We start from the raw sequence: 144,179 nt of genomic DNA, 5'->3' as shown, positions 1-144,179 counted from the left end.
GCTCTGTCAGGTCTCCAATAATGTTCGTTAATCCCTTTATTGTTGAAATCACTGCCTGCACTATCATACATTTTCTTTTATTATTATTAATCTTTTTAAGAGTTAATACCTGTGTTAGTATATCTAAAACACTTTCACACTTGTTGTTTTTAGCTTCTGGGATGAGGAATGGACCATTATATTTATGAATGTAATTGTTAAAGTAATCACAGATTTCCTGTGAAATATATTTTTTTCCAGACATTTTTAACAGATAGCCGTTAGAACTAATATATATATATATATATATATATATATATATATATATATATATATATATATATATATATATATATATACTAGAATAGTGTGTCTCTCACAGCATAGTAGTTACCATTGAGATGCTAATTTTACACAACAAAGGACATAGCAGTTAAGCCATCTAGAAGAGGTAGTAATTAGATCTGTTTATAAGCAGGTCAGCATTCCAACAGAGGTGGTAATATAGTTAAATTTAGTTTTTCTAACCACTGCTCATTATTCTTTATTTTAAATCTGGGGAACAGACTTAGAATAGTGTGTCTCTCACAGCATAGTTTGCCAGACTATTTTACCTGCCCCAAATGCAAGGAATTATCATATCTATAGGGCAATGAAACACCAGACTAAACAGAAATTAAGCAACTTAGACTTTCTGTAAAGGAGATAACTTGTATATAAGGAGCAGAAATCAAGCATTTAAAAAACAAAAAACAAAAAACAAAAACATTTGTAGTCCTAAAATATAGACCAAATTGAAAATGCAGGCTAAATTAAACACCATTCAGATTTTTTTAGTTTAAACAGTGAAAAATGTTAAAAATAAAATAAATGTTTGTGCTTTTAAATCCAAGTAGTGTGTCACACACTCACAATATACCTTGCCATCTACCTCTTGCACCTTCCCCCAATACCCCAACAGGAAGGAATTGACATTAGCATATGTATAGGGAAAGCTACAGCTCTGGGTGTAACACATTCACAGAAATGAATCCTTTTTAAAAAAAAAAAAAAAAAAAAAAATTGTGCAAGAAAATGACTCTCTTTATAAAATGTACATTATCTTCCATTTATAAAGGAGCAGAAGTCAATCACTTTAACCTGACTATGGCAACTATTACATAGTACTGTAAAGCTTTTGTTTGTAAAAACATTTAGATGGGACCAACACCAAACCTGTCTCTAAAATTCATTAGATTTTTACAGAAAACAAAAATTCTACACTATTTTACTCTGAAATTAATTGTTTAAAATCCATTGGGTGACCAATAAAAAAAAAAAAACACACACATGTCTAGCAGGGACAACTGATAGAAAACTGGCTCAACAATAAAAAGTATCCAGTTTTCAAAAACAAGAAAAATACAAGAGTTAAAGGAACAGTCTAGTATAAATTTTTATTATTCAGAAAGGACTTTTAATTTTAATCAACTTCCCAATTTACTTCCATCATTAAACTTGCTTTTTTTTTCTCTTGGTATTCTAAGTTTAAGCCAAACATATGTAGGCTCATATGCTAATTTCTAAGCCTTTGAGGGCTGCCTCTTATCACATGCTTTTTAAATCTCTTTTCAACACAAAGAGACAGAAAGTACACATGGGTCATATAGATAACACTGTGTTCAGGCACAGGGGTTATTTAAGATTTAGCAAGCTACAGACAATCTATAAATCCCAGCAGTAAAAATAACAGGCCTGCTGAAACCAACCTTTATGTGCTTCCCCTCATGTGGCTCTATGCAAATGCAAATTTATACAGACCAGAAATACAGGTTTTTTAAAACCATGCTTTTCTTGAGACTTGTACAACAGGCCTTCTGAAACCAACCATTATGTGCGCTTTTTAAATAAAGTACTACATACAAAAACTTTGCTATAAAACACCATTAATTTAAATTTAAAATAAATCAACATTCATTTGATTCCTGCAAAACTAAAATGGCATATGGATTTGTCTACAACTTCATGGCCGCCAAAATGTGGTTATCTATTAATTTAAAATATCTTTACTTTCTACTAAATATAATATATTAAATCTCTATGGTGAAACCACTAAAACCAACACAGATAAATTGTGAAATAAACTCTATGAGAGGGTCTCCATTATTTGCCAAACAGTTTATTTAGGAACCAATATATGTTAATAATAAGAAAAATATTTACAGGTATATATATATAAATCTATTTTACAGCAACACAATCCACATTTAAGATACAGGGGCAACTTACTACAAAAATCCCAATTTGTGCAATACTGCTACACAGAATATTATCCCAGAAATACTTAGCCAGATTCTCTGTGTCCAACATTATTCATCTTTTAGCAGGAGCAGCATAAAAAAAAGAGAGAGAGGTTCTGGTGTTACAGTATTTTATACCCCAATTCAAAAGGGAGTGGCCTTTCAAATGCCACTCAAAGGGCCATTGGGAGTGTCTTTAGTTCAGAGAGAAAGGTGTACCTGGGGGAAGGGATTTTAATAACAGCTAGGTGAATATTCCAGTGATAAAATGTCACCACACCGACGGTGTCTGTAGCCGTAGTTTTGCTGGGTATATGAGGGCTACCTGATGTCCCTGTTCATGTAGGCAGGAACAAAGTGAGGAAAATTATTTTCTTTTCTGTGTTACTTCAGCAGAAAGTCTTGGAAATTTGACTTCTTTCTTTGTCCTAAAGGCTCTCATCACAGATAACTTTTCCTGATAATTGAGGTACTTTAGAATCACTTGGCGAGGTCTTGCCTTTATGTTGTCTAATTGCCGTTCAGGACCCAGGCGGTGCACTCTCTCTATATCCAATGGTAGACGGTCGGAGGAGATGTCCAGCAGCCTTGGGAAGTCAGTGCTGTAAATTCCAGCAGGTCTTTATCTTTAATGGATTCCTGTTCCCCGACAATGCGCAGGTTATTTCGTCTGCTGCAATTTTCTAGGTCTTCTAGACGATCTTGGAGAACTTGATTTTGCTTTAACATGTATTTCAGGGAACCTTCTGATTCATGCTGCTTATCCTCCACTTCAGAGATTCTGTGTTCAGCAGATGTGAGCCTGGTAGAAAACTGTTGGACTTCGCTTGTCAGAGTATCCACTCAGGCTTGTAGGGAATCCATTTTGGGCAAAAAGAACACTTTAAGTTCTTGTAATAAACCAGAGCCTTCACCCGCAGATATGGCTTCAGTGTCAGTTTGAGTTTGTGTAGCTGGTTCTGTATCGGCAGTCTGCCGCAGCTTTCTTTCAGTACCCTTAGGCTTATGACTCATGATATCTGCTTTTGGAGATGGTAGTCTCTGAAAATATTTGTATACTTTCATAGAGTATGTATTTATTCACTTTCTGATATAAAACCATAGATTGTTGAATAAACCACTAGATGGGGCTGCAGATCTAGTTTAAGGCAAATAGTTGTGGCCCAGAAAAGTTAAGAAAGTTCCAACATAGTCAGTTCATATAGTATGTAAATGGACTCTATATACGATTCTTTTGTTTTGTAATTGTGCTGTTGCTGCGATGATGTGTGGGGTTGCCCAGTATCTGATTCTTGGGGAAATAAAGAGTTATAATAGATCTTGTTACTCAGTGTTATGGTTAAGTAACTTTGCCCCCAGGAAAGTCCAGCAGTCCTCCTTTAATATCTGCCTGCCTGTGTCCGTAAAATGCAAGTACCATGCTAATGTAGCCCTGCTGGGGCCAGTAAAAAAAGTGAGAAACTGTGCCCGCAGTCAGATGTTTACTGCAGCATATGGCAACTATTTTCCTCCTCACTCCGGTGGCAACTTATTCTGTGTCCACAGTATTGTGTATGCAGTGAGCCTTTGGTGTAATCAGCTTTATATTCCCTTGCCTTACCACCTCATTTGTGGTTGTTTGGGTGAAAAGGGGACTTGCTGCAGTGCAGGTGACCCGTCCCTTGCTATGACTGCTCGTTGTTGCTTGCAGGGGTATGCACATCAAAATGGCACCCGTTCGCGCTCTTTCAATCCCTCCGTGGGTGAGGAAAGATATTGGGTCCTCCAGCTAGAGAAACTCAGCTGGGTTGATGAAGGGTGTCAAATAGAGGCGATTGTGTATTCAGAACATCTGTCATGCTGTAAGCATCCATCTGCGTCAGATTGAGACCGGCGGATCGTATGTTACGTCACAGATTTCAACTTTTGCCAGTCTGTAGGCTTTGATAACTAGGTTGGATCAAGCTCGCCACAATTACGCTGCGGAATTCTGGTGTATTTGCAGTTGATGGCTTGATAAATATCCCCCATAGTGTGTCCTACCGTTAAAAAAATGCTGCCCCCATATCTTTACTCCTAATGTTTGATTTACGTTGTGCTATCCTTTCTCTGACTTTTTGGGTCATTTTACCAATATAAATAATTTCATAATGGCACTTGATCAAATTGATAAATTATATTCAGATACAAAAACCACCATATCCATGCTCTGTTGTCTATTAGGAGAATTTATATTCAACATTCTATCTTTTGGTAATTTTGATACCATTTTTATCTCATCGTGTATAAGTTTTTCCAGATAGCCCCTTTCCAAAAAGCATTGTCCCATTTCTTGTAGTCTAATATCTACCAAGTGGGTATTGCATACTATTTTTTTTAACTCCTAGTAGCTAGCTTCTACAACATAAATCAAATATTAGGAGTAAAGATATGGGAACACCTGTTGTCAATACTTTTTAATGGTAGGACACATTTTTTCCCAGTTGCGATATCAGATCATTGATCATATCCCTACATTGCATAGGGGAAGTGATAGAGAAAAATTGCTTAAGAAAAGAGAGGTTTTTTGAACACATGAATGGGGAACTAGAATTGTGTTTTTTTCTGTAATGTAGTGTTAAGATTTATATGACTCCCATAGAAAGTAATAAAGCTCTCTGGGATAGAAAATCTCACAGAGGAGAGTGAAGTCAGTTTCTTCTACTTTGCAAAAACATAGCAGTGTTGGGTAGTCTTTAACTTGCATGTTTTAACAAGTTAGAGCATATTGTTTTTTGAATATAATGGACCTTTAACTGACCACAGTTGAACAGTATGTTCCTAGACTGCAAATCAATTCAAATGCTTACAACAACCTTTTGTTTTATATGCAGATGTTTAGAAAGGCTGTTCTGTATGCTAAAAATAATGCAATGTATATATAAAAAAATACCTTTATTGTCCATGTATCATACAAACTATCTCTGGCCTTTATTGGGTTAAAATGTACCTGTCTGGAAATATTTCCTTCAATTGTTTTGATATCCAAGTCATACACAAGTGAAACATGTTCTTGCTCCAGGTTTCCTCAAGGTATCAGTACAGTCATGTTTATTACCATTAATAATAATCATCATAATCAAATTGTAAATAAATAAAGTAATAAAATAAAAATAGCCAAATGGCCTAAAGCCTCTGTCATCACCGTAACTCTATATCCCCTGGGTCAGCACCAATGCTTTATGCTGCTCTCAAACAGTGAATGTGATAACTGTGCTGGAAAATAAAAAAAGAGAATTGTGCTACACCTTTCTTCCGTACTACCTGAGAGCCAGGAAGAAATGTGACAGATTCAGTACTACAAGATACATCAGTATTCTAAGTGACTTTAATATTCACTCCAGTTACCACACTTGGCTTTTGTGTCTTGGATTAACTTCTATTGTCAATTATCCTGTGATAAATTTCAAAAGGCAATTAAGCTGACCACTAAAACAAAATTAACTGAGCTTTAAAGACAGTATTTTTATTTCATATTAATTAAAACGTTAGCGTGTTGTTGTTTTTTTGTTTTTTTTTCCCCTTAAAAATGTATTAATAGTTGGGATTTCTGTTTTTCTAAAATTACACTTTTGAGCTTATTTTACTAACTATGCATTATGTATTTCTTTAAAAAGATATACTTTATGCTTATAAATGTATTGCTTATGATGGCCTAGATTACAAGTTGAGTGTAAGAATATTAGCGCTATTGTGTGTTAACATAAAATTCATATCAGATATCGAATGAGCATTAAGCTATGCATTAAGCTCTACATTTTACAGCAGATTGTGCTCAAGTGAGCAGTGAAATACACCAAATGAAAACTAATATTATAAGAAGCAAAACCAATATCATTACTTACATTTTGTAATATTTAGTAAATATTCTCCTGTCCATCATCAAGCTTCCCTCTGCCCCCTCAACCGCTGTGTTCAGCATTGTATTGACGTGTAGAGCAGTGGGTATAGGGGTCTACTTTGAAAATAGCAAGCCTTACGGCAACTCTTATGATTGGCTGGTGGAAAAGAATAAGGGGGAAAAAAATTGAGCGAAAAGGGGGGACGGCAGAGGAGAAGGAATATTATCTAAATTAAATAAGTGCTATTACACTAATATTGCTATGCACTTTATGAAATTACACTCAAGTATAATCAATTTTACCATCACTTTAACTCAACACTTGCAATATGAGGGGGCTAATAGTGCTTTATGTGCTATCCATTAAAAATATAGTTTTCGGGGCGTGACTCTGGGCAGTGACTACACCGGTCGCAATTTCAGCAGCTGCGAGTAGATCGCTGATAAAACGCCAATTACCAGCTAAACCACATACCATCTAACCTCAAAGCCGACATCTACAGCTATTGCTGAACTACCAGATACAACATTTGTGAGGTTATACCGTGGCTACTTGATCCGGTGTGTTAAGGCCTTTGGCGGGACTCTCGAGGTCAAAATCTCAACACTGCAAGATCACTACCTATTTTCAGTGCACCACGAAACCGACACTAGGAAATACTGTGGAAGAAATCCCTCAGTAGTGGAGAGTGACCCTATTATAAATTGGCGAATGCCACTCATCTGCTCCTAAGCGAAATAGAAGACATTTTGAGTGATCACTTTCACCAACTATGTACGCTCATTAAACAAGAATGAGGGAGCCTGAAGAATCTAAAACAACCTGGCTATAGAAAACCTACAACACAATAGGTAGACAACTAATTTCCACAGCACCAAAAAAGATAGGAAAATTGTTGAACAAACTTAGCTTTTATTGTTCCATTTCAGCACTTGGCACACAGCAGCAAAAAGCGACGTTTCGGGCTGTTAACCCTTACTCATGCTTATTCAGAACACCTGTTAGCTGCTCCTTAAATACCATATGACATTAACCCTTAACACACCAAATAACATTGTGTTACCTAAACAACTACAAAATATCGCCACCTAGTGGTCAAGACTCATTATTCCTATAAAAATGGTTAAATACATAGTTAAAAACAATCTGCTGTTAGTAGTTATAATTTCCAAATGTATATCTTACAAATTCATCATATGATAATATTATTATCTTTGCTACAGTTTACTTATTCACAGAGAATGCAATATTGTTTGTATTACAAACTGAAAAAATGTTTTTCATTTTAAATTTTACTCACAAGAATACTGTCATATCTATTTCTCTATTAATCCCTTTGGGAACTAAAGCATCTAACTTATGTATCCAAAAGGATTCTTTCCTCTTTAGTTGTGTTTCCCTATTCCCACCCCTTCTATGTGGTTCAACACTATCAATGACTTGCCACCTCAGTTGTGAGATATTGTGACCAGCTTCAATAAAGTGACAGGCTACCGGGGCTTTCATGTCCCCACATCTTATATTTGATCTGTGTTGACTGAGGCGATCACGTATTTTTCTAACTGTCTCGCCCAAATAGATTTTGGAGCATGGACACTTAATGAGATAAATTACATGCGTAGACTCACATGTATAAAATGTGTTGATGTTAAACTTCTTACCTGTTTGGGGGTGTACAAACTCTCTACCCTTTATGACCGAATGGCAACTGGCACAGTTTAAACAGGGATAGGTGCCACATGATTTAGATGAGATATATGTCTGTTTTTTTTACCTTGGCCCCAATGTCATTCTTAACCACTAGATCTTTAATATTGGGCACTCTCCTATATGCCATAAGTGGATAGTTTTGAAACTCAGTTATATCTGTATTACAATTTTTTATAATATGCAATGTTTTTTAAGGTATTGGGCAATTTCAGCACTATATGGATTGTACTGTGTTACACACACTATTCTATCCTGTTTATTCCTAATTTTGTGCCTATTTTCACTGACACTATTGGCTTTTTGTTTCTCTCTTTCCACTAAGTTAGAAGGATAACCCCTTTGTACAAATCTCTCAGTCATCTCTCTAAGTCTTATCTCTTTCACATGGCTGTCACTTACTATTTTGTGAACTCTGAGCGTCTGGCTTTTTGGTAGGGAATTTTTCAAAGACTCATGATGGAAGCTATCATATTTAAGCAGGGAATTTCTGTCTATACTCTTCCTGTACATGTCAATTTTTAAGTTGCCAGTCATGACATCCTTGTGCACTTCAGTATCCAAGAATACAATATTTGTCTCACTGAAATTAAGTGTAAATTTTAGTCTGTGAAAATAGGCACAAAATTAGGAATAAACAGGATAGAATAGTGTGTGTAACACAGTACAATCCATATAGTGCTGAAATTGCCCAATACCTTAAAAAACATTGCATATTATAAAAAATTGTAATACAGATATAACTGAGTTTCAAAACTATCCACTTATGGCATATAGGAGAGTGCCCAATATTAAAGATCTAGTGGTTAAGAATGACATTGGGGCCAAGGTAAAAAAACAGACATATATATCATCTAAATCATGTGGTACCTATCCTTGTTTAAACTGTGCCAGCTGCCATTTGGTCATAAAGGGTAGAGAGTTTGTACACCCCCAAACAGGTAAGAAGTTTAACATCAACAAATTTTATACATGTGAGTCTACGCATGTAATTTATCTCATTAAGTGTCCATGCTCCAAAATCTATTTGGGCGAGACAGTTAGAAAAATACGTGATCGCCTCAGTCAACACAGATCAAATATAAGATGTGGGGACATGAAAGCCCCGGTAGCCTGTCACTTTATTGAAGCTGGTCACAATATCTCACAACTGAGGTGGCAAGTCATTGATAGTGTTGAACCCCATAGAAGGGGTGGGAATAGGGAAACACAACTAAAGAGGTAAGAATCCTTTTGGATACTTAAGTTAGATGCTTTAGTTCCCAAAGGGATTAATAGAGAAATAGATATGACAGTATTCTTGTGAGTAAAATTTAAAATGAAAAACATTTTTTCAGTTTGTAATACAAACAATATTGCATTCTCTGTGAATAAGTAAACTGTAGCAAAGATAATAATATTATCATATGATGAATTTGTAAGATATACATTTGGAAATTATAACTACTAACAGCAGATTGTTTTTAACTATGTATTTAACAATTTTTATAGGAATAATGAGTCTTGACCACTAGGTGGCGATATTTTGTAGTTGTTTAGGTAACACAATGTTATTTGGTGTGTTAAGGGTTAATGTCATATGGTATTTAAGGAGCAGCTAACAGGTGTTCTGAATAAGCATGAGTAAGGGTTAACAGCCCGAAACGTCGCTTTTTGCTGCTGTGTGCCAAGTGCTGAAATGGAACAATAAAAGCTAAGTTTGTTCAACAATTTTCCTATCATTTTTTGGTGCTGTGGAAATCAGTTGTCTACATATTACAGAGAGGTGTGTGCAGTGGCCCTCTACCACGAGCATCAGGTGTGTGCTGTCTGTCACTTGGGAACTCTACAACACAATAGGCAGGGAGCGGTTTCTGACATGCCGTGAGGAATAGATGAATCTATTGACCGAATAATTGAACAAAGGCCTATTCGGGGGACGTCTTTGCTTGCAGAAGCATTCTCAGAACCACTCAACATAACACTTGAGTTGCAGACACCATCTGCAACTCTAATTACAGAAATGTGAGAACCGTATTATATATAGGAATCTATTTTTAGCTGTATACCTTGTACTGAAATATTATTAATTAATAGGTCATAACAGATAGTTGTGCGTAGGCATTATGGTCAATTGTGAAAAAAAGCTCAAGTGAAACACGACCGCGTCAGGGGACCTCCGTTATTTTAACCTGCTCTTTACTGGTCAAACTAATGAATATTTATCACATTCAACTTTAAATTATAATTTAAACTACCGCATTCCTGGTGCAAAGCCAGGGCGGCAGTTAGATTTTGTAGCGTAACTGTTAGGCTATCTATTAGCCATTACTAAGCAGTTTCTAGCTTAATATTGTATGATCTGGTACTTTAGCACCCTTTATGTATAGGGCTCTAAGGTTATTAAAATCTGTTATGACCGGAGTTCTTTGGAAGTTTAAATATTTTAATTGTGGGAATCCATTGCAGTGACATATAAGCGTTTACCATGCCTGTGAAATATTATTCCCTTTGATATTATTATTTCCTACTCGGTCAGCAATTAAGTTTTATCGTTAGCAATATTGTAGCTCTTTAAACGAAGCTTGAAAGTTCACAGTAATACTTGATGAATGTTACATCCAGCACGCTAGATATCTAGGCTAATATATCCTGTCCAATAGTGTATAACCACAGTTACCTCAAATCACTTACTAATAAAGTTTAAAGTTAACTGGATCTACTCTTATGACCAGTATTGTAGTGTTTTTAAATTTTGCAGGGCAGCCAATTCTTTTGCTGTTTATTCTTATAATTTATATCAATAAAAGTAAATTTTTAAAATATATACATTTGAGCAATTACTTTTTCTAATTGTGCTTAAAGGCATTTATTTTTATCTACTGTTGTGAGTTATCTTTTTTGACCATCTGCAACTCACCTCATGAGCCGCACAGAAGAAATTGAGCCTTCCCCAAGCAACCCGCTTACCAGTGAAAACCAGACATATGTGCAGCTTTACAATAATACAGCCAATCTAGAGCTCTCTTTGGTCACCCCGATGGATCCGCTGTGCTATCAAATCTTACAGCCTACCATGCCTCCTTCCTTTAGCATTGACAGCGGGTCTATAACGGAGTTCATGAGCCGAGAGGGAAGTGCAGCTGTTCTAGGCACACAGGAGGAAGACTACACTAATACGGCAGAGGTCGATGCAGGTGGAAAGAAGTCCATTAATAGACCTAAAGCTGTGCAACTGGGACCCCAGGATTCTAAGACTGAGCGACCGAAGAGCGCCATAAATGAGACTTTGGGACTAGGCAATACAGAAGTCCTGGTGGACTCAGGTGTTGTATTCATGGCACTCCCAGAACTCACTTACCCTCTGAGATGCCTACATAGACTCCTTTTGCTGACCAAGCTCTACCGTAGAACTGGCATCAGATAAGGGTATATTTTGCAGACCATTACAAATATAGGGTGCCCACATGTACTCTCTTACTATAATCTTTTATGACGACATTGAGACTGAGTCTGTTTACCCCTTGAGATGGAACCCTAATTTCCTAAGTTATATTATCCCCTTGTGTTGGTCAGGAGATAGCTAACATATCCTATATTGCACTTGTGTCAGAAATCATATGCCACACTTAGGTCTATGCCTATGTGGTTGGGTAGGGGCTTTTTATAATGATTTATTAGATATGCATGTGTCCTTTATGTTATTTTCGCTTACCTACACTCTGAACATTATTTTCTTCTAAGAATTGAGTTAAGCAAAGTCCTACTTTGAAATGGCTGTACCTGGGTTCCCCTAATACAGCTAATCTTTGAATTTAGGTGTTTAACTATCAATATAAGGAGTTTTTGCAGCAGTAATCTCTGTTAAACGTTATTTTAACTTGATTTGGTCATTTAAGGTTTTTGTGTTGGCGTATTGCATATTTTAGGTTTTATAAGTATGCCAATGGTCTAAGCTAAACACCTTAACATAACTTATACATAACTTAATATGGTAACTGGTTGCAGCTTATTTTATTTTCCCCATAGGGTTGTTTCTCTATTGTCAGCGGCCGAGATGATGGAGCTAAAAATACCTCTCTGTTAAAGCATCCTACATTTTGGAGATGAGATACAGCTGCTAATTAATATTTGTTAGCCAAAGCATACCTAAGATTAATCCTTGGAGATTCCTTTGTATTGTGCTGCACAGTTATAAAGGGGATATATACCCTATATTGCCCACTTGAAATTTACGACAGTCTGCCTCTATACTAATAGAGGTGACAGTACATGATATACACCAACTTTGATTCTGATCCTCTCAAACAGCAATTCATGATATCAGATAGGCCTCTCTATGACCATACTAGGTAGCAATTTATACATCTCTATTGCTTTCAAAATATCCCTTGTGAGATGCTATACTCCTATAAATATATGTATTGGCTTCTAGATGCACAGTTACAGTCCCATAGACATAACAGTTTATAGGATGTTCCCTGTTCAATAATCTTCCGTACTATTACTATACCAACTCCAGTGCAACAACCAACAACCAAGCACTCCAGTGTTCCCACATAATACCTGCATACTTTGCTAAGCAACACTAGTCACCTAGTACATAAAAATACTTACTATCCCTATGTGAACATTTATTTTCGTTATACCTAGATTACGGATGCAATACATAGTGGGGATTTAGAACATCTTCAAACGGTTAATTTCATCGCTCCACTGAAAGTTTCACTCTCCTTCTAGCCAAACACATAGCTCTTTATAGTCTGTTTCTAAAGGTTCATCTAGTGATGTTTAATCGTTTATATATCTTACAATTGGCTAGATATTGATGTTCAACTAATTGTTCTTATTATATATTAAATCTTGTTTTTCATATTACCAAGCCCAAAAGTGACTATAGACCAAGCTATTTTGCTTCCATTAAACTATTCACTGCGGTATACAGGTCCAAAAGTGGCCTATTAATACTTTAGGAGGTACATATTAATATAAAAAGATCTGTTTCAATTATATTTGCTATTTATTATTTGTATGACGATATAACCATGCGCCATTTCTATGCTGTGTGAATTGTACTTTCCTTTGTATTGATTGAGTCATGGCAAATTCCATCTGCTTTGTAATTGACTTTAAAACCTCAATAAAATAATTATTTAAATTAAAATATATATATATATATATATATATATATATACTATATATAGTTTCTGCTGCTTTAAAAAACGATTTAACCATCCACAGATTGTGAATTATTCTTTGCGTGATGTCACAATAAAATACCACTTACCTATCGATTGTGCTTCTTCTAGCCCAATGTGTATTTAGATTTGGCTCAGAGAATCAAAGTCTATTTTCATTTGAATCTTCATATATAACAATAATTTTTTTTTAGCCCCATGAATATATTAGAAACATACTTAAAAATACATTATAATTATTGCCATTAGCTTCCTCAGTATTTGACACATCAAAAATGAAGTAAAGATTTACATTTAACATATATAAATAAATCTCCAGAGAAGGATAAGCACAGTCTTACAAAAGTTCATGCAGCTGCCAGGGTGCACTTTAACCAATACAAGACACCGAAACGTTATGGGCTCCATGTACTAAGCAGTCAGCGAGCTACCCGCAACAAATCTCGCGTCAAAACTCGCAAACTGATATGTACAAAGTCGTCAACTATGTTCAAACTCGCATCTTTAAAATTGCGAGCGTACTTATCCGCCAAACCTCGCTACATCTTCATTTTTCACTGTAATTAGACACATTTGACCACCAACTCGCCAAAAACGAATGTACTAAAAAATCTATTTGTCCGCTCGCTACAATTTCCGCTCCCACCTCGTTATTTTTGCCTCGCCACCTTTTAGGTGGCGGGCAAGGTACAAAACAATAGGAAAGTCAATCTAGACGCCAGTCTAGACATATATAAAAGGCAGTAATATCAGCATTGTACAGCATAACTGGCGTCTAATTTGTCTCTCATTTCCATGAACATAAATTGCGCCAAATTTGTCGACTGTAATTAAAGAGTAATCTATATTTTAAATTTGTATTGTATAGTTGTCAATCTTTATAATTATTTTTATATTAATATTTATATATTATCAGATCCAGATGAAGCCATATCCAAATTGTAAATAAATATTACAAAAATATTTGTTATCACTCTGTTATCTGTTATCGCTCTGTTAACACTCTTCAAAAAATTTTGAACAATAATAAAGTTGTTTAGATAAGTTGAACTTTTATAGGAGCAAAATTCTATTCCCGCGACTACTATGATGGTCGTGACACCTTGCATGCCACGTGTTAATAATTGGCCAGACAATTCAACTGAAAGTTAAGTACATCAGCTTAGTCGCGGCGAGCGAGGCGTCAAATTTATCAATAATCCGCCACTGCTCGCGGCGGGCTAGACTTGTCTATTTATTGGGGGATTATTAGTACATAGTGACAGCGGACACCATTTCGCCCGCGGCGAGTAACGGCGAGTTTATCCGCGTCTAAAATGACGGATGAATTGACGGCTTAGTACATGGAGCCCTATGTCTTTTTTATGATGACTTGAAATAATAGTTATTTCTTATGAAGACCAGTGAGTGCCTTTTTTTGATGGGACTGTATATATATATATATTAGCAAGGAATTACTATAGACTAATTGCAGAGAGCAATTAGAAATGTTAACATCTCCTATTTGCCTGTTTTCAGAAAGTCTTCATCCACCTGAGAATGTAACCTATGGATGGAAAAATGAAGCTATTATTTTTTATCTCAATAAGCCCAGAGTGTCATTGGCGTCATCTTGCTTTAGACTTAAACTACAGTTTGAAAGCAGTGCTGTGATGGATTGGCAGGTAGGTGTTAGTACTGTAAAGCTGAAATCCTTGTGTACTATCTACTACTATGTAAAATTTACAAAGCTTTTTTTGCATGATAAGCATTTTTTTATTTGGCAGCTGGTAAGATGTTAATACAACCTTTTGCTTTGATTAGCAAATTACAACAGTTATTAATTAGCATGGCCTTTAAAAGTTGCTCTCTGGGGGCAAGATTACATATACGGCATAGGTTTCAGTGCAACTGCTGAAACCCACGCCGCCGTAAGTTCACCTTGCACATCGGGTGAATCACTTATACGGTGCAGGCAGGCCATATACTGCCGTAAGTCGGATAAACTGGCAAGGTTCAGAAATGTGTGGAAATACACATTACTGGAGTCGCCAGTGACTTAAGGCAGTATATGAACTGCCGGCGCCTAAGTAAAAAAACTAAAAAAATGTTTAAACACCCGTAAAAATGTAACCTGCCTCCAAAAAATTAACCCGCAGCGTCAAAACCCCTATATCCGCCATCACCCTACATCGCAACTAATAATAAAATGTATTTACCACTAAACCACCCCCCCCCCACAAAGCAATCAACCTATTTAAACCATTAACCCCTAATCTGCCAACCCCACACTGCAAAGTACCTAATAAATGTATTAACCCCTAATCAGCCATCCCCCCACAATGCAAAGTACCTAATAAATGTATTAACCCCTAATCCACCATTCCCCCACAACGCAAAGTAATTTATAAATGTATTAACCGATAATCTGCCATCCCCCCACTATGCAAAGTACCTAATAAATGTATTAACAACTAATCCGCCATCCCCCACAACGCAAAGTACCTAATTAACCTATTAACCCCTAAACCACCAACCCCCCCACAACGCAGAGTATCAATCTAATCACTAAGCCCTCTAACACCCCCTAAATTAACCCCAATTAACTACAATTACATAAAATAAAAAAGACTACCTTTAAAAATGAATAACAATTACTAAAAATAAAAAATCCTATCTTTACATGAAAAAACAACAACCTAAGTTTACATAAAAAAAAAACTAAGATTAAATAAAAAAAATCTAATATTACAGAAAAATAATAATCTAAAGATTACGGAAAAAAATAAACAAAATTATCCAAAATAAAAAAATAAACCTAATCTAATACACCTATAAAAACAAAAAAGCCATCCCAAAATAAAAACCCTAAGCTAACACTAAACTACCAATAGCCCTTAAAAGGGCCTTTTGTAGGGCATTGCCCTAAATTTAACAGCTCTTTTACATAAAAAAATACAAAATAACCCCTAACTCTAAAAAAATCTAATCTACCCATTGCCCCTTAAGGGGCATTTGTATGGGCATTGCCCTTAAAAGGACAATCAGCTCTTTAGTGCCCATTAAAAATAAAAAATAAACTAAGCTAAATAAAAAAAAACACCTTCCCCTCAAAAAAAAAAAATCCTAACACTAACCCTGTCACAGGTACTCACCATTCCTGAAGTCCGGTGGTGAAGGTCTTCTTCCAGGTGGCTCCATCTTCATCCAGTGCGGGACCATCTTCTTTCTTCATCCTGGCGGCGCGGAGCAAAGGCGGCGCGGAGCAGGAACAGCGGCAGCGCAGACATCCAACGTTGAGGCTCCTCTTCATGCAATCTTCCCTATTGGCTGAAAATTTCAAATCAGCCTATAGGATGATAGCTACTTAAATCCTATTGGCTGGTTCGAGATTTATACTATAATGATTACAGCATCCTCAGAGCTCTGGTTAATTGTTTCACAAAACAAAAAAAATGCTCACAACACATCAAAAATACATTACAAAGTACACTCATAATAATACCATCTAATAAAAATGATTTGAAATATTATTGCACAAAAAAGTTATAAGGGCTCAAAGATATGAGGTCTTTAACATTGAGATACATTGAGATACATACTGTATATATATATATATATATATATATATATATATATATATATATATATATATATAAATATGTGTGTGTGTGTGTATGTACACTCACTGGCCACTTTATTAGGTGCACCTGTTCAATTGCTTGGTAACACACATTGCTAATCAGCCAATCACATGGCAGCAACTCAATACATTTAGGCATCATGACTTGCTGAAGTTCAAACTGAGCATCAGAATAGGGAAAGAAAGGGAATTTACATTACTTTGAATGTGGCATGGTTGTTGGTGCCAGACGGGCTGGTCTGAGTATTTCAAAAACTGCTGATCAACTGGGATTTTCACGCACAACCATCTCTAGGGTTTACAGAGAGTCAGAGGTCAGAGAAGAATGGGCAGATTGGTTTGAGATTATAAAAAGGCAACAGTAACTCAAATAACCACTCGTTATAACCAAGGTATGCAGAATACCATCTCTGAACGCACAACATGCTACTTCCAGCAGGATAATGCACCATGTCACTAAGCTCAAATCATCTCAAAATGGTTTCTTGAACATGACAATGAGTTCACTGTACACCAATGGCCTCCACAGTCACCAAATCTCAATCCAATAGAGCACCTTTAGGATGTGGTAGAACGGGAGATTTGCATCATGGATGTGCAGCCGACGAATCTGCAGCAACTGCGTGATGCTATCATGTCAATATAGACCAAAATGTCTGAGGAATGTTTCCAACACCTTGTTGAATCTATGCCACGAAAAATTAAGGCAGTTCTGAAGGCAAAAGGGGGTACAACCCAGTAATAGCAAGGTGTACCTAATAAAGTGGCCGGTGATTGTAAATGTGTGTTCATATGTATGTATGTATTTATATGTGTATATATGTATTTACAGACTTATATACACATATAAACACATACATACATATGTATTCATATATAGCTATATAGAGGGCCTTTCCCTCACCAGCACAGTATATACAGAAGTGCATTGGAGCCTTTTGAAGTTGATGAAACTCATATTATGCAAAATTCATCCTATATTATAAAAGACAAGTGTTTGTCTGAAGCCGTCATGCGCAGTACAGACAAACACTTGGCCTTAGACAGCTGATCGCACGCGCAGGGGTGAAACACAGCAGCGCGAGGACCGGGCAGCACAGCTGATCGCACGCGCAGGGGTGAAACACAGCAGCGCGAGGACCGGGCAGCACAGCTGATCGCACGCGCAGGGGTGAAACACAGGAGAGAGAGGACCGGGCAGCACAGCTGATCGCACGCGCAGGGGTGAAACACAGGAGAGAGAGGTCCGGGCAGCACAGCTGATCGCACGCGCAGGGGTGAAACACAGGAGAGAGAGGACCGGGCAGCACAGCTGATCGCACGCGCAGGGGTGAAACACAGGAGAGAGAGGACCGGGCAGCACAGCTGATCGCACGCGCAGGGGTGAAACACAGGAGAGAGAGGACCGGGCAGCACAGCTGATCGCATGCGCAGGGGTGAAACACAGGAGAGAGAGGACCGGGCAGCACAGCTGATCGCACGCGCAGGGGTGATACACAGGAGAGAGAGGACCGGGCAGCACAGTTACATATAACACATAACACAACACGGCCCGTGTGAACAGGCTTTAGGACTAGTATTTAATAAACTGTTATGCTGCGTATTTACTGCAAATATTTCACATCCCAATGTTCTGCACATAGCAGAACATGTTCTTTGTATTTATAAATAGATATTTTGATATATATCTGTATATATCTATACCTATATATAATTATGTATATATATATATATATATATATATATATATATGTATAAATATATATTTGTGCAAAAAAATAATCTCATATATATATATATATACAGGTATACCCCGCTCATACAGCGGGTTAGGGACCGGAGCCCCGCTGTAAAGTGAAAACCGCCTTAAAGTGAAACAAGGCAGTTTTAGCTTTCTTTTCACTTGCCAGTGTGCTTAAAAACTTGAAAACATGTTTGAACTAACATATATTAGGGGTGCAATAGTGCTTTTGTTTAGTTTAACACTAGCACAGCACAGTATTCAATAAATACTGTACCTGTATAATAGTGACAATTACTGTAGTAAAATTTACCAGACTATAACACTGAGACACAGATTGCACTGTAATGCTGTAAACAGAGTGAACTACGCGTAACAAAATGGTGCCAGTCACTTTTCTCGCAATCTCACGATGACTACAGCACTGTTTCAAAATCCTTGGAGGTTGAACTTCAGCTCCACAAAGCGCTGTATTAGCGAAGCGCTGTAAAGTGAAGCGCTGTAAAGTGAGGTATACCTGTATATATATATATGTATTTATAAATAAATAGAAAATATTTTGCTATGTGAAGAACATTGGAATGTGAAATATTCATATTTTCATGTCGGGTTAGCGCACTTAAGAATATGGGGCCTATTTATCATAGGTCTGGCGGACCTGATCTGACAGTGCGGATCAGGTTCGCCAGACCTCGCTGAATGCGGAGAGCAATACGCTCTCCGTATTCAGCATTGCACCAGCAGCTCTTGTGAACTGCTGGTGCAATTCCGCCCCCTGCAGATTCGCGGCCAATCGGCCGCAGCAGGGAGGTGCCAATCAACCCGATAGTACTCGATTGAGTTGAATTGCGGCGATGTCTGTCCTCCTGCTCAGAGCAGGCAGACAGGTTATGGAGCAGTGGTCTTTAGACCGCTGCTACATAACTACTGTTTCTGGCGAACCTGCAGGCTCCCCAGAAACAAGGGCCCTCAAGCTACATCCGGAGTTTGATAAATGGGCCTCTATGTGATCGTGTCTGGTGTTTTTTTTCCATTTTTTTTTGCTTCATTAACTTTAATGGGGGAATAGGTTATTGAGAGTGCAAAATTCTAAGTTCGGCTTTTTATACTTGTTGGATTAGTGCGTGATACTTACTTTCAACTTGTAATAAGAGTGTATCCCAACATGCGTAAAAAGCTTACTTCTAACACAGTTAATGCTCGAGCAGGAGCGTTAAATAGCATCCCACTCGTAATCTAGCCCTAAAATAGTAAATATTGGTCTCCAGAAACCCTTATATGTGTGTAGTACAACTCCAGTCATATGACATTCCATTTGTGACTTTTCTTAATTGTATGAATCTGATACTGGTTTCAGTGGTCTCTTTTCTAATAAGCTGCATCCAGTAAATTACTTCTCAAGATCATTTTCTCCAGTTCAGGTAAGCTAAAGCACTATCAATAAGGAACCAGCACTCACATAATAGCATCCTCATCTTTAGGGGACATTTTCACCATTCCTTGTCTTTATTGATCACACAGGGCCGGCATCAGGGGGTGAAAGGGGTGACTCCTTTTAGGGACCCACTGGGCCAGGGGGCCCCATGGGGCAAGCACATCTATTATTAAAAAAAAATACTATTATTTTATTTTTTAATTTTGGCAGCCACCAGAGGGCGCTACATGCAATTGAGCGTGGGAAATGTTATTACGAGGAGTAAAGCATTAGCATTTGAGAGGATTTCTGAGTGTGCACTAAAGCACTATGCACAGTGTGAGACAGACTTGGTACTTCAGTTTGTACAGTGTGTGCCATAGTCAGACAGCAGATATATTTAATTTGCAGAGAAGGTAGGACTTACTTAGTAATTTTTTTTTTATTTCTTTGTGCAATTTCAGATTGTAACTCCAGGGTTACTAGAGGATAGACGGGAAAGAGGTGACATGATAGAAACGTTCAAATATATGAAGGGACTTAATAAAGTATAAGCTGAAAACTTTTTCCACAAAAAAATAAATGCCAAAACAAGGGGTCACAATCTAAAGTTAGAGGGCAGCAGATTCAGGAGAAAATTGAGGAAGCATTTTATTTTACAGAAAAGGTTGTGGAATTATGGAATAAACTTTCATCTGATGAGGTAAACACAAAGACTGCAAAGGAATTCAAAAACGCATGGGACATGCATAAGGCTATCCTAGGAAAAAAGTAACATGTAATATGGGTTGACTTGATGGGCCTTTTTGGTTCTTATCTACCTTATCTATATATCTATCTGTTTTCTGTGGGTGTCTGTGAGTGTGTATGTCTTTGTGTGTTTTCTGAGGCTGTCTCTGTGGGTGTATATGCAAGTTTGAGTTTGTGTGTGTGTGGGTCCATTGTCATCATATAGTTGTCATCTTCCTTGACAAAAAGATAATTAGAACTCCATATTTTGTTTTGTAAGTCTCCTTTTTGACAAAACTGTAGTCTACCTCATTACTTTTCAGGTCAATGTAAACAAGTGCTGAGTGTCTGTGTGGGTGTCTGTGTCTGAGATTGTTTGTGTGTTTCTTTGCATGTCTGCTAGAGTGTCTATATGTGAATCCTTATGTGTGAGTGTGTGTTTCAGTGTATGAGTGTGTCTGTGTGTTTCTTTGCATGTCTGCTAGAGTGTCTGTATGTGAATCCTTATGTGTGAGTGTGTGTTTCAGTGTATAAGTGTTTCTGTGTGTTTCTTTGCATGTCTGCTAGAGTGTCTATATGTGAATCCTTATGTCTGAGTGTGTTTTTGTGTTACTACCTTTACAACATTTCCAAGTTTGACTACACTTAAGAATAAAGTGCATATACGTATGATGATTTATTATAAATTTAAAAGGACATGAAACCCAAATGGTTTATTTTGTGATTTAGATAGAGCATACCATTTTACACAACTTTCTGATTTATTTCTATTATCTATTTTTTTTCATTTTCTTTGTATCCATTGTTGAAAAGTATACCTAGGTAAGCTCAGAAGTGGCTATTTGGTAGCTGCACATATATGCCTCTTGACATTGACTTTAAGCTAACTCACAATAGTGCATTGCAGCTCCTTCAACAAAGGATACCAAGAGAGGGTTATATTTCGAATGGCGTACTGTTACGCACGAGTGATAAGGGGTTTATCGCAGGTGTTTGCACAAGTCGAAAGTAGTGCACGTATTAAAAGTTAAAAGTAAACGGGTTCACTTGACCGCAAACAAATTTAATGCATGTCGGGATAGTACAACCTCAGAGTTCTTGTTAACTGTTACATTTAAATAAAAAGTGTCACAAAAAACATTTCACAGTATAGTTACAGTCATAATAACAGTATTTAAAATTATTAAAAAAATATTGCATAACAAAGTTATAAGGGCACAGATATGAGGTCTCAGGTGGAATGCTAAGGATTTTAACATAGAGATACCTACATATTCATGTAACATGCATAGCTATACCTATATATCTATAAGACTAGATATGCAGGTATAGGTACAGTATATACACACATATATATAAATGTGTATTTAAGAATAAAAAGTATATTATCCTGTGAAGTGAAAAACATTGGAATGTGAAATATGTACACAGTAAATATAAAGTAATATACATATATAAGTGCATTGGTGCCGTTTTTAGTTAAGTAGCTTAAAATATGTAAAATCATTTTTATGCAATATTAATTTTTAATAAAGTGTTTAACAATCGGCTAGATTACGAATTTTGCATTATGAGGAGTGCGGTGCTAACTTGCACATTATTGTCACCGCTCACTTACCTACAGTTCTGCTATTACAGGTTTTCCTAAACTCGTCGTTAACAGGCAAGAAGTGAGCATAGAACAAAATTGTGCTCTACACCGCACTCCAATACCAGTGCTGCTTAAGTCAGCGGTGAGCTGGTTTTACGTGCCCGTGCACGATTTCCCCATAGACATCAATGGGTAAAGCCGGCTGAAAAAAAGCCTAGCACCTGCAATAAAGCAGCATAAAGCTCCGTAACGCAGCCCTATTGATTCCTTTGGGGAAACTAAATTTATGTTTACACTTCCTGCCGCTTCGCTGAGGACTTCTCCCGACTTTGTTTAGGTTGGATGTCCGGTCTTCAAAACTGTAAGTGGATCTTCGGGGGTTAGTGTTAGGTTTTTTTAAGGGTTTATTGGGTGAGTTTTAGTTTTAGATTAGGGTTTGGGCAGCAATAGAGCTAAATGCCCTTTTAAGGGCAATGCCCATCCATACGCCCTTTTCAGGGCAATGGGGAGCATAGGTTTTTTTAGTTAGGATTTTATTTGGGGGGTTGGTTGTGTGGGTGGTGGGTTTTACTGTTGGGAGGGTTGTTTGTATTTTTTATTACAGGTAAAAGAGCTGATTTCTTTGGGGCAATGCCCCGCAAAAGGCCCTTTTAAGGGCTATTGGTAGTTTAGTTTAAGCTAGGGTTTTTTTGTTTTTTTTTGGGGGGGGCTTTTTTATTTTGATAGGACTATTAGATTAGGTGTAAGTAGTTTAAATATCTGATAATTTGTTCTTTATTTTGTGTAATTTAGTGTTTTTTTTGTAATTTAGGTAATTGTATTTAATTAATTTAAAAAATAAAACCTAAGCTAGATACAATGTAACTATTAGTTATATTGTAGCTAGTTTAGGGTTTATTTTACAGGTAAGTATTTAGTTTTAAAAAGGAATAATTTAGGTAATGATAGGAATTTTTATTTAGATTTATTTTAATTATATTTAAGTTAGGGGGTGTTAGGGTTAGACTTAGGTTTAGGGGTTAATAAATTTAGTATAGTGGAAGTGACGTTGGGGGCGACAGATAAGGGGTTAATAAATGTAGGTAGGTGGCGGCGATGTTAGGGACAGCAGATTAGGGGTTAATAATATTTAACTAGTGTTTACGATGCGGGAGTGCAGTGGTTTAGGGGTTAATATGTTTATTATAGTGATGGCGATGTCAGGAGAGGAAGATTAGGGGTTAATAATTTTATTATTTGCAATTCGGGTGGGCCTCGCTTTAGGGGTTAATAGGTAGTTTATGGGTGTTAGTGTACTTTTTAGCACTTTAGTTATGAGTGTTATGTTACAGCTTTGTAGTGTAAAACTCAAAACTAAATAAATAAATTTGGGCACCCTTGTCATTTTGTTGATTTAAATACCTGTAACTACCTAGTACGGATTAATTGGAACACACAATTGGTTTGGTGAGCCCATTAAGCCTTGAACTTTATAGACAGGTGCATCCAATCATGAGAAAAGGTATTTAACTCTTTGAGTGCTAATGACGGCTCTGAGCCGTCACAGAGTTTCCCACCCTGCTGCTAATGATGACTCAGAGCCGTCACTAGCACTCTCCCAACTTGAGGGAGATCTGGGGGCTCCCACCCGCTCCTACCCCGGTGATAGTGCCTGTAGAGTGACAGGCATCACTGGGGCTTCCCGTTTTGCGTGGTGATGTCACGCGCAATAACGTGATGACGTCACTGCGCAACATTATTTATACTTAACAATGTTAAGTATAGAAGCTGGGCGCATGCTGCTTAGAAGCCTGTATCTCAGGCATCTAAGCAGCTACAGACCCCCAAGACCCACCATTGGAAAGGTAATCACCTAACCTTTCCAACAGTGTAAGTCTTGGGGTCTGAAAAAAGATAAAAAAATGTTAAAAAAAAAAAAAATTAAAAAAATCTTAGCACCCAGGTGGGAAAGTGTTTAGCACTCAAAGGGTTAAGGTGGCCAATTGCAAGTTGTTGTTCTCTTTGACTCTCCTCTGAAGAGTGGCAACATGGGGGCCTCAAAACAGCTCTCAAATGACCTGAAAACAAAGATTGTTCAACATTATGGTTTAGGGGAAGGCTACAAAAGGCTATCACAGAGATTTAAGCTGTCAGTGTTCACTGTGAGGAACATAGTGAGGAAATGGAAGACCACAGGCACAGTTCTTATTAAGGCCAGAAGTGGCAGGCCAAGTAAAATATCAGAGAGGCAAAGGCAAAGAATGGTGAGAACGGTCAAAAACAGCCCACAGACCACCTCCAAAGACCTACAACATTATCTCGCTGCAGATTGTGTCACTGTGCATCGTTCAACAATTCAGCGCACTTTGCAAAAGGAGAAGCTGTATGGGAGAGTGATGCCACGCCACAAACAGAGTCACTTGAGTTATGCAAATGCACATTTGGACAAGCTAGCTTCATTTTGGAAGAAGGTGCTGTGGACTGATGAAACAAAAATTGAGTTATTTTGTCATAACAGTTATGCATGGTGGCAAAAGAACACAGCGTTCCAAGACAAACACTTGCTACCCACAGTAAAATTTGGTGGAAGTTCCATCATGCTATAGGGTTGTGGGGCCAGTGCCGGTACTGGGAATCTTGTTAAAGTTGAGGGTCACATGGATTTTACTCAATATCAGCAGATACTTGGAATAAAGTCACAAAGTTGAAGTTACGCCGGGGCTGGATATTTCAACAAGACAAAGACCCAAAACACTGCTCAAAATCTACTCTGGCATTTATGCAGAGGAACAAGTACAGTGTTCTGAAATGGCCATCCCAGTCACCAGACCTGAATATCATTAAAAATCTGTGGGGTGGGAGGGGGCGGAGCCGGCCGAGAAAGAGTATGGCCGCACAGAACTGAAGCTCTGACTAGACATGTGCACCGCTAAAAAATTTGGTTCGTTTTCGGTTCGGATCGATTCGGACTTTTCGAATTTCGTTTCGGATCGAATCTGATTCGGCAAAATTTGAATAAATTCGTTTCGGATTTATTCGGATCCGAATAAATTCGTTTCGGATTTATTCGGATTCGGCTGAATTCGGTTCTATTCCGTTCCGAAATTCGGTATGTTTTTAGTACACTAACACCCATTTAGTACACTAAGTCACTAACACCCATAAACTACCTATGAACCACTAAACCGAGGCCCCCCCACATCGCAAACCCTATAATAACATTATTTAACCCCTAATCTGCCGATCGGATATCGCCGCCGCCTACATTATAGCTATTAACCCCTAATCTGCTGTCCCTAACACCGCCGACCCCTACATTATAGTTATTAACCCCTAATCTGCCTCCCCCAACGTCGCCGCAATCTAACTACAAGTATTAACCCCTAATCTGCCGACCCGATATCGCCGCCACCTACATTATAGCTATTAACCCCTAATCTGCTGTCCCTAACACCGCCGACCCCTACATTATAGTTATTAACCCCTAATCTGCCCCCCCCAATGTCGCCGCAATCTAACTACAAGTATTAACCCCTAATCTGCCGACCCGATATCGCCGCCGCCTACATTATAGCTATTAACCCCTAATCTGCTGTCCCTAACACCGCCGACCCCTACATTATAGTTATTAACCCCTAATCTGCCTCCCCCAACGTCGCCGCAATCTAACTACAAGTATTAACCCCTAATCTGCCGACCCGATATCGCCGCCGCCTACATTATAACTATTAACCCCTAATCTGCTGTCCCTAACACCGCCGACCCCTACATTATAGTTATTAACCCCTAATCTGCCCCCCCAATCTAACTACAAGTATTAACCCCTAATCTGCCGATCCGATATCGCCGCCGCCTACATTATAACTATTAACCCCTAATCTGCTGTCCCTAACACCGCCGACCCCTACATTATAGTTATTAACCCCTAATCTGCCTCCCCCCAACGTCGCCACAATCTAACTACAAGTATTAACCCCTAATCTGCCGACCGCAAATCACCGCCACTATAATAAATGTATTAACCCCTAAACCGCCGCACTCCCGCCTCGCAAACACTATAATACATTTTATTAACCCCTAATCTGCCCTCCCTAACATCGCCGCCACCTACCTACAATTATTAACCCCTAATCTCCCGCCCCCATCGTCGCTGCTACTATAATAAGGTTATTAACCCCTAAACCTAAATCTAACCCTAACACTAACACCCCCTAACTTAAATATAATTTAAATAAAACAAAATAAATTTACTATAGTTAAATAAATGAATCCTATTTAAAACTAAAGACTTACCTGTAAAATAAACCCTAAGATAGCTGCAATATAACTAATAGTTACATTGTAGCTATTTTAGCATTTATATTTATTTTACAGGCAACTTTGTATTTATTTTAACTAGGTACAATAGTTATTAAATATTTAATAACTATTTAATAACTACCTAGCTAAAATAAATACAAATTTACCTGTAAAATAAATCCTAACCTAAGTTACACTAACACCTAACACTACACTATCATTAAATTAACTAAATAAATGAATCATATTTAAAACAAAATACTTACCTGTAAAATAAACCCTAATATAGCTGCAATATAACTAATAGTTACATTGTAGCTATTTTAGCATTTATATTTATTTTACAGGCAACTTTGTATTTATTTTAACCAGGTACAATAGCTATTAAATAGATATTGACTATTTAATAGCTACCTAGTTAAAATAATTACAAAATTACCTGTAAAATAAATCCTAACCTAAGTTACAATTAAACCTAACACTACACTGTCATTAAATAAATTAACTACAAGTACCTACAATTATCTACAATTAAATAAACTAAAGTACAAAACCCCCCCACTAAATTACAAAAACAAACAAACACTAAATTACAAAAAATAAAAAAATATTACAAGAATTTTAAACTAATTACACCTAATCTAAGCCCCCTAATAAAATAACAAAGCCCCCCAAAATAAAAAAAATGCCCTACCCTATACTAAATTACAAAAGTTAACAGCTCTATTACCTTACCAGCCCTGAACAGGGCCCTTTGCGGGGCATGCCCCAAAGAAAACAGCTCTTTTGCCTGTAAAAAAAACACACAATCCCCCCCCCACATTACAACCCACCACCCACATACCCCTACTCTAACCCAAACCCCCCTTAAATAAACCTAACACTACCCCCCTGAAGATCTCCCTACCTTGAGTCGTGTTCACCCAGCCGGGCCGAAGTCTTCATCCGATGGGGCAGAAGAGGACATCCAGACCGGCAGAAGTCTTCATCCAAGCGGGGCAAGAAGAGGTCTTCCATCCATCATACAAGTACCAAAATACAAACAAACACTAAATTACAAAAAATAATAAAATATTACAATAATTTTAAACTAATTACACCTAATCTAAGCCCCCTACTAGCTATTAATATAGCTTCAATATAACTAATAGTTACATTGTAGCTATTTTAGGATTTATATTTATTTTACAGGCAACTTTGTATTTATTTTAACTAGGTACAATAGCTATTAAATAGTTAATAACTATTTAATAACTACCTAGCTAAAATAAATACAAATTTACCTGTAAAATAAATCGTAACCTAAGTTACAATTACACCTAACACTACACTATCATTAAATTAACTAAATAAATTAATCCTATATAAAACTAAAGACTTACCTGTAAAATAAACCCTAATATAGCTGCAATATAACTAATAGTTACATTGTAGCTATTTTAGCATTTATATTTATTGTACAGGCAACTTTGTATTTATTTTAACTAGGTACAATAGCTATTAAATAGATATTTACTGTTTAATAGCTACCTAGTTAAAATAATTACAAAATTACCTGTAAAATAAATCCTAACCTAAGTTACAATTAAACCTAACACTACACTATCATTAAATAAATTAACTACAAGTACCTACAATTAAATACAATTAAAAAACTAAACTAAAGTACAAAAACCCCCCCACTAAATTACAAAAAATAAAAAAATATTACAAGAATTTTAAACTAATTACACCTAATCTAAGCCCCCTAATAAAATAACAAAGCCCCCCAAAATAAAAAAAAATGCCCTACCCTATACTAAATTACAAAAGTTAACAGCTCTATTACCTTACCAGCCCTGAACAGGGCCTTTTGCGGGGCATGCCCCAAAGAAAACAGCTCTTTTGCCTGTAAAATAAAACACAATACCCCCCCCCCACATTACAACCCACCACCCACATACCCCTACTCTAACCCAAACCCCCCTTAAATAAACCTAACACTACCCCCCTGAAGATCTCCCTACCTTGAGTCGTGTTCACCCAGCCGGGCCGAAGTCTTCATCCGATGGGGCAGAAGAGGACATCCAGACCGGCAGAAGTCTTCATCCAAGCGGGGCAAGAAGAGGTCTTCCATCCATCAGAAAAGTACAAAAAAACAAACAAACACTAAATTAGCAAAAATAATAAAATATTACAATAATTTTAAACTAATTACACCTAATCTAAGCCCCCTACTAGCTATTAATATAGCTTCAATATAACTAATAGTTACATTGTAGCTATTTTAGGATTTATATTTATTTTACAGGCAACTTTGTATTTATTTTAACTAGGTACAATAGCTATTAAATAGTTAATAACTACCTAGCTAAAATAAATACAAATTTACCTGTAAAATAAACCCTAACCTAAGTTACAATTACACCTAACACTACACTGTCATTAAATTAACTAAATAAATTAATCCTATATAAAACTAAATACTTACCTGTAAAATAAACCCTAATATAGCTACAATATAACTAATAGTTACATTGTAGCTATTTTAGCATTTATATTTATTTTACAGGCAACTTTGTATTTATTTTAACTAGGTACAATAGCTATTAAATAGCTATTTACTGTTTAATAGCTACATAGTTAAAATAATTACAAAATTACCTGTAAAATAAATCCTAACCTAAGTTACTATTAAACCTAACACTACACTATCATTAAATAAATTAACTACAAGTACCTACAATTAAATACAATGAAATAAACTAAACTAAAGTACAAAAAAACAAACACTAAATTACAAAAAATAAAAAAAATTACAAGAATTTTAAACTAATTACACCTAATCTAAGCCCCCTAATAAAATAACAAAGCCCCCCAAAATAAAAAAATGCCCTACCCTATACTAAATTACAAAAGTAATCAGCTCTATTACCTTACCAGCCCTTAAAAGGGCCTTTTGCGGGGGCATGCCCCAAAGAAAACAGCTATTTTGCCTGTAAAAAAAAACACAATACCCCCCCCCACATTACAACCCACCACCCACATACCCCTACTCTAACCCAAACCCCCCTTAAATAAACCTAACACTACCCCCTGAAGATCTCTCTACCGTGTCTTCACCCAGCGGGCCGAAGTCTTCATCCGATCGGGCAGAAGAGGACATCCAGACCGGCAGAAGTCTTCATCCAAGCGGGGCAAGAAGAGGTCTTCCATCCATCAGAAGTCTTGATCCAGGCAGCATCTTCTCTGTTCATCCATCCGGAGCGGAGCGGCAGCATCCTGAAGACATCCCACGCAGAGCATCCTCTTCTTTCTTGATCCGACGACTAGGTGACTGTACCTTTAAGTGACGTCATCCAAGATGGCGTCCCTTGAATTCCGATTGGCTGATAGGATTCTATCAGCCAATCGGAATTAAGGTAGGAAAAATCTGATTGGCTGATTCAATCAGCCAATCAGATTCAAGTTCAATCCGATTGGCTGATCCAATCAGCCAATCGGATTGAGCTCGCATTCTATTGGCTGATCGGAACAGCCAATAGAATGCGAGGTCAATCTGATTGGCTGATTCCATCAGCCAATCGGATTGAACTTGAATCTGATTGGCTGATTAAATCAGCCAATCAGATTTTTCCTACCTTAATTCCGATTGGCTGATAGAATCCTATCAGCCAATCGGAATTCAAGGGACGCCATCTTGGATGACGTCACTTAAAGGTACAGTCACCTAGTCGTCGGATCAAGAAAGAAGAGGATGCTCTGCGTGGGATGTCTTCAGGATGCTGCCGCTCCGCTCCGGATGGATGAACAGAGAAGATGCCGCCTGGATCAAGACTTCTGATGGATGGAAGACCTCTTCTTGCCCCGCTTGGATGAAGACTTCTGCCGGTCTGGATGTCCTCTTCTGCCCGATCGGATGAAGACTTCGGCCCGCTGGGTGAAGATACGGTAGAGAGATCTTCAGGGGGGTAGTGTTAGGTTTATTTAAGGGGGGTTTGGGTTAGAGTAGGGGTATGTGGGTGGTGGGTTGTAATTTGGGGGGGGGGTATTGTGGTTTTTTTTTACAGGCAAAAGAGCTGTTTTCTTTGGGGCATGCCCCGCAAAAGGCCCTGTTCAGGGCTGGTAAGGTAATAGAGCTGATTACTTTTGTAATTTAGTATAGGGTAGGGCATTTTTTTATTTTGGGGGCTTTGTTATTTTATTAGGGGGCTTAGATTAGGTGTAATTAGTTTAAAATTCTTGTAATTTTTTTTATTTTTTGTAATTTAGTGTTTGTTTTTTTTGTACTTTAGTTTAGTTTATTTCATTGTATTTAATTGTAGGTACTTGTAGTTAATTTATTTAATGATAGTGTAGTGTTAGGTTTAATAGTAACTTAGGTTAGGATTTATTTTACAGGTAATTTTGTAATTATTTTAACTAGGTAGCTATTAATTAGTCAATAACTATTTAATAGCTATTGTACCTAGTTAAAATAAATACAAAGTTGCCTGTAAAATAAATATAAATGCTAAAATAGCTACAATGTAACTATTAGTTATATTGTAGCTATATTAGGGTTTATTTTACAGGTAAGTATTTAGTTTTATATAGGATTAATTTATTTAGTTAATTTAATGACAGTGTAGTGTTAGGTGTAATTGTAACTTAGGTTAGGGTTTATTTTACAGGTAAATTTGTATTTATTTTAGCTAGGTAGTTATTAACTATTTAATAGCTATTGTACCTAGTTAAAATAAATACAAAGTTGCCTGTAAAATAAATATAAATCCTAAAATAGCTACAATGTAACTATTAGTTATATTGTAGCTATATTAATAGCTAGTAGGGGGCTTAGATTAGGTGTAATTAGTTTAAAATTATTGTAATATTTTATTATTTTTGCTAATTTAGTGTTTGTTTGTTTTTTTGTACTTTTCTGATGGATGGAAGACCTCTTCTTGCCCCGCTTGGATGAAGACTTCTGCCGGTCTGGATGTCCTCTTCTGCCCCATCGGATGAAGACTTCGGCCCGGCTGGGTGAACACGACTCAAGGTAGGGAGATCTTCAGGGGGGTAGTGTTAGGTTTATTTAAGGGGGGTTTGGGTTAGAGTAGGGGTATGTGGGTGGTGGGTTGTAATGTGGGGGGGGATTGTGTTTTTTTTTTACAGGCAAAAGAGCTGTTTTCTTTGGGGCATGCCCCGCAAAGGGCCCTGTTCAGGGCTGGTAAGGTAATAGAGCTGTTAACTTTTGTAATTTAGTATAGGTTAGGGCATTTTTTTTTATTTTGGGGGGCTTTGTTATTTTATTAGGGGGCTTAGATTAGGTGTAATTAGTTTAAAATTCTTGTAATATTTTTTTTATTTTTTGTAATTTAGTGGGCGGGGGTTTGTACTTTAGTTTAGTTTTTTTAATTGTATTTAATTGTAGGTACTTGTAGTTAATTTATTTAATGATAGTGTAGTGTTAGGTTTAATTGTAACTTAGGTTAGGATTTATTTTACAGGTAATTTTGTAATTATTTTAACTAGGTAGCTATTAAATAGTCAGTATCTATTTAATAGCTATTGAACCTAGTTAAAATGAATACAAAGTTGCCTGTACAATAAATGTAAATGCTAAAATAGCTACAATGTAACTATTAGTTATATTGCAGCTATATTAGGGTTTATTTTACAGGTAAGTCTTTAGTTTTATATAGGATTCATTTATTTAGTTAATTTAATGATAGTGTAGTGTTAGGTGTAATTGTAACTTAGGTTATGATTTATTTTACAGGTAAATTTGTATTTATTTTAGCTAGGTAGTTATTAAATAGTTATTAACTATTTAATAACTATTGTACCTAGTTAAAATAAATACAAAGTTGCCTGTAAAATACATATAAATCCTAAAATAGCTACAATGTAACTATTAGTTATATTGAAGCTATATTAATAGCTAGTAGGGGGCTTAGATTAGGTGTAATTAGTTTAAAATTATTGTAATATTTTATTATTTTTGGTAATTTAGTGTTTGTTTGTATTTTGGTACTTGTATGATGGATGGAAGACCTCTTCTTGCCCCGCTTGGATGAAGACTTCTGCCGGTCTGGATGTCCTCTTCTGCCCCATCGGATGAAGACTTCGGCCCGGCTGGGTGAACACGACTCAAGGTAGGGAGATCTTCAGGGGGGTAGTGTTAGGTTTATTTAAGGGGGTTTGGGTTAGAGTAGGGGTATGTGGGTGGTGGGTTGTAATGTGGGGGGGGGATTGTGTTTTTTTTTTACAGGCAAAAGAGCTGTTTTCTTTGGGGCATGCCCTGCAAAGGGCCCTGTTCAGGGCTGGTAAGGTAATAGAGCTGTTAACTTTTGTAATTTAGTATAGGGTAGGGCATTTTTTTTTATTTTGGGGGGCTTTGTTATTTTATTAGGGGGCTTAGATTAGGTGTAATTAGTTTAAAATTCTTGTAATATTTTTTTATTTTTTGTAATTTAGTGTTTGTTTGTTTTTGTAATTTAGTGGGGGGGTTTTGTACTTTAGTTTATTTAATTGTAGATAATTGTAGGTACTTGTAGTTAATTTATTTAATGACAGTGTAGTGTTAGGTTTAATTGTAACTTAGGTTAGGATTTATTTTACAGGTAATTTTGTAATTATTTTAACTAGGTAGCTATTAATTAGTCAATAACTATTTAATAGCTTTTGTACCTAGTTAAAATAAATACAAAGTTGCCTGTAAAATAAATATAAATGCTAAAATAGCTACAATGTAACTATTAGTTATATTGCAGCTATATTAGGGTTTATTTTACAGGTAATTATTTAGTTTTAAATAGGAATCATTTATTTAGTTAATTTAATGATAGTGTAGTGTTAGGTGTTAGTGTAACTTAGGTTAGGATTTATTTTACAGGTAAATTTGTATTTATTTTAGCTAGGTAGTTATTAAATAGTTATTAACTATTTAATAACTATTGTACCTAGTTAAAATAAATACAAAGTTGCCTGTAAAATAAAAATAAATGCTAAAATAGCTACAATGTAACTATTAGTTATATTGCAGCTATCTTAGGGTTTATTTTACAGGTAAGTCTTTAGTTTTAAATAGGATTCATTTATTTAACTATAGTAAACTTATTTCGTTTTATTTAAATTATATTTAAGTTAGGGGGTGTTAGTGTTAGGTTTAGATTTAGGTTTAGGGGTTAATAACCTTATTATAGTAGCGGCGACGATGGGGGCGGGAGATTAGGGGTTAATAATTGTAGGTAGGTGGCGGCGATGTTAGGGAGGGCAGATTAGGGGTTAATAAAATGTATTATAGTGTTTGCGAGGCGGGAGTGCGGCGGTTTAGGGGTTAATACATTTATTATAGTGGCGGCGATTTGCGGTCGGCAGATTAGGGGTTAATACTTGTAGTTAGATTGTGGCGACGTTGGGGGGAGGCAGATTAGGGGTTAATAACTATAATGTAGGGGTCGGCGGTGTTAGGGACAGCAGATTAGGGGTTAATAGCTATAATGTAGGCGGCGGCGATATCGGGTCGGCAGATTAGGGGTTAATACTTGTAGTTAGATTGCGGTGACGTTGGGGGGGGCAGATTAGGGGTTAATAACTATAATGTAGGGGTCGGCTGTGTTAGGGACAGCAGATTAGGGGTTAATAGTTATAATGTAGGCGGCGGCGATATCGGGTCGGCAGATTAGGGGTTAATAGTTGTAGTTAGATTGCGGCGACGTTTGGGGGGGCAGATTAGGGGTTAATAACTATAATGTAGGGGTTGGCGGTGTTAGGGACAGCAGATTAGGGGTTAATAGTTATAATGTAGGTGTCAGCGATAGCGGAGGCAGCAGATTAGGGGTTAATAAGTGTTAGATTAGGGGTGTTTAGAGACTCGGGGTACATGTTAGGGTGTTAGGTGCAGACTTAGTGTTTCCCCATAGGAAACAATGGGGCTGCGGTGTTAGTTTTTTTTCAGCCGAAACTCCCATTGTTTCCTATGTTGAAATGCCGAATCTTAACGAGCTAATTCGGATTTATTCGGAGATACGGCAGCTATTTCGGATTCATTCGGTAGATTCGGAAGTATTTTAATTCGGAAATCCGAATCGATCCGAATCTCCGAATTTACCGAATTTACCGAATTTCCGAATTAATCCGAAACGAACCGCACATGTCTAGCTCTGACATTGTCCACCGTATGCTACTAAAACAAGGGAGAAATAACACTGTATGTAGCCCTAATCCAAGCTGCATTTTCTAAGTTAACACCTGGGGTGTGATTGGAGCGTTGGGGGAGCCGATCCAGACGGCAGGAGAACTCGGCACACAAAAGACTGCACCAGAGGCCTAGTAAAGGTGAACAAGGCTGCACGTAAAGATTCCAACCGGGAGCTAACGCAGTAACACGACGGACGTCGGAACAAGCCACCATAAGAAGAAGCGCGGCAATACTGGACGCTGCACAAAGCAGTGGGGAGCAAGAGCCATCATTGCTAAGAGCGGGCGGCAGCACTGAGAGTCGGAGCATTGCGGAGGCCTAACAAACACGCCATACGCAGTGTGTAGGACGGATCGACAGACAAGTTATACGTCTGCTGTCGATTAGAGCTAGCACCAGAAGCTCTGATTACCACACAAAAGGGCCTAAAGTGATCAAGAGAGTTACACAAAGCGGGAGTAATATATTGTTGGAACTGTGTTTGATAAATGAGAAATCTCCCAGATACTCCGCAGAGGAACTTCTAAGCAGAGAACTCTCCTCCCTGTGGCTCCATAAAACACACTTGCACTAATCACATAGATATAACGGAGGGATTTGCAGCACAGCCCACAAAGGTATTTTCCCACAAAGTGTTTATACTGTTGATAAACAGATTGCGATCAAAATACACTGCTCAGAAATGGCGGCAAAAAAACTGAAAGCTGACAAGGTGCAAAAACACACAGCTCCTGGAGGAGGGAAACTAAACTCATTCTTTAAAACATTTGAGAGTGGAAACTCGGCCATGGCAGAAGTCACACAGGCTGATGGCTTAGATTCTACAGATTACCCCATTGACCCTTCTCCAATCACTAGGGTGGATTTGCGCTCATTACCCACTAAAGATGACCTTAATTAATTTATGACACAAGTCAGCAGATTAATAAAGGATGGCTTGGCAGATGTCAAGAGGGACATTAATGCATTGGGCCACAGGGTATTCCACCTAGAGGAGCAAGCGGATGAAAATGCAAAAACCTCTGACGACATGTCCATAGCTCTACAACAACAGAACACCACAATATTACAGCTCCAGTCCCAGGTCGAAGACGTTGATAATATGGGACAGCGCCAGAACTTGAGAATTAGGGGAGTGCCTGAACAGATTTTACCACCACAGATACCATCCTATTTGCAAAATGTATTCAAGTTCCTGTTGGGACTAGACAAGGAGGACAATATACTTTTTGACAGAGCACAACGTGCTCTCAGAGCTAAACCATCACCAACAACCCCGTCTAGGGATATAATCCTGTGCTGCCACAAATTTACAGACAAGGAGAAAATACTGCTTGCAGCAAGGAAGAAATCTCCAATCAAGTTTGGCGAGGACTCCCTCCAGATTTTTGCAGATCTTAGCCCTTTAACACTTGCAAAGCGGAAAGAGGCGAGATACCTGACTCTGCATTTGGCAGATTTAGGCATCCCCTATAGATGGGCTTCCCATTCGCAATCAAAGTAATCAAGAATGACAAGACTTTTACATACAAACCATTTTGTCAACAATTAGGCATCCCACAGCCTTCCCTGCCTTCAATAAAGGATCTTATAAATTATAAGCCAGCACAGAAGAAGCTCCCGAATAACAATCAGCAATCTGAATGGACAAAAGTGCCAAATAAGAAAAGAAATAAAACTACCCCACAATCTGCCAGTGGAGCAGACTCGGATCCATCGTTAAGATACTTTCCTGAGACGACCATGGGACAGTACGCTAATAGAGACTGCCACGGGCAATTGACCCGACATAACTATTGAGTCACGCTTCATATATATGTCAGTCAACACTGAGCCATATTTGGGCCCCCTCCTGGAGCCCCCCTCCTCTTCACCCCTCCCCTCACAATGTACTATTTTCTCTCCCCCATTTAGTTACACTAACCATTCAATGTAGCATTACGAGTGGATAGGCATGTTAGTTGCCTTACACCCCCATCTTTGTTATAGAATTTGTTCCCTTTTTCTTCTGTAATCCATTGGGAATAAATATCCACTCCCCCCCCCTTTCCTGGCCCCTTTTATTTACCAGTATGATGCAAGTGTATCACACAACAAGTTGTTTGAAATGTTATTGTTTATTGTTCATTAACCCCTTAACAACCAATCAAAAAAAAGGCAGTTAACGCCTGAGGACGTACCCTGCACGTCCTCGGTGTGGAAAGCAGCTGGAAGCGATCCTGTTTGCTTCCAGCTGCTTTCCGGTTATTGCAGTGATGCCTCGATATGGAGGCATCCTGCAATAACCTTTTGAAGCCATCCGATGCAGAGAGAGCCACTTTGTGGCCCTCTCTGCACCGGAGATCGGTGGCTTCCTTCGTTGGTGGGTGGGAGCAGGACCGGGAGGCGGGTGGCGTCTATCGATGGCCCTGGAGATGTGTAGGGGGGCGGGATCGTGGGCGGGGATGCCCAGGGGCGCGCACGGATGTGCGCACGTGCACGGGAAGGCGGGGGCGGGCGCGTGCACGGGGAGGGAGCGGGTGGGAACCGCTACACTACAGAAAAAGGTGTAAAAAAAAAAAAGGTTAAAAAGGGGAATCTGTTAAAAAAAACGATCAGTGAGGTGGTGGGGGTTTGTCTGTGGGGGTGGGGGGGGGGTGGGGGGGAAGCTACACTACAGAAAAAAAAAACCAAAGAAAAAAAAGCCCTTTTTTGTGCAAACTGGGTAGTGGCAGACAGCTGCCAGTACCCAAGATGACCCCCAATAAGGCAGATGGGGAGGGTTACAGAGCTGTTTTGGGGGCATCAGGGAGGTTGGGGTCTAAGGGGGGATTCTACACTGCAGCATATGTAAATATGCTAAAAAATATATATATATTTAAAAAAAAATGTTTTATTTTAGTACTGGCAGACTTTCTGCCAGTACTTAAGATGGCGGGGACAATTGTGGGGGAGGGAAGGGAGCTGTTTGGGAGGGATCAGGGGGTCTGATGTGTCAGGTGGGAGGCTGATCTCTACACTAAAGCTAAAATTAACTCTGCAAGCTCCCTACAAACTTCCTAATTAACCCCTTCACTGCTAGCCATAATACACTTGTGATGCGCAGCAGCATTTCGCTGCCTTCTAATTACTAGAAAGCAATGCCAAAGTCATATATGTCTGCTATTTCTGAACAAAGGGGATCCCAGAGAAGCATTTACAACCATTTGTGCCATAATTGCACAATGTGTTTGTAAATAATTTCAGTGAGAAACCTAAAATTGTGAAAAATGTAACGTTTTTTTTTTTTATTTGATCACATTTGGCGGTCAAATGGTGGCATGAAATATACCAAAATGGGCCTAAATCAATACTTTGGGATGTCTTCTAAAATATATATATATATATATACATGTCAAGGGATATTCAGGGATTCCTGAAAGATATGTGTTCCAATGTAACTATCGCTAATTTTGAAAAAAAGTGATTTGGAAATAGCAAAGTGCTACTTGTATTTATCGCCCTATAACTTGCAAAAAAAGCAAAGAACATGTAAACATTGAGTATTTCTAAACTCAGGACAAAATATAGAAACTATTTAGCATGGGTACTTTTTGGTGGTTGTATATGTGTAACAGATTTTGGGGGTCAAAGTTAGAAAAAGTGTGTTTTTTCCATTTTTTCATCATATTTAATATTTTTTTTTATAGTAAATTATAAGATATGATGAAAATAATAGTATCTTTAGAAAGTCCATTTAATGGCGAGAAAATCTGTATATAATATGTGTGGGTATTGCTCTTACAGTGAAAAAACTTTTCTACTGCAGGAGATTAAATCACCTTTCCTCCAGCCTTAAATTGTGACCTTTTGTCACAAACAATTTTCTTGGTATAAACAGAGCTTCTGCTATCTCTGTATATGGGCCTTGAATATATTTATGTGTGCCATAATTGCACAAGCTGTTTGTAAATGATTTCAGTGAGAAACCTAAAATTGTGAAAAATGTAACATTTTTTTTAATTTGATCGCATTTGGCGGTGAAATGGTGGCATGAAATATACCAAAATGGGCCTAGATCAATACTTGGGGTTGTCTACTACCCTACACTAAAGCTACAATTACCCCAAAAAGCTCCCTACATGCTCCCTAATTAACCCCTTCACTGCTGGGCATAATACACGTGTGGTGCACAGTGGCATTTAGCGGCCTTCTAATTACCAAAAAGCAACGCCAAAGCCATATATGTCTGCTATTTCTGAACAAAGGGGATCCCAGAGAAGTATTTACAATCATTTATGCCATAATTGCACAAGTTGTTTGTAAATAATTTCAGTGAGAAACCGAAAGTTTGTGAAAAAAATTGTGAAAAAGTGAATGATTTTTTGTATTTGATCGCATTTAGCGGTGAAATGGTGGCATGAAATATACCAAAATTGGCCTAGATCAATACTTTGGGATGTCTTCTAAAAAAAATATATACATGTCAATTGATATTCAGGGATTCCTGAAAGATATTAGTGTTCCAATGTAACTAGCGCTAATTTTGAAAAAAAGTAGTTTGGAAATAGCAAAGTGCTACTTGTATTTATTGCCCTATAACTTTCAAAAAAAGCAAAGAACATGTAAACATTGGGTATTTCTAAACTCAGGACAAAATTTAGAAACTATTTAGCATGGTTTTTTTTGGTGGTTGTAGATGTGTAACAGATTTTGGGGGTCAAAGTTAAAAAAAGTGTGTTTTTTTCCATTTTTTTCCTCATATTTTATAATTTTTTTATAGTAAATTATAAGATATGATGAAAATAATGGTATTTTTAGAAAGTACATTTAATGGCGAGAAAAATGTTATATAACATGTGTGGGTACAGTAAATGAGTAAGAGGGAAATTACAGCTAAACACAAACACCGCAAAAATGTAAAAATAGCCTTGGTCCCAAACGGACAGAAAATGGAAAAGTGCTGTGGTCATTAAGGGGTTAATCTGATGTTATGTCCATTCTTGTTACTTGTCTATTCTGGCACATAAACCGCAGTCTTTTTTACTATATCTATAATCACCAACCCTGGAAGGCGGAAAGCAGATTATCTCTTTATTGCTCTCTACTGCACTTGTTCTCTCCCCACATATAGGAGACTCCAACTCCGACCACTGACGGGACAATGGAGGGTAAGACTACACAATATTCTTATTATCCGCACACACAAATGGCTACCCTCTTAGTGAATATTATATCACAGAACACAAAAGGCCTTAACTCGACCACAAAGAGAGCGATTGCTCTACGCAGCTTAGCTAAACACAAGAATTCAATCATATTTTTGCAAGTAACCCACTTTGTGAGGGAAGCAGAACCTAAATTATTCTCCAAAGAATACACAACAGGGTATTATAGCTCAGATAAGGTTAAAAAAATAGAGTTTGCACGTTATTACACAAAAACATTCAATTCCAACTCTTAAAAAGAGTGACAGACACTGAGGGCAGAATATTAATTTTGACAGGACTACTGTTCCATCGACCGGTGACATTAGTTAACGTGTATGCCCCTAATAGCAGGAAGGCGCAATTCTTTCAATCCTTACAAAATTTGGTATCTGAACACAAAATTGGTACACTTACACTGGGAGGTGATCTCAATGTCACCCTTGACCCTGCTTTGGATGATTCCTCTAGCAGACCTACCGCTCTAACAAGACCTCCCAATACCATGTTCAAGTGTTTAACGCACTTAGGCCTACTTGACACTTGGAGGATAAGACATCCGACTCAGCGAAACTACACTTTTTTTTCCCAACCCTGGTTAGTCTATACACTAGACTAGACTATATTCTACTAGACAGAAACCACCTGTCCCTAATAAAGGACTCAGACATCCAACCGACTTCCTGGTTGGATCACTCACTGACATGCACTCAATTGCAATGGCCAAATCACTCAATTACCCCATTTATTTGGAGGATGGATGACTCCTTGTTACACCAGCCACACATAACGGAAGAGATAGCGAAATCCCTAAAAGAATATTTTCTTATAAATGCAACCCCAAACACTTCGCCACTTACTGTCTGGGAAGCCCACAAGAAAGTAATTAGAGGAGAATGTATTAAATATACAGCTCACAGAAAGAAGTCATATAACCAGACCATAGACACATTGGGGCCTAGTTATCAAGTCGTCAACCTCAAATACGCTGGAATTCCGCAGCGTATTTGTGGCGAGGCTGATTCACCTTAGTTATCAAAGGCTAGAGACCGGCAAAAGTAGAATTTTGTGACGTAAACTTCGATCCGCCGGACTCAGTCCGACACAGATCGATTCTTACGTCACTCCAGATGTTCCGCACACAAGTGCGGCACAATCTGACTACTTTTGCTAGTTATCAAAAAACTAGCAGGTACGCTCGGCACGTTTCCGGCCCAGCGTACCTGGTTTTCAAACCGCCACCCTGGAGGCGGCGGATCCCATAGGAATCAATGGGAGTCTGACCATAGCGAAAGTACAAGTTAGCTGCTGCCAGACATCCCATTGATTCCTATGGGAGATGTCTGCACCTAACACCCTAACATGTACCCCGAGTCTAAACACCACTAATCTGTCCCCCCTACACCGCCGCAACTAAATAAAGTTATTACCCCCTAAACCACCGCTCCCGGAGCCCACCGCAAGCTACTCTATACATATTAACCCCTAAACCGCCGCTCCCGGAGCACACCACAACTATAATATATGTATTAACCCCTAAACCGCCGCTCCCGGAGCCCACTGCAACTATAATATATGTATTAACCCCTAAACCGCCGCTCCCGGACCCTGCCGCAACCTATATTAAATTTATTAACCCCTAATCTGCCCCCCCTACACCGTCGCAACCTATAATATATTAATTAACCCCTATCCTGCCCCCCACTACACCGCCGCCACTGTAATAAATGTATTAACCCCTAAACCTAAGTCTAACACTAACCCTAACACCCCCTAACTTAAATATTAATTAAATAAATCTAAATAATATTTCTATTATGAACTAAATTAATCCTATTTAAAACTAAATACTTACCTTTAAAATAAACCCTAAGATAGCTACAATGTAATTAATAATTACATTGTAGCTATTTTAGGAATTATATTTATTTTACAGGTAACTTTGTATTTATTTTAGCTAGTTAGAATAGTTATTAAATAGTTATTAACTATTTAATAACTACCTAGCTAAAATAAATACAAAATTACCTGTAAAATAAATCCTAACCTAAGTTACAATTAAACCTAACACTACACTATCATTAAATAAATTAAATAAATTAACTACAAATAACTACAATTAAATACAATTACATAAACTAACTAAAGTACAAAAAAAAAAGCTAAGTTACAAAAAATAAAAAAAATAGGTTACAAACATTTAAAAAATATTACAACAATTTTAAGCTACTTACACCTAATCTAAGCCCCCTAATAAAATAACAAACCCCCCCAAAATAAAAAAATGCCCTACCCTATTCTAAATTAAAAAGGTTCAAAGCTCTTTTACCTTACCAGCCCTTAAAAGGGCCATTTGTGGGGCATGCCCCAAAGAATTCAGCTCTTTTGCCTGTAAAAGAAAAATACAACCCCCCCAACATTAAAACCCACCACCCACATATCCCTAATCTAACCCAAACCCCCCTTAAAATAACCTAACACTAATCCCCTGAAGATCATCCTACCTTGAGTCGTCTTCACTCAGCCGAGCAGCGATGGAACTGAAGAGGAGACCCGGAGCGGCAGAAGTTATCCTCCAAGCGGCGCTGAAGAAATCTTCCATCCGATGAAGTGATCCTCCAAGCGGCGCTGAAGAAGTCTTCCATCCGGGCGATGTCATCTTCCAAGAGGCGCTGAAGAAGTCTCCTATCCGGGCGATGTCATCTTCCAAGCGGGGTCTTCAATCTTCATCCCGCCAACGCGGAACATCCTTCTTTCCCGATGGACTACCGACGAATGAAGGCTCCTTTAAGGGACGTCATCCAAGATGGCGTCCCTTCAATTCCGATTGGCTGATAGGATTCTATCAGCCAATCGGAATTAAGATAGGAAAAATCTGATTGGCTGATTGAATCAGCCAATCAGATTCAAGTTCAATCCGATTGGCTGATCCAATCAGCCAATCAGATTGAGCTTGCATTCTATTGGCAGGAAGAATCAATGTTATACTGCAGACTTTAATACATACTGATCAGGTGGATTTTGTCCCTGGGAGGGAGGCACAGGACAATACCATTAGAGCATTAACACTCATTTCCTATGTCAAACACAATAAGATTCCAGCTGCCCTCCTGACAACCGACGCGGAGAAGGCATTCGATCGGATCAGTTGGGTATTCTTAGGTGAAACGTTAAAAGCAATGGGGTTTGGCCCACTTATGATCAAACGCATTTTTAGTTTATATGCAAATCCTTCGGCAAAAGTTAAGGCTAATGGGATGTTGTCCAGTCATTTTAAGATACAGAACGGTACACGTCAGGGATGTCCCTTGTCCCCCACACTTTTTATTCTCTCTATGGAGGATTTTGCGGCACACATTAGACAAAATCAGGAAGTAAGAGGTATTAGGATAGGCCCACATGATTTCAAAATTGCGTTATATGCTGATGACGTACTCTTCACGGTCACAGACCCTCTACACACTATACCCATAATTATAAACAAAATAAATACCTTTGGCCAGTTCTCGGATTTCTTGGTAAATGCCCAGAAGTCAGAGATCTTAAACGTCTCGATGACCCAATCCGACTTCCTTGCTATTACAACTATATGCCCAAGACACTATCTCTGTACATGGGCCTTATAACCCATATCCTGGTGGGGGCGTACCCAATGCATTAAAATGACTACACTGCCCAGGATATTGTATCTACTCCAGGCAGTCCCTATACCTCTCCCGAAATGGTACTTATCACAACTCCAAAGACAAATTAACTCATTCATATGGGGGAAGAGTAAACCTAGGATCAATAAGGATACTATGTACAGGGCAACAATTAATGGGGGGCTAGGTCTACCAGAAATAACAACATACTACAATGCAGTGACTCTACAGAGACTTCTAGATTGGCACAGGGCAGGTGACACAAAGGCGTGGGTGTCGCTGGATTCACACATCCTTAAAGTCCCGTCAATAGGTGCATTATGCTGGGTACCAAGGGCCCTCCGACCACCCCAATGCAATGAGCTAGCGATGCATAAACATGTATTTGACACCTGGGAGACTATCAAACTCAAACAAACACACATCACTGGAACCCGATCACCTCTTTTCCCCATCCCCATGAATGCCGAGATGACAGGGGGACTAGATAATGGTCTTCAGAGATTAGAGGAGTGGGGCTACACATTACCACTAAAAGAATTCACACGAACAAGGAGATTGGTAGAGAGAGAGGAACTGACATCAGTGGCAAGTGGAAGATACTCTAATTGGCTGAAATATTCCCAGCTAGCTCACTTCATACGCACATCCCCATACCAGACAGACTACCTTAGGGAGTTGACTCCATTTGAAAACCTGTGCACAAGTAAAGACACCTTACGACACACTCTATCCCTGTCACGAAGACTTCTCCAATCAGCTCACGCACATACACTACCCCCATATGCTGCGAGATGGCATGAGGAACTGGGCACTGTATTAAGCAGGGAAGAATGGTCTAAGATTTTCTGTAACACTAAGAGATCCTCGGGATCCCCTCAGCTTCTTAATTTAGTGGGGTTTTTTCCGTACTTTAGATAATTGTATTTAATTGTATTTAGTTTAGGTAATTAATTTAATTATAGTGTAGTGTTAGGTGTAATTGTAACTTAGGTTAGGATTTATTTTACAGGTAAATTTGACTTTATTTTAACTAGGTAGCTATTAAATAGTTAATAACTATTTAATAACTATTGTACCTAGTTAAAATAAATACAAAGTTGCCTGTAAAATAAAAATAAACCCTAAGCTAGCTACAATGTAACTATTAGTTATATTGTAGCTATCTTAGGGTTTATTTTATAGGTAAGTATGTAGTTTTACAAAGGAATACTTTAGTTGATTGTAGCTATTTTATTTATATTTATTTAAATTATATTTAAGTTATGGGGTGTTAGGGTTAGGGTTAGACTTAGGTTTAGGGGTTATTAAAGGGACAGTCTACACCAGAATTTTTATTATTTTAAAAGATAGATAATCCGTTTATTACCTATTTCCCAGTTTTGCATAACCAACACAGTTATAATAATATACTTTTAACCTCTGTGATTATCTTGTATCCAAGCCTCTGCAAACTGCCCCTTTTTCAGCTCTTTTGACAGACTTGCAGTCTAGCCAATCAGTGCCTGCTCCCAGATTACTTCTCGTGCATGTGCACAGTGTTAACTATATGAAATACGTGAACTAACACCCTCTAGTGGTGAAAAACTGTAAAAATGCAATCTGAAAGAGGCGGGCTTCAAGCTCTAGGAAATTAGCATATAAACCTCCTAGGTTAAGCTTTCAACTAAGAATACTAAGAGAACAAAGCAAAATTGGTGGTAAAAGTAAATTGGAAAATTGTTTAAAATTACATGCTCTATCTGAATCATGAAAGTTTATTTTGGCCTAGACTGTCCCTTTAACTTTATTATAATGGTGGCGACATTGGGGGTGGCAGATTAGGGGTTAATAAATATAATGTAGGTGTCGGCGATGTTGGGGGCAGCAGATTAGGGGTTCATAAGTATAATGTAGGTGGCGGCGGTGTCCGGAGTGGCAGATTAGGGGTTAATAATATTATGCAAGTGTCGGCGATGTTGGGGGCGGCGGATTAGGGGTTAATAAGTGTAAGATTAGGGGTGTTTAGACTCTGGGTTCATGTTAGGGTGTTAGGTGTAGACAATGGGGCTGCGTTAGGAGCTGAACGCTGCTTTTTTGCAGGTGTTAGGTTTTTTTTCCAGCCTGCTCTCCCCCATTGATTCCTATGGGGAAATCATGCACAGGCACGTTTTGCCAGCTCACCTCTACTGTAAGCAGCGCTGGTATTGAGGTGAGATGTGGAGCAAAATTTTGCTCTCCGCTCACTTTTCTGCGGCTAACGCCGGGTTTGTAAAAACCCGTAATACAAGGGTTGTCTGTAGATGAACTGTGAGGGAAAACTGCTCGTTAGCACCGCACCCCTGTTAACGCAAAACTCGTAATCTAGGTGCCAGTGTTTCCAAACACACAGATAAAGGTACTTTTTTAGCCATACTTGCTGGATTTTCCAATAAGCCAGATGCACAACATAATAAGTATTTCAGCAGAGTAATCTTCTCAGCATAAAGTGTGTACAAGACAATACACGGATAACAACTTTTGGTACATAGTATCAAGTAACAGCACTTTACTGCATTTTTTTGCCTTTTTCAATTTTTTGTGAACACAGTTTATTTTTATTATTTTTTATTATTTTATAGATGCCAGTATCTTTTATTATTACTATTGGTATGAATATTACCTTGTCATGATATGCAATAAATGTTTGATGATTTGTTTCTAACCAGTCGATTATAGATTTTAAATAAATGTTTTATGAATTGTTTGTAACTAGTTGATTATTGATTCTATATATTTGCTCGGTTTATAATATTCAGGCTTATTAGCACTATATTGCAATTAGCATTCTAATTTTGAAATACAGTTTGTAGTCTTGATATTATTAATATCATCTACTATATACATAGCAGTATAGGAAGACAGTCAGCTCTATTTTTGGAGCGCTTCCCCATATCCTCCTATAGCTAATCATTTATTCTTCGTTGCCACTGTGTTTTGTTAATTCATTGTTTAACATCAGTGATATTTTATATCTGTAGTATATTATATGTTCATGTATTTTTTTCTCTTTTATTGTGTTGCATATCTAGGTACCCTATTGTCACATTGAAATCCATTCATATTCCCGTTGGTCTGATGAATAAGTAGTCTGGTCTTAGAATCCTTTTAGTGCTAAGTATTACCTATATGTAAATGCTCTTTGAGTGTTATACTTGCAATTTTTTTGTAACCACTATTTTTGTAACTACTATATTTTTGCTGGATACACTGCATATAAATGTTATGTGTACAGTAAGAACAACACTGCATTTCTTGAAATGTTTTTCCTATGAGACTTTATAGCAGTTTTTTAGTTAGCACAACTACATATAAAGGGGGGTAGATATCAAGCCGTCTACTTTTCTGGCTTCGCCGGCCCAATACGCCCGCCTAAGCTCGCCTCACATCGCGGCCGCGGACCTGAAAAAATATGCCTAAGTTATCAAATAAAGCTGTCAAAAAGCAGCGGGGCGATGAGCAGCGGACTGTGAGAGTTATCACTCATCCGATCTCGCTGCCCTTCGGCTTTTTCCCAGCTTTATTGCTAGCCTGTCACTAAGCACTCACAGTAAACTACACTGTTCTACCCCCTATACCGGCGCCCCCGGAGCCTCCCGCAACTCAATAAAGTTACTAACCCCTAAACCGCCGCTCCTAGACCCTGCCGCAACTCTTATAAATGTATTAACCCCTAAACCGCCGCTCACGGACACCGCTGCCACCTACAGTATACCTAGTAACCCCTATCCTGCCCCCCCTACACCGTCGCCCTCTATTATAAAATTATTAACCCCTATCCTGCTGATCCCGCACCTCTCCGCAACTAAATAAATAGTTTAACCCCTAAACCGCCGATCCCTGAACCCGCCGCAACCTATATTAAACCTATTAACCCCTATCCTGCCCCCCTACACCGTCGCCACCTATAATAAATTTATTAACCCCTAATCTGCCCCCCACTACACCGCCGCCACTGTAATAAAATTATTAACCCCTAAACCTAAGTCTAACCCTAACCCTAACGCCCCCCTAACTTAAATATTAATTAAATAAATCTAAATAAATTTACTCTTATTAACTAAATGAATCATATTTAAAACTAAATACTTACCTTTAAAATAAACCCTAATATAGCTACAATATAAATAATAATTATATTCTAGCTATCTTAGGATTTATTTTTATTTTACAGGTACCTTTCAATTTATTTTAACCAGGTACAATAGCTATTAAATAGTTATTAACTATTTAATAACTTACCTAGCTAAAATAAAGAGAAATGTACCTGTTAAATAAATCCTAACCTAAGTTACAATTACACCTAACACTACACTATACTTTAATAAATTATTCCTATTTAAAAATAAATACTTACCTGTAAAATAAACCCTAAGATAGCTACAATATAATTAATAATTATATTGTAGCTATCTTAGGATTTATATTTATTTTACAGGTAACTTTGTATTTATTTTAGCTAGTTAGAATAGTTATTAAATAGTTATTAACTATTTAATAACTACCTAGCTAAAAGAAATACAAAATTACCTGTAAAATAAATCCTAACCTAAGTTACAATTAAACCTAACACTACACTATCATTAAATTAATTAAATAAACTACCTACAAATAACTACAATTAAATACAATTACATAAACTAACTAAAGTACAAAAAATAAAAAAAGCTAAGTTACAAAAAATAAAAAAATAAGTTACAAACATGTTAAAAATATTACAACAATTTTAAGCTACTTACACCTAATCTAAGCCCCCTAATGAAATAACAAACCCCCCAAAATAAAAAAATGCCCTACCCTATTCTTGAATCTTCCTTCCGCCGACGCGGAACCACCTTCTTCACCGACAGACTACGACGAATGACGGCTCCTTTAAGGGACGTCATCCAAGATGGCGTCCCCTCAATTCCGATTGGCTGATAGGATTCTATCAGCCAATCGGAATTAAGGTAGGAAAAATCTGATTGGCTGATGGAATCAGCCAATCAGATTGAGCTCGCATTCTATTGGCTGTTCCGATCAGCCAATAGAATGCAAGCTCAATGTGATTGGCTGATTGGATCAGCCAATCGGATTGAACTTGAATCTGATTGGCTGATTCCATCAGCCAATCAGAATTTTCCTACCTTAATTCCGATTGGCTGATAGAATCCTATCAGCCAATCGGAATTGAGGGGACGCCATCTTGGATGACGTCCCTTAAATGAGCCGTCATTCGTCGTAGTCCGTCGGTGAAGAAGGTGGTTCCGCGTCGGCGGAAGGAAGATTCAAGACCCGGCTTGGAAGATGACTTTGCCCGGATAGAAGACCTCTTAAGCGCCTCTTTGAAGATGACATCGGCCAGATCGAAGACTTTTCTTCAGCGCCGCCAGGATGATGACTTCATCGGATGGAAGATTTCTTCAGCGCCGCTTGGAGGATTAACTTCTTCCGCTCCGGATGTCCTCTTCAGTTCCATCGGTGGCTTGGCTGAGTGAAGACAACTAAAGGTAGGATGATTTTCAGGGGATTAGTGTTAGGTTTTTGTAAGGGGGGTTTGGGTTAGATTAGGGGTATGTGGGTGGTGGGTTTTAATGTTGGGGGGGTGTATTTTTCTTTTACAGGCAAAATAGCTGTTTTCTTTGGGGCATGCCCCAACAAAAGGCCCTTTTAAGGGCTGGTAAGGTAAAAGAGCTTTGAAATTTATTTAATTTAGAATAGGGTAGGGCATTTTTTATTTTGGGGGGGTTTGTTATTTTATTAGGGGGCTTAGATTAGGTGTAAGTAGCTTAAAATTGTTGTAATATTTTTAACATGTTTGTAACTTATTTTTTTATTTTTTGTAACTTAGCTTTTTTTATTTTTTGTACTTTAGTTAGTTTATGTAATTGTATTTAATTGTAGTTATTTGTAGGTAGTTTATTTAATTAATTTAATGATAGTGTAGTATTAGGTTTAAATGTAACTTAAGTTAGGATTTATTTTACAGGTAATTTTGTATTTCTTTTAGCTAGGTAGTTATTAAATAGTTAATAACTATTTAATAACTATTCTAACTAGCTAAAATAAATACAAAGTTACCTGTAAAATAAATATAAATCCTAAGATAGCTACAATATAATTATTAATTACATTGTAGCTATCGTCGGGTTTATTTTACAGGTAAGTATTTATTTTTAAATAGGAATAATTTATTAAAGTATAGTGTAGTGTTAGGTGTAATTGTAACTTAGGTTAGGATTTATTTAACAGGTACATTTCTCTTTATTTTAGCTAGGTAAGCTATTAAATAGTTAATAACTATTTAATAGCTATTGTACCTAGTTAAAATAAATTGAAAGGTACCTGTAAAATAAATATAAATCCTAAGATAGCTAGAATATAATTATTATTTATATTGTAGCTATATTAGGGTTTATTTTAAAGGTAAGTATTTAGTTTTAAATAGGATTCATTTAGTTAATAAGAGTTAATTTATTTAGATTTATTTAATTAATATTTAAGTTAGGGGGCGTTAGGGTTAGGGTTAGACTTAGGTTTAGGGGTTACTAATTTTATTACAGTGGCGGCGGCGTAGTGGGGGGCAGGATAGGGGTTAATAAATTTATTATAGGTGGCGACGGTGTAGGGGGGCAGGATAGGGGTTAATACATTTATTATAGGTTGCGACAGTGTAGGGGGGGCAGGATAGGGGTTAATAAATTTATTATAGGTGGCAACGGTGTAGGGGGGGCAGGATAGGGGTTAATAAATTTATTATAGGTGGCGACGGTGTAGGGGGGGCAGATTAGGGGTTAATACATTTAATATAGGTTGCGGCGGGTTCAGGGAGCGGCGGTTTAGGGGTTAATAAATTTATTATAGTTGCGGTGGGCTCCGGGAGCGGCGGTTTAGGGGTTAATATGTATAGAGTAGCTTGCGGTGGGCTCCGGGAGCGGCGGTTTAGGGGTTAATAACTTTATTTAGTTGCGGCGGTGTAGGGGGGGACAGATTAGTGGTGTTTAGACTTGGGGTACATGTTAGGGTGTTAGGTGTAGACAGCTCCCATAGAAATCAATGGGATGTCTGTCAGCAGCGAACTTGTACTTTCGCTATGGTCAGACTCCCATTGATTCCTATGGGATCCGCCGCCTCCAGGGGTGGCGGATTGAAAACCAGGTATGCTGGGCCGTAAAAGTGCCGAGCGTACCTGCTAATTTTTTGATAACTAGCAAAAGTAGTGAGAATGTGCCGCACTTGTGTGCGGAACATCTGGAGTGACATAAGAATCGATCTGTGTTGGACTGAGTCCGGCGGATCGATGCTTACGTCACAAAATTCTACTTTTGCCGGTCTCGAGCCTTTGATAACTAAGGCGTATCAGCCTTGCCACAAATACGATGCGGAATTCCAGCGTATTTGAGGTTGACGGCTTGATAACTAGGCCCCAATGTCACAAGATGGTGCTATACTTAACTAGCAAGTCACTATTTAGAATGTAAGGGTTAAATCCCCAGGTGAATGCCTATTTAACCAGGTGTGCTGTGAATGTAATTTTATCACATGATTAAGGGGCATTGGCCCAGAAACGTTGTGTCTTTTTTGATCCTGTTATGAAATAAACTAAGATGAAGTTTTTTGCAATTTGAGGAGAATCTCTGTTGTTTTCTTTTCTCATACACATTTGAGAGCTTGGCAGTAGCTCTTGGTTGTTCTTCCTATTTGGGTTCTGTGTGCTGGATACTACTTTGTTTCTTGTTATGTATAATTGCAAGCATTAACACCTTACTTCAGGTTTCCAATAGTTCTACATTGCGTATCCTATCTTTTCAATGGGACTTGCATAATGCCGGTATTACGAGTCTTGGAAGAAGTGAGCAGTAGACCCTCTCCTGTCAAGACTCCTACTGCATTTAAAAGTCAGTAGTTAAGAGTTTTATGGGAAACGTCTGTGACGGATCCCCAGCTACCCCGACTGGGTAGCTCAGCCCAATGGGTCCTGCTTTTCAACTGCCGACTGCAGCTATGTAGCTGGCAAGTGACCACAGCCTGTAGCCACACCAGATGCCCGACAGCATCTGTACCCAGGGTCCCACCCTGTAACAGACTCCAGCTACCCAGGCTGGGTAGATCTGCCTGAGAATCTTTTCTCTGCCTTGAACAGGCTGCTATGTAGCCCAGGAAAAGTGATTTTAGCTGGAGCTCACCTAAATAACTAGACAGACTAGCATATTCAGGTGAAACAAGAACTGCTTTATTGCACAGAAAACACAGCTTTTATATATTTCCAACACATGGGGGTAGTTACTACACAAATAGAAACAAATATTATACAATGAGACAAACATCAGACAATGGTTAGTTAAACAGATTCTAATCCCATCCTGAGTTACAAAAGGACAATGGATGACTCACACAATTAAAAGAAAAACACTTCACACCTAGACTAGATAACAACAGGGGGAAGGTTATAGGGGGTAGGGGTTTAACCCTTGCAGCCTGGTCTCTGTGACATCTCCCCCCTCCAGTTCGACAGACCCGGCTAGACCCTTAACGGGTCGGTCTGGGGATGTCCGACGGTGGCCGTCCACTTCTTGATTGCTGGGAGAGGTTATCCCATCTCTCCTGAGCTTGGGGGATCCTGGGGGGGGTTTCCTTCTGACGTTTATACCCCGCGCCCTGGGCGCAGGGATAGTCACATAAGGCAATGTCCTGAACAAGTTTTCTAAGGCCGGCTCCAAAACAATTGCTTTCCCATAAGTTCCAGTGTCCTTAAGTTCTATGGCCACACTGCCTCTCTCTGTGACACTCTGTGACCCACCCACAAACAAAGCTAGTGCTGGTTTCTTAGCTGTATTCCCACCCCAGACCAGAGGGGGAGGTTGCTCCTTGTTGGGGCAGGTAAAGCTCGGGTGCCCAAACATGTGGCACCAACTCTGTACACTTTTATCCTCCTTGCCCAATGCAATGCCTGCCCCCTGTGAGAAATACTCTGGGACAAGAAAAGGGTAGAGACCCTGCCAAGCTACTGAGGGGAGAGTCCGTCTGTCTCTTCTCCCGAGAAGGAGATCTACCGCTGGGGAGGGAGGTCTGCTACCTCCGCTCCATGGGAAACTGTGCTGCCGCTGGGGAGAGAGACCAACTGTCTCCTCTCCCAGAAAGGGATTCGGTGGCTGGGGAGAGATATTGATACCCGTCTCTCCCTGCAAGGGCTTCTCTGTAAGGGGAGGGAGGACGACTACCTCTGCTACTGAAGGATGGATCTGCCGCTGGGGAGAGAGACTGACTGTCTCCTCTCCCAGAAAAGGGTTCTGCTTACGGGGAGGGAGGACAACTACCTCCGCTCCCAGTGGATGGCTCTGCCCCGGGGGAGAGAGACCAACTGTCTCCTCTCTCGGCTCCTGGCTCTGCCTCTGGGGAGAGAGACCGACTGTCTCCTCTCTCAGGAAGGGGTTCTGTTTACGGGGAGGGAGGACGACTACCTCCGCTCCCAGGGGATGGCTCTGCCGCTGGGGAGAGAGACCGACTGTCTCCTCTCCCGGCTCCTGGTACTGCCACTGGGGAGAGAGACCGACTGTCTCCTCTCCCGGGAAGGGTTTCTGTTTACGGGGAGGGAGGACGACTACCTCCGCTCCCAGGGGATGGCTCTGCCACTGGGGAGAGAGACCGACTGTCTCCTCTCCCGGCTCTTGGCTCTGCCGCTGGGGAGAGAGACCGATTGGTTCCTCTCCCGGCTCCTGGCTCTACCGCTGGGGAGAGAGACCGGCTGGACAAAGGCTGGTGGTTCTCTGTACAGTTGCCAGCGCTTCTGCTAGGGTGGCCCCCTGGTCCAAGACCATAAGCTTGGAGCCAGATTGCTGATAAGGATCCAGCAGCTTTGCATATGACACTTCCAGTTCCCATTCCTGGAGAATCATAAAATTCAGATCAGCTTCAAGCCAAGGCACTCCCGAAAGATCCAACAGTCTCTCTCGGTATCTGCGAATTTCAGCCAGTCTTTCGTCAGTCTTATCCCCAAAGTCGTTTCCTTTAGCATCTTTTCAAATAGTAATCCAGGACCGCCAAAGCCCTCTGTTGGGTAGACCTCCTCCAGCCATGACTGCACATGCATAGCATACCACTGGAGGGCTTGGTAGCCATCCTCCAGCACCATCTCTGTCTGGACCAGTCCATGTAAGGCAATCAGCTGTTCCTCCCTGGCTGCTATCCCAGGAAAGACATTCGTAAATCTAGCTGGAGCCAGTACCTTTCCGTATCAGTGGGGAGGACCTTTCCAAAACAATCTCGCTCCTGTTGGAGAGCCTTCCTCCAGAGTCGCTGACGGAAAAAGTTCCTCTCTTCCCTCTCATTCTGTGCAGAACCAGGACCGTACAGTGGGGCCAGTGCCTCTGTCATTCTCCATCAGAACTCGGCCTCCATGGTTACCGGTTACTGTGGCACTTCTCCTCTGTCAGCAGGAACCGTGTGGAAGAAGGCATATTCAGGTAAAACAAGAACTGCTTTATTGCACAGAAAACACAGCTGTTATATATTTCCAACACATGGGGGTAGTTACTACACCAATAGACAAACATCAGACAATGGTTAGTTAAACAGATGCTAATCACATCCTGACTTACAAAAGGACAATGAATGACTCACACAATAACAGAAAGACACTTTACACCTAGACTAGATAACAACAGGGGTGAGGTTATAGGGGGTAGGGGTTTATTGCACAGAAAACACAGCTTTTAGACATTTCCAACACATGGGGGTAGTTACTACACAAATAGCAACAAATATTATACAATGAGACAAACATCAGACAATGGTTAGTTAAACAGATTCTAATTACATCCTGACTGTGGATGACTCACACAATTAACAGAAAAACACTTCACACCTAGACTAGATAACAACAGGGGGAAGGTTATAGGGGGTAGGGGTTTAACCCTTGCAGCCTGGTCTTTGTGACAATGCCATAACATAAAACTCTTAACTAAAGTGCTAAAAAGTACACTAACACCCATAAACTACCTATTAACCTCTAAACCAAGCCCCCCCCCCACATCGCAAACACTTAAATAAAGTATTTAACCCCTAATCTGCCGACCGGACATCTGCGCCACTGTAATAAATATATTAACCCCTAAACCGCTGCACTCCCGCCTCGCAAAAACTAGTTACATTTTATTAATCCCTAATCTGCCACCCCCAATGTCGCCGCTACTATATTAAAGGAATTAACCCCTAAACCTAACTCTAAACCTAACCCTAACACCCCCCTAACTTAAATATAATTTAAAATAAGCTAAACAAAATGACTACAATTAAATAAATTATTCCTATTTAAAACTAAATACTTACCTGTAAAATAAACCCTAAGATAGCTACAATATAACTAATAGTTACATTGTAGCTATCTCAGGCTTTATTTTTATTTTACAGGCAACTTTTTATTTATTTTTACTAGGTACAATATTTATTAACTACCTAGCTAAAATACAAACAAATGTACCTGTAAAATAAATCTTAACCTAAGTTACAATTGCACCTAACACTACACTATAATTAAATTAATTACCTAAACTACCTACAATTAAATACAATTAAATTAAATAAACTAAAGTACGAAAAACAACAAACACTAAATTACAGAAAATAAAAAAATAATTAATTTTTTTTTAAACTAATTACACCTACTCTAATCCCCCTAATAAAATAAAAAAGCCCCCCAAAATAATAAAAATCCCTACCCTATACTAAATTACAAATAGCCCTTAAAAGGGCCTTTTGCGGGGCATTGCCCCAAAGTAATCAGCTCTTTTACCTGTAAAAAAAAATACAATACCCCCCAACATTAAAACCCACCAAACACACACCCAACCATATTCTAAAACCCACCCAATCCCCCCTTAAAAAAAAAAACCTAACACAACCCCCTTGATTGGAACAGTCAATAGAATGCGGGCTAAATCCTATTGGCTGATTGGATCGGCCAATAGGATTTTTCCTACCTTAATTCCGTTTGGCTGATAGAATCCTATCAGCCAATCGGAATTCAAGGGATGTAATCTTGGATGACGTCATTTAAAGGAACCTTCATTCTTCGCTTGGACTTCGTTTGAAGAGGATGCTCAGCGTCGGCTGGATTGAAGATGGACCCGCTCCACTCCGGATGGATGAAGATAGAAGATGCCGCCTGGATGAAGACTTCTGCTCGTTTGGAGGTCCTCTTCTGCCCAGATCGGATGAAGACTTCTGCCCCTCTGGAGTTCCACTTATGCCCAGCTAGGTGAAGACGTCTCAAGGTAGGGTGATCTTCAAGGGGGTAGTGTTTGGTTTTATTAAGAGGGGATTGGGTGGGTTTTAGAGTTGTGTTGGGTGTGTGGGTGGTGGGTTTTAATGTTGGGGGGTATTTTTTTTTACAGGTAAAAGAGCTGATTACTTTGGGGCAATGCCCCGCAAAAGGCCCTTTTAAGGGCTATTTGTAATTTAGTATAGGGTAGGGATTTTTATTATTTGGGGGGGGGGGCTTTTTTTATTTTATTAGGGGGATTAGAGTAGGTGTAATTAGTTTAAAAAAAATTGTAATTATTTTTTTATTTTCTGTAATTTAGTGTTTGTTGTTTTTCGTACTTTAGTTTATTTAATTTAATTGTAATTAATTGTAGGTAGTTTAGGTAATTATATATAGTGTAGGTATATATTATAGTGTAGTGTTAGGTTTAATTGTAACTTAGGTTAGGGTTTATTTTACAGGTAAATTTGTTTTTATTTTAGCTAGGTAGTTATTAAATAGTTAATAACTATTTAGTAACTATTCTACCTAGTTAAAATAAATACAAAGTTGCCTGTAAAATAGAAATAAATCCTAAAATAGCTATAATGTAACTATTTGTTATATTGTAGCTATTTTAGGGTTTATTTTATAGGTAAGTATTTAGTTTTAAATAGGAATAATTTATTTAATTGTAGTTATTTTATTTAGATTTTTTAAAATTATATTTAAATTAGGGGGTGTTAGGGTTAGTGTTAGACTTAGGTTTAGGCTTTAATTACTTTATTATAGTGGCGGCGACGTTGGCGGCGGCAGATTAGGGGTTAATAAATGTAGTTAGGCTGCGGCGATGTCGGGGGGCAAATTAGGGGTTAATAAATATAATATAGGGTTCGGTGATGTTGGGGGCAGCAGATTAGGGATTAATACATATAATGTAGGTGGGGTGTCCAGAGCGGCAGATTAGGGGTTAATAATATTATGCAGGTGGTGACAATGTCGGGGACAGCAGATTAGGGGTTAATAAGTGTAAGATTAGGGATGTTTAGACTCGGGGTTCATGTTAGGGTGTTAGGTGTAGACATCAAATTCCTTTCCCCATAGGAATCAATGGGGCTGCGTTAGGAGCTGAACACTGCTTTTTTGCAGGTGTTAGTTTTTTTTTCAGCCGGCTCAGCCCCATTGTTTCCTATGGGGAAATCGTGCACGAGCACGTTTAGCCAGCTCACCGCTACCGTAAGCAGCGCTGGTATTACAGTGAGATGTGGAGCTAAATTTTGCTCTCCGCTCACTTTTTTGAGGCTAACGTCGGGTTTAAAAATACCTGTAATACCAGCGTTGTCTTAAGGGAGCGTTGAAAAAAAAATGCTCGTTAGCAACGCACCCCTGTTACCGCAAAACTCGTAATCTCGGTGTATATGTTTTTCCCTATATGTTTTTAAACCAAATAGTATAATAAATAAAGTATAGAGATGTAGACAATGATTAGTACACATTAAAATACCGACTCACCAACTATAACATTGATCTTTTGTAATGGATTAATGCCAGTTGGTTAAAACTAAACCCTGACAAAACAGAAGTACTTGTGATTGGTAGAGATAGTATGATAACTAAGCTGCAACAAGATAAACATATTGGTCTAGAATGTGGAGGATTAAACCTACAAACCTATAATCTAGTAAGAAATGTTGATGTTGTAGTAAGGGAACCTTCCCTGAAACATCATTTATCAGCCAGAGTACAAGCCAGATCAAGCACCTGATTCCTACAGAAGATTTTCCAATGATCATTCATGCTTTGGTGACATAACATTTGGACTACTGCAATGTACTTTATTATGGCCTCAAAAAAACTACTCCATAGCCCTCAGTTGGTATAAAACTAACTGGCCACTCAAAATATATCTGCACTGGCTGTCTGGCTGTCAATAAAATGGCATATACTATTCAAGATATACCTGCTATCCCACAAAGATCTGTATGTTCAGGGGCCAAGTTATTTAAAATATTTACCTATGCCCTATGTCCCAACTCACATTTTTCAATCAGTACATGCTAAGAAGCTAAATATGTAAGAATTCACCAAAACTATGGTATGCAACCTTTTAGCCATCCTGCCCCATCTCCATGGAACATTCTCCCCAGCACAGTAAAAGAAGCCACCTCCATGGACATTTTTAAACAAAGACTCAATTGTTTACACAGGCCTTTAAGGAATAAAAACTGTCACTGCTGGGGGGGCAGAGCAAGCTGGGCGTCTGAGCGGTCGCATGCAGAGAGAACTCTGCTCATAAAATATATATAACTATATACTAGACCGCTCAGTATTGCCCAAGACTCTACAAATTAGTGGCTAACGTCCTCAAGACCTATATTGGAGGACTCGAGGAGGAGGAGAAGAACTGAAGGGACAGTTCAGTGCACTCTTACATTATTCACAGTTCTCACCCTGTTTGCCAGAGGAGCAGCCATATTACAACCCACGTGGAGTTTTGTGCAACTGGCGAGTTGGGCAGAGCTGATAGCCTTATACTGGTGCAGACTGAGAGCACAGTGCTGTTGTCCCCAGGCTTATTAGAGCTAAATTGCGAAGTGCCCTACACATTTTAATCAATAGATTGGACTTACACCATGATATCCTAACTTGGGAAATAAGGTCTATTACCTGCCCTCTACAGAGATTACCAGAAGAGGGCTCAGAGATCTATGGCGACAGCCTGCATGACATGGATATAACTCAGCAGCCGTGCGCTGAGACTGTATACATAAGAGACTCAACTTCAAGTGTTATTGACGACACTATTGAGTGATACAGTGCTCTTGTACCTGTGGGTCCTCGGCAGGCTCTGGAGGCACTTCTTAGAGGCAGCCCACAATGCGGGCTCCACTGTCCTATGTCAGCTGCACACTGATCCAGAAGGTACCTAAGATCTGCAATCACATAGAAGGAACTGCATTTTTTGTACAGGACATGGTCTTGGACATGATCCCACAACAATTAATGGTCTTGGACTGCATGAGGGTAGGAGTGGGATAGCTCACCAGCTCTTAATACATCTGGAAAAATAGAGCTTGTATATATTTGTTTGTTCTTAGATACTCCTGCTCGGTATATAGGTAACTCCTAGATGATTCTCCTATTTACATTTTCTGGTTTATCGTTTATTCTTTGGGGCACAATTGTGACTTCCTAGTCAGATAAGCTCTGTTACCTACTAAATGTTTCAATTATGTTTAATACCTAATAGTTAAGTTTATCATGGCAAAGGGTGTAGATGTTAGGTATATTATTGTCAGATCTTCATATATTGCGTTATCACTGTCACTTTTTTTTTTTTGGGAGTCCTTTTGGTACATTATGACATAGACTCAATGTTCAGATAATGTCCCCTGTTCCTGTACATTATGAATGTACAGGCTACTGCGTCATGTGACGGTTGTTTCATTTGTTTGTAACTTTACCACGGCCAGTACACTTCAATGCCAGATCTGGCACTATGTTTTAACATTTTTGGTCCTCACAATGGTAGCCTCTCTCTGATCTATGTTGGGGTATGACTATGTTAGATATCACCCTTAATACACGTACCCCCATAAGGCCTCTGTATGTCCCTACTAGACTCTGTTATATTCCTGCACTTGCTCTCCTTAACTAATTCACTAATGTCCCTATACACATATCTCAACAGTATCCAGCAGTTCCTATATGTAATTGCATGTCTTGGTTAACTTCTTAGTTAAACGGCGATACTGCTGTAATTTGCTCATCAAGTCCCATCACTTTAGAGACCTTGAAAGAGCTTCTACAAATGTGCACTTAAGGGTTACATTTGCTCTCCAAAATAGAGACCCTAATACTATTTTGACCTGAAAACTCAAACGAAAGATGTTACTTAACTAGATGCTGGGTTAATATTTAGCTGTACTAGTTTCACGAGTGACTCTAATATGATGGACACTATTATTATACAGTACAATATGTTTATCAATGTTTTAAAACTCTGCTACTAGGTGAGAAGGTCACCTCACAACGTTTTCAGGAGTTCAATTTTACAGTTAACTACTCTTTCTAACTCTATAAAATATTTTGAAATGTGTATATTACCATAGTCTAGAGTTAGAAAGAGTTAACTACTCTTTCTAACTCTATAAAATATTTTGAAATGTGTATATTACCATAGTCCACCATTTTTGCATAAAAATTTAGGAATGGAGCTAAGTTATTCATAAAGTGCGCTATTGTGGAGGTGTGTACTTTATCTAATACATCCCCTAAACTATACCACTCTGCGTTAAGAAGTATGATCAGTGTCCTACTTAGTTATACAAGTCTTTCTCTATAATGAAAACTCCTTCTTACATATATTTCACCACTCACAGCACGTTATCAAGCAGTCTATATATTGGACAGGAATATTACCTAATCCAAAGGACTACTTATTCGTTGTTTCATCTATTGGTTATAGGTCGAGAGGGTAACGCAAATTATTATGGCTCTGGAGCCTCCTATCACTGAAACTGTATATAATGAGGTCCCCGCCTTCAACGGCCGAGATTGTGGGGACTGCATTTTTTGGTTCTGACTCTCAGCGGTAGCATCACTTCACTCACCGGGCTCATTACTCTCTCCCTGGACTGATGACTTCAATTACTCAACACAGATCCTAGATCCCCATATGTTACCTCTAACAACACTGTGGAGGAGTTTCACTCATCCAACGACAATACTTAGTCCCATTCTCAAAGGCTGTACTGATTACTCACACTCTAGGTCTAGTATATTGGCTCCCTATACTTGTAGTCCAGTTCTGAGTTTAACCCAGAGCTTTATATATCCTCCTCACTGTTTGTACATAAGTAGGCACCTCTTCATCTTTATCTAGATAAATAACGGCAGTTGCCCCTTTACATACACATGTCCCATCACTTGAGATACCTATAATAATTAGCATCTATTCTTATCTGGGTCCATAATATATGTTTGACTTCTATAATCCCTATGTGGACCCCAACATGGAATCGACTGGAGAGGGACAGAAATACTTTTGTAATATTCCAGTACCCAATATCACGTATACCTCACATTCAGACCCATTCTGATACAATTAAATAACTGTGGAGAGCCTAAATTTGTTTGTGAGTGCACACAGAATACAGGGACCAAGTATACATACATACTCCACATAGGTCATTAAATCTTTGTCTACTCTTAGTTATATATTTCATTACGGCCCTTCCACTTAAAGCTAAATAAAAAACTCAGGAGCGGTTTCTTTCCATTTCAGAGATCCACCCCAACATTGTCTCATCCATACTATGATGGTACACACTCAAACTATAGCCGCCATTCTCATAAAAACACGAGACCCCTATTTATTATCTCCTCATTCCTCTCATTACCTAATCCAACAGTTAGAGCACCCGCCTCCCCCCCATTTCCCACACCAATTTTAAGCAGCTCTTGCCTGCTGATTCCCCTTAACCTTCAACACACTACTTCATCATATATTATATTATACTGAAAAATGAGGTTTCATTTGTAGGTACATTAACTTGTTTTTGACTCATGGCTATTTCTTTTTACTCATTATGCTGATTGCACCATTTTCTTTTTGATGTCAATATTTATCCTAATGTTTCAGAATGCCAATTTCATGTACCTTTAATGTATATGTTCTCCTCTGTTACTGCAGAAAACCTCAATAAAAATGTATTTTAAAAAAAAAAAAACTTTAACTGCTTAACCTCTTATGTAAAAGTACTTTGAGTCTAACCCAGAGAAAAACTATATATAAGTTATTATTATTATGATTATTACATGAAAGAAATTGTTTTTTTTAATTAATTTGATAATAGAAGTAAATTGAAAAATATAGTGCTCTATCTGAATCATGAAAGTTTAATTTTGTCTTTTCTATCCATTTAAGCAATCAGTATGGCTAAATTATACTATTAATCATGTATGTGTTTGTTTTGGGGTAGAATGGAGTGTGAGGAGCTATGCAAACCATAAATAGGAGGGGCTCTACTGCAAGTTGCCCCTTGTAGCTATAGATACATATACAGCGTGAACACCTGGTATGTGGTGAATAAACTGTGATATAGGAGCCTAATTTGAGTATGAGATTGAATTAAAATACTTTTTGGCATAATTGGGAAAGAAAAGGGAGGAAGAGAAACAGTCCAATACAAAATGTAAATTAAAACACATAGGGCTAGATTACGAGTTTTTCTCGGTAAGGCTGTGCGGTGCTAACAAGTCTTTTTTTCTTACCGCTCACTTAAGACAACGCTGGTATTATGAGTTTTCTTCAAGCCGGCGTTAGCCTCAGAAAAGTGAGCGTTGAGCAAAATTTAGCTCCACATCTCACTTCAATACCAGTGTTGCTTACAGTAGCGGTAAGATGGCAAAACATGCTCGTGCATGATTTCCCCTTAGGAGACAATGGGACTGAGCTGGCTAAAAAATAACTAACACCTGCAAAAAAGCAGCGTTCAGCTCCTAACGCAGCCCCATTGTTTCCTATGGGGAAATAAAAGTTATGTCTGCACCTAACACCCTAACATGAACCCAGAGTCTAAACATCCCTAATCTTACACTTATTAACCCCTAATCTGCTGCCCCCGACATCGCCGACACCTACATTATATTATTAACTCCTAATCTGCCGCCCAGGACAACGCCGCCACCTACATTATATTAATAAACCCCTAATCTACTGCCCCCAACATTGCCGAACCCTACATTATATTTATTAACACCTAATCTGCCCCCCCCAACGTCACCGCAACTATATTAAATTTATTAACCCCTAATCTACATCTAAATAAATTTACTATAATTAATTAAATTATTCCTATTTAAACCAAATAAACCCTAAACTAGCTACAATATAACTAATACTTACATTGTATCTAGCTTAGGATTTATATTTATTTTACAGGCAACTTTGTATTTATTTTAACTAGGTAGATTAGTTATTAAATAGTTATTAATTACACCTAACACTACACTATCATTAAATTAATTACATAAATTACCTACAATTAACTACAATTAAATTAAATAAACTAAAGTCCAAAAAAAACCAAACACTAAATTACAGAAAATAAAAAAATAATTTTGGAAATAATAATTGGAACAGCCAATAAAATGCAAGCTCAATCCTATTGGCTGATTGGATAAGCCAATAGGATTGAACTTCAATCCTATTGGCTGATTGCATCAGCCAATAGGATTTTTCCTACCTTAATTCCGATTGGCTGATAGGATTCTATCAGCCAATCGGAATTGAAGGGACGCCATCTTGGATGACGTCACTTAAAGGAACCTTCATTCTTCGCCGTTGGATGGAAGAGGATGCTCCGCGTCGGATGTCTTCAAGATGGACCCGCTCCGCTCCGGATGGAAGAAGATAGAAGATGCCGCCTGGATGAAGACTTCTGCCGGTCTGGATGTCCTCTTCTGGCCGGATCGGATGAAGACTTCTGCCCCTCTGGACGTCCACTTGTGCCCGGCTGGGTGAAGACGGCTCAAGGTCGGGTGATCTTCAAGGGGGTAGTGTTAGGTTTTTTTAAGGGGGATTGGGTGGGTTTTAGAGTAGGGTTGGGTGTGTGGGTGGTGGGTTTAATGTTGGGGGGGATTATTGTATTTTTTTTACAGGTAAAAGAGCTGATTACTTTGGGGCAATGCCCCGCAAAAGGCCCTTTTAAGAGCTATTTGTAATTTAGTATAGGGTAGGGAATCTTATTATTTTGGGGATTAGATTAGGCGTAATTAGTTTAAAAAATTATAATTCTTTTTTTATTTTCTGTAATTTAATGTTTTTTTTTTTTTTTTTTGTACTTTAGTTTATTTTATTTAATTGTAGTTAATTGTAGGTAATTGTAGGTAATTTATTTAATTAATTTAATGATAGTGTAGTATTAGGTGTAATTGTAATTTAGGTTAGGATTTATTTTACAGGTATATTTGTACTTATTTTAACTAGGAAGTTATTAAATAGGTAATAAATATTTAATAACTATTCTACCTAGTTAAAATAAATACAAAGTTGCCTGTTAAATAAATATAAATCCTAAACTAGATACAATGTAACTATTAGTTATATTGTAGCTAGCTTAGGGTTTATTTTATCGGTAAGTATTTAGTTTTAAATAGGATTAATTTATTTAATAGTAGTAATTTTATTTCGTGTTATTTAAATTATATTTAAGTTAGGGGGGTTAGACTTAGGGTTAAACTTAGGTTTAGGGGTTAATAAATTTAATATAGTAGCAGTGACATTGGGGGCAGCAGATTAGGGGTTAATAAATGTAGGTAGGTGTCGGCGATGTTAGGGACGGCAGATTAGGGGCTAATAAAATTTAACTAGTGTTTGTGAGGCAGGAGTGTGGCGGTTTAGGGGTTAATAAATTTATTAAAGTGGCGGTGATGTCCGGTTGGCAGATTAGGGGTTAAACATTTTAGTTAAGTGTTTCCGATGTGGGGGGGGAGCTCGGTTTAGGGGTTAATAGGTAGTTTATGGGTGTTAGTGTACTTTTTAGAACTTAAGTTAAGAGTTTTATGTTCTGGCGTTAGCCCATAAAACTCTTAACTACTGACTTCAAAATGCGTTAGGAGTCTGGACAGGAGAGGGTCTACCACTCACTTTTTCCAGTGATCATAATACCGGCGTTAGGAAAATCCCATTAAAAAGATAGGATACGCAATTGACGTAAGGGGATTTGCGGTATGCTAAAATCGCGGATACCTGTACCTGCCTGATTCGTAATACCAGCGGGCGTTAAAAAGCAGCGTTGGGACCCCTCAACGCTGCTTTTTAAGGCTAACGCAAGACTCATAATCTAGGCGAAAGTAACAGTTGCAGTTCAAAATGTACCATACAGCCAAGACTACTAAGAACATTAGAGGTGGCCCTGCAGATCTAGTAAACTGAAAAAAATAAATAGAAAAAGATCAATCACCAGCCACTTTGGAAAGTTGCAGCCATATAACAGAAGTGGTTGACTTAGAATACTTTGCAAGTACCAAGTGAATATAAAAACATTCTTAATTTCTATTTAATATTATGTTTATATTTTAAATTGCAAGGTTATCTTAAGCTAAGGATAATACTAAATTTTGTAAGTTTGGACTAAGATTTAGTTTAAAAATCCATCAAATTATACAAAGCTTATGCTATTAACATACCTATTAACCCCATTGACAGCTACAATTTGGCATTCATATACTTTGGGGTAGATTTACCAAGCAGCGGATGCTGCTATCTACCCCTGTACTTTCCGGCTCGCCGGAAACATAAGTTAAGAAACAGCAGTCATAAGATTGTTGCTCCTTAACTCGTCCGCCACCTCTGAGATTGGGGACAGCAATCAGCCCGATCGGATACGATCGGGTTGATTGACACCCCCTGCTAGCGGCTGATTGGCCGCAAATGTGCAGTGGGTGGCATTGCACAAGCATTTCACTAGAAATGCTTGTGCAATGATAAATGCCGACAGCGTATGCTGTCGGCATTTATCGATGTGCAGCGGACATGATCTGCTACAGCGGATCATGTCCGCCCGCACATTGATAAATTTAGCCCTTTATCTTTTTAATATTTTTAATATTATGTTTCTTTTAATGCATCCTTTTCCCTTATCCAAGTGCTACCTACATAAGCCCCACAAGTACCTGTGGACATTTTACTCAGTGCCAGTTGTAAAGGTCCCTATCTCATAAGGGCTTTACGTGCTTAACAGTTTACCCATATATTCTCTAGTACCCAAGGGCTGCACTACATAACCCACACACTGAATCCCTCCCAACCAAAAACCTCATTGCCATTCAAATGAAAACTAACCCCCAAAAGCCTAACATCCTACAAATCTAAATAATCTAAAACACACCAAAAAAACAAATAACTTACACAGATCTCAATGGACCCTCTATGTTCCTTACCAAGCAAAACAATCCTTCATATATTCGGATGACTCCAACTACAGATTTCGCACAAAGTAATCAGAGGAATCTCTGCTCCAGCCTTTGGGGATTTTGCAGGTGTTCTATCATGGGTAGTAAGGGTCACATGGATTAACCTTTAAGGTTTGTAGATGCCCCTCAGTTGTACGATTACAAGTGGCATGGGTCACTTTTTTAAATCCTTAAAGGGATACTGAACCCAAATTAATTTTTAAAGCAACTTTCTAATTTACTCCTGTTATCAATTTTTCTTCGTTCTCTTGCTATCTTTATTTGAAAAAAAGGCATCTAAGCTAAGAAGCCAGACAATTTTCTGGTTCAGACCATGGACAGCACTCGTTTATTGGTGGGTGAATTTATCCACCAATCAGCAAGAACAACCCAGGTTGTTCACCAAAAATAGTCCGGCTTCTGAATTTACATTCCTTCTTTTCAAATAAAGATACCAAAAGAATGAAGAAATTTGATAATAGGAGTAAATTAGAAAGTTTCTTAAAATTGCATGCTCTATCTGAATCACAAAAGAAACAATTTGGGTTCAGTGTCCCTTTAAGGTTGGTGGGCGTAAATTGGAGGATTATAATAGTTGATGGTATCCCCATTTGAAGGGTCTATAATCAGTAAAGGGCTTCCATTTTGTATGATCTTGTTCTGGATATTTTTCCTTTTATGGAATTAGTATGTGAATACGAGCAGCCCCCAAGGATAACCCTACCGATTTTAGCAAATGTGGTGGAGGTACTTGTTAGGGTTAATTGTGTTTTCTATATAGGTACCAATGCAAACTTACTAAGCCAGATCATTTACATTTTATCCCTTGGTATTAAACTTTATGTTTTTTCAGGGTGTTAATGTTTGCATGATATTGCGATTCGATAGTGATGCTGCATTACCTACAGGTAATAGTTACCACCTGTCACGCCGCTCCGTCTCCTTGTGGCCATTGTCACATATGCTGTGGCTGTATTCCTGTTGCCATGGCCGTTGCCATGGATGCGCCGGCTCCTTCTGGCACTCGACGATGACGTCATCGCCTCACGCCGGGTCCTTCCGATGCCATTTCGGATCAGCTGTCTCCTTGGCATGACTCTACACCTATGTAGGTACCTTACTTACTTACATTCCCTGCCCAAGTATAGGTGTTACTGTATGTGCTCCTGGGTGCTTATTTACTGAACTGCTGCTTACCTTATCATTACTGAACTTTGCCTGTTTCAAGACTACTCTATTTCTTAACCCCTGAACTGCTGATTGCCTTTTGTTGCTGACCTCTGCCTGTTCCTGACCATTCTACTGGTTTACCCCATAACTGCTAAACTGCTGGATTACCTTTTTGTTGCTGACCTCTGCCTGTTCCTGACCATTCTACTGGTTTACCCCTGAACTGCTAAACTGCTGGATTGCCTTTTTGTTGCCGAACTCTGTTTGCCTCTTACCATTCTACTATTTAACCCCTGAACTGTTGGATTGCCTTTCTGTTAAGAAGACTACTGGCCAAGTTTGGTTTTATAGGGAAATATCCCACGAGAATTAAATTATACTTGGGCCATGGACCCAAATGAGGTAGCAAGAGCAGCCTCTCTTCAGGGACAGACCCTGGGAACCCATGCCATACACTTGCAGAATGTTGCCACAAAGCCGGTCCCTGCTGCTATTGCTGCAACCTCCCCCCCTGTTTCTGGTAGTATACCCCCGATACCGTTGCCTGACAAGTATGATGGTACTACTGACTGTAGGGGATTTCTCAACCAGTGCAGGCTGCACTTCCGCAATGACCCTCACACCTTCCAGTCTCATCAGTTAAAGGTCACTTTTATAATTTCTTTATTGAAAGACAAGGCCCTAGCCTTGGTCTCTCACATTTTGGAACAGAGTGCTCAGCTCCTGAACAATGCAGATACCTTCATTTCTGCATTATCTTCTGTATTTGGGACCTGTGGCTGCAGAATACTCTCTCTTGGATCTCCACCAGAGCAATAGATCTGTGGCACAATACGCCATCGAGTTTCGCATCTTGGCACATGAGACCAGTTGGGATGGCAGTGCTCTCAAAGCGGCCTTCAGGAGGGACCTGCATGAGCGCATCAAAGATAAGCTAACTTATCATGATGTTCCATTTTCCCTGGATGAATTCATAACACTTTGCATCAGTCTGGATTATCACTTTCAAGAGAGACAAGCTGAGAGAGAGAGAACTTGCAGAATCCTTCCCTCTCATCCTCCTACCTGTCCAGTCTCTAGACTATCCTCTACCCTTCAGCACCTCCAGTTACCTCTGAAGAAGATCCCATGGATATGCTAAACTGCTGGATTGCCTTTCTGTTGCCGAACTCTGTTTGCCTCTTACCATTCTACTATTTAACCCCTGAACTGTTGGATTGCCTTTCTGTTGCCAAACTCTGCCTGTCTCTGAACATTCTTTGCCTTACCCTTATTACAGTGAATGACTACCCTTTATACCATGACTACTGCTTATCTAATTTCTTAAACTCACTTTGTTCTGGGATATTTCCTTTTTTTTTTTTTTTTTAATTTTTATTTATAAACCAACAAAATGTCCAGACTTTCTTTGTAGCAAGAAGAAAAAAGAAAATTTGTTACATGCACATATTAATCTTACCACGCAGGGTAATTTGAAACAAAACTTAACAAATACTATATCAGTAAGCTCGTAAGGGGAGGGGAAAAGGGAGGGAGAAATAAACATATATACCTATTTGTATCAGCTTGATTATCTAAATATATAATTTTACTTCACCTAGCATTTTCTCCCTTTCTCACTCCTTTCTTTTCTTGTTTCAATTTTACATTAACATTGGGTTGGTGTTGGTGTGTTTTTATTGTTATATTTGCCAACCGCCCCAAATCAAACTAGCTAAAACAAAACTAAATAAAACTATGCGCATCAGGTGAGAAAGAAAAAAAAAAAAAAAAAAAAAAAAGGGGGAAAAAGGGTTCCTCCATTTCTCTCGCCCCGCATCCTCATTCCGACTATCCCAGTATTTTATAATTAGTCAAATTCTGTAGTAGGAAGTTTACGCCCATTCAGGTGGTAAACTACCTAGCTGCACCAAAATATCAAAAAAAGTTGTTTTCTTTATACCCAAGATTAACTGCTCTTGAATTGAGGGGGGGTATGATTTAATTATACCCAGCCATTTTTGCATATATTTCTTGAAGTTCCTTTCTATAAATAGATCACTGGAATATTGTTCTGTGATAATGGTATTAGCCACCATTGATTTGTATTTTGGAAAAGATATAGATTTATTAGTTTTCCAATTTAGTAAAATCATATTACGGGCAATTAATATGATTGTATTGATTGTCTTGTAATGTTTATTTTCGAAGGGTTTACACAGGAAGAAAGCCTCTAGTGGGCCTATCTTATGTGGGTCTTCTAAGCTAAGAGCTAACCAGAAATTTATCTTATTCCAAAACTGATAGATTATTGGACAGTTCCAAAAGCAGTGCATAGTGTCTGCGTTCAAATTCCCACACTTCAAGCATACATTGTTACCAAGAGGATACCATTTTTTGAGATGTGCAGGGGTGACGTATATCAGGTTAAGAAGTTTGCAATGCGATTCTCTCCATGATATTATGCTGGTAGTTTTTCCTATTCTTATAAAACTATCTTCAATTTCTAGCGAGGTAAGCTGGGGGAAATATTTTTTCCATTTCTCAGCTAGGACTTCAAGTCGGGCCTGGCCTGCTTTCTGAATTAATAAGTTGTACAAGGGAAAAATAGACCTGATACCTTGTCTGTAAATTTTAATTATTATATCAATATCTCCAAGCTTCCAATCAGTTTTATTATCCTGCCACAATTCATCAAACAAGTGTCTTAGTTGCAAATATGCATAGAAGCTATGTTTGTGGATCCCGAATTCACTCTGGAGATCTAAGAATGACTTAGCTATATCTAACCTATTATCCCTTATTTGGATCACATCCTGTAATCCTTTATTAAACCATACTTTAAAAGTCCTAGTGGAAATTCCCGCTGGAAATTTAGGGTTACCTTGAATGGGCAAATATTTAGAGGATTTCCAATTAATCCCTAGCTCATGACACAATTTATGCCAGGCCAAGATAGGGTGCAGCAGAGTCCCCATCTTTGCCAGACGTTTAGGTAGCTCTTTCTTATCCAGATGGATCAGCGCTCTCAGACTAAATGGAGATACAATTTCCCTTTCCAGGTGTAGGTTAGTTATATACTCTGATTCCGTGATCCAATCGAGAATGTATTTACTTAATATGGCTAAGTTATAATATTTAAGATTTGAAAGTGCCAAACCTCCCATATTTGTATGTAAGGCTAGATTTTGTATGGATATACGTCTGCGTTTTTGTTTCCATAAGAACCCTGCTGTGAGATTATTAAATAAGGTTACATCTTTACTTTTAATCAGGAGCGGCAAATTTTGAAGTAAATAGAGAAGCTGGGGGAAAAAATAGTCTTAATCATGGCAACTCGCGCAGATAGCGAGATTGGAAGCGCATTCCACCTGTCCAATTCTTGTTTATATTTGAGAAAATACGGTGTAAAATTCAGATCATACCATGCATTAGGATCTTTATGAATTTTTATCCCTAGATAATTTATTGAATCTACCAGTTTAAAGGGATATCTACCCGGTGGAGTGTCATTTTGAGTAAACCATAAAATTTCGGATTTTTCTGGGTTGATCCTGTAGCCCGCAAAGGACCCAAATTGTTTAGCTAGAGTCATAAAATGTTGTATGGATAGATCTGATTCATTTATAAATAGGAGTAAGTCATCCGCATATAATGTAAGCACGATTTTATTTTTACCAATCATTATCCCGGATAAGTCTTGCCTTAATTTCACCGCAAAAGGCTCTAACGCCAAGTTAAACAAAAGAGGTGAGAGTGGGCAGCCCTGTCATGTGCCTTTACCCAGAATAATATCTGGGGAGGGTTCAGAATTTATTAATAGATTAGAGATTGGATTTTGATAGATTGTGTGGATCATTGTTAGAAAGTTACCCATAAAACCAAAAGTTGCTAAGGAACAGAATAAATTATCCCAATTAATGAGATCAAAGGCCTTTTCGGCGTCAATCGCCACCAAGGCCATATTGGATCTTTCTCGACATGTTTTGCCCTTATTCTCTAACCAAAAGAAATCCAGAACTGTCAAAACTCGGCGTATGATTTTGGACACATTTCTACCTGGCATGAAACCAACTTGATCCGCATGGACCAGATTTCCAATACAACTTTTCAATCTATTTGCTAAAATTGATGTGAGAATCTTATAGTCACAGTTTAATAATGATATAGGCCTATATGCCGCCATATTTTCTGGGTCTTTATTCTTTTTCGGAATGAGAGTAATTAAAGATGCCGAAAAATATCTAGATGGTTTCTTATTTTCTATATAATACGAATTGAACACCTTCACCAGAGTTTCCGGAACATATTCCAGAAGGATTTTATATAATTCCATCGGCAGTTGGTCAGGGCCGGGTGCCTTAGAGGTTTTGGCCGCCTTAATCTGTTTTGCAACTTCTTCCACTGTAATTGATGCATTTAATAACTCAAGCTCTTGACTAGATATCTTGGGATATTTCCTTATCCTTCCACTTGACACCGGAATAAGAAGACTATTGGCCAAGTTTGGTCTTATAGGGAAATATCCAATGAGCATTACATTATACTTGGGCCATGGACCCAATTGAGGTAGCAAGAGCAGCCTCTCTTCAGGGACAGACCCTGGGAACCCATGCCATACACTTGCAGAATGTTGCCACACAGCCGGTCCCTGCTGCTAGTGCTGCAACCTCCCCCCCTGTTTCTGGTAGTATATCCCGGATACCGCTGCCTGACAAGTATGATGGTACTACTGACTGTAGGGGATTTCTCAACCAGTGCAGGCTGCACTTCCGCAATGACCCTCACACCTTCCAGTCTCATCAGTTATAGGTCACTTTTATAATTTCTTTATTGAAATACAAGGCTCTAGCCTGGGTCTCTCACATTTTGGAACAGAGTGCTCAGTTCCTGAACAATGCAGATACCTTCATTTCTGCATTATCTTCTGTATTTGGGACCTCTGGCTGCAGAATATCTCTCTTGGATCTCTGCCAGAGCAATAGATCTGTGGCACAATACACCATCGAGTTTCACATCTTGGCACATGAGACCAGTTGGGATGGCAGTACTCTCAAAGCGGCCTTCAGGATGGGCCTGCATGAGCGCATCAAGGATAAACTAACTTATCGTGATGTTCCATTTTCCCTGGATGAATTCATAACACTTTGCATCAGTCTGGATTCTCACTTTCAGTAGAGACAAGCTGAGAGAGAGAACTTGCAGAATACTTCCCTCTAGTCCTCCTACCTGTCCAGTCTCTAGACTATCCTCTACCCTTTCAACACCTCCAGTTACCTCTGAAGAAGAACCCATGGATCTCTCTTCCCTTAAGCCCTCTGAATCTTAATGACAGAGAAGAAGGTTCTAATTCACAAAAACTAAAGAATTGTGATATACTCTCGGGAAAAGCCAATGCTTAGAGGATAAAAGTGGGGTACCTCTAAGCCTGGTCACTACTAATTCCCCTCACTCTTCTCGTAATCCTGGTACCTGTTACTCTTACCTTTCTTCAGAATTCTGTCCACGCTCAAGCCTTTATTGATTCAGAGGCAGCTGGAAATTTTCTTGATCACCGTTTCATGATTCAAACAGGGTTGCCTCTTCTTCTTCAGAAAAAATAATGTCTTAAAATAACCACTCTGGATGGTACTCCCCTTGGATCAGGTTAATCCATTTCAAATCAGCACCCCTAACCATTACTGTGGGAGTCCTACATACAGTTGAACAGTTGAACAGTTGCTGTCATGAACCAAACCTCCAGACTAAAAAGAAAAAGAAAAGGTCTGGGAGGCATTCTGTTTGAAAGGGCTGTGCGGGAATTTGAACCTGTGGCTCTGTGCTTACTAATCTGTTTGCTTGTATGTTGAGCCACAGCAAGTTCTAGCAGTTTAGGAGTTTCAAATGCAATAGCATGCAACTTAAAAGATCTGGTAAATGAGTATTTGTCTTACTTGTAATAACATCTGTGCAAAACACAGGTGCTCTCAATTTTGGTTTTACTCAGAACCAATCCTGTGCAAAACCTCCCTATTTAAGGCTGGCTGTTAGGCTGCACATTGTCCTCACATTGTTTTTGTTTTGTCACAAGCGAGAACCTGTTTCCTGCACTTTAGTACATATTTGAGGAAGACTTCACCTTTTCACCTGTTTACAAGGTTGTTTCCTGCTTTGTGCAAATCCTGCACTTCAGTTATTACCAGGAGAAAGGCTTTTCTTTTGACTCTGCATCTCTGCTTACTTGTTTGTTCCTTTCCACTCCTGGTGTATGTGGACATAACATACCTGAATAGTATATATTTAAAATACCCTGCATGTATTTGCTCAAAGTATTTTGTTATTTAAAAAAATCTGTTATCTTTTCAATCTATATGGCTTCTACTAATCTTCATTTAAAGCAACTGTTCCAGACAATGAGGCTCTCACAAAATATCCTGAGACAGAACTTGACAGAAATATCTGTTAAATGAGTATTTGTCTTACTTGTTATGACACCTGTGCAAAACACAGGTGCTCTCAATTTTGGATTTACTCAGAACCAGTCCTGTTCAAAACCTCCCTATTTAAGGCTGGCTAAAAGATGGTGTACAATCAAGAACCATTATCCTATTCCTTTGATCACTGAATTATTTGATTCGCTCCATAATGCTTGCTACTTTACAAATTTTGATCTACGTGGGGCATACAGTCTCATTCCTATATTCCCAGGACATGAGTGGAAGACTGCCTTCAACACGAGATCAATGCATTACAAATACTTCGTAATGCCTTTTGGGTTGTTGCAATGCCCCTGCTGTCTTCCAAGCATTTGTCAATGATGTCTTCCCTGACCTACTTAATCGCACTGTCATCGTCTATTTGGATGGCATCCTCATATTCCCCTCCACCCTTGAGGAGCATCATGAAAATATAAAACAGGTATTTCTTTGCCTTAGTAACAATTCTCTGGTAGCCATGCTGGAGAAATGTGAGTTTGATCAAGTTTAGATCCAGTTCCTTGGCTATGTCATCTCAAAGGAGGGTTTTGCCATGGATCCTACAATGCTAACCGCAGTTCTGGAATGGCCTCAACCCACCTCTTTAAAGGAACTACATATATTCTTGGGGTTTTCCAACTATTATTACAAGTTTATAAAGAACTTCTCCCAAATCATAGCTCTGCCAACCCAATTTAGATTCTCACTGACCACAAGAATCTGATGAACCTAGAGACTGCTCTTCGACTCAATCCTCGACAGGCCAGATGGGCCCTATTCTTTTCCCATTTTAATTTTATTGTCTCTTACCTTACTGGGACTAAAAATAAAAAAGCTGATGCAATTTCCCATCAGTTTCCTAAGTCTAACGACTCCTCTGAAGCTCCTATCGAAAAACATCATACCTCCTTCCTGTGTGGTTGCTCAGCTCAACACCTCTCTTCTTCAAAGACTGCAACGTGCCCAATCACGAAACCCTTCTGAAGCCCCTGCAGCTCCTGACATTCTTTATGCTCCTCCAATCCTTCGCTCTCCTTTGCTATCCTGGGCTCATGACAGCAAGCTGTCAGGTCATCCTGGTTTGACAAGAATCTTTAAACTCATTTCCCAACACGTGTGCTGACCTACCATGAAGTTGAACTCTCAAGATTATGTCAAGGCTTTTCAGACTTGTGCTGTTAATACAATCCCCCATTCCTTACCTCATTGCCTACTTCAACCATTGTTCATACCTAAACAACCATGGACACACATAGCCATGGATTTTGTTGTAGACCTTCCTCTTTCTGACCATCATACAGTCATCTGGGTTGTGGTGGATCAGTTCTCCAAACTTGCTCATTTTGTACCTTTACCTAAATTACCTACAGCCCAAGAATTGTCCACTCTTTTTCTGATACATGTAGTATGCCTCCATGATATACCCGTAAATATCATCTCTGACAGAGGACCTCAATTTATTTCCACCTTTTGGAGAAATTTCTGCAAATTACTTGGAATCACTGTTTCTTTGTCCTCTGGTTATCACCCCCAGACTAACGAGCAGATGGAAAGAACCAATCAGGATCTTGAAGCTTTTCTCACATATGCCAAATCACAGCATACTTATTGATCTGGGTTGTTACCCCTAGCTGAACTGGCAAAGAATACTCATTGGCATTCTTCCCTACCATACTCTCCTTTCCATGCCGCAGCTGGTTATCAACTTTGTGTTTTTCCTCTTGCTGCTCAGTTTATAGGAGTTCCTGCTGCAGAACATCATTTCACCAACCTCACTACCCATTGGCAATGAATACGCTCTGCTACGCTCATCTGTCTCCAGATACTAGAGCTTTACTGACCATCATCGAGCTGCTATTCATGCCTCGATATATTGGTCCTTATAAAGTTCTCAAAAGAATTTCTCCTGTAGCCTATAAAGTGGCCTTGCCCAGAACCTTGCACATTCATCCAGTCTTCCACATCTATCTGCTCAATCCCTACATCAAGACTCAGACTTCCTCCTCCTCCGCTCTTGGTTTATGGTGAACCGGAGTATGAGGTTGCCAAGATTCTAGATTCCAGGTACAGATGCAGGCAACTTCAATACATTGTGCACTGGAAGGGTTACTCTGTGGCAGATCATTTCTGGCTTCCTGCCCGTTATGTGCACGCTCCTTCCCTGGTCTCCAGGTTTCATGCTACTCATCCCGCCAACCCTTTATAGGGTCCTGGAGGTACCCTTTAAGGAGGGGGTTCTGTCACACCGCTCCCTGCTCTGTCTTCTTGTGGACGTTGCCACAGACACTGTTGGCTGTCCTCCTTTTGCCATGTCCGTTGCCATGGATGCGGCGACTCCTTCTGGTGCTCGGCGATAACATCATCGTCGCATGCCCGGTCCTTCTGATGCCAGTCTGGATCAGCTGTCTCCTCCTTGGCACGTCTCTACACCTATGTAAGTACCTTACTTACTTAGACTCCCTGCCCAAGTATAGGTGTTACGTTATGTGCTCCTGGGTGTTTATTTGCTGAACTGCTAAACTGCTGCTTACCTTATCCTTACTGAATTATGCCTGTTTCAAGACTACTCTGTTGCCTAACCCCTGAACTGCTGATTGCCTTTGTTGCTGATCTCTGCCTGTTCCTGACCATTCTACTGGATTACCCCTGAACTGCTAAACTGCTGGATTGCTTTCTGTTGCCAAACTCTGCTTGTCTCTGACCATTCTACTGGTTAACCCCTGAACTGTTGAATTGCCTTTCTGTTGCCAAACTCTGCCTGTCTTTGACCATTCTCTGCCTTACCCTTATTACCATGAAGGACTACCCTTTCTACCGTGAATACTGCTTACCTCATTTCTTAAACTCACTTTGTTCTGGGATATTTCCTTATCCTTCAACTTGATGCCGGGATAAGAAGGTTGCTGGCCAAGTTTGGTCTGATAGGGAAATATTCCACGAGCATTATACAGCCATACTATGTATTCACAGATTCCGTGGTACGCAGAAATACACTCCAATACACTGATCCATATTAGCACACACAGACACACTGCTGCATAGACACATTCACACACAGACCAACTGGTACACAGACGCACATTTACACACAGATTCACTGGTGCATAAACTCATACACACAGGCTTACACTCACGCACATGAACTTACTGGGTCACAGACTCACCCTCAGACATGGACCTACATGTACACACTAACTGTGTCAAAGACTGTCCCACACAGACTTACACTAACATTAGCAGGCTCACAAGTGCACAGACTTACACTTTCACACACACAGACTCACTAGTGGACAGAGTTACACTCACACACACAGACTCACTAGTGTACATACTTACTCTAACATACACAGACTCACAAGTGCCCAGACTTACTCTCACTCACACAGACTCACTAGTACAAATAATTGTGCTCACATACACAGACTTGCTAGAGCACAGACTTATTCTTACATACACAGACTCACTAGTGCAAATACTCTCACATACACAGATTCACGTGTACATAAATAAATTCACATAAATGGACTCAGCCACATACATTGACACACCCATACAAATTACAACATACACTTACAACAAAGACTCACTCTGGCACACAGGATTCAATATTCAGAAAAGTTTAAAAATATTTAAATTTTAAGAGATTGCTAAGTGAAATGGAAAGTTATAAATAACTTCATACTACAAACTTAGTTTCATTTTGTAATTAGGGGTTTATGTAAACTGAATTTACAAGTCTCTATCCTACAACATTACGGGGGGGGGGGATCTTGTACCGGGGACCCTCTGTTCATTAGGTCTGACACTGTGAACCATTATTATTCAAAGAATAGCTTAATACTTGATCAACATCTGACAGGAATTTTACTGAAAGCCCATACAGAATTATTTTATGTGAGGGATTTAGCTCACTAGCAGTGTCTGACATACAGATGTTAATTCGTCCTTTACTATCACTCAAGAGTTAAAAAATAACCCTGGACATGTAATATTAGCACAAAAATAGAGTTGCTATTGATTGAACTCGTATTATATTATTGTGCAAAAGCGCTAATATTTTTTTGCTCCACAAATAATATTTTGCTTTAAGGCAAACATAAAGTATAAAAAATAATTACCAGAAATAGTGATACAAAGATCTTCAAACAATATTGAGAGTATTATCCTTGCTACCTATCGTTTGTATTTATTAATTTTTTAAATGATTATTATGATACTTTATAATTTGTTAAAATTATTTTTATGTTTCCTAAAATTAGGATTATTTTATAGATATTGTGGAAAAGAATAGCCTCTAGTTGGTTCATATGTGTTGTTATCTGACCCAAGCTCCAAAGAAATAGGGGCGTGGTCGGAAATAGTAAAATCTCCTATTTGTGCTTTCATTCCAACTTTAAACAAGTTATCTGAACCAAGGAAGAAATTGATACGTGAAAATGATCTGTATTGTTTAGATTCATATGTGAATATACGAGAATTGGGGTTTAAATGTCACCATATATCCCTAATCTTGAGTACACTGCAGAGTGATTTAAGAATCCTAGCTGCTTTTTGAGAGACTTTGGGGATTTTTTGCTTGGTGGTCTGTAACCTATCAATATTGTTAAACACCATATTGAAATCTCCAACTACCACTAGGTTGGTATCTACGTGTTCAAACAGTTTCATCTTCAAAGTCTCCCAAAAGGGTTCAGCCACCTTATTTGGTCCATACACATTACACATTGTATAGAGAAGAGAATCCACCATTATGTTAAGAATAATAAAACGCTCCTCTGGATCTATCTGCTTGGAAATAATTTGATATTTTAGCCCTTTTCTAATGAGAATTGCTACTCCTCTTTTTTAAAGGCACATGGAGTAAATATCACTTCTTGGACCCAGTTAACCTGCAATTTTTTGTGTTCTCTTTCTGTGAGGTGTGTTTCTTGTAAAAAAAAAAAAAAACATTGGCTTTATATTTTTTAAGATGTGTTAAAATTCTTTTCCTTTTCATCAGACTAGAAATACCCCCCACATTCCAAGATACCATTTTTAACTGTGGCATTTTAATTTAGCCATATTAGCAACAAGGAGGCGAGAAAAAAAAAAAAAAACACGTTTCCCCTGCCGTCCAACGTCCCACGCCCCCCACCCCACCACCCCATAATATAACTTTACCCGGTACTGATTGATATTATAAGCCCTAGTACTAAACACATTGTACCAGCAACTGCACATACATTTGTTATAGTTGTTTTCATATACTCTCTTAAACAAAAAAAAGAGGGAGTATGTAGAGAGCTAAAAAAAGAGCCTACCTGTAAAAAGGCCCTCATCTCGGCCTTATTTAAGATAACATAGAATAGGCCCCAGAATCTAAATCACAGTTTCTCTATTACCTACCTAATGATCTTCTTTATATTTATCTACATATCTCTTGGCTTCCTGCGGTGTTCCTAACACCACTAGTTCATTATCAACATATACTTTAATTTTGGCTGGATATACTAGTCTAGCTGACAAGCCTAGATTAATTAACGTAGTACAGTATGGTGACATTACTTTTCGTTTACTTGCTGTATGAAATGACAAATCCTGAAATAACAGAATTCTATTTTGATCTATTTCTAATGCTTGCATCTTTCTATTAGTTCTGAGAATATTACTCTTGTCTTGAAAATTCAGATATTTCACCATAATAGGGCGTTTCTGTGTCATGCTTTCTGATGTATTCCTAATGGTACCTATCCGATGTGCTCTCTCTACCTGTATGTTCTGTTGCTGAATTCCAAGTAGTTGTGGGAGTGTTATAGCTTCGAAAGAAATTAAATCCTGATAGGTAGTGCTTTCTGGCAACACAATAATCCTGATAGGTAGTGCTTTCTGGCAACACAATAATTCTTAAATTATTACAGCGTGCTCTATCTTCTAGTTCCTCAATTTTATCATTAAGGTCATTGATTTTATTACTATGCTGTTGAATTATTTGTTCTGACTTAAACGCCGAATCCTCAATTTCAGATATTCTCGATTCAGCTTCTGAGAGCCTTGACATGAAATTTTTCATATCTGAGACAAGGCTGATAGACACTGAGACAAGCCTGATAGATACTGATAGATGGCATGCATACGCAACACAACATGTCGCATATAGTCATAAACCGGAGATTTTTTGGGAAACAGCCAAGGCTGTGATTAGAGGGGAAATTAAGAAATATATGTGCATAAATAGGGCAAAAATGCATTTACGGGAAACCGAATTATCTAACTGCCTGAGAAATTCTTATAATGCCTATATAACGGCATCTACACAGACTAACTGGCAGAAATATACTAAAGCAAAACAGGAGTGGGATTCATTTAGCTTGCAGAAAGCAACTAGTCAAGACTTGCGTCAAAGAACTACTTTCTATAGATATGGTAGTAAAATAGGTAAGCTTCTAGCTAACTGTGTAAAAGTGTATAAATCACATAAAACCATTAAAACCATCGTAGTGGATGGTACTCGAGTCATGGAGGCAGAAGCAATTAAAAAAGGTTTTGTCAAATTTTTTAAAAAACTATACTCCGCCCCACAGATAGATGTACAAAATAGAGAACAGTTTTGGGAAAAAATCTCACTCCCAAAATTACACACAGATGAGATGGATAAATTAAATTTACCTATAACTGCAACTGAAGTAGGTCAAGCTGTAGACAAACTCAAATTAGGTAAGGCGGCAGGTCCTGATATGCTCCCTGCTGAATTCTATAAAATTCTTAGGGAAGAGACAAATTTAACGCTTGTAAAATTATTTAATGAATACCTATGTAATGACAGTGTGCCTTCAGCCTATTTCGTAGCATCCAAAATTGTACTTTTTCCAAAAAAAGATAAAGATCCAGAAATAATAGACTCATATCGTCCTATTTCACTGCTTAATGCAGATTACAAAATATTTACAGCAATTTTAGCAAACAGACTTAAGCAAATTCTCGGCTCTCTGATTCATGTGGACCAGGTCGGCTTCATGCTATATAGGAATCCAGCTGCTAGTATCCGTAAAATCTTACTTCTTTTAGATTTTTTTCTTTCAGAAAAGATAAATAGACTATCAGATCCTGCGATTCTCTCGCTAGACGCCCAAAAGGCAATTGACTCGATCATGTGGGACCACCTATTTTTTACTATGGGACAATTTGGTTTTAGGGGTCATTTCTTAAATTGTATTAAAGCTATATACGCTAATGCTTCCTCAGTACTGTTGGTTAATGGCATACCCACAGAAACCTTCCATATTTTGACAGGTACAAGACAGGGCTGCCCGATCGCACCGCTTCTTTTTAACCTGGCGATTGAACCTTTGGCATTGATGCTGAAACAAAACCTAGAAGGAATCCGGCTAGGAGACAAATATCTTAAATTACTTTTATATGCAGATGATTTACTACTATTTTTGAACAACCCCGAACTTGAGATTCCTATCTTACTGGAAATAATTGCTAAATTTGGATCATTCTCGGGGTATAAAATAAACATAGCAAAATCAGACCTTCTATGGTTAACAAGGGCAGCAAATACTGGTTACACTCCACCATTTAAAGTAGCGGATCATTATATCACATACTTAGGGCTTAAAATCAGCACAGACCCGGCGGAATGTTATTCCTTGAATTATTCACCACTTTTAAACAAAATTCAGGCAGAGCTTAGAAATTGGGCAAGAATTCCTCTTTCACTGACGGCAAAAATTAATTTGATAAAAATGATTGTATTACCCAAACTGTTATATATAATGCAAAACATGCCCATTTTTTTTTAACAAAACCTGATCTCAAATGCTTGGACAGCTCTATCAGGCTGTTTATCTGGGGCATAGGTAAAAAACGTATAGCTTTACAGAAGCTGTTGCACCTTAGACAATGCGGAGGCTTAGCACTCCCCAACCTTTTTACTTATAATAAAATTTGTATGGCAAAGGTAGCCATGGATTAGCTTACTGAGGGGAGCCATGTAGCCTCACTGGAAATAGAACAGAAATTAGTTTTACCATTTAGTTTGCAGGCCTTGTTACACTGTCCTATTAAGGAACTACCATGTAAGGTCAAAAACAAACTCACATTCTCTCAAATTATTAAAGCCTGGCAGTGTATCCGGACTGATATGAATGATAATTTACTAATCTCAAATTTAGTCCCTATTGTAGGGAATCCCTGCTTCCCTTCGGAATTAAAAGTAAAATGTTTAATAGATGGGCCATTTCAGGCCTTAAATATTTATCTCAATTTAGGGATCCAGAATCCATCCGGGTGTGTACATTTGCAGCTCTTAGAGATCAATTTAAACTTAAAAATACAGAATTTTACGCCTATTTACAAGTGGGACACTGGTATAATGAATCTATTATAAACCCTACTAAGGAGTGGGTGCACCCAGGTATTAAAATGGAGCTTGCTCTTTATAAGGCAGGTAAACACTGAATTAGTTACTGGTACCGGATGGTGCTAATGGAGGTTGGTGAAGCAAATTTATTGGATATATGCACAAAATGGAATAAAGATATTCAAACAATAGACCTATATAAAATAAAACAGAGTATAATTGCGGTAGAACACGCTACCCTTTTGGCCTCATGGCGAGAATCACATTTCAAAATTCTAAATCGTATGCATATACCTCCGGCTAGCTTAAATCGATGGTATGGAAATGTATTAAATCTGTGCCCACGATGTAGTTCTATCAGTGCCGACCTGGTCCACATGTTTTGGAGCTGCCCGAAGATTCAACAATTCTGGCAACGGGTACAATTTTGGATAAACAGGTTATTAAACATGCAGATAGCCTTAGAGTTGCAGCATATTTTTTTTTAGCGGATTTGAGAGACTTTGGGGAATATGTCACTAATATTGATTTCATCAACACAGCAATTTTGGGAGGCAGGTATCTCATTTTGAAAAACTGGAAAGCTACAAGAGAGCCAACAATTAATAATCTAACATTCCTACTTCACTCCCAATACTTAATAGAACAACTTGATAGTCTTAATCAGGGAATAAACCAACAATACAAATTTGAAGGCAAATGGTTAGAATTTATCAGGAGATATAGAAACAACATATAACCACATCTGAAACTTTTTTTTTTTTTTTTTCCTTGCTGTGCCCGGCCCCCCCCCCCCTCACACTCCCCCCAACCTATAGGAATATATATAGAATATGTTATACTGTTTTCTGAAACACTAAATTAAAGCTTGGTAGTAATCTTAGTTTAAGTATAAAAAGAGCATATTTCTTTACTGTTGTTTACTGTTATTTGAATTCAACAATGTGTAGAAGAAGTTGAGGTTTTTCTTTTTGTATAAATATGTTCAATAGTCTGTGAACATAACAGAAGACATTTGCTTTTAAGGTCATTATACCACAACTGCTTTGGATGATAATGTCTTGTAATGTTATACTATGATGATCTGGGAATAATGTTTATTCCCTGTTACTGTATTGTCAACCTCAAATAAAATAATATAACCAGAAAAAAAATATATATATTTTTATGATTTTTTAACTTATGTTTGTTTATAAATTACAGATGACTAAACGTTCAGAGAAGTGTTCATATGTATATGAAAAAGTGCCATTTTACTGCCCATTGAATAACCCAAACCTAAATCCAAGTACATGTTATTTAATGAAGTTAAAAATACAGAATACATGTTTTACAAGTGAAAGTGACTGGGGTCCAACACTATATATGAAGAATGGTACTGCATTAGGTAAGTTATTTTATTTTTAATTTTCTTCATCTTGTTTAGTTTTCTTTTTCCCCCAAATTGCCTTGATTGTTTACAACTTTCATTATCTGCAACATATTTCCCTTCTTAGATTTCTGTTCTGAAGATACAGTTCCTGAAAAAACGAATTTAAGGAATTTAACATCTTTACTCTCCATTATATTACCATTAGCACTTTTATTGGTTGCTTCCCTTACATGTATAATTAAAAGGTAAGTGACAAATTCTGTGGCCACCTAAGGAGAAATAAAGCTTTAGCTTACCAAACACAATCCTTTCATTAAGTTTACATAATGTTATCTCTACAAAAGTCATCATTCATTTTTGTAGATAAATAATTAAATAAGCTGTTCTAAATTATTGTGATCAAAACCCCAGAGGGCTAGATTCCAAGCAACGCGCTATTTAGAGCTTCCGCTCACACCTTAACTCCACTTGAAGTAAACATTTTGCATCCGTCAGGTTGTGGGCATATTACAAGTTGTAAGTAAAAAGTTTTCGAACAAGCGCTAACCTAACATGGGGAAAAATACAAACCGCATTAACATGTTCTAACCTAGACATCAATGGTGTGTGAAAAGTGGAAAAAACACCCATATACCCAAACCTGATTGTGTTTAACTAAGTTAAAAAAATTAAAATAAAAAAATAAAAAGTTAAATTATTTTATTGCTAAAAAATGGTAATCTTCATTGATAATTGTATTAAAACGAAGCACAAGAAAATGAGGTATGCCTGTATATACTGTGTGTAAGTATATATATATATATATATATATATATATATATATATATATATATATATATACTGTATATACTGTATATATATATATACAGTACATATATACTGTATGTATATATATATATATATATATATATATATATATATATATATATATATATATACATACATTCATAGGAATATCTATTTAATAATACTTAGAACATATTATTGACTACAAACGGCTCTAATGCATATATATATATATATATATATATATATATATATATATATATATATATATATTCATTAAAATTATTGGGGAGATAAAAATCTAAGATTAAAATCCTCCATGTCTCAAAAGTAAATCAATATAAATGTTTGCATAGAAAATTAGCACATCTAGGCAAATACCCCGCTTACGATTCCCCAGTAAAACTCCACATACATTGTTACCAATGCACCAGAGGATTCTATTTATGTGTTTATATGTGTACATTTGTCTGTAAATAATACCTGAGACATCATATCTTTGAGCCCTTATAACTTTTTTATGCAATTCTTTAAAAATAATTTTTATTAGACTGTTATTATGAGTGTAACTGAAGTGTACAATATAATTTGAATGTGTTTTGTGCAACCTTTTTGTTGAGCGTAACAGTTAACCAGAGCTCAGAAGTCGCTCTATCCTGATGTGCGTTAAATTCAATTGCACTCAAGCGAATGAGTTTAATTTGAACTTGTAATACGTGTGCTACTTCTGATTTACGTAAAGGGCAGCAAGGTTTAAACATGTTGTCCCTGTGTACTTCGTTCTCCATTGCAAACTTTTACACAGCAGAGAGCTCTCATTATTTCTATGGGAGACATCTCGCCACTTGCAGAAACAGTCCATTTTTTTCATGTAATTGCCAAGAGTCCATGAGCTAGTGACGTATGTGCTAGTGATGTATGGGATATACAATCCTACCAGGAGGGGCAAAGTTTCCCAAACCTCAAAATGCCTATAAATACACCTCCTACCACACCCACAACTCAGTTTTACAAACTTTGCCTCCTATGGAGGTGGTGAAGTAAGTTTGTGCTTGATTTTTATGATTTCTTCTATGATAAGCACCTCTAAGCATTCTGAAGCCTAATTCCACTCAGAGTACAGTGTTTGTCAGAGGGATGTGAAGAGAGTATCGCCTATTGAGTTTTATGGTTTCTCTCACAGGAAATCTTTTCAAAGGTTCTCTGTTATCGGTCGTAGGGATTCATCTCCTACCTCCCTTTTCAGACCAACAATATACTCTTATACCATTACCTCTGCTGATAGCCAAACCAGTACTGAAAACTATCTGCTATATGTGGATGGGTTTCTTTCGGTAAGTATGTATCATTATTTAAGACACTCTCAGCTATGGTTGGCGCTTTATGTATTTATATAAAGTTCTAAATATATGTATTTACTTATATTTGCCATGAGTCAGGTCTATTTATATTTCCCTTTGCAGGTTAGCAGTTTCAGTATGGGAATCATGTTTTAGGACATTTTTTTTTCTTACTAGGGGTAATGTTTATTGTTTAAAAATATAGATAATCCCTTTATTACTAGGGATGGGCGAATGTGTAAATTTCCGAATTCAAATGTTAGAATTAATGTTATTACCAAAATTTATAAATCCAAATGTTGATAAGAACGAATATAATATTCAGCACTGGTATATTTCCCTCATCTCTAAAACATGCACTGGTCACACCTATCCTCAAAAAACCTTCCCTTGATCCAACCTCCCCTTCCAATTACCGCCCTATTTCCCTACTCCCTCTTGCCTCAAAGCTCCTCGAAAAGCTAGTTTACGCACGTCTATCCCATTTCCTTACACTAAACTCTCTTCTTGACCCACTGCAATCTGGATTTTGTTCCCATCACTCTATAGAGACAGCAATTATCAAGGTTACCAATGACCTACTTACAGCAAAATCCAAAGGCCACTTCTCTCTGCTTATCCTCCTTGACCTGTCTGCAGCCTTTGACACTGTTGACCACCCTCTTCTGCTCCAAACCCTCCAATCCTTCAGCATCTGTGACACAGCTCTCTCGTGGTTCTCTTCCTATCTGACTAACCGTACATTTAGTGTAGCTTTCTCCGGAGCATCCTCTGCCCCATTACCACTTTCTGTTGGGGTACCTCAAGGCTCTGTCCTTGGTCCCCTTCTCTTTTCAATCTACACATTGTCACTAGGTTCCTTAATAAAGTCCCATGGGTTTCAATACCATTTGTATGCCGATGACACCCAAATCTACCTCTCTGCACCAGACCTACCTCCTTCCTTACTAACCCGTGTCACTAACTTGTCTTTCTCACATCTCATCTTGGATGTCCTCTCACTACCTTAAGCTAAATCTCTCCAAAACTGAACTCCTTATTTTTCCCCCTTCTTCCAATGTCTCCACCCCCAAAATTTCTATAACTGTTGATAATTCCATCAATACCCCTACCCCGCACGCCCAATGTCTTGGGGTCACACTTGACTCAGATCTTTCCTTCACTCCTCACATTCAGTCCTTGGCTAAAGCCTGCCGCTTCCACATTAAAAACATTGCTAAAATTAGACATTTCCTTACACAAGATACAACCAACATTTGAATCCACTCTCTCATCCTTTCCCACCTCGACTACTGAAATTCCATCCTCTCTGGTCTACCTAGCTGCCACATAGCTCCTTTACAATCCATTATGAATGCCTCTGCCAGGCTCATCTTCCTTACTCGTTGCTCTTCATCTGCTGCACCTCTCTGCCAATCCCTTCAATGGCTTCCTCTTGCCTCTAGGATTAAACATAAAATCTTCACCTTGACATATAAAGCTCTCAACTGCACTGCTCCCCCCTACATCTCAGAAATTGTCTCTAGATACTCTCCCTCCCATCCCCTTCGATCAGCTCAGGATCTCCTCCTCTCCTCTTCTCTTGTTACTTCCTCACATTCACGTTTACAGGACTTCTCCACACTGGCCCACATCTTGTGGAATTCCCTGCCTCGCTCCATAAGACTCTCCCCTAGTTTTAACAGCTTCAAGCACTCCCTAAAAACTCTACTATTCAGGGATGCATACAACCAACACTAACCTTTCCTAACGCCATTGCTTTCCCCTTAAACCCTTTAGATTGTAAGCCTATGAGCCAAGCTGTTTACAGATCTCGGCAGGGCCCTTTACCCACTTGACCCCTAAAAAAGCTATCTTGTACACCGACTATGTTTACAGCGCTGCGGAATCTGTTGGTGCTCTACAAATACCTGATAATAATAATAAAAATAATAATATTCTTAAAAATTCTATAATCAAATGCTATTTACAGTTTTCGAATGTCACTTTCGAATTTGAATGTTTATAATTATATTGAATGTCCACATTCGAAATTTCGAATTTAACATTCTATTTAACAAATACTATTCAGAAGTTCAATAGTTCATGTGGTAGGGAGGGAATCTAGTAAATTGATACATAATAGATACAAATATATCATTTCAAATGTTTCTATATAGAATATTGCATAATTCGAATATAACATTTAAAGAAAGCATTAGAAATACTATTACAAGCATATAAATTCAAATTTTTCGAATTCGAATATTGCATAATTTGAATATTATATTTAAAGAAAGCATTAGAAATACTATTACAAATATAAATTCTAATTTTTCTAAATGAATATTTTCAAATGTAGTCTTAAAATTCGAAACTGAACATTCGAAAATCGAATGTTAGAATGTTATGTAAACATTCAAAATTCGATTTGAACGAATTAATGTGTTAAAATTCGTTTCATTTTACTAATGTTGCGAAACATTCGCCCATCCCTATTTATTACCTATTCCCTAGTTTTGCACAACCAACACGGTTATATAAATACACTTTTTACCTCTGTGATTACCTTGTATCTAAGCCTCTGCAAACTGCCCCCCTATTTCAGTTCTTTTGACAGACATCCATTTTAGCCAATCAGAGCTGGCTCACCTGAACTCCACATGCGTGAGCGCAGTGTTATCTATATGACACACATGAACTTACACCCTCTAGTGGTGAAAAACTGTCAAAATGCCCTGAGACAAGAGGCTGCCTTCAAGGGCTTAGAAATTAGCATATGGACCTCATAGGTTTAGCTTTCAACTAAGAATCCCAAGAGAGCAAAGCAAAATTAGTGATAAAAGTAACTTGGAAAATTGTTTAAAATTACATTCTATATCTGAATCATAAAAGTTTATTTTGGACTAGACTGTCCCTTTAAATTCTGTGGCCAAATTATGCTCGCGAGGGCGCAAAATATTATTTATTTATTGGTGCAAATGTGCATCTATGATTACGCAAGATCGTCATTTCCTGTGTCTTAGTTGACACCAGGTTGTTTGGCGCAAAGTTGTGTCTGTTATGACGCGAGCTGCGTCATTTCCAAATGTTTATTGGCGGCAAAAAATTTTTATACTTCCTTTTGCATCATGAGTCATACTTGGCGCCAAAAAAATTTACGGCTAGATTTGGAGTTTTGTCGGTAACGACCCAAAAAACTAACGCCGGCTTTTTTCTGGCCGCACCATAAAAATAACTCTGGTATTGAGAGACCACATAAAGGCTGCGTTAGGCTCCAAAAAAGGAGCGTAGAGCATTTTTAACGCAGCTTCAACTCTCGATACCAGAGTTGCTTACGGACGCGGCCAGCCTCAAAAACGAGCTCGTGCACGATTCCCCCATAGGAAACAATGGGGCTGTTTGAGCTGAAAAAAAACCTAACACCTGCAAAAAAGCCGCGTTCAGCTCCTAACGCAGCCCCATTGTTTGCTATGCGGTAACCCTTCCTACGTCTGCACTTAACATTCTAACATGTACCCCGAGTCTAAACACCCCTAACTTTACACTTATTAAGCCCTAATCTGCCGCCCCCGCTATCGCTGACCCCTGCATATTATTATTAACCCCTAATCTGCCGCTCCGTAAACCGCCGCTACTTACATTATCCTTATGTACCCCTAATCTGCTGCCCCTAACACCGCTGACCCCTATATTATATTTATTAACCCCTAATCTGCCCCCCTCAACGTCGCCTCCACCTGCCTACACTTATTAACCCCTAATCTGTCGAGCGGACCGCACCGCTATTATAATAAAGTTATTAACCCCTAATCCGCCTCACTAACCCTATAATAAATAGTATTAACCCCTAATCTGCCCTCCATAACATCGCCGACACCTAACTTCAATTATTAACCCCTAATCTGCCGACCGGAGCTCACCGCTATTCTAATAAATGGATTAACCCCTAAAGCTAAGTCTAACCCTAACACTAACACCCCCCTAAATTAAATATAATTTACATCTAACGAAATTAATTAACTCTTATTAAATAAATTATTCCTATTTAAAGATAAATAGTTACCTGTAAAATAAATCCTAATATAGCTACAATATAAATTATAATTATATTATAGCTATTTTAGGATTTATATTTATTTTACAGGTAACTTTGTATTTATTTTAACCAGGTACAATAACTATTAAATAGTTAAGAACTATTTAATAGCTAAAATAGTTAAAATAATTACAAAATTACCTGTAAAATAAATACTAACCTAAGTTACAATTAAACCTAACACTACACTATCAATAAATTAATTAAATAAACTACCTACAATTACCTACAATTAACCTAACACTACACTATCAATAAATTAATTAAATACAATTCCTACAAATAAATACAATTAAATAAACTAGCTAAAGTACAAAAAATAAAAAAGAACTAAGTTACAAAAAATAAAAAAATATTTACAAACATAAGAAAAATATTACAACAATTTTAAACTAATTACACCTACTCTAAGCCCCCTAATAAAACAACAAAGCCCCCCAAAATAAAAAATGCCCTACCCTATTCTAAATTAATAAAGTTAAAAGCTCTTTTACCTTACCAGCCCTGAACAGGGCCCTTTGCGGGGCATGCCCCAAGAAGTTCAGCTCTTTTGCCTGTAAAAAAAAACCATACAATACCCCCCCCAACATTACAACCCACCACCCACATACCCCTAATCTAACCCAAACCCCCCTTAAATAAACCTAACACTAAGCCCCTGAAGATCATCCTATCTTGTCTTCACCTCACCAGGTATCACCGATCCGTCCTGGCTCCAAAATCTTCATCCAACCCAAGCGGGGGTTGGCGATCCATCATCCGGTGGCTGAAGAGGTCCAGAAGAGGCTCCAAAGTCTTCATCCTATCCGGGAAGAAGAGGCGATCCGGACCGGCAACCATCTTGATCCAAGCGGCATCTTCTATCTTCATCCGATGACGACCGGCTCCATCCTGAAGACCTCCACCGCGGACCTATCTTCTTCCGGCGACGTCCAACTGAAGAATGACGGTTCCTTTAAGGGACGTCATCCAAGATGGCGTCCCTCGAATTCCGATTGGCTGATAGGATTCTATCAGCCAATCGGAATTAAGGTAGGAAAATTCTGATTGGCTGATGGAATCAGCCAATCAGAATCAAGTTCAATCCGATTGGCTGATCCAATCAGCCAATCAGATTGAGCTCGCATTCTATTGGCTGTTCCGATCAGCCAATAGAATGCGAGCTCAATCTGATTGGCTGATTGGATCAGCCAATCGGATTGAACTTGATTCTGATTGGCTGATTCCATCAGCCAATCAGAATATTCCTACCTTAATTCCGGTTGGCTGATAGAATCCTATCAGCCAATCGGAATTCGAGGGACGCCATCTTGGATGACGTCCCTTAAAGGAACCGTCATTCTTCAGTTGGACGTCGCCGGAAGAAGATGGGTCCGCGGTGGAGGTCTTCAGGATGGAGCCGGTCGTCATCGGATGAAGATAGAAGATGCCGCTTGGATCAAGATGGTTGCCGGTCCGGATCGCCTCTTCTTCCCGGATAGGATGAAGACTTTGGAGCCTCTTCTGGACCTCTTCAGCCACCGGATGATGGATCGCCAACCCCTGCTTGGGTTGGATGAAGATTTTGGAGCCAGGACGGATCGGTGATACCTGGTGAGGTGAAGACAAGGTAGGATGATCTTCAGGGGCTTAGTGTTAGGTTTATTTAAGGGGGGTTTGGGTTAGATTAGGGGTATGTGGGTGGTGGGTTGTAATGTTGGGGGGGGGTATTGTATGTTTTTTTTTTACAGGCAAAAGAGCTGAACTTCTTGGGGCATGCCCCGCAAAGGGCCCTGTTCAGGGCTGGTAAGGTAGAAGAGCTTTTAACTTTATTAATTTAGAATAGGGTAGGGCATTTTTTATTTTGGGGGGCTTTGTTGTTTTATTAGGGGGCTTAGAGTAGGTGTAATTAGTTTAAAATTGTTGTAATATTTTTCTTATGTTTGTAAATATTTTTTTATTTTTTGTACTTTAGCTAGTTTATTTAATTGTATTTATTTGTAGGAATTGTATTTAATTAATTTATTGATAGTGTAGTGTTAGGTTAATTGTAGGTAATTGTAGGTAGTTTATTTAATTAATTTATTGATAGTGTAGTGTTAGGTTTAATTGTAACTTAGGTTAGTATTTATTTTACAGGTAATTTTGTAATTATTTTAACTATTTTAGCTATTAAATAGTTCTTAACTATTTAATAGCTATTGTACCTGGTTAAAATAAATACAAAGTTACCTGTAAAATAAATATAAATCCTAAAATAGCTATAATATAATTATAATTTATATTGTAGCTATATTAGGATTTATTTTACAGGTAAGTATTTATCTTTAAATAGGAATAATTTATTTAATAAGAGTTAATTAATTTCGTTAGATGTAAATTATATTTCATTTAGGGGGGTGTTAGTGTTAGGGTTAGACTTAGCTTTAGGGGTTAATACATTTATTAGAGTAGCGGTGAGCTCCGGTCGGCAGATTAGGGGTTAATAATTGAAGTTAGGTGTCGGCGATGTTAGGGAGGGCAGATTAGGGGTTAATACTATTTATTATAGGGTTAGTGAGGCGGATTAGGGGTTAATAACTTTATTATAGTAGCGGTGCGGTCCGCTCGGCAGATTAGGGGTTAATAAGTGTAGGCAGATGGAGGCGACATTGAGGGGGGCAGATTAGGGGTTAATAAATATAATATAGGGGTCAGCGGTGTTAGGGGCAGCAGATTAGGGGTACATAAGGATAACGTAGGTGGCGGCGCTTTGCGGTCGGCAGATTAGGGGTTAATAAGTGTAGGCAGATGGAGGCGATGTTGAGGGGGGCAGATTAGGGGTAAATAAATATAATATAGGGGTCGGCGGTGTTAGGGGCAGCAGATTAGGGGTACATAAGGATAACATAGGTGGCGGCGCTTTGCGGTCGGCAGATTAGGGGTTAATAAGTGTAGGCAGATGGAGGCGACGTTGAGGGGGGCAGATAAGGGGTTAATAAATATAATACAGGGGTCGGCGGTGTTAGGGGGAGCAGATTAGGGGTACATAAGGATAAAGTAGGTGGCGGTCGGCAGATTAGGGGTTAAAAAAATTTATTTGAGTGTCGGCGATGTGGGGGGACCTCGGTTTAGGGGTACATAGGTAGCTTATGGGTGTTAGTGTACTTTAGAGTACAGTAGTTAAGAGCTTTATAAACCGGCGTTAGCCCAGAAAGCTCTTAACTACTGACTTTTTTCCTGCGGCTGGAGTTTTGTCGTTAGATGTCTAACGCTCACTTCAGACACGACTCTAAATACCGGAGTTAGAAAGATCCCATTGAAAAGATAGGATACGCAAATGACGTAAGGGGATCTGCGGTATGGAAAAGTCGTGGCTGAAAAGTGAGCGTTAGACCCTATTTTGAGTGACTCCAAATACCGGCGGTAGCCTAAAACCAGCGTTAGGAGCCTCTAACGCTGGTTTTCACGGCTAACGCCAAACTCCAAATCTAGGTCTTAGTTTTATTTTACCCCATTTCCTATATGCTCCTTGCCTTCTTTATGCTTAGAGGGCTATGCTATTTGCCTTTTTTGCTTATTTTTAGAATTTGCATTTTTTTCCCATTCCTGAAACTGCTATATGAGGAAATAAGATATTTTTGTTTAAATGTTATTTTTTCTTTTACATTTTATAAGAACTCTCAACCTGATCCTGTCTCAAATGCTGGTGTAGGAACCATGCTGCCTGAACACAGTTCTACCAAAGCTAAGTGTATCTGTTGTAAGCTAGCTGATATTATATCTCTGGCTGTAGTATGTAACAGTTGTCATTATAAGCTTTTGCATGCCGAAAATGTTTCTATTAGTACTAGTACAGCACCTGTTGTTCACTCAACATCTAATTTACATTAAATCCCTGTTGATATGAAAAATTATATTGCTGATGCAATACAGAAGGCTATGTCAGCTATTCCACCTTCTAATAAGCATAAACGTCTTTTAAAACTTCTCATGATACTTATGAATTTTGTAATGACCGACAACATACTGATATATCCACTTCTGATGAGAGTCTCTCTGACTCAGAAGATCCTACTTCAGACATTGACATTGATAAATCAACTTATCATTTTAAGATTGAGTATATTCGTTCTTTGTTGAAAGAAGTGTTGGTTACTTTGGATATTGAGGAGTCTGGTCCTCTTGATAACAAATCCAGTAAACATTTAAATTCTGTTTAGAAACCTCCTGTGATTACTTCTGATGTGATTGCTAAGGAATGGTCTAAGCCTGGTACTTCTTTTGTTCCTTCTTCTAGATTTAAAAGGTTATAAACTTTGCCAGTGGCTAATTTAGAGTTTTGGGAAAAAGTCCCTAAGGTTGATGGGACTCTTGCCAAGCGTACTACTATTCCTATGGAATGTAGTACTTCTTTTAAGGATCCTTTAGATAGGAAAATTGAATCTTATATAAGGAAAGCTTATTTATATTCTGGCTATATTCTCAGGCCTGCCATTTCTATGGCTGATGTTGTGGCTGCATCGACTTTTTGGTTGGATAGCTTAGCACATCAGGAAAAATATTCTGATTTGTCTAACATTGTTCATTTGCTTCAACATGCTAATCATTTTAACTTTGATGCTATTTTTTGATATCATCAAGATTGATGTTAAATCTATGGGGCCTATCTATCAAGCTCCAAATGGAGCTTGAGGGCCCATGTTTCTGGTGAGTATTCAGACTTGCCAGAAACACAAGTTATGGAGCAGCGGTCTAAAGACCACTGCTCGATAACCCTGTCCGCCTGTTCTGAGCAGGCGGACAGGAATCGCCGGAATTTAACCCAATCAAGTACGATCGGGTTGATTGACACCCCCCTGCTGGCAGACAATTGGCTGAGAGTCTGCAGGGGGCGGCGTTGCACCAGCAGCTCTTGTGAGCTGCTGGTGCAATGCTGAATACGGAGAGCGTATTGCTCTTCGCATTCAGCGATGTCTGTCGGACCTGATCCGCACTGTCGGATCAGGTCCGACAGATATATGATAAATAGGCCTCTATGTCTTTGGCTATTTTAGCTAGAAGAGCTTTATGGATCAAATCATGGAATGCTGACATGGTATCTAAATCTAGGTTACTATCTCTATCATTCCAAGGTAATAATATATTTGGTTCTCAGTTGGATTCTATTATTTCCACTATTACTAGGGGGAAGGTTTTTTTTTGCCCCAAGATAGAAAATCTAAGGGTAAATCTAAAGCTTATAATCGGTTTTGTTCCTTTCATCAGAATAGAGGACAGAAAACCGTTCCTTCATCTAAGGACTCTGGCTTCAATTCAAAGCCATCTTCGAGTTGGAATAAATCCAAGCCTTATAAGAAACCAAAGCCAGCCCCCCAAGACTGCATGAAGGTGGGGCCCTCAAGCCAGTTCTACTGGTGGGGGGCAGATTGAAATTATTTCAAGATGTTTTGGCAGGTTCTGTTCAGAATCATTGGATTGAGAATATTGTCTCTCAGGGGTATCGAATAGCTTTCAGAATAAGACCTCCTGTGAGAAGATTTATTTCTCTCTTACGTTCCAACAAATCCTGTGAAAGCTCAGGCCTTTCTGAAGTGTGTTTCAGATCTGGAGCTTTCAGGGGTGATTGTACCAGTTCCACTTCTGGAACAGGGTCTGGGTTTTTATTCAAATCTATTCATTGTCCCGAAGAAGAAAAATTAATTCAGACCAGTTCTGGATCTGAAGTTTTTGAATCACTTTGTAAGGGTCCCAACTTTCAAGATGGTGACTATAAGGACAATTCTGCCTTTTGTTCAGCAAGTTTATTGCATGTCCACAATAGACTTACCGGATGCATATCTTCACATTCCGATTCATCCAGACCACTATCAGTTTCTGAGATTCTCTTTTCTAGACAAGCATTATCAATTTGTCGCTCTTCCATTTAGCCTAGCAACAGCTCCAAGAATCTTTTTGAAGGTTCTCTGTTCCCTTCTATCCGTAATCAGAGAGCAGGGTATTGCAGTGTTTTATTATTTGGACGATATCTTGGTACTGGCTCAATCTTTTCATTTAGCAGAATCTCACACAAATCAAATAGTGTTGTTTCTTCAAAGACATGGTTGGAGGATCAATTTAAAAAAAGAGTTTCTTGATTCCTCAGACAAGGGTTACCTTTTTAGGTGTCCAGATAGATTCAGTATCCATGACTCTGTCTTTAACAGACAAGAGACGTGTGAAGTTGGTTTTAACCTGTCTAAACCTTCAGTCTTGATCATTTCCTTCAGTGGCTATGTGCATGGAAGTTTTAGGTCTCAAGACTGCAGCATCGGACGCGATCCCCTTTGCTCGTTTTAATATGAGACCTCTGCAGCTTTGCATGCTGAATCAGTGGTGCAGGGATTATACTCAGAAATCACAATTGATATTCTTAAATCCCAACACACAACTCTCTCTGACTTGGTGGTTAGACCATCATCGGATTATTCAAGGGGCCTCTTTTGTTCATCCTTCCTGGACTGTGATTTCAACAGATGAAAGTCTCACATGTTTGGGAGCTGTCTGGGGGTCTCTGACAGCACAAGGGGTTTGGAATCCTCAAGAGGCGAAGTTATCAATCAATATTTTTCAACTCTGTGCTATTTTCAGGGCTCTTCAGGCTTGGCCTCTATTAAGAGATAATTATTCATTTGTTTTCAGACAGACAATATCACAACTGTGACATATGTCAATCATTAGGGTGGAACTCACAGTCCTTTAGTGATGAAAGAAGTATCTCTGGTACTTTCTTGGGCGGAATCCAACTCCTGTCTAATTTCTGCAATACATATCCCAGGTGTAGACAATTGGGAAGCGGATTATCTCAGCCGTCAGACTTTACATCCAGGGGAGTGGTTTCTCCATCCATATTGTACAGATGTGGGGGCTTCCCGAAATAGATCTGATGGCTTCCCATCTAAACAAGAAACTTCCCAGGTACCTTTCCAGGTCCAAGGATTCTCAGGCGGAGATGGTGGATGTGTTAGCAGTTCCTTGGTTTTACCAACCTGCTTACATCTTTCTGCCTCTAGTTCTTCTTCCAAGGGTGATTTCCAAGATCATAATGGAACAATCATATGTGTTTCTGATAGCACCAGCATGGCCTCACAAATTTTGGTTTGCGGATCTTGTCCAGATGTCAAGTGGCCAACCTTGGCCTCTTCCGTTAAGACCAGACCTTCTGTCTCAAGGGCCGTTTTTCCATCAGGATCTCAAATCACTAAATTTGAAGGTATGGGAATTGAAAGCTTAGTGCTTAGTCATAGAGGTTTCTCTGACTCAGTGATTAATACTTCGCTACAGGCTCATAAGTCTGTTTCAAGGAAGATTTATTATAGGGTTTGGAAAACCTATATTTCATGGTGTTCTCATAAATTCTCTTGGCATTCTTTTAGAATTCCTAGAATTTTACAGTTTCTTCAGGATGGTTTGTATAAGGGTTTGTCTGCAAATACTTTGAAGGGACAAATCTCTGCTCTTTCAGTTGATTTTTTTTCATAGAAAGATTGCTAAACTTCCTGATATTCACTGTTTTGTTCAGGCTGTTATTAAATCAATTTCTCCTCCTTTGAGTCTTAATTTGGTTTTAAAGGCGTTGCAGGCTCCTCCTTTTGAGCCTATGCATTCTTTGGATATTAAACTACTTTCTTGGAAAGTGTTGTTCCTTTTAGCTATCTCTTCAGCTAGAAGAGTTTCTGAATTGTCTGCTTTCTCTTGTGAGTCTCCTTTTCTGATTTTTCATCAGGATAAAGCTGTTTTACGGACTTCATTTAAATTTCTTCGTAAGGTTGTGAATTCTAACAACATTAGCAGGAAAATTGTTGTTCCTTCTTTGTGTCCTAATCCTAAGAATACTCTTGAAAGATCTTTACATTCTTTGTATGTTGTAAGAGCTTTGAAATACTATGTCGAAGCTACTAAGGATTTCAGAAAGACTTCTAGTCTATTTGTTGTTTTTTTCTGGTCCTAGGAAAGGTCAGAAAGCCTCTGTCATTTCTTTGGCATCTTGGTTAAAGCTTTTGATTCACAAAGCTTATTTGGAGATGGGGCAATCTCCGCCTCAGAGAATTACAGCTCATTCTACTAGATCAGTCGCCACTTCTTGGGCTTTGAAGAATGAAGCTTCAGTTGATCAGATTTGCAAAGCAGCAACTTAGTCTTCTTTGCATACATTTACTAAATTTGACCATTTTCATGTATTTGCTTCTTCTGAAGCAGTCTTTGGTATAAAAGTTCTTCAGGCAGCTCTCTCAGTTTTATTCTGCTTATGATTTAAGTTTCTTTCTTGAAATTTATAAGAAAGACTTATTTTTTGTATGGATTTAATTTTTCAGCGGAAATAACTGTTTTTATTTTATCCCCCCTTCTCTAGTGAATCTTCTGTGGACTTCCACATCTTGGGTATTTCTTTCGCATACGTCATGGACTCTTGCCAATTACATGAAAGACAACATAAGTTATGTAAGATCTTTCCTGATAAATGAATTTCTTTCATATTGGCAAGAGTCCATGAGACCCACCCTTTTTTTGTGGTGGTTATGATTTTTGTATAAAAGCACAATTATATTTTCAGTTCCTTTTTTTTGGTATGCTTTTTTACTCCTTATTTTATCACCTCACTACTTGACTATTCATCAAACTGAGTTGTGGGTGAGGTGGGAGGTGTATTTATAGGCATTTTGAGGTTTGGGAAACTTTGCCCCTCCTGGTAGGATTGTATATCTCATACGTCACTAGCACATATGTCACTAGCTCATGTACTCTTGCCAATATGAAAGAAATTAATTTATCAGGTAAGTTCTTACATAAATTATGTTTTTCCTTGATAACTGCACCAAGACTGTCCCTATGAGGCTAAAATAGGGTTTTCATGTTTGTGATGGCAAATGTTTTAAACATTTGGCCCTAAGAGCTACTCTTGCTTCAAATTAAAGAGAAGCACATAACACATTTCTACATATGACCATTAATTATCAGAAAATGGAACTCAAGTAAACATCAAGTTGTTTTCCCAAATATAGCAAGGTATTAATAATTTTATCTGGTCATTCCTTAAGATCAATAACTTTTAAAATAAAGTTGACTATTGTAATTTTGAAGTATATTAAAAAACAAATTAATAATAGACATTAAGTTTATTTTGTCTTTCTCCAGTCTCCTAGCCTAAAGTTAACAAGAAACAAGCATTATTAGCCATTATTAACTGTAGACTGTATTTTTGTGACACTTCCCTTTTTTCTTGTTCGTTATTCGCAAAGATCAGTTTGATTGTAATTTCTTTCCTATGACATGGAGAGTCCACAACGTCATTCCAATTACTAGTGGGATATTCAACTCCTGGCCAGGCATCCCAGCAAAGCTATTAAGTGTATCTGCCTTACCCATAACCCCCAGTCATTCTCTTTGCCTCTGTCAATGGAGGTTGTGCGAAGTTGGTGTCTGAAGAAATTGATCCTTTTATGGGCACTCTTCCCTGCAAGCAAGGATTGGGGTCTAGCTGTGTCCACATCAAACTCTTAAGTAAGAGTAGTGGTGGCTTTTAGCAGGTAAAAGGCGGGGAGGAAGTCTTTGCTTTACTTTTAACACTGTGCTACCCCTTTGTGGAAAGCCAAAGTTAGTTACTCTGTTCTTTCTTTTCCTACAGGTCCATGACAGGGAGCGCAGTGTCTGCCACACCTAAGGAGCAGCATCTATTATGCAGTTGGATCTAAGTGCCTTTTGCCTTCTAGGTACAGAAGGACAGCAGCACTTAAGAGGTTAACCCTATTTTTCAGATCTTTTTGTTTACCTAAGACACATAATAATCCATATTTAATAGAGGATTCATATGGGGCAATATCTTTGGCACATGATATATGGAAGTGGTTTATTATATAATTATTCAGTATGAGACTTGAGGGATGGGGGCATATTTATCAAGCTCCAAATGGAGCTTGATGCCCCCTTGTTTCTGGTGAGCCTGCAGGCTCGCCAGAAACAGCAGTTATAAAGCAGCGGTCACAAAGACCGCTGCTCCATAACCTGTCCACCTGCTCTGAGCAGGCGGACAGACATTGCCGGAAATCAACCCGATCGAGTACGATCAGGTTGATTGACACTCCCCTGCTGGTGGCCTATTGGCCGCGAGTCTACAGGGGGTGGCGTTGTACCAGCAGCTATTGTGAGCTGCTGGTGCAATGCTGAATACGGCGATCGGATTGCTCGCCGTATTCAGCGAGGTCTGTCGGACCTGATCCGCACTGTCAGATCAGGTCCGACAGACCTTGATAAATAGAGGCCAAAGAGTTCTCTCATTTGGCTGGAATATGAGATGTTAATAGTAAGGGATAAACTTTATTATTTATATCAAAACTATGTTTGAGGCTTTGGGCTGTTTAGGGCTTATTGGTGTGTAACGGTAAAGCAGTTTTTAGACTGTGTTTAAACTTGTGCTTTTTTTCTCTGCAGAGGAATGTTGTGCACTTTAAGCCCCGCTCACGGTTTAGCAGAGCGGTGCGTTGCAACCTCAGTTGCTACACAGGAGAAATTCAACTCTTCAAATTGTGACTGTATTGTCCTTTTATACCGGATCGTTTCAGAGCTATGGTCTCTTCAAGGAGTCAGTTTTTCCTATTACTAGTGGGGTATTACTTTTGGTCAGTAGGAACCTTAGGCAATCTGAGGTATTTTTTTGTCTGAAGGTTTTCCTTATATGTTCAATATTAACATTAAACGTTTGCATGAAACTAAGGCTTCTGACTCTAGGACTGCATTAGCCAATCTTTCTCAGATGTCTAATGAGGAGAATACTTTAGTAGCTTCTGAAGATGAGATCTTAGACTCTGACACTTTAGCAGAAAAATTCTCAGAATCTTAAGAGGTTATTTTTAGATTTACGCTTGAACACCTCCGGCTACTATTGAAGGAGGTTCTAGCTACTTTAGACGACTCTGAACCTTCGGTTGCTGTTAACCCCATGAAGTCTTCTAAATTGGATAGAGTTTATGATTCTCCATCTTCTGAGGAGGTTTTTCTTGTCCTTAGGAAGATGTCTGAAATTATTGCTCAGGAATGGGATAAACCAGGGGTTCCTTTTTCCCCTTCCCCTGTTTTTAAGAAGATGTTTCCTGATGCTGACTCTATTCGTGACTCATGGCGCACTGTTCCTAAAGTTGAAGGAGCTATTTCTACTTGTGCCAAGAGAACTACTATCCCTATAGAGGATAGTTGCTCTTTTAAGGATCCAATGGATAAGAAGCTAGAGGCTTATTTAAAAAAAGATGTACATCCATCAAGGATTACAGTGGCAACCTGCAGCGAGTATTGCCACAGTTTTGGGAGCTGCATCCTATTGGTGCGATGTTTTGTTGTATCTTTTTGCAGAGGAGACTGCGGTGGAGGAGATCCAAGATAGGATTGAAGCTCTCAAATTGGCCAATACCTTTATCTGTGATACCAACATGCAGATAATTCGAGTGGGGGCTAAGATGTCTAGTTTCACTGTACTAGCACGCAGAGCTCTGTGGTTAAAATCATGGTCGGCTGACGTCTGTTCTAAGGCCATGCTTTTGGCTTTACCTTATAAGGGAAAGACTCTGAAATTATTGGACCACCAGGTCCAAACAGAGATTACGGGTGGAAAGGGATCTTTCCTACCTCAGGACAAGAAGAAAAGACCTGGAGGTTGTCTGACTTCTAATTTTAGTTCCTTTTGTAACTTTAAGGGGAATAAGTCTTCAGCTTCCTCTTCCAAACCTGATCAATCCAGATCCACTTGGAAATCCAGCCAGCCCTGGAACAAGGGAAATCAGAACAAGAAACCTTCTGCTGACTCTAAATCAGCATGAAGGTTCTGCCCCCGATTCAAGTGTGGATCAAGTGGGGGCAGGCATTGTCTTTTTCCACAAGCCTGGATATGCGATGTCCCAGATCCATGGGCTGTGGACATAGTATCACAGGGTTACAGAATGAGATTCAAGTCTTGCCCTCCAAGGGGAAGATTTCTCCTGTCAAGACTTTCCTTAATCCAGGTAAAGAAGGAGGCCTTCTTAAACTGCGTAAAGGACCTATCCTCCCTGGGAGTTATTGTTCTGGTTCCGCTAAGGGAACAAGGTCTAGGATTCTTTTCAAATCTATTTGTGGTTCCCAAAAAGGAGGGGACTTTCCGTCCCATTCTAGACCTCAAATGTTGCAACAAATTCCTGAGGGTTCCTTCCTTCAAGATTTGAAGCTGACTGCTTGGAGATTGAGCGCCTAATTCTGTCTAGATGTTAATATCTCTATTGGTGCGAATCTAAGAGGTTCTCATGGAGCCGGGTGAGGATTCGCTGGATTTTGTCCTTTCTGCAGGATGGCCTGGAGAAGGGTTTATCTGTCAGTACCCTAAAGGGTCAGATTTCTGCATTATCTATCCTTTTGCACAAATGTCTGGCAGATTTACCAGATGTTCAAGCTTTTGTACAGGCCCTGGTTAGAATCAGGCCTGTGTTTAAACCTGTGGCTTCCCTATGTAGAATTAAAGGGACACTGCATGCACATTTTTTCTTTTGTGATTCAAATAGAGCATGCAATTTTAAGCAACTTTCTAATTTACTCCTTTTATCATTTTTTCTTTGTTCTCTTGCTATATTTATTTGAAAAAGAAGGCATCTAAGCTTTTTTGGTTCAGACTCTGGACAGCACTTTTTTTAATTTATCCGCCAATCACCAAGGAAAACCCAGGTTGTTCACCAAAAATGGGCCGGCATCTAAACTTATATTCTTGCATTTCAAATAAAGATACCAAGAGAATGAAGAAAATGGGATAATAGGAGTAAATTAGAAAGTTGCTTAAATCGCCTGCTCTAGCTGAATCACAAAAGAAAACAATTGGGTACAGTGTCCCTTTAATTTAGTTCTTAAAGATTTGGAGCAGGCTCCGTTTGACCAATGCATGTTGTTGATTTAAAGTTGTTATCCTGGAAGGTTTTTGTTTCTGGTTGCTAGTTCTTCCACTCGCTGAGTGTCTGAACTTTCAGATTTGCAGTGTGATTACCCGTACCTAATTTTTTCATGCTGATAAGGCGGTCCTTCGTACTAAATTGGGTTTTCTCCCTAAGGTGCTACTGGATCGAAACATTAATCAGGAAATTGTTGTTCCTTCTTTTTGTCCTAAACCTTCTTCTCAAAAGGAACGTCTTTTGCATAACTTAGATGTTGTGTGGGCTCTTAAATTTTACTTACAAGCTACTAAAGATTTTTTGGCAATCTTCTGCCCTGTTTGTTGTTTTCTCTGGAAAGCGTAAGGGTCAGAAGGCCACTTCTACTTCTCTGTCTCTTTGGTTTGATTCATTTGGCTTATGAGACTGCTGGACAGCAGCCTCCTGAGAGAATTACGGCTCATTCCACTAGGGCTGTCTCCGCGTCTTGGGCTTTCAAAAATGAAGCTTCTGTGGAACAGATTTGCAAGGCGGCAACATAGTCCTCTCTGCATACTTTTTCCAAATTCTACAAATTTGATACTTTTGCCTCGGCCTAGGCCTCTTTTGGAAATTGGAATGACGCTGTAGACTCTCCATGTCATAGGAAAGAAAACAAAATGTATGCTTAAATGATAAATTTCTTTCTTTCATGGAGAGTCCATGAATCCCGCCATATTTTTAAATTATAATTTGGCAAATTTTTTTATTTAACCTCATGCACCTTTTCACCCTTGTGTTTTCTTCCTTTTCCATTTCCTTTGGCTGAATAACTGGGGGTTATAGGTAAGGCAGTTACACTTAACAGCTTTGCTGGGGTGCTCTTTGCCTTCTGCTGCTGGCCAGGAGTTGAATATCCCACTAGTAATTAAAATGAGGTTGTGGACTCTTCAGGTCCGGAAAGAAAGAAATTTATCAGGTAAGTATACATTTTGTTCTTAGGGCCCTAATCTCTCTTACACACATTTAGATAATCTCATTTTTATATAGTTGTGTCTTTTTATATAGATAATAATCGCTAATTATATTCATGGGACTCAGAAAATCTCTCATATGACATCTTTTTTTCATATTCAGACAATAATCACTTATACAAAAAACTCACATCTATTCTATATTCTCACATATAGGTAATATTCACTTGTACATAGTCACATTATACACATTTTTATTCTAATTCACTTATATGTTCCCTAATGCTTAGACAATATTCACTCCGACATGATACTCACCTTTTCTTTTACACTTTCACATATAGATAATATTCTCTTTTATTTAATAACATTATACACTGTTTTTCTTCTTCAGTCAGACTCTTTCAGCTAGATTTAGAGTTTTGTCAGTAAAAAGCTGCGTAGGTAACGCTGCTTTTTTCCCAACGCACCCTTCCAACAACGCTGGTATTTAGAGTTGTCTGAGGGGCTGCGTAAGGCTCAAAAAAGGGAGCGTTGAGCCTAACTTAGCTCCACTTCAACCCTCAATACCAGTGTTGCTTACAGTAGCGGTAAGCTGGAAAAACGTGCTCGTGCACAATATCCCCATAGGAAACAATGGGGCATTTTGGGCTGAAAAAAAACCTAACACCTGCAAAAAAGCAGCGTTCAGCTCCTAACGCAGCCCCATTGTTTCCTAATGGGAAACCCTTTCAAAGTCTGCACCTAACACCCTAACATGTACCCTGAGTCTAAACACCCCTAACCTTACACTTATTAACCCCTAATCTGCTTCCCCCGCTATCGCTGACACCTGCATTATACTATTAACCCCTAATCTGACGCTCCATACACCGCCGCAACCTACATTATACTTATGAACCCCTAATCTGATGCCCCTAACACCGCCGACACCTATATTATATTTATTAACCCCTAATCTGCCCCCCCAACGTCGCCTCTACCTAACTACACTTATTAACCCCAAATCTGCCGACCGGACCTCGTCGCCACTATAATAAATGTAAATAGTTAATAACTATTTAATAGCTAGCTAGTTAAAATAAATACAAAATTACCTGTAAAATAAATCCTAACCTAAGTTACAATTAAACCTAACACTACACTATCATTAAATTAATTAAATAAATTACCTACAATTACCTAAAATAAAATACAATAAAATAAACTATTCTATAATACAAAAAAAACACACACTAAATTACAAAAAATAAAAAGAATTACAAGCAGTTTAAACTAATTACACCTAATCTAAACCCCCTAATAAAATAAAAAAGCCCCCCAAAATAAAAAATTCCCTACACTATTCTAAAATACAAAAGTAATCAGCTCTTTTACCAGCCCTTAAAAGGGCTTTTTGCGGGGCCTTGCCCCAAAGTAATCAGCTCTTTTGCATGAAAATAAAAATACAATACCCCCCCAACATTACAACCCACCACCCACATACCCCTACTCTAACCCACCCAAACCCCGCTTAAAAAAAACTATCACTAACCCCCTGAAGATCTCCCTACCTTGAGTTGTCTTCACCCAGCTGAGCTGAATTCTTCATCCAAGCGGAGCAAGAAGATGTCCTCCATCCGGTAGAAGTCTTGATCCAAGCGGCAAAGAAGAGGTCCTCCATCCGGACGAAGTCTTGATCCAAGCAGCAAAGAAGAGGTCTTCCATCCGGGCGATGTCTTCTTCCAAGCGGCATCTTCTATCTTCTTTCTTCCGGATCCATCTTCATCCCGCTGATGCGGAACATCCTTCTTCCCCGACGGACTAACGACGAATGAAGGTTCCTTTAAGGGACGTCATCCAAGATGGTGTCCCTTCAATTCCGATTGGCTGATAGAATTCTATCAGCCAATCGGAATTAAGGTAGCAAAAATCTGATTGGCTGATGCAATCAGCCATTCAGATTGAAGTTCAATCCGATTGGCTGATCCAATCAGCCAATCGTATTGAACTCGCATTCTATTGGCTGATCGGAACAGCTAGTGATAGGTTTTTTTAAGGGGGGTTAGGGTGGGTTAGAATAGGGGTATGTGGGTGGTGGGTTGTAATGTTGGGGGGTATTGTATTTTTATTTTCATGCAAAAGAGCTGATTACTTTGGAGCAAGGCCCCACAAAAAGCCATTTTAAAGGCTGGTAAAAGAGCTGATTACTTTTGTATTTTAGAATAGGGTAGGGAATTTTTTATTTTGGGGGGCTTTTTTATTTTATTAGGGGGGTTAGATTAGGTGTAATTAGTTTAAACTGCTTGTAATTCTTTTTATTTTTTGTAATTTAGTGTTTGTTTTTTTGTATTATAGAATAGTTTATTTTATTGTATTTTATTTTAGGTAATTGTAGGTAATTTGTTTAATTAATTTAATGATAGTGTAGTGTTAGGTTTAATTGCAACTTAGGTTAGGATTTATTTTACAGGTAATTTTGTATTTATTTTAACTAGGTAGCTATTAAATAGTTATTAACTATTTAATAGCTATTGTACCTAGTTAAAATAAATACAAAGTTGCCTGTAAAATAAATATAAATCCTAAAATAGATACAATGTAATTATTAATTATATTGTAGCTATATTAGGGTTTATTTGATAGGTAAGTATTTAGTTTTAAATTGGAATAATTTAGTTAATTATAGGAATATTATTTCGTTTAATATAAATTATATTTATGTTAGGGGGTGTTAGGGTTAGAGTTAGGTTTAGGGGTTAATAACTTTATATAGTAGCAGCGACGGTGCGGGCGGGAGATTAGGGGTTAATAATTGTAGGTAGGTGGCGGCGATGTTAGGGAGGGCAGATTAGGGGTTAATACTATTTATTCTAGTGTTTGCGAGGTGGGAGTGTGGCGGTTTAGGGGTTAATACATTTATTATAGTGGCAGTGAGGTCCGGTCGGCAGATTAGGGGTTAATAAGTGTAGTTAGGTAGTGGTGACGTTGGGGGGGCAGATTAGGGGTTAATAAATATAATATAAGGGTCGGCGATGTTAGGGGCAGCAGATTAGGGGTTCATAGGGATAATGTAGGTGGCGGCGGTGTCCGGTCGGCAGATTAGGGGTTAAAAAATGTTATTAGAGTGGCGGCGATGTGGGAGGGGCCTCGGTTTAGGGGTGCATAGGTAGTTTATGGGTGTTAGTGTACTTTAGAGCACAGTAGTTAAGAGCTTTATATTCCGGCGTTAGCCCATAAAGCTCTTAACTACTGACTTTTTTTGGCGTTAGGAGTCTTGTCGGTAGAGGGTCTACCGCTCACTTCTCCCAAGACTCCAAATACCGGCGTTAGGCAGATCCCATTGAAAAGATAGGATATGCAATTGGCGTAAGGGGATCTGCGGTAACCTGGAATCGCGGTAGGGAAGTGAGCGTTAGACCCTTTATGTTTACAAATAACACCCTAACATGAACCCCAAGACTAAACACCCCTAATCTTACACTTATTAACCCCTAATCTGCCGCCGCCAACGATGATGACATCACCGACACCTACATTATAACTATTAACCCCTAATCTGCCACTTCGGACATCGCCACCACCTACATTATATTTATTAACCCCTAATCTGCTGAGCCCTATATTGCCGACACCTACATTATATTTATTAACCCCTATTCTGCCGCCCCCAACGTCGCCACCACTATTCTAAATTTATTAACCCCTAAACCTAAGTATAACCCTAAAGCCCCTAACTTAAATATAATTTAAATAAATCTAAATAAAATTCATATCATTAACTAAATTATTCCTATTTAAAACTAAATACTTACCTATAAAATAAACCCTAAGCTATCTACAATATAACTACTAGTTACATTGTAGCTAGCTTAGGGTTTATTTTTTATTTTACAGGCAAGTTTGTATTTATTTTAACTAGGTAGAATAGTTACTAAATAGTTATTAACTATTTAATAACTACCTAGCTAAAATAAATACAAATTTACCTGTAAAATAAAACCTAACCTAACACTACACTATAATTAAATTAATTTCCTAAATTAAATACAATTAAATTAAATTATCTAAAGTACAAAAAAAAAAAAAACACTAAATAACAGAAAATAATAAACACATTAAAATATTTTTAAACTAATTACACCTAATCTAATCCCCCTAACAAAATAAAAAAGCCCCCCCAAAATAAAAAAGCCCTACCCTACACTAAATTACAAATAGCCCTTAAAAGGGCCTTTTGCGGGGCATTGCCCCACAGTAATCAGCTCTTTTACCTGTAAAAAAAATTACAAATCCCTCCCAACATTAAAACCCAGCACCTACACAACCAACCCTACTCTAAAACCCAACCAATACCCCCTTAAAAAACCTAACTCTAACCCCTTGAAGATCACCTTACCGGGAGAAGTCTTCATCCAAGACGGGCGAAGTGGTCCTCCAGATGGGTAGAAGTCTTCATCCAGACGGCATCTTCTATCTTCATCCAGACGGCGTGGAGTGGGTCCATCTTCAAGACATCCGATGCGGAGCATCCTCTTCTTCCAACGACTAACACTGAATGAAGGTTCCTTTAAATGACGTCATCCAAGATGGTGTCCCTTTAATTCCGATTGGCTGATAGAATTCTATCAGCCAATCAGAATTAAGGTAGAAAAAATTCTATTGGCTAATCCAATCAGCCAATAGGATTGAGCTGGCATTCTATTGGCTGTTCCAATCAGCCAATAGAACGCCAGCTCAGCTTTGTTAGGGGGATTAGATTAGGTGTAATTAGCTTAAAAATCTTGTAATTTGTTTATTATTTTCTGTAATTTAGTGTTTGTTTGTTTTTTGTACTTTAGATAATTTAATTTAATTGTATTTAATTGTTTTTAATTTAGGGAATTAATTTAATTATAGTGTAGTGTTAGGTGTTAGTGTAACTTAGGTTAGGTTTTATTTTACAGGTAAATTTGTATTTATTTTAGCTAGGTAGTTATTAAATAGTTAATAACTATTTAGTAACTATTCTACCTAGTTAAAATAAATACAAACTTGCCTGTAAAATAAAAATAAACCCTAAGCTAGATACAATGTAACTATTAGTTATATTGTAGCTATCTTAGGGTTTATTTTATAGGTAAGTATTTAGTTTTAAATAGGAATAATTTAGTTAATGATATGAATTTTATTTAGATTTATTTAAATTATATTTAAGTTAGGGGGGGTTAGGGTTATACTTAGGTTTAGGGGTTAATAAATTTAGAATAGTGGTGGCGACGTTGGGGCAGCAGATTAGGGGTTAATAAATGTAGGTAGGTGTCGGCGATGTTAGGGACGGCAGATTAGGGGTTAAAAATACTTAACTAATGTTTGCGAGGCGGGAGTGCGGCAGTTTAAGGGTTAATATATTTATTATAGTGGCGGCGATGTCCGGTTTGGCAGATTAAGGGTTAAAATTTTTATAGTGTTTAGTGTTTGCGATGCGGGAGGGCCATGGTTTAGGGGTTAATATGTAGTTTATGGGTGTTAGTGTACTGTTTAGCACTTTAGTTAAGAGTTTTATGCTATGTCGTTGTAGTGTAAAACACTTAACTACTGACTTTAAAATGCGGTACCAGTCTTGACAGGAGAGGGTGTACTGCTCACTTTTTGGCAGACTCGTAATACCGGCGCTATGCAAGTCCCATTGAAAAAAAAGGATAAGCAATTTACGTAAGTGGATTTGCGGTATTTCCAAGTCTGGACAAAAAAGTGAGTGGTACACCTGTACCTGCAAGACTCGTAATACCAGCGAGCGTTAAAAAGCAGCGTTAGGACCGGCTAATGCTGCTTTTTAAGCCTAACGCACAACTCGTAATCTAGCCGAATATTTGATTTTGCTTAAACTACTAAAGAAATGTCATTAAGGGGGAATTAAAACCTTTGTGTTATTTAACTTAGACAGAAGCAATTTTTTTAAAATGCAAAAATATATTTTTTTCTTACAGTAGATTATTATGTTAAAGTGGTTTAAATTGATAAAACAAACAGTTAATGTGTGTTAGTGCCTTTAATGCCCATTTACGTTGACCCATGGAATTCCAACATAGGTGTTGATCATAATGTTTTTCAATCTTCTCGTGACCACAATCCAAGCAATAACAATTTTCTATATTGGGGGAACATCAAATCGGATTGGATCAGAGCAGATTGCGGGGATATAGCCCATAAGATTCATGGACAGAAATGGCTTCGGTGATCACAATCATACCTACCGAAAAGGACAAAATTGGCTTTTTCAACATGTTTGCATGCATTAGAAGAACTTATAAATTATATAATTCTATTATCATTTGCATGTGTGTATGTATGACTATATGGTCTAGATCCATACGGCTAGATTACGAGTTTTGCGTTATGAGGGGTGCGGTTCTAACTTGCACGTTATTCTCACCGTTCACTTTCCTACAGCGCTGGTATTAGAGGTTTTTCTAAACCCGGCGTTAAAAGACAAGAAGTGAGCATAGAGCAAAATTGTGCTCCATACCGCACTCCAATACCAGCGCTGCTTAAGTCAGCGGTGGGCTGGTTGTACGTGCTCGTGCACGATTTCCATATAGACATCAATGGGGAGAGCCGGCTGAGAAAAAGTCTAACACCTGCAAAAAAGTAGTGTAAAGCTCAGTAACGCAGCCCCATTGATTCCTATGGGGAAACTAAATTTATGTTTACACCTAACACCCTAACATGAACCCTGAGTCTAAACACCCCTAATCTTACACTTATTAACCCCTAATCTGCCGCACCCGACATCGCTGACACCGACATTATACTTATTAGCTCCTAATCTGCCGCTTCCGGACATCGCTGACACCTACATTATATTTATGAACCCCTTATCTTCTGCCCACAACATTGCTAACACCTACATAATGTTATTAACCCCTAATCTGCTGCCCCAACGTCGCTGCCACTACAATAAACATATTAACCCCTAAACCGCCGTACTGTTCCAATCAGCCAATAGAATAAGAGCTCAATCCTATTTGCTGATTGGATCAGCCAATAGGATCTATGGGATGCCATCTTGGATGACGTCACTTAAAGGTACCTTCATTCGTCGGGTAGTCGTAGTTGGAAGGGTTTATTGTGTGGGTTTTATTTTTAGGTTAGGACTTTGGGCAGCAATAGTTGGGCAGCAATAGAGCTAAATGCCCTTTTAAGGGCAATGCCCATCCAAATGCGCTTTTCAGGGCAATGGGGAGCTTAGGTTTTTTTAGTTAGGGTTTTATTTGGGGGGTTTGTTGTGTGGGTGGTGGGTTTTACTGTTGGGGGGTTGTTTGTATTTTTTTTCAGGTAAAAGAGCTGATTTCTTTAGGGCAATGCCCCGCAAAAGGCCCTTTTTTTTAGGCTAGGGTTTTTTTTTTTATTTTGGGGGGCTTTATTTATTTTGATAGGGCTATTAGATTAGGTGTAATTAGTTTAAAGATCTTGTAATTTGTTTTTTATTTTCTGTAATTTAGTGTTTGTTTTTTTGTAATTTAGCTAATTGTATTGAATTTAGTTAATTGTATTTAATTTAGGGAATTTATTTAACCCCTTAACGACATGCGTCGTACAGGGAACGTCGCACACAACCTGGTCTTTAAAGACCAGTGAGGTACCCTGTACGACATTGGGGATTAAAGCGGCTGGAAATTATCCTGATCGCTTCCAGCCACTTTACGGTTATTGCAGTGTTATTGCAGGGATATCGAGGCATCCTGCAATAACATTTTTCTCCCATCCTCTGCAGAGAGAGCTACTCTGTGGACCTCTCTGCACCGGCATCGATGGCCGCAATCGTTGGTGGGTGGGAGCCGACGTGGGAGGCGGGTGGGCGGGGTTGTCGGAGCGCGCACGGGCGTGCAGGGGGCGGCGGGCGGGTGTGTGCACGGGGAGGGAGCCGGAGGGAACTGCTATACTACAGAAAAATATGGATTGATAAGTGGTAGAAAGGGTGGGGAAACAGCAGAAAATGATAATTGTAAGGAATCTGGAAGGGGGTGGTGGTTGGTCTATGGGGGGAGAAGCTACACTACAGAAAAAAAAAAAAAAAGGTATTTTATTCTAAACTGGGTACTGGCAGACAGCTGCCAGTACCCAATATGGCTCCTAGTAAGGTAGAGGGGGAGGGTTAGAGAGCTGTTTGGGGGGGACCAGGGAGGTTGGGGGCTAAGGGGGATCCTACACAGCAGCATATGTAAATACTCTATACAATATATTTTTTTTTTAAATATACCTTTTATTTTAGTACTGACAGACTTTCTGCCAGTACTTAAGATGGCGGGGACAATTGTGAGATGAGGGAGGGAAGGGAGCTGTTTGGGAGGGATCAGGGGGTGTGATGTGTCAGGTGGGAGGCTGATCTCTACGCTAAAGCTAAAATTAACCCTGCAAGCTATCTAATTTACCCCTGCACTGCTGGGCATAATACATGTGTGGTGCGCAGCGGCATTTAGCGGCCTTATAATTACCAAAAAGCAGCGCCAAATCCATATATGTCTGCTATTTCTGAACAAAGGGGATCCCAGAGAATCATTTACAATCATTTATGCCATACTTGCAAAAGTTGTTTGTAAATAATTTCAGTGGGAAACCTAAAATTGTGAAAATTTTTACATTTTCTTTTTATTTGATCTAATTTAGGGGTGAAATGGTAGCATGAAATATACTAAGATGAGCCTAGATCAATACTTGGGGTTGTCTACTACACTACACTAAAGCTAAAATTAACCCTAGACGCTCCCTACATGCTCCCTAATTAACCCCTTCACTGCTGGGCATAATACACGTGTGATGCGCAGTGGCATTTAGCGGCCTTCTAATTACCAAAAAGCAATGCCAAAGTCATATATGTCTGCTATTTCTGAACAAAGGGGATCCCAGAGAAGCATTTACAACCATTTATGCCATAATTGCACAAGTTGTTTGTAAATAATTTCAGTGAGAAACGTAATGTTTGTGAAAATATTTGGGAAAAAGTGAACAATTTTTTTTATTTGATCGCATTTGGAGGTGAAATGGTGGCATGAAATATACCAAAATGGGCCTACATCAATACTTTGGGATGTCCTCAAAGAAAAAATATATACATGTCAATGGATATTCAGGGATTCCTGAAAGATATTAGTGTTCCAATGTAACTAGCGCTAATTTTGAAAAAAAGTGGTTTGGAAATAGCAAAGTGCTACTTGTATTTATGGCCCTATAACTTTCAAAAAAAGCAAAGAACATGTAAACATTGGGTATTTCTAAACTCAGGATAAAATTTAGAAACTATTTAGCATGGGTGTTTTTTGGTGATTGTAGATGTGTAACAGATTGTGGGGGTCAAAGTTAGACAAAGTATGTTTTTTCCATTTTTTCCTCATATTTTATAATTTTTTTTATAGTAAATGATAAGATATGATGAAAACAACGGTATATAATATGTGTGGGTACAGTAAATGAGTAAGAGGAAAATTACAGCTAAACACAAACACCGCAGAAATGTAAAAATAGCCCTTGGTCCTTCAGGGAAAGAAATTGAAAAATGGCCTTGTCCTTAAGGGTTAATTGTAGTGTAGTGTTAGGTGTTAGTGTAACTTAGGGTTTATTTTTATTTTACAGGCAAGTTTGTATTTATTTTAACTAGGTAGAATAGTTACTAAATAGTTATTAACTATTTAATAACTACCTAGCTAAAATAAATACAAATTGACCTGTAAAATAAAACCTAACCTAAGATAGATACAATGTAACTATTAGTTATATTGTAGCTAGATTAGGGTTTATTTTACAGGTAAGTATTTAGTTTTAAATATGAATTATTTAGTTATTAATAGTAGGCTTTATTTAGATTTAGTTAAAATAAATACAAAGTTGCCTGTAAAATAAAAATAAACCCTTGCGGCTAGATTTAGAGTTTTGTCGGTAAGGACCCGAAAAGCTAACGCCGGCTTTTTTCTGGCCTCACCATAAAAATAACTCTGGTATTGAGAGTCCACATAAAGGCTGCGTTAGGCTCCAAAAAAGGAGCGCAGAGCATATTTAACGCAGCTTCAACTCTCGATACCAGAGTTGCTTACGCAAGCGGCCAGCCTCAAAAACGTGCTCATGCACGATTCCCCCAATAGAAAACAATGGGGCTGTTTGAGCTGAAAAAAAACCTAACACCTGCCAAAAAGCTGTGTTCAGCTCCTAACGCAGCCCCATTGTTTGCTATGCGGAAACACTTCCTACGTCTGCACCTAACACCCTAACATGTACCCCGAGTCTAAACACCCCTAACCTTACACTTATTAACCCCTATTCTGCCGCCCCCGCTATCGTTGACACCTGCATATTTTTTTTAACCCCTAATCTGCCGCTCCGTAAACCGCCGCTACTTACATTATCCCTATGTACCGCTAATCTGCAGCCCTAACATCGCCGACCCCTATATTATATTTATTAACCCCTAATCTGCCCCCCACAACGTCGCCTCCACCTGCCTACACTTATTAACCCCTAATCCGCCTCACTAACCCTATAATAAATAGTATTAACCCCTAATCTGCCCTCCCTAACATCGCCGACACCTAACTTCAATTATTAACCCCTAATCTGCCGACTTGAGCTCACCGCTATTCTAATAAATGTATTAACCCCTAAAGCTAAGTCTAACCCTAACACTAACACCCCCCTAAGTTAAATATAATTTTTATCTAACGAAATTAATTAACTCTTATTAAATAAATTATTCCTATTTAAAGCTAAATACTTACCTGTAAAATAAATCCTAATATAGCTACAATATAAATTATAATTATATTATAGCTATTTTAGGATTAATATTTATTTTACAGGTAACTTTGTATTTATTTTAACCAGGTACAATAGCTATTAAATAGTTAAGAACTATTTAATAGCTAAAATAGTTAAAATAATTGCAAATTTACCTGTAAAATAAATCCTAACCTAAGTTACAATTAAACCTAACACTACACTATCAATAAATTAATTAAATAAAATACCTACAATTACCTACAATTAAACCTAACACTACACTATCAATAAATTAATTAAATACAATACCTACAAATAACTACAATGAAATAAACTAACTAAAGTACAAAAAATAAAAAAGAACTAAGTTAAATAATAAAATATTTACAAACATAAGAAAAATATTACAACAATTTTAAACTAATTACACCTACTCTAAGCCCCCTAATAAAATAACAAAGCCCCCCAAAATAAAAAAATGCCCTACCCTATTCTAGATTACTAAAGTTCAAAGCTCTTTTACCTTACCAGCCCTGAACAGGGCCCTTTGCGGGGCATGCCCCAAGAAGTTCAGCTCTTTTGCCTGTAAAAAAAAACATACAATACCCCCCCCAACATTACAACCCACCACCCACATACCATCTAACCCAAACCCCCCTTAAATAAACCTAACACTAAGCCCCTGAAGATCTCCCTACCTTGTCTTCACCTCACCGGGTTCAGCGATCGGTCCAGAAGAGGGTCCGAAGTCTTGATCCAAGCGGAGCAAGAAGAGGTCCTCCATCCGGTAGAAGTCTTCATCCAAGCGGGGCAGAAGAGGTCTTCCATCCGATTGAAGTCTTCATCCAAGCGGGATCTTCTATAGTCATCCATCCGGAGCGGAGCGGCAGCATCCTGAAGACCTCCGACGCGGAACATCCATCCTTGCCGACGACTGAACGACGAATGACGGTTCCTTTAAATGACGTCATCCAAGATGGCGTCCCTCAAATTCCGATTGGCTGATAGGATTCTATCAGCCAATCGGAATTAAGGTAGGAATATTCTGATTGGCTGATGGAATCAGCCAATCAGAATCAAGTTCAATCCGATTGGCTGATTTATGTAGTTTATGGGTGTTAGTGTACTTTAGAGCACAGTAGTTAAGAGCTTTATAAACCGGCGTTAGCCCAGAAAGCTCTTAACTACTGACTTTTTTCTGCGGCTGGAGTTTTGTCGTTAGATTTCTAACGCTCACTTCAGACACGACTGTCCGGAGTTAGAAAAATCCCATTGAAAAGATAGGATACGCAATTTACGTAAGGGGATCTGCGGTATGGAAAAGTCGCGGCTGAAAAGTGAGCGTTAGACCCTTTTTTGAGTGACTCCAAATACCGGAGGTAGCCTAAAACCAGCGTTAGGAGCCTCTAATGCTGGTTTTCACGGCTACCGCCCAACTCTAAATCTAGGCCTAACATAGCTACAATGTAACTATTAGCTATATTGTAGCTAGCTTAGGGTTTATTTTATAGGTAAGTATTTAGTTTTAAATACGAATAATTTATTTAATGATAGTAATATTTATTTAGATTTATTTTAATTATATTTAAGTTAGGGGTGTTAGGGTTAGACTTAGATTTAGGGGTTAATAAATTTAATATAGTGGCGGTGACGTTGGGGGCGGCAGATTATTGGTTAATAAATGTAGGTAGGTGTCAGCGATGTTAGGGATGGCAGATTAGGCGTTAATAATATTTAAATAATGTTTGCGAGGTGGGAGTGCAACGGTTTAGGGGTTAATATGTTTATTCTAGTGGTGACGATAACGGGAACGGCAGATTAGGGGTTAATAAAAAAATTTAGTGTTTGCGATGCGGGAGGGCCTCGGTTTAGGGGTTAATAGGTAGTTTGTGGGTGTTAGTGTACTTTTTAGCACTTTAGTTATGAGTTTTATGCTACAGCTTTGTAGTGTAAAACTCATAACTACTGACTTTAAAATGTGTTACCAATCTTGACGGGATAGGCTGTACCGCTCACTTTTTGGCCTCCCAGGACAAGCTCGTAATACCGGAGCTATGGAAGTCCCATTGAAACTTGACTATACGCAAATTGCGTTAGTTGATTTGCGGTAAGGCCAAAAAAGTGTGCGGTGCCCCTAAACCTGCAAGACTCGTAATACCAGCAGTAGTAAAAAAAGCAGCGTTATAAGGCTTAACACTGCTTTTTAACTCATAACGCACAACTCGTAATCTAGCTGATAGTTTTCAAATCTGTCCTCAGCCCTCCCTAGCAGGCCACAGGTGAAATAATCAGCTGATTACTAAACATGGTTATTTTACCTGCTCTCATCCAAGGTAATCCAGAAAACCTGGCCTGTTGGGGAGGCCTGAGGACAGGTTTGTAAACCAGTGATTTAGATGAATTAAACCTATACTCAGCACTGTTGTGTAGTCCCTTAGTAATGGGCAGGACATACATTTAAACATGTATATGTAATTAAAGCGTCATTCCAGCCAAAATTGGTATCTACATGGGTGCATTTCAGTATTAAACAGAAGCAATTTTGTAATGTACATGTATTAGCAAAAATGCTTCTAATAAAAGCTATAGCTGTTTCAAAAGTGTATTTAAGTATGCACCGTGCACCAGCATTTTAAATACTGCAGTTGTTCAGATAGCCTAAGTTGCGGTACCATTTGGAAATGACTCAATTTGTTAATTTCTGACATGATACAAGCCCCAGTGGTGCTATGAGCAGCTGCAGTATTTAAAATGCTGGTGCACTGAGAATATCTAGTTATGATTCACATGCACGTGCAGAGAAAATGTTAACACTAAAACAGTGATAACTTTTACTAGACGCAGTTTTGCCAATTCATGTATATTGCAAATATGTCTCTATTCAAATATGTAATTAATCTACAGTATGTGCATTTCAATTTTGATCTGGAATATCCCTTTAATATACATAGACATGCTATATTGTACAACTAATGTTTTCTACATACTCATGCTATATCGTACAACTAATGTTTTCTACATACTCATGCTATATCGTACAACTAATGTTTTCTAGACATGTGCACGGCTAAAAAATTTGGTTCGTTTTCAGTTCGGATCGATTCGGACTTTTCGAATTTCGGTTCGGATTGAATCGGATTCGGCAAAATTTGAATAAATTCGTTTCGGATTTATTCGGATCCGAATAAATTCGTTTCGGATTTATTCGGATTCGGCTGAATTCGGTTCTATTCGGTTCCGAAATTCGGTATGTTTTTAGTACACTAACACCCATTTAGTACACTAAGTCACTAACACCCATAAACTACCTATGAACCACTAAACCGAGGCCCCCCCACATCGCAAACCCTATAATAACATTATTTAACCCCTAATCTGCCGATCGGATATCGCCGCCTCCTACATTATAGCTATTAACCCCTAATCTGCTGTCCCTAACACCGCCGACCCCTACATTATAGTTATTAACCCCTAATCTGCCCCCCCAACGTCGCCGCAATCTAACTACAAGTATTAACCCCTAATCTGCCGACCCGATATCGCCGCCGCCTACATTATAGCTATTAACCCCTAATCTGCTGTCCCTAACACCGCCGACCCCTACATTATAGTTATTAACCCCTAATCTGCCCCCCCCCAACGTCGCCGCAATCTAACTACAAGTATTAACCCCTAATCTGCCGACCTGATATCGCTGCCGCCTACATTATAGCTATTAACCCCTAATCTGCTGTCCCTAACACCGCCGACCCCTACATTATATCTATTAACCCCTAATCTGCTGTCCCTAACACCGCCGACCCCTACATTATAGTTATTAACCCCTAATCTGCCCCCCCCAACGTCGCCGCAATCTAACTACAAGTATTAACCCCTAATCTGCCGACCTGATATCGCTGCCGCCTACATTATAGCTATTAACCCCTAATCTGCTGTCCCTAACACCGCCGACCCCTACATTATAGTTATTAACCCCTAATCTGCCCCCCCTAACGTCGCCGCAATCTAACTACAAGTATTAACCCCTAATCTGCCGACCCGATATCGCCGCCGCCTACATTATAGCTATTAACCCCTAATCTGCTGTCCCTAACACCGCCGACCCCTACATTATAGTTATTAACCCCTAATCTGCCCCCCCCAACGTCGCCGCAATCTAACTACAAGTATTAACCCCTAATCTGCCGACCTGATATCGCTGCCGCCTACATTATAGCTATTAACCCCTAATCTGCTGTCCCTAACACCGCCGACCCCTACATTATAGTTATTAACCCCTAATCTGCCCCCCCCTAACGTCGCCGCAATCTAACTACAAGTATTAACCCCTAATCTGCCGACCGCAAATCACTAATAAATCATAAATGTATTAACCCCTAAACCGCCGCACTCCCGCCTCGCAAACACTATAATACATTTTATTAACCCCTAATCTGCCCTCCCTAACATCGCCGCCACCTACCTACAATTATTAACCCCTAATCTCCCGCCCCCAACGTCGCCGCTATAATAAGGTTATTAACCCCTAAACCTAAGTCTAACCCTAACACTAACACCCCCTAACTTAAATATAATTTAAATAAAACAAAATAAATTTACTATAGTTAAATAAATGAATCCTATTTAAAACTAAATACTTACCTGTAAAATAAACCCTAATATAGCTGCAATATAACTAATAGTTACATTGTAGCTATTTTAGCATTTATATTTATTTTACAGGCAACTTTGTATTTATTTTAACTAGGTACAATAGCTATTAAATAGTTATTGACTAATTAATAGCTACCTAGTTAAAATAATTACAAAATTACCTGTAAAATAAATCCTAACCTAAGTTACAATTAAACCTAACACTACACTATCATTAAATAAATTAACTACAAGTACCTACAATTAAATAAACTAAAGTACAAAAAAACCCCCACTAAATTACAAAAAAAACAAACACTAAATTACAAAAAATAAAAAAATATTACAAGAATTTTAAACTAATTACACCTAATCTAAGCCCCCTAATAAAATAACAAAGCCCCCCCCAAAATAAAAAAAATGCCCTACCCTACACTAAATTACAAAAGTTAACAGCTCTATTACCTTACCAACCCTTAAAAGGGCCTTTTGCGGGGCATGCCCCAAAGAAAACAGCTCTTTTGCCTGTAAAAAAACACACAATACACCCCCCCCCATATTACAACCCACCACCCACATACCCCTACTCTAACCCAAACCCCCCTTAAATAAACCTAACACTACCCCCCTGAAGATCTCCCTACCTTGAGTCGTGTTCACCCAGCCGGGCCGAAGTCTTCATCCGATGGGGCAGAAGAGTACATCCAGACCGGCAGAAGTCTTCATCCAAGCGGGGCAAGAAGAGGTCTTCCATCCATCATACAAGTACCAAAATACAAACAAACACTAAATTACCAAAAATAATAAAATATTACAATAATTTTAAACTAATTACACCTAATCTAAGCCCCCTACTAGCTATTAATATAGCTACAATATAAGTAATAGTTACATTGTAGCTATTTTAGGATTTATATTTATTTTACAGGCAACTTTGTATTTATTTTAACTAGGTACAATAGTTATTAAATATTTAATAACTATTTAATAACTACCTAGCTAAAATAAATACAAATTTACCTGTAAAATAAATCCTAACCTAAGTTACAATTACACCTAACACTACACTATCATTAAATTAATTAAATAAATGAATCCTATTTAAAACTAAATACTTACCTGTAAAATAAACCCTAATATAGCTACAATATAACTAATAGTTACATTGTAGCTATTTTAGCATTTATATTTATTTTACAGGCAACTTTGTATTTATTTTAACTATGTAAAATAGCTATTAAATAGATATTTACTGTTTAATAGCTACCTAGTTAAAATAATTACAAAATTACCTGTAAAATAAATCCTAACCTAAGTTACAATTAAACCTAACACTACACTATCATGATATAAATTAAATAAATTAACTACAAGTACCTACAATTAAATACAATGAAATAAACTAAACTAAAGTACAAAAAAACAAACACTAAATTACAAAAAATAAAAAAAATTACAAGAATTTTAAACTAATTACACCTAATCTAAGCCCCCTAATAAAATAACAATGCCCCCCAAAATAAAAAAAATGCCCTACCCTATACTAAATTACAAAAGTTAACAGCTCTATTACCTTACCAGCCCTTAAAAGGGCCTTTTGCGGGGGCATGCCCCAAAGAAAACAGCTCTTTTGCCTGTAAAAAAAACACAATACCCCCCCCCACATTACAACCCACCACCCACATACCCCTACTCTAACCCAAACCCCCCTTAAATAAACCTAACACTACTCCCCTGAAGATCTCCCTACCGTGTCTTCACCCAGCGGGCCGAAGTCTTCATCCGATGAGGCAGAAGAGGACATCCAGACCGGCAGAAGTCTTCATCCAAGCGGGGCAAGAAGAGGTGTTCCATCCATCAGAAGTCTTGATCCAGGCGGCATCTTCTCTGTTCATCCATCCGGAGAGAAGCGGCAGCATCCTGAAGACATCCAACGCAGAGCATCCTCTTCTTTCTTGATCCGACGACTAAATGACTGTACCTTTAAGTGGCGTCATCCAAGATGGCGTCCCTTGAATTCCGATTGGCTGATAGGATTCTATCAGCCAATCGGAATTAAGGTAGGAAAAATCTGATTGGCTGATTCAATCAGCCAATCAGATTCAAGTTCAATCCGATTGGCTGATCCAATCAGCCAATCAGATTGACCTTGCATTCTATTGGCTGATAGGAACAGCCAATAGAATGTGAGGTCAAATCTGATTGGCTGATTGGATCAGCCAATCGGATTAAACTTGAATCTGATTGGCTGATTCCATCAGCCAATCAGAATATTCCTTCCTTAATTCCGATTGGCTGATAGAATCCTATCAGCCAATCGGAATTCAAGGGACGCCATCTTGGATGACGTCACTTAAAGGTACAGTCATTTAGTCGTCGGATCAAGAAAGAAGAGGATGCTCTGCGTTGGGTGTCTTCAGGATGCTGCCGCTCCACTCCGGATGGATGAACAGAGAAGATGCCGCATGGATCAAGACTTATGATGGATGGAACACCTCTTCTTGCCCCGCTTGGATGAAGACTTCTGCCGGTCTGGATGTCCTCTTCTGCCCCATCGGATGAAGACTTCGGCCCGCTGGGTGAAGACACGGTAGGGAGATCTTCAGGGGGATAGTGTTAGGTTTATTTAAGGGGGGTTTGGGTTAGAGTAGGGGTATGTGGGTGGTGGGTTGTAATGTGGGGGGTATTGTGTTTTTTTTTACAGGCAAAAGAGCTGTTTTCTTTGGGGCATGCCCCCGCAAAAGGCCCTTTTAAGGGCTGGTAAGGTAATAGAGCTGTTAACTTTTGTAATTTAGTATAGGGTAGGGCATTTTTTTTATTTTGGGGGGCTTTGTTATTTTATTAGGGGGCTTAGATTAGGTGTAATTAGTTTAAAATTCTTGTAATTTTTTTTTATGTTTTGTAATTTAGTGTTTGTTTTTTTGTACTTTAGTTTAGTTTATTTCATTGTATTTAATTGTAGGTACTTGTAGTTAATTTATTTAATTTATTTCATGATAGTGTAGTGTTAGGTTTAATTGTAACTTAGGTTAGAATTTATTTTACAGGTAATTTTGCAATTATTTTAACTAGGTAGCTATTAAACAGTAAATATCTATTTAATAGCTATTGTACCTAGTTAAAATAAATACAAAGTTGCCTGTAAAATAAATATAAATCCTAAAATAGCTACAATGTAACTATTAGTTATATTGTAGCTATATTAGGGTTTATTTTACAGGTAAGTATTTAATTTTAAATAGGATTCATTTATTTAATTAATTTAATGATAGTGTAGTGTTAGGTGTAATTGTAACTTAGGTTAGGATTTATTTTACAGGTAAATTTGTATTTATTTTAGCTAGGTAGTTATTAAATAGTTATTAACTATTTAATAACTATTGTACCTAGTTAAAATAAATACAAAGTTGCCTGTAAAATAAATATAAATCCTAAAATAGCTACAATGTAACTATTAGTTGTAGCTATATTAATAGCTAGTAGGGGGCTTAGATTAGGTGTAATTAGTTTAAAATTATTGTAATATTTTATTATTTTTGGTAATTTAGTGTTTGTTTGTTTTTTGGTACTTTTCTGATGGATGGAAGACATCTTCTTGCCCCGCTTGGATGAAGACTTCTGCCGGTCTGGATGTCCTCTTCTGCCCCATCGGATGAAGACTTCGGCCCGGCTGGGTGAACACGACTCAAGCTAGGGAGATCTTCAGGGGGGTAGTGTTAGGTTTATTTAAGGGGGGTTTGGGTTAGAGTAGGGGTATGTGGGTGGTGGGTTGTAATTGGGGGGGGTATTGTGTTTTTTTTTACAGGCAAAAGAGCTGTTTTCTTTGGGGCATGCCCCGCAAAAGGCCCTTTTAAGGGTTGGTAAGGTAATAGAGCTGTTAACTTTTGTAATTTAGTATAGGGTAGGGTATTTTTTTTTATTTTGGGGGGCTTTGTTATTTTATTAGGGGGCTTAGATTAGGTGTAATTAGTTTAAAATTCTTGTAATATTTTTTTATTTTTTGTAATTTAGTGTTTGTTTGTTTTTGTAATTTAGTGTTTTTTTGTACTTTAGTTTATTTAATTGTAGATAATTGTAGGTACTTGTAGTTAATTTATTTAATGATAGTGTAGTGTTAGGTTTAATTGTAACTTAGGTTAGGATTTATTTTACAGGTAATTTTGTAATTATTTTAACTAGGTAGCTATTAATTAGTCAATAACTATTTAATAGCTATTGTACCTAGTTAAAATAAATACAAAGTTGCCTGTAAAATAAATATAAATGCTAAAATAGCTACAATGTAACTATTAGTTATATTGCAGCTATATTAGGGTTTATTTTACAGGTAAGTATTTAGTTTTAAATAGGATTCATTTATTTAATTAATTTAATGATAGTGTAGTGTTAGGTGTAATTGTAACTTAGGTTAGGATTTATTTTACAGGTAAATTTGTATTTATTTTAGCTAGGTAGTTATTAAATAGTTATTAAATATTTAATAACTATTGTACCTAGTTAAAATAAATACAAAGTTGCCTGTAAAATAAATATAAATGCTAAAATAGCTACAATGTATCTATTAGTTATATTGTAGCTATATCAGGGTTTATTTTACAGTTAAGTATTTAGTTTTAAATAGGATTCATTTATTTAACTATAGTAAATTTATTTTGTTTTATTTAAATTATATTTAAAGGGTCAGTCTAGTCAAAATTAAACTTTCATGATTCAGATAGGGTATGCAATTTTAAACAACTTTCCAATTTACTTCTATTATCTAATTTGGTCAATTCTTTAGATATCCTTTGTTGAAGAAATTGCAATGCACATGTGTGAGCCAATCACACAAGGCCTCTATGTGCAGCAACCAATCAGCAGCTACTGAGCATATCTAGATATGCTTTTCAGCAAGTGCTATCAAGAGAATGAAGCAAATGAGATAATTGAAGTAAATTAGAAAGTTGTTTAAAATGACATGCTCTTTCTAAATTACGAAAGAAAAAATTTGGGTTTCATGTCCCTTTAAGTTAGGGGGTGTTAGTGTTAGGGTTAGACTTAGGTTTAGGGGTTAATAATCTTATTATAGTAGCGGCAACGTTGTGGGCAGGAGATTAGGGGTTAATAATTGTAGGTAGGTGGCGGCGATGTTAGGGAGGGCAGATTAGGGGTTAATAAAATGTATTATAGTGTTTGCGAGGCGGGAGTGCGGCGGTTTAGGGGTTAATACATTTATTATAGTGGCGGCGATTTGCGGTCGGCAGATTAGGGGTTAATACTTGTAGTTAGATTGCGGCAACGTTGGGGGGGGCAGATTAGGGGTTAATAACTATAATGTAGGGGTCAGCGATGTTAGGGACAGCAGATTAGGGGTTAATAGCTATAATGTAGGCGGCGGCGATATCGGGTCGGCAGATTAGGGGTTAATACTTGTAGTTAGATTGCGGCGACGTTGGGGGGGGCAGATTAGGGGTTAATAACTATAATGTAGGGGTCGGCGGTGTTAGGGACAGCAGATTAGGGGTTAATAGCTATAATGTAGGCGGCGGCGATATCGGGTCAGCAGATTAGGGGTTAATACTTGTAGTTAGATTGCGGCGACGTTGGGGGGGCAGATTAGGGGTTAATAACTATAATGTAGGGGTCGGCGGTGTTAGGGACAGCAGATTAGGGGTTAATAGCTATAATGTAGGCGGCGGCAATATCGGGTCGGCAGATTAGGGGTTAATAAAATAATGCAGGTGTCAGCGATAGCGGGGGCGGCAGATTAGGGGTTAATAACTATAATGTAGGGGTCGGGGATGTTAGGGACAGCAGATTAGGGGTTAATAGCTATAATGTAGGTGGCGGCGATATTCGGTCGGCAGATTAGGGGTTAATAAAATAATGCAGGTGTCAGCGATAGCGGGGGCGGCAGATTAGGGGTTAATAAGTGTCAGATTAGGGGTGTTTAGAGACTCGGGGTACATGTTAGGGTGTTAGGTGCAGACTTAGTGTTTCCCCATAGGAAACAATCGAGCTGCGGTGTTAGTTTTTTTTTTCAGCCAAAACTCCCATTGTTTCCTATGGGGAAATGCCGAATTTTACCGAGCTAATTCGGATTTATTCGGAGATACGGCAGCTATTTCGGATTCATTCGGTAGATTCGGAAGTAGTTTAATTCGGAAATCCGAATCGATCCGAATCTCCGAATTTACCGAATTTTCCGAATTTCCGAATAAATCCGAAACGAACCGCACATGTGTAATGTTTTCTACACACTCATGCTATATTGTACAACTAATGTTTTCTACATACTCATGCTTTATTGTACAACTGTTTTCTACACACTCATGCTATATTGTACAACTAATGTTTTCTCCCTTTTCCAACAGATCTCATCAGATGTACAATATAGCATGCGTATGTATATTAATTACATATACGTATGTAAATGCATGTCCTACCCATTACCAAGGGACTATTCAATAGTGCTGAATATAGGTTAAATTAATCTAGACCATATAGATATCTACATCTGTGGTCATTTCAAAGTGTATTGCACATGGATATAACAATAGATTTTCATCTAAAATCAAGAAGAACACTGCAAGATATTAATTTCCATAAGAAGAAAGTGTCTGAAACTTATATCATCTTCAAAAGCAGGATTTTAAAAGTTCTCACACTGAAAATCATGAAATCACTTAATGACAAGTTTTTTTGTTTTTGTTTTAAAAAGCCCAAAGTTTCAGAACTTATTGCACAGACCTCAATTTCAAAAACCCACTGTACAGACCACAATTTCTAAACCTAATTTTCGCAGTACAAAATGGGGTTTCTCTTTGCCACATTTCTATAACTGTAAGAAGATTCCTGTTTTAAACAAACTAGACTGAATTACAAATACTTAAAGGGATAGTAAAGTCCAAATTAAACTTTCATGATTCTAATTTACTTTTATCATCAAATTTGCTTACTTATTTAAAATTCTAAACTGAGGGCTATTGGTTTATAGTATTTCAATATAGGTTGCAACTCATTTTAAAGGACAGTTTTCACTTTAAATATTGGATAACTAATGCATCACATTTCTGTGTGCAAGTACACGAGTTAAAAACAAGAAATGGGCAACATTCTGGTTTAATTGTGGTTTAATGACCTTTAGCTTTCATGTTTCCAAGAAGAGAGAATTAATCTATTATTAACCACAGGCACAGTTCATTTTCTTGCTCCTACTTTGACATTCAATTCACCTTTCTCTTTTCACTCTACAGCTTCATGTTTTCTTGCTAAAGGATTTTCTTTCTTATTACTATTATTGCTTTAGATTACAAGTGGAGTGAAATTTAGCACTCCCGCTCAAGCGTTAACATCACCAGACAGAGTCTTTTTGAGCACGTCGAGTTGCGCTAGTATTATGAGTTTAAAGTAAAAAGTTAGCTTGCAAGCAAAAACTCCACACCGACAAAATGGTTAACTTCAAATATTAATACCTTAACATATTCTTCAATAGACTTCAATGGATCATGCAAACTGGAAAGAACCCTAACACCCACAGTAGCGTGCTAACCCGACTGCGTTTATTCAAGTGTGCTAGCCCCGACAAGAAATATGAACATTTTACATTCCATTGAACTTCACATACAGAGAATATTTGATATATTAAGAAATATGTATTTAAAAATATATAGATCTGATGGTATTTTGGTAAAATATATATCTATACCCTTCTGTCTGGCCTCCATTTGAGGAAAGCTCAGATGGCCTAGGCTATAAGAAGATTGCCAAGACCCTGAAACTGAGCTGTAGCACGGTGGGCAAGACCATACAGCGGTTTCACAGGACAGGTTCCAATCAGAACAGGCTTCGCCATGATCGACCAAAGAAGTTGAGTGCACGCACTCAGGGTCATATCCAGAGGTTGTCTTTGGGATATAGATGTATGAGTGCTACCAGCATTACTGCAGAGGTTGAAGGGGTGAGGGGTCAGCCTGTCAGTGCTCAGACCATACTCCGCACACTGCATCAAATTGGTCTGCATGGCTGTTGTCTAAGAAAGAAGCCTCTTCTAAAGATGATGCACAAGAAAGCCCGCAAACAGTTTGCTGAAGACAAGCAGACTAAGGACACAGATTACTGGAACCATGTCCTGTGGTCTGATGAGACCAAGATAAATATATTTGGTTCAGATGGTGTCAAGCGTGTGTTGCAGCAACCAGGTGAGGAGTACAAACACAAGTGTGTCTTGCCTACAGTGTCATGATCTAGGTCTGCATGAGTGCTGCCAGCACTGGGGAGCTACTGTTCATTGAGGGAACCATGAATGTCAACATGTATTGTGACATACTGAAGCAGAGCATGATCCCCTCCCTTCGGAGACTGGGCCACAAGGCAGAATTCCAACATGATAACGACCCCAAACACCCCTGCAAGACGACCACTGCCTTGCTAAAGAAGCTGAGGGTAAAGGTGATGGGCTGGCCAAGCATGTTCCAGACCTAAACCTTATTGAGCATCTGTGGGGCATCCTCAAATGGAAGGTGGGCGAGCGCTAGGTCTCTAACATCAACCAGCTCGTCATGGAGGAGTGGAAGAGGACTCCAGTGGCAACCAGTGAAGCTCTGGTAAACTCCATGCCCAAGAGGGTTAAGGCAGTGCTGCAAAATAATGGTGGCCACACAAAATATTGACACTTTGGGTCCAATTTGGACATTTCCACTTAGGGGTGTACTCACTTTTGTTGCCAACGGTTTAGACATTAATGGCTGTGTGTTGAGTTATTTTGAGGGGGCAGCAAATTTACATAATAATAATAATCCTGAATAAAGTGCACTCTATATCCATCCACCAGGGTGCCAACAGGTTAATATACAAAAAATAAAGTGAGGCACTCGCTGGTCCTTTCAAAAAGTGGTATTTAATCCATGTGACATGCAAAGGGCTTTAATATAGAGAAAGAGGGTGTGTTTCCAAAACTTTACACGGATTAAATACCACTTTTTGAAAGGACCAGTGAGTGCCTCACAATCGGCCAAATTACAAGTTTTGCGTTATGGCTGCCTCGCTGCTAACTTGCAAGTTATTTCCACCGCTCACCTTTAACAGTGCTGGTATTACAGGTTTGAAAAAAACCCGGCGTTAGCAGGCAATATTGCAGCGTTGAGTTCCTTTGAGCTCCATACCGCACCCAAATACCAGCACTGCGGTGAGCTGCTTGTGCACGATTTCCCCATAGAAATCAATGGGGAGGGCAGGCTAAAAAAAAGCCTAACATCTGCAATAATGGAGCGTAAAGCTCTGTAACGCAGCCCCATTGATTCCTATGTGGAAAGAAAAAGTTATGTTTACACCTTAACATAAACCCGAGTCTATTGGGGGGGTTGTTTGTATTTTTTTTTACAGGTAAAAGAGCTGATTTCTTTGGGGCAATGCCCCGCAAAAGGCCCTTTTAATTGCTATTGGCAGTTTAGTTTAGGCTAGGGTTTTTTTATTTTGGGGGGGCTTTTTTATTTTGATAGGGTTATTAGATTAGGTGTAATTAGTTTAAATATTTGATCATTTCTTTTTTTTGTTTGTGTAATTTAGTGTTTATTTTTTTTTGTAATTTAGAGTTTATTATTTTTTTGTAATTTAGATAATTGTATTTAATTAATGTCATTTATTTAATTGTAGTGTAATGTTAGGTTAGGTGTTAGTGTAAAACAGGTTAGGTTTTATTTTACAGGTAAATTTGTATTTATTTTTGCTAGGTAGTTAGAAAATAGTTATTAACTATCTACTAACTAGTCTACCTAGTTAAAATAAATACAAACTTACCTGTGAAATAAAAATAACACCTAAGATAACTACAATGTAACTATTAGTTATATTGTAGCTAGCTTAGGTTTATTTAACAGGTAAGTATTTAGTTTTAAATAGGTATTATTTAGTTATTATATTAAATTTTTATTCAGATTTATTTTAATTATATTAAAGTTAGTGGGTGTTATGGTTAGGGTTACGTTAGGGTTAGACTTAGGGTTATGTTTAGGAGTTAATAACTTTAGTATAGTGGTGGCGACATTGGGGGTGGCAGATTAGGGGTTAATAAGTGTAGGTAGGTAGCGACGACATTGGGGGTGGCAGATCTTGACGGTATGGATACGTGAATAGAGACCCTGTCAATCTGCAACTATTCACTGCTCTCTGGTGTTTTTTACTCTCCTGTAACTCTCTTCTGGTACGTAAATAGAGACACTTTCAATCTGCAACTATTCACTGCTCTCTGGTGTTTTTTACTCTCCTGTAACTCTCTTCTGGTACGTGAATAGAGACCCTGTCAATCTGCAACTATTCACTGCTCTCTGGTGTTTTTTACTCTCCTGTAACTCTCTTCTGGTACGTGAATAGAGACCCTGTCAATCTGCAACTATTCACTGCTCTCTGGTGTTTTTTACTCTCCTGTAACTCTCTTCTGGTACGTGAATAGAGATCCTGTCAATTTGCAACTATTGACTGCTCTCTGGTGTTTTTTTAATCTCCTGTAACTCTCTTCTGGTACGTGAATAGAGACCCTGTCAATCTGCAACTATTCACTGCTCTCTGGTGTTTTTTACTCTCCTGTAACTCTCTTCTGGTACGTGAATAGAGACCCTGTCAATCTGCAACTATTCACTGTTCTCTGGTGTTTTTTACTCTCCTGTAACTCTCTTCTGGTACGTGAATAGAGACCCTGTCAATCTGCAACTATTCACTGCTCTCTGGTGTTTTTTACTCTCCTGTAACTCTCTTCTGGTACGTGAATAGAGACCCTGTCAATCTGCAACTATTCACTGCTCTCTGGTGTTTTTTACTCTCCTGTAACTCTCTTCTGGTACGTGAATAGAGACCCTGTCAATCTGCAACTATTCACTGCTCTCTGGTGTTTTTTACTCTCATGTAACTCTCTCTAGTTACATGAATAGAGACCCTGCCAATCTGCAACTATTCACTGCTCTCTGGTGTTTTTTTACTCTCCTGTAACTTTCTTCTGGTACGTGAATAAAGACCCTGTCAATCTGCAACTATTCACTGCTCTCTGGTGTTTTTACTCTCCTGTAACTCTCTTCTGGTACGTGAATAGAGACCCTGTCAATCTGCAACTATTCCCTGCTCTCTGGTGTTTTTTACTCTCCTGTAACTCTCTTCTGGTACGTGCATAGAGACCCTGTCAATCTGCAACTATTCACTGCTCTCTGGTGTTTTTTACTTTCCTGTAACTCTCTTCTGGTACGTGAATAGAGACCCTGTCAATCTGCAACTATTCACTGCTCTCTGGTGTTTTTTTACTCTCCTGTAACTCTCTTCTGGTACGTGAATAGAGATCCTGTCAATTTGCAACTATTCACTGCTCTCTGGTGTTTTTTACTCTCCTGTAACTCTCTTCTGGTACGTGAATAGAGACCCTGTCAATCTGCAACTATTCACTGCTCTCTGGTGTTTTTTTTACTCTCCTGTAACTCTCTTCTGGTACGTGAATAGAGACCCTGTCAATCTGCAACTATTCACTGCTCTCTGGTGTTTTTTTACTCTCCTGTACCTCTCTTCTGGTACATGAATATTTACATAGAGCAAATGATTTTAGTTTGTTAATTTAGTCCTACATCTGTTGTACTGTTATCCAATGTGTTATTTCTAATGTTCATTTAACTGCCATGTGATGTTCAATCCTTTTCAATACTTGCTATTATTCTAAAATGTATAGCTGTCTTATTCCATAGTATTAACCTCCCCCAAATTTTATTGTCTGTTTACTTAACATCTCACCCTGACCAGACCAGAATCTAACTTTCCAATTGGCCTTTCCAATTGTCTTTGATTAGCAATCAACTAAATTTAGTGGACTCAGCTGACTGTCCTCCCTGCATATATTTCACACCAGTCTGAGATGTGCATTGCACAGTGATGTGCATTGCTATAACATATGTTCACATTTTCAAAGTGAACATTTTATAAGTGATTCACTAGCAATAGAATTATACAAGAATTCAACAAAGATTGGGCAAGGGGCAAGAAAAGGCAGATACTTTTGTAATATTATGTTTGATATACCTTACTGTTTTCAAATGCAATTGCTACTGTAATACTGTGTCTTATGTGTTTAACTGGTTCCCTTTTTTGTAAAAATGCCTAATATCTTCGTATTCCTTTTTGCTGCCTTTTGTCTCTATAACAAACTACATTATTCATTTACTCCTTCTCCCTCTCTACCTGCACTGTTCATTAGCCCATCTCTCTTAAACTCACATTACTTTTGTACTCATGAACTTTACCTATTCCTAAACATTCTCTCTCCCCCCTGCACCTTGTCTCAAAAGCAGTCTCACTACTGCAAATCTGTATCTCATCTTATGTCACTCTCCCTCTTGCTTCTACTAACTGCTGGTGACATCTCCCCTAATCCTGGTCCCCAACAACTGCCTAGCCGTGCACATCCATGTATACCATCCCACAGACTAAAAAAACAAAACTCTGACAACCTTACTCACATCCCTCTTGCATCAAAAGCCACTTCCCCTTTCACTTGTGCACTTTGGAACTCTCGCTCTGTTTGCAACAAACTCACTTCTATACATGACCTCTTTATCTCCCACTGTCATGAACCAAGCCTCCAGACTAAAAAGAAAAAGAAAAGGTCTGGCAGGCATTCTGCTAGAAAGGGCTGTGTGGGGATTTGAACCTGTGGCTCTGTGCTTACCAACCTGTTTGTTTGCATGTTGACCCACAGCCAGTTCTAGCAATAGCATGGAACTTAAAAGATCTGATACATAACTATTTGCCTTACTTGTAATTACACCTGTGCAACACACAGGTGTTCTCAATTCTGGAATTACTCAGAACCAACCCTGTGCAAAACCTCCCTATTTAAGGATGGCTCTTAGTCTGCATTTTGTCTTCACATTGGTTATGTTTTGTCACAAGTCAGAACCTGATTCCTGTATTTCTGTACTTATTTGAAGGAAGACTTCACCTTTGCACCTGTTTACAAGTTTGTTACCTCCTACCTGTTTACAAGTTTGTTTCCTGCTTTGTGCAATTCCTGCACTTCAGCTATTATCAGGAGAAAGACTTAACCTTTAAATCTGTTACCTTTTTAAACGTTTGTATCCTGCTTTGTGCAAATCCTGCACTTCAGCTATTACCAGGAGAAAGACTTTACCTTTAAACCTGTTACCTGTTTACAAGTTTGTTCCCTGCCTTGTGCAATTCCTGCACTTCAGTTATTACCAGGAGAAAGACTTTACCTTTAAACCTGTTTACAAGTTTGATCCCTGCCTTGTGCAAATCCTGCACTTCAGCTATTACCAGGAGAAAGACTTTACCTTTAAACCTGTTACCTGTTTACAAGTTTGTTCCCTGCCTTGTGCAAATCCTGCACTTCAGCTATTACCAGGAGAAAGACTTTACCTTTAAACCTGTTACCTGTTTACAAGTTTGTTTCCTGCTTTGTGCAATTCCTGAACTTCAGTTATTACCAGGAGGAAGACTTTACCTTTAAACCTGCTACCTGTTTACAAGTTGTTTCCTGCCTTGTGCAAATCCTGCATTTCAGTTAATACCAGGAGAAAGATTTTCCTTTTTGAATCTGCATCTCTGCTTACTTTGTTTGTTTATTTCCACTCCTGCCGTATGTGGACTTAACATACCTGAATAGCACATTTAAAATACCCTGCAGGTATTTGTTCAAAGTATTTTGTTGTTTAAATAAATCTGTTATCATTTCAATCTATATGGCTTCTACTAATCTTCATTTAAAGCAACCGTTCCAGACAATGAGGCTCTCAGAACATGACACCCACTCCTTCAACCTTCTGGCCCTAACAGAAACCTGACTCTCTCCCCTAGACAAAGCGTCCACTTCTGCTCTGTCACATGGGGGTCTCCACTTCAGCCACACTCCTAGGTCTGGTAATAGACAAGGAGGTGGTGTAGGTATTTTACTTTCCTCTCGTTGCACCTTTCAACAAATACATCCCATCTCTTCCCTCACATTTTCCTCATTCGAAACCCACATGATTCGCTTATTCTCTCCTCTTTCTATATGTGTCGCAGTCAAATACCGTCCTCCTGGCTCCTCAACTCAATTTCTAGATCACTTGGCTGCATGGCTACCTTATTTCCTTTCCTCAGATACCCCTTCCCTCATTCTTGGTGACTTCAACATCCCTCTTGACAATCCCACTGCCTCCTCTGCAAAACAACTTCTGCAACTCACTTCCTCTTTTGGTTTGTCACAATGGACTGATTCTCCCACTCACAAAGATGGTCACTCCCTTGACTTGATCTTTAGCTATCGATGCACCCTCTCAAACTTCACAAACTCCCCCTTTCCTCTTTCTGACCATCATCTCCTTACTTGCAACATATGATCCCTCCCTACAACTCTCCCACAGAAGCATTACGTCATTAGATCAACAACAGCTTTCTAATTCCCTCAAACCTCTCCTCTCATCCTTCTCCTCCTTTTCATGCCCTGACCAATCTATCTGCCACTATAATTCTACCCTTACATCCGTCCTTGACAATCTTGCCCCTCTTACCATAGCTCGGAAATCAAACACTCATCCTCAGCCCTGGCATACTCCTCTGACACGATACCTACGCAGATGTTCCCGTACTGCTGAGTGGCACTGGAGAAAATCTAGGAGTTCAGCTGATTTTCAACATTACAAATTTATCTTGAACTCCTACTACTCTGCCCTTAATTTCCATAAGCAACACTACTTCTCTACTCTTATCTCTAATCTTTCTTCAAACCCAAAATGTTTGTTCTCCACTTTCAATACTCTTCTCCGCCCTCCCCCACCTCCTAATACAACTTCTCTGTCAGCTCAAGACTTTGCCAACCACTTCAATAACAAAATCAACTCCATCAAAAATGAAATCATGTCTCAACATAATTCCATTCTCTCACCCCCTCAAATGCTCTCAATCAACCATAACCCACATAAACTTAAACTTAGCTCATTCTCCCCTGTTAATGAGGAAGAAGTTTCAGCACTTATACTGTGCTCTCACCTCACTACCTGTCCCCTTGACCCTATCCCTTCACAGCTACTCCCCTCCCTCTCTGCCACCCTTACCCCTATACTCACACACACTTTCAACCTCTCCTTCAGCACCGGTACATTTCCCTCATCGCTGAAACATGCACTGGTCACGCCTATCTTCAAAAAACCTTACCTTGATCCTACCTCCCCATCCAACTACTGCCCTATTTCCCTACTCCCTCTTGCATCAAAGCTTCTCGAAAAACTAGCTTATGCACACCTATCCCATTTCCTTACAATAAATTCCCTCCTTGACCCATTGCAATCTGGATTTCTTCCCCATCACTCCACAGAAACAGCAATTGTTAAGGTTACCAATGACCTACTTACAGCAAAATCAAAAGGCCACTTCTCTCTGCTTATTCTCCTTGATCTGTCTGCAGCCTTTGACACTGTTGACCACCCTCTCTTGATCCAAACCCTCCAATCCTTTGGCATATGTGACACAGCCCTTGCGTGGCTCTCTTCCTACCTGTCAAATCATACCTTTAGTGTAGCCTTCTCTGGGGCCTCCTCTGCCCCATCACTACTTTCTGTCGGAGTACCGCAATGCTCTGTCCTCATTCCCGTTCTCTTCTCAATCTACACATCATTACTAGGTTCCCTAATAAAGTCCCACGGTTTACAATATCATTTGTATGCCGATGACACCCAAATCTACTTCTCTGCACCAGACCTTTCTCCTTCCTTGCTAACCCGTGTCACTAACTGTCTTTCTCACATCTCCAACTGGATGTCCTCTCACTACCTCAAGCTAAATCTCTCCAAAACTGAGCTCCTTATTTTCCCCGCTTTTTCAAAACTCTCCACCCCCAATCTCTCTATAACTGTCGACAACTCCATCATTACCCTTACCCTGCATGCCCGATGTCTCGGGGTCACATTTGAATCAGATCTTTCTTTCACTCCTCACATTCAGTCTTTGGCTAAAGCCTGCCGCTTCCACCTTAAAAACATATCTAAAATTAGACACTTCCTTACACAAGACACAATTAAGATTTTAATCTACTCTCTCATCCTCTCCCGCCTTGATTACTGCAACTCTGTCCTCTCTGGTCTCCCCACCTACCGCCTAGCTCCTTTACAATCCTTAATGAATGCCTCTGCCAGACTCATCTTCCTTACAAGTCGCTCTTCATCTGCTGCACCTCTCTGCCAATCTCTTCACTGGCTTCTTCTTGCCTCTAGGATCAAACACAAAATTCTCACTCTGACATACAAAGCCCTTAACTGCACTGCTCGCCCCTATATCTCAGACCTTGTCTCCAGATACTCTCCCTCCCGTCCCCTTCGCTCTGCTCATGACCTCCTCCTCTCCTCCTCTCTTGTCACCTCATCACATTCCCATTTACAGGACTTCTCCAGACTGGCTCCCATCTTGTGGAACTCTCTGCCTCACTCCACAAGACTCTCTTCTAGTTTTAAAAGCTTCAAGTGCCCCCTAAAGACTCTACTGTTCAGGGATGCATACAACCTACGCTAACCTTTCTTTATACCATTTCCTCTCTTCCATTGCTATCCCCTGAACCCCCCTAGCATGTAAGCTTAAGAGTCCAGCTGTTTGTTGATCACCTTCTCAAGAGCTGACTACAACAGTGCAACTCTTGGCAGGGCCCTCTACCCATTTGATCCCTATAACTGTTTTTTTTTGTACTCCGCCTTTGTTAATAGCGCTGCGGAATCTGTTGGCGCTCTACAAATAACCAATAATAATAATAATATGGATCTTGACGGTATAGGCTGTACCGCTCACTTTTTGGCCTCCCAGGCAAACTCGTAATACCGAAGCTATTGGAGTCCCATTGAAAAAGGACTTTTTGAAAGCTGCGGTAGTTACGTTGCATGACGGCCAAAAAAGTGTGCGGTACAGCTATATCTGCAAGAGACGTTAATACCAGCGGTAGTGAAAAAGCAGCGTTATGAGGCTTTTTCACTCATAACGCAAAACTCGTAATCTTGCCGTTCATTCTTTGTATATATTATACATACATATGTATTTTTATGTTTATGTATATATGTCAGTAAATACATATATCTATATATATATATATATATATATATATATATATATATCTATATATATATATATATATATATATATATATATATATATATACATATACTCATATAAATACATATGTACACACATAAATATAAATATATATATATATATACTTATATAAATACATATGTACACACATAAATATAAATATATATATATATATATACTCATATAAATACATATGTACACACAGAAATATAAATATATATACATATATTCATTCATGTTTATATTTAGACATGTGTATGTATGTATCTCTATATTAAAGCCCTTTGCATGTTTGTTTTTTTTAACACCTTAGACCTCATATCTTTGAGCCCTTATAAATTTTATAATGCAATTTTTTACTTTTTGTGTGTCACTTTTTTGTTTCAAATAACAACCAGAGCTCTGAAGTTGTGCTAACCTGACGTGTGTTAAATTTGATTTTGCTCACGCATTGCCCAATAAACCAACAGAGCACTAGTTCCTCTTTCTAATAACTATAGGTTCAAGGGAAGAATTATTAGAGATAGCTTCCACTGACATCTCAAAAATAATAGTCATCTTGACAAGCTTTTAGGGGCCTATATGAGCCTCTTTTGAGGTTTGTACTAGAAGCACCTAAACATTTTAGTCAGCAAATAATTTATATCAGAAGTAATAGCTGAGTTATGAGGGAGAGTTGGGTGGGGGCATTCTGCCCTAAATTTATTGTAAGTTTCATTAGGGATGGGATATCTAATGTATTGATTAACAAAGTCTGTCATTTCTTTATATGGGATCCTCAGACTTGAAGAGGATTTTTCCTGAGGAATAGAGGAAGTGTTTCCCTTTGTGGGTATAAACTTGTAAAACACGTTTGCTTCGAATCTGATATAGTCTTCATATACTTAATCAGGAGAGTCCTGTTCAGAAAAATCATAATTATCTTTCTCATAATTAGACACATAATCCTTAGAAGAGGAAGAAGCAAAAAAATCAGGCCTTCAGAAAAAGTAGCAGAGCGGGCACTTGATTTCTGCAAGCTTACCACATTAAAGTCTGACAAAAGCAGACCATGGCCTCTAGTTATGAAAGTCTGGCGGACCGGATCCGCCAGTGCAGATCAGGTCCACCAGACCTCGGTGAATATGGCGAGCAATACGCTCGCCGTATTCAGCATTGCACCAGCAGCTCACAAGCTCGCCAGCAGGGGGGTGTCAATCAACCTGATCGTACTTGATCAGGTTGTATTGTTGCGATGTGTGTCCGCCTGCTCAGAGCAGGCGGACAGGTTAGGGAGCAGCGGTCTTTGTGACCGCTGCTTCATAACTGCTGTTTCTGGCGAGTCTGATGAATTGCCAGAAACACGGGGTATCAAGCTCCTTTTGGAGCTTGATACGTATGCCCCCATGGGTGTTTCCTGTAATAGATTTGGTAGGAGATGTTTAAAATTTGTTTTTGGCTACAGATTTTTGAGGTATATATGTAGGTGCAGTTTGTAGATTTGTCATAAAAACATTCATTTTATCATCTAGTTTAGACATGAAAGATTCCATGGAGTTATTAACTGCATTGGGCACATATTGACCTGTAAGAGGAAGGTCATTGTACTCAGACTGTAGACAGAAATAGCTATTACAGAAAAAAAAAAATTATAGGCAGACCAGAATAATAAAAAAAAAGTAAGATAATTTATTAAAGTATATTTCACAAAGGAGGTAACACACTTTGTAAGAAAATTTGGGTAAAAACAAAGAATGTTTGCAGCAATTAGGAAAACTTGTAAGGGAAAGAGAAAGGATGACATTGTATGGCAGAAACACAAATTATTGAGGTGAACGGTGTAAAATAAAAAAAATGTGCATAAATATGAATAAGGACATCCTGTATGAGAATGAAAAGGCAGAGAGGCGAGGCTAAAATAGACGGTTTGAGGTAAAAGGCCTCAAAATAGTAGAGCCCTAATCTGGACCATTGAAGACTCTGGCGGTGGCCTACAAACTTCTAACACTCCCTCACTGGTTATCTAGGTATAGCAGTTAGCACTACACTGCAAACCAACACTATATTGTTCATCGGCTTGGCTGATACACTCATCGTCTATGCATAAGCTGGAACATGGAGATTGCTACAGTGATTTTGACGGAGCTTGAATGTATCTTGGAGAATCACCATAATGCTCTCAAAGACACGTTAAGAGAGGCACTCAACCCTTTCCATGCGACTAAACAAACCAGTAACGCTGCAACAAACTTCACCTTTAATCTAAGTGGGGATGGCAGGGCTTTGGGGCCCCAACTCCTGTTACCCCAATCCCTTTACCGGCATCAAGCCTTCGAAGATGCCAGCGGACCTGAAAACATCAAGGAGCTGTGTAACAACTCAGAACTAACCATCTGTAAAGAGTTGGACATTGGAAGCACTGGCTAGATTGGCCACAACATGGATATACTGACGGGCGCAAATATAGTGGATCTCACTGACACTCCTTCTCTAAATTAAGAATTTGTATTATTAAATCCAGCCTCTCTGTTTAGCTCAGTCTATAATACCAGAGATAAGACTTGGCAGTATGGTGACTGCGGAGTCAGCACAACTCGACAATTGGCATTCTGAAACTTGACACACATATGTAAACAAAGTTCATTAAGTTTCATGTAAAATAGGTATCGGATGATATACTTCCTTTAACTGTTTGCGAACAGCTACATATACAGGGCTTTGTTCAGCCAGATCTTAAAGGGACACTGAACCCAAATTTTTTCTTTCATGATTCAGATAGAGCATGCAATTTTAAGCAACTTTCTAATTTACTCCTATTATCAATTTTTCTTTGTTCTCTTGCTATCTTTATTTGAAAAATATAGCATCTAAGCTTTTATTTTGTTTCAGAAAGAGGAGGTTTAGGTACTTGGTGGACTGTACAGTATATGTTCTCGAAGAAAATGCTCACTGGCTAATCTCAGAGTCTTCTCTTAATGCTATATATTCAATGGTTATCCTGGTTTTGTTTTACCTTTATTCTACTGTTTTGTGATATCTTTTAAACTATTTTATTATTTATTTTTTTAAATACTGCATTGAGCAGTAAAGGAAGAAAAAGCTAAATATTGCTTTTGTGAGGGGGATATTTGAGCTCTACTCAGTAATAACAACCGGACATAAATTACAAGGTCCCGTTCGCATTGCACAGAAGCTTTGCGCTCATATTTTTTAATAAAAAACTAAAATATACTTTATTTTAGGGCCAATTGGGGCACTTTTTAAAAATTAACCAGAGATCTGATCTCTGGTTAATTTTCGAAGCGCTAATTGCTACCGCAAGCTTGCGGTAGCAATAACCAGCCACTTGTAAGGGCTGGTTATTTAACGCGTGCGAGTAAACGGGCAAATTTGCCCATTTACGGGCGTGCAATAAATTAGCTCTCCATTTATAATCTAGCCCTTTGTTAAAAAAATCTTTAGTTTTTTGCAGTTTTTAATCAGATCAACCCTGCAGATATTAATTATGTATAGGTATGTTTAGAGTTAGGCTTGTGACATCTGCCATTTGTACTTCCATTTCGTAGAAACTGGACAACTCAAAATTTTCAGGCTCAATTTACAGGAAAAAGGAAGCAAAATAAATAATGAAAATATATATAAAACCTTTTTAATGTCATATAATGAATCTCAAAGTGTTTTCTACTTTTGATAGAAGAACTCTAAGAAAAATATGTATTCAAGAGGTTTTCATATTAGTTAATTTAAGTTTACTATATTTACAATTCGACCTTGGTGTATACATGTCTCATAAGCTTTTCCTTATAAGCAGAGGTATTGTAGCCCTTTATGATTTACAGATTCAGGTGCATGCAGTCACTTTGAAGCTGCTGTTTAAAAAGTTTATATTTTTCTTTCTTTGCAGTTTAAAGCAATATATGATGCCGGCTATTCCAGATCCAAAACATATATTTTATGGACTTTTCGATGAACACCGTGGAAACTTTCAGGTCTATATCATTATTATTATTATTATTGACGTAGGTTGTGTCTATTAATATTTTACTATTATTATTAGTTTAGCATTTATGTTGATAGCAGAATTTTATAAAGCTTTTATAAAAAAAATAATAAAAAAACCTTTGTACATTAAATACAACAGCAGTATTTCTTGGACATTCTACACTTGCTACATCTGATGATTTAAATCATTAGTCCACAACAACAATGCAAAACCACACAGGACACTTAGTACTACTAATAAACAATACAGGGGGGAAATCAGCATACGGTTGTTATTGTTATATAGACACATACATATACTCCTTTTTTTACAAACCCTTTTCTACTAATTAACCATTTATCAGCCAAAAAAACCCCACTGCATTTACCCCTGACTCCTTACGTTAGTCTCCATAGCACCCTACGCAAAAGAAGAACTACTTTATTCATGTCTTCCATGTACCCTACTGCAAGGGACCCCTCTTCAAAGGATTTGCCACCCAGTTGTTCTTGCATAAAGCTGTTGCAATCTTGTGGGAGATTTCATGTCAATTTATATATTTTTTCTAATCTTGACTGATCCGCTGTAGCATATCATGTCTGCCGCATATGCTGTCGGCATTTATCATTGCACAAGCAGTTCTGGTGAATCGGCTGCTAGTAGGGGGTGTCAATCAACCCAATTGTATGCGATTGTGAGGATTGCTGTCTGCCGTCTCTGAGGCTCGCGTGGAAACAGAGGCTTAAGGGGCCGTACGGGGCATGATAAATCAGCCCCTTTGTTTGAGAGTTCCCTTGAAATATCAACCCCTCAATACTACCAGTACATTTTTCACCCATAAACATGCAAAGATCATATGTATATATGTCTAGGTCTGTGTGTATAGGTTTGTTTCTCCTGGTGAGTATTTTAGAGTAACAAGAAAATGTATTATAACTAAAATCAGTGGCAAGTGGATTCATTTTGGTATCTACCCATTCTCCTCAGACTAATTATTTCTAATTTTTTCTCATTTCTTATGAGTTGGCCCCTAAGTTGCTACATTTGAAAACTCCTACTTTTAAGTGATACAAAGTCAACTTAAAATAAATTAAACTGATCTAGATGTGATATAGCAAATTTAATCAAATGGAATATCTTTTTCTTTCTTTCCATTTTTGATCATAGGAGTGGATAATTTCATTGGGAAATGAAGCAAAGCTGGAAAAGCATGAATGTCTTGATAAAGAATGTGTCGTAGAGGAACTTAATGATGAAGAAAAAGAGACACAACTGTCTGATGGGGATCTGACAGAAACTCATCATGCTGAGAAAGAACTTATTGAAAATGGCCTAAATGTCCCAGTGCCACTTGTGCAAACTGGTTCTATTGCTTGTTTTGCAAATGTCACTTTCACAATGAATGACAGTATGTATATCATGATTTAACATTTAGAACCAATTAACCCCAAATAGCTGGTGCCTGGCCAATTACCTCTACCCTAATTATATTTTATCACTGTTTTACTATTACAAAGGGTAAGTGATATGGATTATACAACTAGTTTGTATAACTAGGCCTTGTTTTTTTTTAATCAATTATACAATTTGTATAGTGCTGCACAGTATTATGTTGCATTGTCAATAAAAGATGATAAAAGATGATAAAAAAGTCAATTTAAAACTTTGATTGTGCAACCATACATTGTATATTAAAACAAACATTATTTTTTGTACTGAGGAGGTAAATGTTTATACCCAGAATATATATTAGAAGCACACATTTATAAGCAGAACAATAAGTTGTTATCCCTGTAAACAATTAAAGTCTTGCAGACGCACTGGAGCATAAAGCAAATATCCCTATGTGCTTAAAGGGACAGTCTACACCTGTACAAACTTTAACCGATTGATTAGATCTATCCTTGAAAGTCTTAGTTCACCCCTGTAACCATTTTTAGTCTTTCTCGATAAATAAATTATTCATAAAAGAAGTTTATATTCTTACATGTATAAATGACGGCCAAACTCCTCCCATTCCATTTCCTCCTACATAATACAGCCCTTCTCTTTCAAATTTGCACTTGTGCACGTATCCAACAATGACATATGTAATTTCCCAATACGCATGTGCAACTTCTGTCTCGCCAAAACCAGAAGTAAGTAGTGTGTGCGCTCATAAATTGAAAACAGAAAATAAAAAGATTGTTTATCCCGCTTTTTCACTCTATCGGCCACTCGATAAGCCAAAACAGTTCTAATTTATATATATATATATATATATATATATATATTTATATAGATATTTACACTTTTTATTATTTTTACAAAAATACATAGAAGTGACCAATCCATATCCATTCTTACATATTACTCTATATGTGAAAAACAAAAAAGACAAATACATGTTAAAAGAGAAAGGGGTAAAAAAAAAAAAAGGGGGGAGTGGAAAGACAATGGTAAGGTAAGGGTGACGTTAATCCCTATGCATCCAATTAGTGGTTTTGCTCCCACAGAAATATATCCTCAAGAATAAAAAGTCTTTTGCCTATATAGCTGTAGTGAATTTTTTAGAGGTCAAGTATGTATTGTACTTCCTTAACCCACTGGTTATATGTTGGTATTTGTGTTTTCTTCCATAGTTGATAGTTGAGGAATACGGTGTTTGGCGCTATTTAACATATTTTGAAATAATTTATTGCAAAGTTTGCATCTGATATTCGGATAGATATTAGTGAGAACTAATTCTGGAGATAGTGTAATAGTCATATCCAAGGTGGAAATAATGTAATTAATTATCGATTCCCAAAATACCTTTAGGGTGGGGCATGAGTACCAAATGTGCATGATGGATCCTATCTCTCCGCAACCCCTCCAACACCTGGCCAAGGCTCCGGGGTAGATTTGTCTCAATGTTTGAGGGGTAAGATACCACCTAAACAGTACTTTATAGTTTAGTTCCAAAATATTCGGAGCTAGGGAAGACTTGGCAGTTCGTTAGAATTTTTTTTTCCACTGAGTGTCTGTTAGTTGTTTCTGAAATTCTGTTTCCCAACTTTTTATGTATGTTGGTTGTCTGACTGATGGCGTTTCTTGCAACATTTTATATATTATTGATATGTGAATTTTGGATATTTCTCGAGTTGTGTTTATGATTTTGAATTTTGTTAAAGGCCTAAGGAGCGATTCTTTCTGAGGGTAGGTCATGATGGCGCATCTTGTTTGGAAATATGCGTACCATTGATGAAAATGGGGACCCAACTAGTTTTTAAGAGTACTATGTGATTTAAGATTACCTGCCTCTGTGATAAGGTAGATAGATATGTTTGAGTTTTTCTCTTCTATATTTAACACAGTAAATGCTTGTTTCTGTAGAAGAGCAGGGGTATTCATCAGAGGAGTTAATGGTGATACATAATTATACATATTTGGGAAGTTCTTAACTGTAAAGTTCTTAACGGTAATGTGATCTATTTGTTTTAGGAAGCCAGCATGCATCTCTCAGATGCTAAACAATACAAAATTATATTAGGGCGCCCTTATTATAGAAGTAGTTCTATGGTACTGTTATTACAAATCTATATTGATGTACTAAAAGATATTAAGTGGGTGTGGATCAATCCACCCTATGTGCTAAAATAGGCTATACACTATATATCCAATATTATTAGACAAGTTACTCAGTTAGAAACTGGATAAAATTTAGTATGATAAAATAGCAATAAATGGCACAATTGTGACAATACAGAGATACAGTATATAATAACTATAGATAATTCAATATACAATATAAGTATATAAATCAAAGTCTCTTTGTGATGAAAAAGTGATCGATGAAGGCCACAATCTGTGATGGACCAGGCCTCAATCCAGGAACAGCAGTCTAAAACAACAAGAAAAAACAGATGATTGTGTGTAGTAAATACACTCACATGTGTTGTAACACCTCTATTAGTGCAGTGGGAGCAGTCTGGGATCTATAACAGTCACCCAGAAGACCGACCTCCTAGGATAGGTGTATGATCTGTGATGGAAAAATATAAGAGACACAAAGTGCCTATATGGCCTAGTACTGTTTAGCCAAGGAAAATACAAACAAATGTTAAAGTATGCACTCACATTTGTTGGAGCATCTCCATTGATGCTAATAGAGCAGGATGGGGTCAATTCAGTCACCCAACAGACTTAATTCAGAGGCATTCAGGAAATTCCAAACCTCCAGATGATACAGGAGGCCCAAAGATATTCCAAATAATCCAGATAAAGGTAGCAAGTGTTAAAAGTAATAAAATTACTTTATTAAAAGATTAAAATCAACAAGCAACGCATTTCTCAGCCAGTGGCTGTTTCATCAGGCTTCATAAAAATAGTTACAAAACACTTGCTATATATGCCAAACAAATGAATTAAGGTAATTAGCAACATTTGGTATGGGAGTGTCCTAGCATGGCTGCTGACAATCTAGTGGCCAATCAAACTCATTTACAGAATAAAACATATACAGACCAACATTGTTGATATAACCCCTATAACATCAAATCTCGTAGAAAAAATAAATGAGTAGTTGATTATTATTTGTTCAATACATTACTCCTATAACATCAAATCTCATAAATAAAATAAAATAAATGAGTAAATGATTATTATTTATGCAGTACCCACAGGACCCCTACACTAATGTACCCAAACACATCATGTAATCATAGATTTACAACAAACAACAATACACCTAATAGATAAATTGAAAGGTTAGTGTAATAATACAATGATTGATGTGGTTATGAGCTTAGTCGTTTGTTTCACAATGATAGTAAATATTGCAACCCTATTGTTCATGATTATGTATTGAGCCCTATTTTTCAACGTTGTGTTTTGAGCTCTTTAGATCGATTGGTCTCAG

The 144,179-nt window shown here is 38.3% G+C and overlaps 1 protein-coding gene across 1 annotated transcript; it reads left to right on the top strand.

Moving 5' to 3' along the window:
• Positions 1-83,045: 83,045 nt before the first annotated feature.
• Positions 83,046-140,973, top strand: CRLF2 (cytokine receptor like factor 2). Its single transcript, XM_053704902.1, has 3 exons — positions 83,046-83,113; positions 139,223-139,307; positions 140,468-140,973. Exons 2-3 carry the CDS (start codon positions 139,236-139,238, stop codon positions 140,726-140,728), a joined length of 333 nt encoding a protein of 110 aa, XP_053560877.1. The 5' UTR covers positions 83,046-83,113; positions 139,223-139,235; the 3' UTR covers positions 140,729-140,973.
• The last annotated feature ends 3,206 nt before the right edge of the window (positions 140,974-144,179 follow it).

This window comes from Bombina bombina, chromosome 3 (genome assembly GCF_027579735.1).
Source record: "Bombina bombina isolate aBomBom1 chromosome 3, aBomBom1.pri, whole genome shotgun sequence".
Classification (NCBI taxonomy): domain Eukaryota; kingdom Metazoa; phylum Chordata; class Amphibia; order Anura; family Bombinatoridae; genus Bombina; species Bombina bombina.
This window is presented reverse-complemented; position numbering and strand designations above follow the sequence as displayed.

Excerpts from the sequence above, each read along its gene's own strand:
- CRLF2 (XM_053704902.1), top strand. The coding sequence starts at position 139,236 with ATGATGCCGGCTATTCCAGATCCAAAACATATATTTTATGGACTTTTC. Across the intron at positions 139,308-140,467 it reads AACACCGTGGAAACTTTCAG|GAGTGGATAATTTCATTGGG; the intron begins GTCTATATCATT and ends TTTTGATCATAG.